At 41.9% G+C, this 130,271-nt stretch overlaps 1 protein-coding gene across 2 annotated transcripts; it reads right to left on the bottom strand.

The window, feature by feature from the left end:
- Positions 1-32,454: 32,454 nt before the first annotated feature.
- Positions 32,455-96,456, bottom strand: LOC115172426 (uncharacterized protein C14orf132-like). 2 transcript variants are annotated; one of them, XM_029729858.1, is made up of 3 exons: positions 96,316-96,456; positions 96,135-96,188; positions 32,455-33,446 (listed from the first exon to the last, which is right to left on the bottom strand). In XM_029729858.1, the coding sequence occupies exons 2-3, from the start codon at positions 96,159-96,161 to the stop codon at positions 33,213-33,215; spliced, it is 261 nt and encodes an 86-aa protein (XP_029585718.1). In that variant the 5' UTR covers positions 96,162-96,188; positions 96,316-96,456; the 3' UTR covers positions 32,455-33,212. The 2 variants fall into 2 exon arrangements, with proteins under 2 accessions (XP_029585718.1, XP_029585717.1); XM_029729857.1 differs by having other exon boundaries at positions 96,135-96,456.
- Between the last annotated feature and the right edge of the window lie 33,815 nt (positions 96,457-130,271).

Genomic DNA, 130,271 nt, shown 5'->3' with positions numbered 1-130,271 from the left:
TCATAGAGCTTGATGTTTTTTTTGCAACTGGCCTTGAAGAAACTTTCAAAGTTCTTGAAATTTTCCACATTGACTGACCTTCATGTCTTGAAGTAATGATGGACTGTCGTTTCTCTTTGTTTTTTTGAGCATAATATGGACTTGGCCTTTTTTTTAAAGGGGTGGATCAGCTTAATATTGTGGAAAGATTGTTGCTTCCATCAATGTAATTGTCTGCATCATTTCCAATCCCCCATATATTTTTGGGGTAACATACACATACATACCCATACATAAACATTCATACATATACACATATATACATACATACATACATATGTACACATACCTATATAGATATACATACTTTTTTTTGAATATACCTTTATTATTCCCCGCAAACCCTACCACCCTACCCCCAATTGAAGTAAACTAATAAACAATAACACTTAGGCTTCTACCTTCAGTTTATTCATATTATACACATTTTACAGACACAATCTATTTTACAATAGTTATATTTTGATAGTTTTTAGTCCTTCCTCTATTTCTCATGTCCATCCAGTTTGATTTCTATTTGTAACTTGTGCTATTTCACAACATTGCTGAACCTATATTTTGAAGACCCCCTGTTTTACATTGGTTATCTTGTTATTAGTCCCACCCTTCAGCTCCATTCAACCCCTCCCATCTATCTCTTAACCACATCTATTTTGGATTTCTATTTGCCATATATTTTGTTTCACAAAAGTACTGAACCTTTCTATTCTCATAGCTTCTACAGATTGTAAATTAAAGATAAAATGTTTGCTAAAATAATTATTATATTATTGATTGATTGACTATGGCTTTTCAAATCACCCAGTATTGCTATCTGCAGTGTTAGTTCTAGGCAAATGTTACAATTCTTCAGTCATTCCTGGACCTGTGACCAAAAACGAGCTACATATGGACAGTACCAATATAAATTATCTAATGACTCTGCCTCCTCACAGCACAATTTGCAGAGCTGGGAAGATTGTATCCCCCATATATATAACATTCTATTGTTTGCAAGAATTTTGTATAGTAATTTAAATTGAAAAATTTGAAGTTTTGAATCCTGCGTTGTATTGTGTGTCAATTCATCAACCATGTGCCATGGAATGTGTACATCGAAAATCTCTTCCCAACTATTTTGCAATTTACATGGCACAGCTGTCAATTTTTTGGTCCTTAAATGAAATTGGTATATGTTTTTATTTATCACACTTTTCTTTAACCATTTATGTTCTTAATGCAGGTGAAACAGACAAGTTCCTTACTTTTTTACCCTTCTACTTGCCTCTTCCATTTTTCTGGTAATGCTGCTGTTGGTTGTAATTTTGGGTAGAGCAGACATTTCCATATGTCTGTGTTAGCTGCATGTGTGACATAACTCCACCAGTCCTATTTATGATATCATTCACTAAAATTATACCTTTTTTAAACATTTCATCAAAAAATATGTTTGTTTTTTTATCAATTAGTATATTTGAGTTTAACCACAATATTTGTTGTATTATTTGTTCTGTCTTTTCAGGTGGATTAAACTGAAATTGCAACCAACTTTCTAAGGCTTGGACTTGGCCTTTTACCAAATAGGGCTACCTTCTTCATACCACCGCTACCTTGTCACCACACAACTGATTGGCTCAAATGCATCAACTTTTTACAAGGCACACCTGTTAATAGAAATGCATTCCAGGTGACTACCTCATGAAGCTGGTTGAGAGAGTGCCAAGCTGTCATCAAGGCAAAGGGTGGCTACTTCGAAGAATCATAAATATAAAATATATTTTTGTTTAACACTTTTTGGTTACGAAATGATTCCATATGTGTTATTTTATAGTTTTGATGTCTTCACTATTATTCTACAATGTAGAAAATAGTAAAAAATAAAGAGAAACCCTTGAATGAGTAGGTGTGTCCACATTTTTGACTGGTACTGTATATTTTTTTGATACCTAAATGGGCCCTAAAATTCTAAATCAAATAGCTAAATGATCTTTGGTATGACCATCATAAAACATTTGCTTATGTTAGCTCAGGACTCACAAACCACGCCCGCTAATGTTGCTTCTCTGTATGGAGCGATTGATAAATCAGCAGAATTCAATTGTCATAACGCTTCCCATTAATCTAATAATAAGGGCTCAGTTAATTCTGTAATGTTTAAGTATTACAGATTCCGCAATAGAAATGTAAAGTTGATTTCCGATTGAGCCGACATGCAGCGTTTACCGTGAACGCAGTCTCCGCTAAAGCGGGAACATTGCCTTTAAATTTCACTCAGGTTGTACAGCTGAATTTCTGTGATGCGGATTGAATAGAGCCGTAAGTGCTTTTCCACATGGAATTTGCGCTGTTCTTTATCCATGCATGGGCACCAAGCAGACTAAGACTAAATAGGTTTGATATTGACCCAAAGCAAAGTGATCTTGCTATTTCTCCGCTGCTGCTGCAGCACTTAGTGCAAATATAGCAAATATAGCCATCAATTAATGTAACCACTGATTGTCTGGTAGTAGTCTCTAAGAAAACAATGATTTATGGGTGGGTTTAAAACAAAAAAAACATTTCAGATGCCATTTATATAGATGGAAGACCTACTGTGTCACCCAATACAAGGCACATGTACTGTACAGTACATTAAATCACCAGTTGAAGAACATGTACCCCTTTTTTGACGTAAACATTTTTTGACGTTAAACAATAACACAAGACCTTGAGCAAGAATGACCTTGTTTTTTTTCCCCAATGTGAGATGGTGGTCAGTGTGAGTAATGATCAGTGCCAGAAGAGAGTGGGCATTAACCTCTGAGTGCTGTCCCCTACATGGGAAGGGTAGCCATGTGGCCAATGATGATGCTAACACACTAACGGCTCCTCTGTCACATCACCAGGGATCTTGGCACCACACCACTGGGTACAAACTGGTTAAATCAACATTGTTAATTTGTCAACATTTTGTGACGTGGAATCTACATGGAAAATACAAGTCAGCAATGTAAACTGTTGTTATGAGGGTGACATTTCAACCACAGGATTGTGTCATCATGGTAACACATTTTCAACATTGACAAACCCTGTATAAAATATGTTGAATTTGTACCTTTGAAACAATGTCAGATCTTCAACGTGTAATATCCACTATAAGAAAAAAACTGTAGGCTGGGCAGCACCTCCTACTGGAGAGTTGATCTATCTAGAGCCACCCTTTTGTCTCCCATCCAGGGTTTTAACCAAGCCCAGCTTAGTTTTGATATTTGTCACTGACTGTGGGGTTGGGTAAAATGCAGAAGACACATTTCAGTTGAATGTATTTAGTTGTGCAACTGAATAGGTATCCCCTTTACCTTTTATCGTGAGAATGATTGTTGAGAAATCTCCACTTAACAGATTCACTGTTGCTGTCACAGAAGTTGTCATGGAGAGAAGACCAAGGCGCAGCGAGAATATGGATGCTCATGTTTTAATAAAAAAAAATGAGTAAAGCATCCACTCACAAAACAATAAAGATGACAACTGCAACAGTTTTACAGGCTACAAAAACGCAGTGCAAAAACAACTACCCACAACCCCAAAGAAAAACACACACACCTATATAGGACTTCCAATCAAAGGCAACTCAACACACCTGCCTTCAATTGGAAGTCCCAATCACCAACATAAACATTCACACACACAAAAACTGCCACGTCCTGACCCCAAAACTAATACAATAGCTCCATCTGCTGGTCAGGACGTGACAGTTGCTATCAAAGTCATTCCAAAGGGAAGGTTTAACAGAGCAAATGAAATGTAACCATACTGTATCAATCATATATCATCAATTATGCATTTAGGCCTACATAGCATTTGGGAAATCATCAACAGCTATTGTTTAATAATACAAAGATTCCCATCAAAATCTGTATTTTTAAGCTAGAGATATTGCATCAATGTTTTTTCATTGGGTGCATCTCAATCCATCTGCGGTGGAAGGTAGCACGGTACATTATGGGGGTTCTATGTGTTGAGAAACTTGGTGACATTGTTGGATAGAGATTAAGAGAGAAGAGTGATAGTTTAGCATTTTTTGCTACCAGCGCGAGTGTGCAGTTCTCCGCCAGAATGGTAGAATGGCCAACGCTGCCGAAAATGTTGTGGACTTTTTGTTGAAGAAGCCCTTTCATTCTCTAGGGTACATGAAAAACGTGCAAATTAAAAGCGAGGGTCGACCTCTGCCTGAGATCAGTTTCATGAGGAAGGATGAAAATGTGAGGGCGTTCAATACCAACTGGTATCAAAAGTATAGTTGGTTAACCAAGCCGCCTGTATTGTTGGCCTTGCCTGCTTTTTGGAAAGTCTGAGCCTTGGTCGAAAGGTGGGTACAGTGACCTGAAGAACATCAATCATTCAGCTAAACTGCAAAACAAAAGTAGGGAGCATATAAATGCCCACATAAGATTCAAGCTTCTGGGAAAAGCTGCATCGATCATGACAAAGGTCTGCGTATTCAAACTGCTACCAAGCTGCTTATCAACACCACTGGGTTTTTGGGCATGCAATAATTTGCTTTTAGAGGACATGACGAGAGGGAAAGCTCTGCCAACAAGGGCAACTACAAGCAGCTTGCAGAGGTAATTGCGCTTTACAACGCTTTACTTGATGAACATATGGAACTTTCTACTGTCTTTTCTGGGATGTTGAAAACAATTCCGAATGATTTGATAGCTTCCATTGCATCATCCAATAAAAGTTAGATTAAAGAGTGTAACGGCCGTCGAAGGGAGTAGACCAAGGCGCAGCGTGTTGAGTGCTCATCATGTATTTATTGTACTGAGAACACATAAACAAAGAAACAAAAACGACAGCCAAACAGTTCTGTCAGATAAGAAACACTAAACAGAAATTAACCACCCACAAAACCCAAAGGAAAACAGGCTGCCGAAGTATGGCTCCCAATCAGAGACAACGATATACAGCTGTCCCTGATTGAGAACCATACCCGGCCAAAACATAGAAAAAAGGACATAGAATGCCCACCCTAGTCACACCCTGGCCTAACCAAAATAGAGAATAAAACTCTCTCTATGGCCAGGGCGTGACAAAGAGAGAGGTTCACGGAGCGCATTTTTTCTTGTGCACTCAAATAGACTTTCCACCTTCCTCTGGTATTTATTTAGCAAAGATGATAACTTATAATCACTCCGGACAGACACAAGAAAAAACTCATGACATAAATGTTGCAGCAGCCTAGACCATACCTAAACATTAGAAATCTGACATGCTGTATGGGATGAAAACAATACTATTTTTCAGTCTGATCAACTGTAGGTTACTAATAAGAGCAGCTGGATACAGCCAATGTTCCCTGTCCATCTGGTCAGGATAACTAATTGGTAACGTTATGTATTTATAGTCCATTTGTGTGTCAGGAGAAAATGTGAATGTGATCCAATTTAGTTTATATTCAAAATTGGGCTGGCTAGGCTGCCTATACGTCCAGTATGATTAACTGGAATTATCCAATATGATTAACTGGAATTATCCAATGTGATTAACTGGAATGAATCAATCAACATAATAGTGATGACATTTTTATAAGGCCTACAGTTGCATAGGCCTGCACGACGCAAACATGAGTAAAGCAAGCTTAGCCCTGTGCGTTCTATTGTCTATCAGTTGTTGTCTGTGTCTGGGTAGAGGAAATCGCCCTCCTAATCTAGTCTAAATATAATTTAGATGAACAAATGTAAGGTAGCTGCCGTTTGACAGGGTTTTCATTCCACCCCCAGGGCAGGAGTTTTTTTCAGGAGTTTTTTAAAACCTTGGGACCTGATTAGGAAATACTGGTCCCATCACAGCCCATATGAAACCTTTTTACAACTGATTAATCACTGTCATACCTTATAGGGTCCAGTGTTTTCCTAGTTAGGTTAACATATAAGGAAAAACTCCAGGGCCCAAGGTGTAAAAATTGCCCCACCGCTCTGGGACCTATGGTGCCACGTGTCTGCTCGCAATTGTCAGTTATTGTCAGTTATCGTCAGATATGTGGATGATCAGGGCTTTATTGGGGAATGTTTCTTGGGCTACTTTGATGTGTCAAGTGGGCGAGATGCATAGTCTGTGTTTGACTTTATGAATTTTGAGATGTCTGAGTTTAACTTCATAGAGAAACTTGTTGTCCAAACCTACGATGGCGCAGCTGTAATGGAATGTATCTGCTATTTGTATTTACAGCTAACTGTTCCCTGATTAAGTTCCTGTTCCTGTTCCTGTTCCCTGATTAAGAGATGATGACTACTCCACTCCACTACCATTGTCAATTTTCTCCTGACATTAACTGAAGCCAGGTCTCATATGCCCGCTCATCCACTGGCACATTGAATGTTTCCCCTCCAAGCACTGTGAGTACCCTTATCAATTTTCTCTCATTACTGTATGTAGAGTAAATCACAAACACAATCACATTATTACACATCAATGATTTTACTCCTTGCTTAGACTAACTCATTCTTAGGTCTTTTGTCTAACTGTGTAGTGTGTTGTGTTATTGTTTTTTGTCTTCTCAGTCAAATCCTGTCCGGCACTGGTCAAGCCTCTGAACACCTCAACTCATGCCTCATACCCTCATTCAATCACTGCTGTGATCCCTTTCCAACACTGTAAGTTGCCCTCTCATTCCCATTCCCCATAATATTGTACTATGAATGTCTTTATTAAATGCTTTAGGTTAAAATAATTAGTCTTTGACGATTTTTGAAACACACTTTGTCGTCTCAGTGCATTCCGAGCCTATACCGTGAGTCTCCCATCCTACTCAATTATTCAAGTCACCAGCCTCCAATGGTCTTCACTATTATTCTACAATGTAGAAAATAGTAAAAATAAAGAAAATTCCTTGAATGAGTAGGTGTGTCCAAACCTTTGACTAGTACTGTATATATATGGGTAAAAAATGTATTTATAAAATCCTGATCTTTCTTATATCTCTCAGATATAGGACACAAACTTCCTTTTTATTTAAAAATGTTTCCATATGTGATTCTGTTATTCAATGCGTTTCAATGGGCTAAAAGTAGTAATCCAGGATTCAACAAAAAATAGACAATGCATATATAGGACTAGGGTTTCAAGCTTTGGTTGATTTCAAATGGAATCTACAAATTCATTAAAAAGAAATTGGATTCACGTCTCCATCTCAACCAAAAATGTAATTTAAAGAATCTAACTAAATCAAATCAAACTGTATTTAAAGTGCATTTCAAGTTTGATTTGATTTAGCCTTACTAATTAAGTTACAATTTTGGTTGAAATGGAGATGTGAATCCAACAAATCAGATTAATTTGTGGACAAACTGGAATTAAAGCCAGACTCAGTGGCACAGATAAAACGATCTAAGGATACATCTCCTTATAATTTGTGTATGTGGTTGCATTGACAACCAAACACAATTTACTTTTGCAGTACAGTAAATAGCCTATTAACTTCTCGACCAGTTAACAAATGGTATGTTGGATTCAGTTTTCCATCTCAACAAAAAACAAGGCAACAGTAAACATGTCATCCCCCACGAATGATTCAGTGCACCCCATTGGGCCAATTGAGAAAGACTAACATATAGCGTGTGACTAACATATTTCAGTTAATTACTATAGCTCCCACCTTGGGCCAATCAGTGTAATTTTGTAAATGCCGGATCTCTATGACAAGAAACATAATTCACCCATGTTTCATCAAAATTGGGCCAGTGCTGTCTGGGATATTGCGTGTGACAAATGTACGAACAGACAGAGACAGATCCACAGTCCCCTCCCCGATTTCATAGTTTATTAAGCCAGTGGCTCATGTGGAACTATCCAAGCAGTAGATACATCTCCTTTAAATGTTGATATTTGGTTGCGTTGTCAACCAAACACAATTCAACATTTCATTTTGTAATACAGTAAATAGCCTAAAGTTTAGGCTACTACCTAATGTATGTAATGTCCCACTGTTTAGATTGCTTATGTTTATAAGAACTGAGGTCGGGGCGCTCGTGTACTTTAGTTTAACTTTACTCAGAAGTATGCTGGTATTACATAGCTCACATGGCATATCACTCCCGCTGTCTGGCTACTGTAAACCGCGGAACTGGAATCCCACAGTACGAATACACGGACTGGATTATGGCATAATGTTCATTACATTACAATTTAAAAGCATTTATTCAATAAAAAAATTAGTAACACATCCCTATCCACATTTTGAGGTTACTGTAACAAGACATGTCTTTTGTAATCATAGAAAGTGTGCATGTTCAAGACAGCATGCAAATATTACAGGTCTGTAGGAGATTTTCACAATTGCTATAACAATCTGCGCAGAATCTCAAACGGCATTGATCACTTGCACCATGTACTTAAATAATCTCAATTGCAATCCAGGTCATTTGGTTGTGCTAGTACATGAAGCACAGTAATAACACATTAAGTTGAATAAATAAACAAAATATCTAACATTGTATTCCCATTTGAACTTTGTTGTGCTTTTAAAGGGTTGAAAGCGAAGTGACATCACATTTAGGTGACAATTAGACAAAGAATCTGACATTGATTTTCCATTGGAATTTGGTTGTGCTTTTAGATAGTTGAAAGCATAGTGATAACACATTCACATTTCAACAAACTTTTAACTGTCTTTTTGAGTTGGTGAAAATAGGTTGTAATCTATTACCTGGCCTGATGACTCCTTGCTGTCCCCAGTCCACCTGGTCATGCTGCTGCTCCAGTTTCAACTGTTCTGCCTCTGGCTATGAAACCCTGACCTGTTCACCGGACGTGCTACCTTGTCCCAGACCTGCTGTTTTCAACTCTCTAGAGACAGCAGGAGCAGTAGAGATACTCTGAATGATCGGCTATGAAAAGCCAACTGACATTTACTCCTGAGGTGCTGACCTGTTGCACCCTCTACAACCACTGTGATTATTGTTATTTGACCCTGCTGGTCATCTATGAACATTTGAACATCTTGGCCATGTTCTGTTATAATCTCCACCCGGCACAGCCAGAAGAGGACTGGCCACCCCTCATAGCCTTCCTCTCTAGGTTTCTTCCTAGGTTCTGGCCTTTCTAGGGAGCTTTTCCTAGCCACCGTGCTTCTACACTTGCATTGCTTGCTGTTTGGGGTTTTAGGCTGGGTTTCTGTACAGCACTTTGTGACATCAGCTGATGTAAGAAGGGCTTTATAAATACATTTGATTGAATGAATCTCATTGATCAACATATCAACCAAATATGACCCAATTTTCCACATTGAAATGACGTGGTGTGCCCAGTGGGACCTTATTTCCCTTCCTCCTGTCCAAGGTTTCCTCATTTTTCCGGCACTGAGCTAATTTTAGGCAAACTCGAACATCGAAAAATCTGTGCAACTTCCAGCACTCATTTACTATGAACACTGGGTACCCGGTTTAAGTTACAGTTTTCACAGTGGCCAAGCAGGCTACCAGAGTGACCTACCATCAAAAACAATGGAGAAAATGCATCCCTTAACATTTTAACACGGAAACTTCCTTTTTAAGACATAAAAAAAAACTCTTCACCTGACTTGCTTTTCAAAGATAGCTAGAAATGCACACATTTTGTGCTCCTGTAGAAAGCAACCACTCCCCCATTGTTGACAATAAATTAGCTATAACTGGGTTAATAACTCACTAACTACTAAAGAAAATGAACAAATTTGCACAGGTGGCTACATGCAGTTCTCGCTTTGATCTCAAAACAAGCACATCTACTCAAAACTGCTCATGCTGCCCAGTTCAAAGTGAATGGTACAGATCCATATATGGCAATGGCTATTTGCAAATAGGCCTATTGCAGCTCTGATTTGGTTATGGCGCACCAAGTCGTGCATGTCAATGCAATAGAATCCTACTCCAATGCGCGCTGCCTACAAGAAAATCTCTTGCACAGTGAGTTTTGCATACTAAGTCTTGCATAGTGTTTCGGTATGTTACATCGAAATTGGCTAATATTGCATTGATTTGAGCACAATTCCCACAGCAGAGCGAAACGTTGATAGTGTTAATAACTAAAGGGGAAAACTCTAGAAAGTTGAGTGAAGTTCCACCTTGTGCTTTTCTGCAAGCTGATATTTAATCTGGGTGGCAGTCCCCTGTGCACTCGTGCAGCTTAGAGGGAACATTGCTCCTGTCTCATATGACAGGTCCTACATGTGGTGGGCCCACAGTAGACTTCAACCCATCATCCAACAATGTAATATTCTACTGGTGTCATGCAAGACTTCCTGGTCTGGCAACCATTTCCTCCACTTTTCTCGGCCCTTTCCTTTCAAAAATGAGATCATCACAAAGGTTGACGGAAACCTGATAATCAAACTCTCACATTTTATGCCAGCAACTGCAGTGAGTTGATTGGAAATCCTCTTAAGACGCTGATCATAGTTTCAGATCAGGAAATTGCCAATCTTTGTCTAAGGGTTTCTCAAGTAGTGAATTTCAATCAGTTCATCCATTGACTTTCGAAATGACCGCAATAACTAACACTCTTCCTCATTGCAAGACAAGTCAATCAACTGTGCTTAGTGCAGGCTCTCAGTACATCAAAAACACCCATTGGAGCACCGTGCTTTAGGTGCTGTCAATAAATGCTCCACCTTGCAAGGAAACGGACACTCATAAACCTTCAACATTTGTCCCGTCTATTTTTTCCACATCTATTCTCAGATTTTGACAAATGCAGCAACCGCATGACACTTCCCTTTATCAGCCCCACTTAAAAATGAATTAGCAATCTTTGTTGACTTTTTTTCAGCCACCTTATGTTATGTTGTTTGTTTTGGAACTGCGAGCACATCTGAAATGGCTAACAAGCCTTCCATGTGCAATATGATACAATTATATTTATGTTTGCGCTCTGCAGGTGACCATATGGTGTCCATGAGTAACACAGTAATAAAACAACACACATATGGTATGTGGTGAAAAAAAACACTTCAACACTGCATATATCAACTGGGGAAAACATTGTCTGAATAACAATGTCCTAGAGAGTGCATGTCTCAAACACCACACTGTTGCACTAAAACGTCAAAGGGTGACTCAAACACCTTGTTCCTGTGAAGTGCTACCCTTTTATCAAGACAATGTTTGAAACAGATGGCAGAAGCCACAAGATAAATGGTGCACTTCCATGGATAGTGTACTCTAACTCTATGCATTGACACTGCTATAGAGATGCAGTACTTTCATACAGACCAATTCTGTGGCAACTTGCAAGCAGTTGCACAAATAGACACATGATACACTATGTATACAAAAGCATGTGGACACCCCTTCAAATGAGTGGATTCGGCTATTTCAGCCACACGCATTGCTGGTGTATAAAATTTGGCACACCGCCATGCAATCTCCATAGACAAACGTTAGCAGAAGAACGGCATTACTGAAGAGCTCAGTGACTTTCAACATGGCACCGTTATAGGATGCCACCTTTCCAACAAGTCAGTTTTGTCAAATTTCTGCCTGATAGAGCTGCCCCGGTCAACTGTAAGTGCTGTTATTGTGAAGTGGAGACCTCTAGGAGCAACAACGGATCAGCTGCGAAGTGGTAGGCCACACAAACTCACAGAACCGAACCGACGAGTGCTGAAGCGCGTAGTGAGCAAAAATCATCTGTCCTCGGGTTCCACACTCACTACCGAGTTCCAAACTGCCTCTGGAAGCAACGTCAGCACAATAACTGTTCATCGGGAGCTTCATGAAATGGTTTTCCATGGCCGAGCACACACAAGCCTAAGAGCACCATGGGTAATGCCAAGCGTCGGCTGAAGTGGTGTAAAACTCGCCGCCATTGATCTCTGGAATGGCTTTACCATCTGGCAGTCCAACGGACAAATCTGGGTTTGGAGGATGCCAGGAGAATGCTACATGCCCGAATGCAAAGTGCCAACTGTAAAGTTTGGTGGAGGAGGACTAATGGTCTTGGGCTGTTTTCATGGTTCAGGCTCCTTAGTTCCAGTGAAGGGAAATCTTAACGCTACATGATATTCTTGACGATTCTGTGCTTCCAACTTTGTGGCAACAGTTTGGGGAAGGCCCTTTCCTGTTTCAGTAAACCTTTTAGTTGTTCACTGATGTCACACTGACACTGACTCTTACTAAACTAGAGACTTCCATTGTTTTTATATTACGTACCAGCATGTCTTATTTGTTGAAATCATGCCTATTTATGAGTGCCTTTTAATCACGTATGCTGTGTGTCGTTTACAACAATTGCCTTTCACGTAATTTCTTACATTCTCACATGTGAAATCGAATTGAATCGCATGGATTGTTTTCCTTGCTTGCATGGTGTGCTGTGATTCCACAGATTAGCATGGATGAAAGTGACATTGAGACAGCTGTTGCCAATTCCCTATCACCTCCTCCCTCTCCAAAATACATTTAACAAAAATATAAACACAACATGCAACAATTTCAAAGATTTTACTGAGTTACAGTTAATATAAGGAAATCAGTCAAATACATGCATACTGCCCTAATCTATGGGTTTCACAGATATGCATCTGTTGATCACAGAAACAAATGAAGGGCGTGGATCAGAAAGCCAGAGAATATCTGGTGTAACCACCATTTGTCTCATGCAGCGCAACACATCTCCTTCACAAAGGGTTGATCAGGCTATTGTCCCACTCTTCAATGGCTGTGCGAAGTTGCTGGATATTGGCGGGAACTGGAACACACTGTAGTACACGTTGATCCAGAGCATCCCAAACAGGCTCAATGGGTGACATGTATGGTGAGTATGCAGGCCATGGAAGAACTGGGACATTTTGAATTGTGTACAGATCCTTGCGACATGGGGCCATGCATTATCATGCTGAAACATGAGGTGATGGTGGCGGATGACTGGCACAACAATGGGCCCCAGGATCTCGTCATGGTAGCTCTGTACATTCAAATTGCCATAAATAAAATGCAATTGTGTTCGCTGTCCAAAGCTTATGCCTTCCCATACCTTAACTCCACTGCCACCATGGGGCACTCTGTTCACAACTTTGACATCAGCAAACCGCTCTCCCACACGGCGACATACATGCTGTCTACCATCTGCTGTACATTTGAAACCGTGATTCTTCCGTGAAGAGCACACTTCTCCAGCATTCCAGTGGCCATAGAATGTGAGCATTTGCCCACTGAAGTCGGCTACTGCAGTCAGGTCAAGACGCTGGTGAGGACGACGAGCACGCTGATGAGCTTCCCTGAGACGGTTTCTGACAGAAATTCTTCAGTTGTGCAAACCCACAGTTTCATCAGCTGTCCGGGTGGCTGGTCTCTGACGATTCCGCAGGTGAAGAAGCCAGATGTGGAGGTCCTGGGCTGGCATGGTTACACGTGGTCTGCGGTTGTGAGGCCGGTTGGACGTACCGCCAAATTACGGATGGCTGGCAATGAGACGGGAGGAGGGGTGGGCCTGGAAACAGAAGACAAAGGGCTGTGAGACAAGGGCTTAATCCTGGACACATGAAAAGTGGGATGCATACGGAGGGTACAGGGCAACAGAAGATGAACAGCAGTGGGACTAAGGACTTTAGAGATGGGGAAAGGACCAATAAAAAGGGGGTAAAGTTTACAGGACTCCACCCAGAGGGGCAGGTCCCGCGTAGACAGCATACCCTCTGCCCGAGACGATAGCAGGGAGCCAGAGTGGAGGTGGAGGTAGTCTTGATGAGAGCAGACCGAGTTTTCTTCCAGATACCCTCAGCCCAGGTGTTCGTCTGCCGGCGTATGTTGACCTCTTCTTCTTGCTTCGGGAAGATCGGGGGCTGATACCCCATGGAGCACTCGAAGGGAGAGAGCCCAGTGGCAGAGCAGGCGTACTCCACCCACACAAGTTGGCGGCTCCAGGTGGTGGAGTTGGTCGAGACGAGGCACCTAAGCGTTGTCTCCAGGTCTTGATTGGCACGCTCAGACTGGCAATTGGACTGGGGATGAAATCCGAAGGACAGGGTGGCTGACAACCCAATGAGGGTGCAGAACGCCTTCCAGAATCAGGACGCAAATTGAGGACCACGATCAGAGACCATTTTTTTTATTTCACCTTTATTTAACCAGGTAGGCCATTTACAACTGCGACCTGGCCAAGATAAAGCAAAGCAGTGCGACAAAAACAACAACACAGAGTTACACATAAACAAATGTACAGTCAGTAACACAATAGAAAAGAAAAATTGAAAAATCTATGTACAGTGTGTGCAAATGTAGAAGAGTTGGGAGGTGGGCAATAAATAGACCATAGAGGCGAAATAATTACAATTTAGCATTAATACTGGAGTGATAGATGTGCAGATGATGATGTGCAAGTAGAGATACTGTGGTGCAAAAGAGCAAGGGGGTAAGTAATAATATGGGGATGAGGTAGTTGGGTGTGCTATTTATAGATTGGCTGTGTACAGGTACAGTGATCGGTAAGCTGCCCTGACAGCTGGTGCTTAAACTTAGTGAGGGAGATATGAGTCTCCAGCTTCAGAGATTTTTGTAATTTGTTCCAGTCATTGGCAGCAGAGAACTGGAAGGAAAAGCGGCCAAAGGAAATGTTGACTTTGGGGATGACCAGTGCAATATACCTGCTGGAGCGCGTGCTACAGGTGGGTCTTGCTATGGTGACCAGTGAGCTGAGATAAGGCGGGGCTTTACCTAGCAAAGACTTATGGATGACCTGGAGCCAGTGGATTTGGCGACGGATATGTAGTGAGGGCCAGTCAACGAGAGCATACAGGTCGCAGTGGTGGGTAGTATATGGGGCTTTGGTGACAAAACGGATGGCACTGTGATAGACTACATCCAGTTTGCTGAGTAGAGTGTTGGGGGCTATTTTGTAAATGACATCGCCGAAGTCTAGGATTGGTAGGATAGTCAGTTTTACGAGGGTATGTTTGGCGGCATGAGTGAAGGAGGCTTTGTTGCGAAATAGGAAACCAATTCTAGATTTAATTTTGGATTGGAGATGCTTAATGTGAGTCTGGAAGGAGAGTTTAGAGTCTAACCAGACACCTACAGTTGAAGTCGTCAGTTTACATACACTTAGGTTGTCATTAAAGTTATTAAAACTCATTTTTCAACCACTCCACAAAGTCGGTTAGGACATCTACTTTGTGCATGACACAAGTCATTTTCCAACAATTGTTTACAGACAAATTATTTCACTTATAATTCACTGTATCACAATTCCAGTGGGTCAGAAGTTTACATACACTAAGTTGACTGTGCCTTTAAACAGCTTGGAAAATTCCAGAAAATGATGTCATGGCTTTAGAAGCTTCTGATAGGCTAATTGACATCATTTGAGTCAATTGGAGGTGTACCTGTGGATGTATTTCAAGGCCTACCTTCAAACTCAGTGCCTCTTTGCTTGACATCATGGGAAGATCAAAAGAAATCATCCAAGACCTCAGATAAATGTTGTAGACCTCCACAAGTCTGGTTCATCCTTGGGAGAAATTTCCAAACGCCTGAATGTACCACGTTCATCTGTACAAACAATAGTACGCAAGTATAAACACCATGGGACCATGCAGCCGTCATACTGCTCAGGAAGGAGACGCGTTCTGTCTCCTAGAGATGAACATACTTTGGTGTGAAAAGTGCAAATCAATCCCAGAACAACAGCAAAGGACCTTGTGAAGATGCTGGAAGAAACAGGTACAAAAGTATCTATATCCATAGTAAAATGAGTCATATATCGACCTAACCTGAAAGACCGCTCAGCAAGGAAGAAGCCACTGCTCCAAAACCGCCATACAAAAGCCAGACTACGGTTTGCAACTGCACATGGGGACAAAGATCGTACTTTTTGGAGAAATGTCCTCTGGTCTGATGAAACAAAAACAGAACTGTTTGGCCATAATGACCATCGTTATGTTTGGAGGAAAAAGGGGGGGCTTGCAAGTCGAAGAACACCATTCCAACCGTGAAGCACGGGGGTGGCAGCATCATGTTGTGGGGGTACTTTGCTGCAGGAGGAACTGGTGCACTTCACAAAATAGATGGCATCATGAGGCAGGAAAATTACGTGGATATAATGAAGCAACATCTCAAGACATCAGTCAGGAAGTTAAAGCTTGGTCGCAAATGGGTCTTCCAAATGGACAATGACCCCAAGCATACATCCAAAGTTGTGGCAAAATGGCTTAAGGACAACAAAGTCAAGGTATTTTTTTTTTTTTTTTTTTTTTATTTCACCTTTATTTAACCAGGTAGGCAAGTTGAGAACAAGTTCTCATTTACAACTGCAACCTGGCCAAGATAAAGCAAAGCAGTGTGACACAGACAACAACACAGAGTTACACATGGAGTAAACAAACAAGCCAATAACACAATAAACAAGTCAATGATACAGTAGAAAAAAGAAAGTCTATATACAGTGTGTGCAAAAGGCATGAGGAGGTAGGCAATAAATAGGCCATAGGAGCAAATAATTACAATTTAGCAGATTAACACTGGAGTGATAAATGAGCATATGAAGATGTACATGTAGAGATACTGGTGTGCAAAAAGAGCAGAAAAGTAAATAAAATAAAAACAGTAAGGGGATGAGGTAGGTAGATAGGGTGGGCAATGTACAGATGGACTATGTACAGCTGCAGCGATCGGTTAGCAGCTCAGGTAGCTGATGTTTAAAGTTGGCGAGGGAAATAAAAGTTTCCAACTTCAGCGATTTTTGCAATTCGTTCCAGTCACTGGCAGCAGAGAACTGGAATGAAAGGCGGGCCAAATGAGGTGTTGGCTTTGGGGATGATCAGTGAGATATACCTGCTGGAGCGTGTGCTACGGGTGAGTGTTGTTATCGTGACCAGTGAACTGAGATAAGGTGGAGCTTTACCAGGCATAGTCTTATAGATGACCTGGAGCCAGTGGGTCTGGCGACGAATATGTAGCGAGGGCCAGCCGACTAGAGCATACAGGTCGCAGTGGTGGGTGGTATAAGGTGATTTGGTAACAAAATGGATGGCACTGTGATAGACTGCATCCAGTTTGCTGAATAGAGTATTGGAAGCTATTTTGTAGATGACATCGCCGAAGTCAAGGATCGGTAGGATAGTCAGTTTTACTAGGGTAAGTTTGGCGGCGTGAGTGAAGGAGGCTTTGTTGCGAAATAGAAAGCCGATTCTAGATTTGATTTTGGATTGGAGATGTTTAATATGAGTCTGGAAGGAGAGTTTACAGTCTAACCAGACACCTAGGTATTTGTAGTGGTCCACATATTCTAGGTCGGAACCGTCCAGGGTGGTGATGCTAGTCGGGCGGGCGGGTGCAGGCAGCGAACGGTTGAAAAGCATGCATTTGGTTTTATTAGTGTTTAAGAGCAGTTGGAGGCAGCTGAAGGAGTGTTGTATGGCATTGAAGCTCGTTTGGAGGTTAGTATTGTAGTGGCCATCACAAATTTCTGACCTCAATCCTATAGAACATTTGTGGGCAGAACTGAAAAAGCGTGTGCGAGCAAGGAGGCCTACAAACCTGACTCACTTATACCAGCTCTGTCAGGAGGAATGGGCCAAAGTTCACCCAACTTATTGTAGGAAGCTTGTGGAAGGCTACCCGAAACGTTTGACCCAAGTTAAACAATTTATTGACAATACTACCAAATACTAATTGAGTGTATGTAAACTTCTGACCCACTGGGAATGTGATGAAAGAAATAAAAGCTGAAATAAATAATTCTCTCTACTATTATTCTGATATTTCACATTCTTAAAATCAAGTGTTGATCCTAACTGACCCAAAACAGCGAGTTTTACTAGGATTAAATGTCAGGAATTGTGAAAAACTGAGTTTAAATGTATTTGGCTAAGGTGTATGTAAACTTCCGACTTCAACTGTAGATGGATACTGACAAGTTGATTCTCCTCATACCCTCACACACTTAAAATGTTTGAGAGAGAGCGAGCGAGAGAGAAATAATGGCTAAAATGTTGAGTGTATTGATACATATTGTGTAATTTTTTATGTTATATTATATAAATAGTTCCCCCCCAAAAATACTCACTGTAAATGTGGATATATTTCATAACATATTTCATAACATTCAGTGCCCTCTACTGGTCAAATAGTCATTTGCATACACATGCTCATGTACATTAACACATACATCTGTTTGTACACATATACACATGCACACACACGGTGGACACACACACACACACACACACACACACACACACACACACACACACACACACACACACACACACACACACACACTGCCTGGTCAACTGTCAGCAGTGATTTCATTTATTTCAAGATGCTGAAGTGTGATTTGTTATGACTGAGCATGAGGTGGTCAACTAATTGAACAGATTCGATTTGATCTGCTGGTGGCGTCAACGAACTGTGACAAAACAACAAACTGTAACGCTACATAAGAAATGTCATACATTACATTTTATAACACCTGAGCTGTGCTTTTATTGCAAACAAATTAATTTACACTCCAATACATCAAAAGAATGAGATAGGAACGGAAACACCAGAAAACACAGAACAGTCACCTTGGTTGAGTTCCTAATGCTTCATTAGGCAGAAATGACTGATATCACAAACAATCAATCTTTCACATGCTCTCTGTGTCTGCATCAGCTCAGACATTAATCACAGAGTACAGAAAGGGACAGAACATCCACTGGTAATACCACTGGTGGTGTCCTGAAGCTCTCTTTCTATCTCTCTCTCTCTCTCTCTCTCTCTCTCTCTCTCTCCTTCTCCTTCCTTCTCTGTTCAACAGATCATGCATAAAACATTGCCCTAGAGGGGCATCTCCTTTGATTTTGGCCAACAGCCCTGAAAGAGATACTCCATGGAGGCTGACTCTGTCTGCAAGGCTGGATGAGCCGGCTAGAAGATTGATACACGTCAGTCGCCATGGTGACAGGAGACCTGCCCTGCATGCTGATATCCAATCAGATCCCTAGTTGGTAGTAACAGGATCTTGACAGGGCTCTGTTGACATGTGGACATGTGTCTTACTATGACGGTGTCACTCCACATACAGTACATATAGTCACAAAACTCATTGGGAAGATGGGCAAAATCTCAGGAACAACTGTTATGAATCCTGATCACTTCTGTGTCCCTCTGTGCGCTTGGTATGCTACTGTAGAGATGCAGCTGTGGGCTCAGGTGGATTAGAGGTCACATTAAGACTGTGGCAGTCATGAAATTCTGTCAGCCGGTGATTGTCAAGCAAATAACTGCCGGTCTCACGGTAATTGAGTGTTAATTAACATAAACACATTTAGCATCTCCTGGCTTCCACACTGATGCAGACCTTTGAACATCTACATGTTATAAAGTCTAATAAATCCATATAATATAGCCTACATCTTCACAATAAATCGATTATTTATTTTAGAAAGGTCTAAAGAAGCATGATATGAAGACATTTTTGTCAATCTCAGAAAAGAAGAATAGCATACTCTGAGTTGTCCATGTTAGGTCCTGATGTGGCTATGCCAAATGGCTGTGGGCTACACTAGCTCATTTAGCAGATAAGATTTGCTTATAATTCTGTGGCATTATTTTATAGTATGAAGAATATAATTGAAAAAATTGGAATAAAATATAAATATTTCTCCAAATGAGTTGAGGGAGTGCACACATGTGGCTATTCTGTGTTGAGCGGTTAACAAAGAAATAGGTATTCCTATATGCTTAATTTAGAGTTATTAATGCATCTTTATGTAACAAGTGCGCTGAAAGTCGGGAAGCAAGTTCAGGGAGTGAGTGTTTTAATAAATAAAAGAAACAATGATCACAAACAACGCACCGACATGAAAACAGAGTCAATAACACCTGAGGAAAGAACCAAGGAGAGTGACAGATATAGGGAAGATAATCAAGGAGGTGATGGAGTCCAGGTGAGTGTCGTGAGGCGCAGGTGGGCGAGACGATGGTGACAGGTGTGCGGGATAATCAGCAGCCTGATGACCTAGAGGCCGGAGAGGGAGTATACATGACACTTTAGTTGTTCTACAAACGTTGGGCTATATGTTTTGATTTTTAATACATTGTAAGGCTGCATGATGCGACTCTAATGATGATTTGAAAGAAATTGCTTGTAAGGCATGAGCTCTGCTTTGTTTCCTGCGCAGGCTGTACACACTCTAATATCCATGCCTTTTGTGGCCTGGAGTGCTGCGTTGTGCCCTTCTCCTTGAGTGCTGTGCAAACTGAAGCGCCTCTCACTCACATGGCTCTCTGTCACCTGATCGGGTCTTTCTCAAAGGCTACAAGTGAAGACAGACACATCGGTGACACAACTGCGCGCGTTCTTATCCAATTCTGAGGTGTATATTGAAGATATTGGAAGAACTGTCCACATTTACTTTTTGTCAGCTAACAAGATGAGTAGGCCTAACGAACAGCAAAATCACTAGCCTATGTCAATTTACTATCCCCCATAGTACAAAAGTCAACCTATTCTATTCTCCGTGAGAAATAAATATTCCAAACATAGTCTGGGACAGTTGTGAGGTGCAGTAAAACCCAAATTAATACAACCACTAGCATTAAAAAAAACAGTTTTAACGCAATGTGGCTGACGCAACAGATCCGAACGTTTAGCTTAAAATGATGATAAACTATTAGGCAATTTTTCACATTATAAGCACAGCACTGTGCACATGGCAGTAAGCTATAAGCATGTTCCATTAGCGGGAAAACACCATTATTAAAAGTGACCACAAATGTGATTATGTATGTAATGCTTTTATTATAAAGGTGCATTTTTATGGTGAAAATAATCTTCCCCAAACTTGAAACTCATGCGCTGCTTATGTATGCCAGTTAGGCTCTAAACCCCTTGTAAAGTGGATTCATGTGCTTCATTTTAAGAAGTTATTTGGCCACTTTAGTTATAATACAAACCTTATCGAAACACATAGGGCTACGGGCTAGGCTACATGAGGTGTGCGTCTATGATTCTAAAACGTCGCAACAAAAGGCCGTTTCTTATGCTGGACATCATAGTATATAAGTGATAGTATATCATTCACAAGTGATAGGCTAATATTGTCACCCATCAGACTATTCTTGATTTAATCTTGTCTTTACATATACGAAATAATATATGTGTGAAATTTGTTTTGATTTAGAATAGATCATTATCATGCACCTGTATTGAAACAGGGGCAGCGGGGAAAAAATACATGTCATCTATGCACTTAAATAGCGAATGGAGGACGCTTTTCCCCTTGGTTTATTTTCATGTCAGCCAGGTAGGCTATACTCCTGTTGTAAATATAAGCAATGTGCTTAATATTAGGAAAGTTGAGAAATAAATATAGTAGGCCTAGCCTATAGAAAGCTGATGGGAACCTCCTCTTTTTAGTAGAGGCCATAACTCTGTTTTCTCGCTCAATTGCATAGCCTATAGAAATGTTGCGCAACCTGAGCCCATGTGCTCCTATGAAGTGTTTGATTCGATTATAAATTACATTTGCATTGATGTCAGCGTGATTAGAGGGACAAAAGAGTGCCGAGTACCAGGCAGTTGGCAAGTTTGGAATGGCTTCTAATGAAGATCAGCAGCATCAGAGCTTGGAGAAGCTTAATTAACACGACTAAATGGTCACGTGGAATTTGACTGCATTCATGACTCATGACCGCCGGTGTGGCGGTAATATGGTCACCGCAACAGCCCTAGGTCACATTCATATTTTCTGAAAGGGAAGCCTTGTCATAAATCCACCCTCTTTCTAAGGACATTTGCTGTTCTGGTTGACAGACAGAGACAGAAACCTTCTCAACCCTGAGAGCCGAGGGCCGCAGCCAGCCACCAGAACCAGGTTCATATTCATATTCACATTCTAAGAATATGGCCTTGCCTATTTGAGTGACTGACAGACATTTCTGAGCTACTATCAATGACTAATTATAATGATGCATTCTCAATGGGCATGGGGGAATGAAATGGCTACAGTGGCCCTGGGCTACACGACACATACTCCTATTCCATTCCCTCATTTTCCCTCTCTTAGTTAGACCAGGCACATTATTTACACTTCTGTTAGTTTGGGAGAAAGGAAGGAGCGCTTAATGTGTGTTTTTAATGACAGTACAAAATCTGTCCCAAGACAAATTCATCATGGGAGAATCTTTCAATTACAGAGGGATAAAATACCAAATTCGATCTCACTGAAAACACACATCTTATAAGGGTACAAGGCGAGACCCAGATGCAGACACGGGAGGCAGATGGTTCGAGTCTATTTATTAGTATCCAAGGAGCAGGCAAGAGAAGGGTCGTGGACAGGCAAAAAGATCATAAGGTCAGAGTCCAGGAGGTACAGAGTGGCAGGAAGGCTCAAGGTCAGGGCAGGCAGTATGGCCAGGCAGGCGGGCTCAGTGTCAGGGTAGGCAAGGGTCAAAACCGGGAGGACTAACAAAAGAGAGAATAGAAAAAGCAGGGGCACAGGAAAAACACGCTAGTTGAGTTGACAAGACGAAATGGCACAAAGGGACAGAGATAAATACACTCGGGAAAATAAGCGACACCTGGAGGGGGTGGAGACAATCACAAGGACAGGTGAAACAGATGGAGGCGTGACACATCTTCAGTTGACTGCTCCATGTCCAACTTTGCAAAGTATGTAATCTAATCATTAATAATTATGTTTATCACCATGGTAATAAAACATTTTCAAGGCAGCAGCAGAGGCTACAGTTCTTTTTCCATAACACATGAATGAGATTTGACATGGCAATGGTAATGATGAGTGCCATTTGTGTGGGTGAAAATGTGGAGGTTTGAAAATAACAGCCAAAGTCCCAAGGTGCAAGTCTAACTCTATTACCGTACCTCTCACTGATGCTATGGCACCACACCTGAAAAAAAGTCCAGTTCTGTCATCCATCCATCCATCCATCCATCCACCCACCCAAACCTCTCCTCTCAATTCCCACTCCACTTCATCATCAAGTATGCTCAGGGAGGGGCGGTCAGGGAGGTCAAAGGTCAGAGAGAGAGAGGGGAAGGTTGTTGTGACCCAAATGGCACGCTATTCCCTATTTATTGCACTACTTTTGACCATGGCTTGTGCTGGTCAAACGTAGTGCACTGTATAGGGAATAGGGTGGCATTTGGGATGCAGGCGAACTCTGCTACATTGCTCAGGCCATTAAACCAGAACCATTTACCTCATTCCCTCATTCTCACAGTGTTTTAATGGTGGAGCCAAGAGCACATGGGCTGAGGTGAACTCCTGTCCTACTCCACTCACCTGGGGCTGCCATTAAATCAGGTTCTCCAGCCAGAGCTCTCCACCACCACAGCCAGGTTGGGCAATACTGTAATATTGCACTTAACGAGTTCGGTTTTGAATCTATACTCCTTATATCTGCTAAAGAAGTAGCACATACTGTACCTGTACAGTATACTGTACCCTTTGTGCTGTTGTCTGTGCCCAATAATGTTTGTACCATGTTTTGTGCTGCTACCATGTTGTGCTGCTGCCATGTTGTGTTGTTGTCTTAGGTCTCTCTTTATGTAGTGTTGTGTTGTCTCTCTGTCGTGATGTGTGTTTTGTCCTAGATTTATTATATATATATTTTTTTATCCCAGCCCCCGACCCCGCCGGAGGCATTTTTCCTTTTGGTAGGCCATCATTGTAAATATGAATTTGTTCTTAACTGACTTTCCTAGTTAAATAAATATAAAGTTAGCAAGTTTGGTAGGCTACTAATGACCATAAGCAGCAGCAGAGCTTGGAGAAGCCTAATTACAGTGACTAAACCGTCGCCTTCATGACTCGTGACCGCCGGTGTGGAGGTAATACGGTCACCATAACAGCCCCATTCATACCCCTTGACTTATTCCAATTTTTTTCTGTTACAGCCTGAATTGTCTACACATAATACCCCATAATGACAAAAACATATTTTTAGAAATGTTTTTACATTTATGGAGAATGGAATACAGAAAAACATTTACAGAAGTATTCACACCCCTGAGTCAATACTTTGTAGAAGCACCTTTGGCAGCAATTACAGCTGTGAGTCTGTAAGAGTTTTCCTCACCTGGATTGTGCAACATTTGCCCATTATTCTTTTCAAAATTGCCATAGGTTTTCAAATAGATTTGTCAAAACTGTAACTCAGCCGCTCAGGAACATTCACTGTCTTCTTGGTAGTAACTCCAGTGTAGATGTGGCCTTGTGTTTAAGGTTATTGTCCTGTTGAAAGGTGAATTAATCTCCCAGTGTCTGGTGGAAAGCATACTGAACCAGATTTTCCTCTGAGATTTTGCCTGTTTATCTCCATTACATACATTTTTTTATCCCAAAAAACTCCCCAGTCCTTAACGATTACAAGCATACCCATGACATGATGCAGCCTCCACTATGCTTGGAAATATGGAGAGTGTCACTCAGTAATGTGTTATATTGGATTTGCCCCAAACATAACATTTTGTATTCAGGACAAAAAGTTAATTGCTTTGCCACATTTTATGAGATAATTATTTTAGTCTCATGTTTCAAACGGGATGCATGTTTTAGAATATGTTTATTCTGTACAGACTTTCTTATTTTCCCTAAGTCAACTAGGTTAGTATTGTGGAGTAACTACAATGTTGTTGATCCATGCTCCGTTTTCTCATGTCACAGCCATTAAACTCTGTATCTGTAAAAGTCACCATTGGCCTCATGGTGAAATACCTGAGCAGTTTCCTTCCTCTCCGGCAATTGAGTTAGGAAGGACGCCTGTAGTATAGCCCATAGAAACACATTGAATAACAAATTAATGAATGGAGAAACAGACAATCAAAACATAAATCGTAAGGAAAAAGGTTTTGAAGTGTCTTTCCTATAAAAAGGAGATACTGTATAAGAAAGCTGAGGAAATATAAAAGTTTTTTGGACACATATTTAAGCCTGTTTTTTGGGCACAAAACTCTCTTAATTTTAATAAACCAGTACCGGTTACCTTCAGACAAGTCCCGTGACACTTGTGGGGATCATAGGGCAAAACTGAGAATCTCCCCTTTCCATAGAGTGGTATTTGTTTGTAGTCCAAACCGTTTGGACATTACAGATGTTTTCGTGAGAAGACCAATTTTAAGGAAACTCTCACAAGCACTGGTGTAGCTCGGCCACTTTCCACCGCAAATGCGGAAAACTGACATAGGCGGATGTGTTGGATTGAGATGCAGCCCATGCAAAAACTGATATCTCTAGCTCAGTGGTCGCCAACCGGTCGATTGCGATTTTCAAGGCATTCCTAGTCGATCACCAAATATTTATGTAGAAAAGCCAACGAACGATAAAGGCTTGCACTCCTTTTTTAAAATCGTGTTGAGCTGTTGCAAGTAGGTGCACTTGATTCAAAAGTCCTGTGCACCGCGTAAGCAAAGTGTTCCCATGAGACAAACTCTGCCTACCCGGTGGACCGGCAAATCTGTGATTAAATCGAGTGCACCTACTGCGCTGCCCAATCGGATAGCTCAAACCACCGTGACTACAGAGCTTCCATGACCCTGGCCACAGCCAAATTTAATAGGCTACTAGCCTACGTAAGATTTAATAACTTTTAAAACCATGTCCATAGAGAGATTGTCAACGAATACAGCGAACAGCTGCTGTTTTTATGAGTGACTTCATGTTTAAGTTTATATTCAGCACTGTCACTGTTTTTATTCAACACTATTACAAAGCGTGTTTCTCCGTACTTCCGCTCGGGCTGCAGCTGCAATGAATGAATAGCCAATTCTTGATAGCCCTACATTTTATTATTATTAGTTAGCATCTCATCGTGTTGATTTTAATATTAAGGAATATTTAACTTTCTCTGGTCATAGGAACAACATGAATATGTGCATGAGGCAGATGCGGTGCGACTCGAGTTTCGCCATCAGGTGGAAGACGGTGTCCCCTCTCTCTGGTCAGTCTCACCGGAGAAAAGTAAGGAGAGAGCAGGGACCGTGAGAGGAGGTTGGGAAAAATAGTTTTGAACCGTCATCCACTCGGAATTCCAAGTCGGAAACTCTGGCATTTTTCTAGAGATCCGACTTTTCGACCTGAAGGTCACTGACGTCGTGATTTCACCTCGTTGACCATCAGATGCAGGTACCGTCAGTCCAGTAAAATAAAAAAGCAAATTATTTAAATTCATGCTCCACAGTGCCTCACAAGTGCTAAACCAACTGATCTATTTTGTTATCAAAGCTCGAGTTTTGAAATATAATATGGTCTGATTAACAATATTTGTCAGGCCAATCATATAGCCAATATGCTGTGATAATGTGTTAGGCCTGCTGCCCAAACGTCATTCCTACAAAACTGTTTGTGTGAGGTTAATGTCAATAACAGAAAATCTGAGCAGTAGATCTCAGCTTGCTTTTTGACTGTGAATGTGATCGTGACTCAGAAAAGGTTGGTGACCACTGCTCTAGCTTAATCTGACTGATTTTGATGGGGATTTTTTATTTTGTTACTTAGATCGACGCACGGGTGCGTCAATAGACTCCTAAGGATTTTAAACACTATTATTGCTTACAGAGTGAGTCCATGCAACTTATTATGGGACTTGTTGCACATTTTTCTCCTTAACTTATTTAGGCTTGCCATAACAAAGGGGTTGAATACTTATTGACTCAAGACATTTTAGCTTTTCATTTTTTATTCATTAGTAAAAATTTCGAAAAACATAATTCCAATTTGACATTATGGGGTATTGTGTGTAGGCCCATGACAAATAAACGAAATGTAATACATTTTAAATTCAGCCTGTAACACAACAAAATGTGGAAAAAGTCAAGGGTTGTGAATAATTTCTGAAGGCACTGTAGCTGCTACATTTACCTTGTACCCCTGGACTTTGACTCGGTACTGACACACCCTGTATATTACCATGTTCTTTTTAATAATTATTGCTTTTTGTTATTCCCTGTGTATTTATTCCTTTGTTTATTCCTTTTTCCTTTATTCCTCACAATTTCAGTTTTTTTTTAAGTATCTTTGTCTTTAACTGCATTTTTGGAAAAGGACCTGTAAGTAAACAATTCACTGTTAGTCAACCTACACCTGTTGTTTACAATGCATGTGACAAATAAAACATTATTTGATTTGAGGAGCGGCTGAATCAATGACCCTCCAACTCAACTCCATCCTTTCTTCAGTCGGGAGTTGCACGTGTGTCAGGGCAACAGCAACACTGGTAGTAGACTCTACAGGAGTAGGATGTTAATTTGATACAGTTTGCTGCAACAGGAAAATAACCCTGCAGCAATAGATTATGTGAAATATTATGTGGATTATAATTAATGGACATTTTTTGTAGGGGTTAATACATTTTCCGGAAGGGAAAGTCAAGTCTGATATTTCAAAGTGGAAATTTCAAACTTCAGAAGCCTTTTTAAATCTCAAAAGTAAAATGAGGAAACTTCTCCTGGTTTCAGTGAAGGAATGATATCGGCTCACATCCAGACAGAGATATGCACAACCTGTGCCTGTGTCAGAGTGAGTGATGGTACAATGCTTGTCTTGTATCAATCTCACCTGGGAGCACAGCATCCACTAGTAATCAGTGCCAGTCCATAAACAGTACCAGTCAAACGTTTGGACACACCTACTCATTCAAGGGTTTTTCTTTATTTACTATTTTCTACATTGTAGAATAATAGTGAAGACATCAACAATATGAAATAACACACATGGAATCATGTAGTAACTAAAAAAGTCTTAAACAAATCAAAATTAGATTTTTCAAAGTAGCCACCCTTTGCCTTGATGACAACTTTGCACACTCTTGGCATTCCCTCAACCAGCTTCACCTAGAATGGTTTTGCAACAGTCTTGAAGGAGTTTCCACATATGCTGAGCACTTGTTGGCTGCTTTTCCTTCATTCTGCCATCCAACTCATCCCAAACCTCAATTGGGTTGAGGTCGGGTGATTGTGGAGGCCAGGTCATCTGATGCAGCACTCCATCATTATCCTTCTTGGTCAAATAGTCCTTACACAGCCTGGAGGTGTGTTGGGTCATTGTCCTGTTGAAAAACAAATGATAGTCCCACTAAGCGCAAACCAGATGGGATGGCGTATCACTGCAGAATGCTGTGGTAGCCTACTGGTTAAGTGTGCCTTGAATTCTAAATGAATCACTGACAGTGTCACCAGCAAAGCACCATCACACCTCCTCCTCCATGCTTCACGGTGGGAACCACACATGTGGAGATCATCCGTTCACCTGCTCTGCGTCTCACAAAGACAAGGCAGTTGGAACCAAAAATCTCAAATTTGGACTCATCAGACCAAAGGACATATTTCCACCGGTCTAATGTCCATTGCTTGTGTTTCTTGGCCCAAACAAGTCTCTTCTTATCATTGGTGTCCTCTAGTAGGGGTTTCTTTGTAGAAATTCGACCATGAAGACCTGATTCACGCAGTCTCATCTGAACAGTTGATGTTGATTCGTGTCTGTTACTTGAACTCTGTGAAGCATTTATTTGGGCTGCAATCTGAGGTGCAGTTAAGCCTAATTAACTTATCCTCTGCAGCAGAGGTATCTCTGGGTCTTCCTTTCCTGTGATGGTCTTCATGAGAGCCAGTTTCATCATAGAGCTTGATGGTTTTTGCGACTGCACTTGAAGAAACTTTCAAAGTTCTTGAAATATTCCACATTGACTGACCTTCATGTCTTAAAGTAATGATGGACTGTCGTTTCTCTTTGCTTATTTGAGATGTTCTTGCCATAATATGGATTTGGTCTTTTACCAAATAATGCTATCCCTACCTTGTCACAACACAACTGATTGGCTCAAGATGGAAATAAATTCCACAGATGAACTTTTAACGAGGCACACCTGTTAATTGAAATGCATTCCAGGTGACTACCTCATGAAGCTGGTTGAGAGAATGCCAATAGTGTGTAAAGCTGTCATTAAAGGGTGGCTACTTTGAAGAATTTCAAATCTCAAATATATTTTGATTTGTTTAACACTTTTTTGGTTGCTACATTATTCCTTATGTGTTATTTCATAGTTTTGATGCCTTCACTATTATTCTACAATGTAGAAAACAGTAAAAATAAAGAAAAACCCTTGAATGACTAGGTGTGTCCAAACTTTTGACTGGTACTGTACCTTCAGTAGGAAGCAGTGCGAGGAGCTTGTCTCACAAACTGAAAAGGTCCATTTCTACTCATGTGATATATTGTGTTGTGCATAGGTTAAGTCTTGTGGTGAGATTTCAGACTTTTCCCCAAGTGCATATTTAGCTCAGAAAGTGTTACGTTTAACACTTTCACAATGTACACGTGTCCCACTGTACAGTTTTAAAGTAAAACTTCTGTTGATGCATTTCCCTGTTGGAATGAATGGGACATTTTTCATGCAATAAGTATTTATGGAGACATATACAGCAATCCTGAAACTTTAATGTAATACATTTTCTTACAAAAAAGAATATTGTGTATTTTAATTACAACATTGCTAAACACTTACACATTTTACTTCTTATTGGGGATTTAAATAATACAATTTGCTGGAAATTCTATCGTAATTGGTTAATGTAACTAAGTACTTACTGTATGTTATACAAATACCAATATGTACAGTGTATACATATACCAAGACATGAGAAACTCTCTACAACCTTCTAGATAGTCTTACTACAAAGTCTTCTTTTATCAAGGTCACATAAGAAACATCATTGAATACAAACAAGCCCCTACTCTCTTTCTAGCTTATCGCTATATGATGCCCTGTAACTTAAAATCATATATCATATATCACAAAAATATGTCAAAAAGGTTGATGGAATCAATGTTGACCCTCTGCATCAACTCAAGAGCGGGGGATGTATACACAAGAAAATTGCTATTGACTTCAGAAATGCATGTGCAAAGCTATTCATAAATCATTATATAATGTGTCTGATATAACAACTCACTGGCAGCAGGTAGCCTTGCTGTTAGGAGTCTTGGGCCAGTAACTGAAAGGTCACTGGTTCAATTACCGAGCTGACTTGGTTAAAAATCTGTTGATGTGCCCTTGAGCAAGGCACTTAACCCTAATTGCTCCAGGGTTGCTGTCAATAATGTCTGATTTCTGGCTCTGCCCCACTCTGAGGGGGAGTGGGATAATGCAAAAAACACATTTCCACTTTGCACTTGTACGTGTGGTGTAGGACAAATATAAGCACCCACCTAATTATTATAATGGGGAACTTGGACCAAATTGATTTATCACTCTCTCAGATACAATTGCAGCTGTTAGGGCAAGCCAGCCAACATTCAAGAACAACGGTCTCCTGGAGAGAAGACAAAATAAAATCAAAAAGAGAGTGGCTCTTTTCAGCTGAACAGAACACTTTGGGGCTGAGATTAAACATGTTTTTATCAATCCATCACATTTACCAACATTGTCGGTTCGTTTCAGTTCCTTTCTAGACAGAAAGCAGTCAATAATTAAGCTCTGTCACTGTGACAACCTTAAGAAATGATCACCCCTGACATCCATGTACATGTACAATAGAATCTGTGTGTTGGTACAATGTTTGGAGAGAGTTGGGGACTTGAAAACACCCACTGTGGTGACACCAGGGGCCTCGCTAGTGTCGTGAAAAGAGCCTGTTAATATTATCAACTGGCCCTGGACCCCATGGCAGCAAAAAGCAAATTCACTGAACAGTTCTACATTTAAAGAGACCAGCTTGATAGAAACAGATAGAACACAGCTTATTTAGCTTAAAAAGCACATAAAGACTCCAAAGAGGGTAGCTAAATAACAATTAGGCTATGACAACCTAAAGCTGTACATTATTTCTGCTCATGTAGAATGTGCTTATATCTTTCAGGTCTACCTTGGTCATACAGTGAGGGAAAAAGGTATTTGATCCCCTGCTGATTTTGTACATTTGCCCACTGACAAAGAAATGATCAGTCTATCATTTTAATGCTAGGTTTATTTGAACAGTGAGAGACAGAATAACAAAAAAAAAATCCTGAAAAACATATGTCAAAAATGTTATGAATTGATTTGCATTTTAATGAGGGAAATAAGTATTTGACCCCTCTGCAAAACATGACTTAGTACTTGGTGGCAAAACCCTTGTTGGCAATCACAGAGGTCAGACGTTTCTTGTAGTTGGCCACCAGGTTTGCACACATCTCAGGAGGGATTTTGTCCCATTCCACTTTGCAGATCTTCTCCAAGTCATTAAGGTTTCAAGGCTGACATTTGGCAACTCGAACCTTCAGCTCCCTCCACAGATTTTCTATGGGATTAAGGTCTGGAGACTGGCTAGGCCACTCCAGGACCTTAATGTGTTTCTTCTTGAGCCACTGCTTTGTTGCCTTGGACGTGTGTTTTGGGTCATTGTCATGCTGGAATACCCATCCACGACCCATTCACAATGCCCTGGCTGAGGGAAGGAGGTTCTCACCCAAGATTTGATGGTACATGGCCCCACCCATCGTCCCTTTGATGCGGTGAAGTTGTCCTGTCCCCTTAGCAGAAAAACACCCCCAAAGCATAATGTTTCCACCTCCATGTTTGACGGTGAGGATGGTGTTCTTGGGGTCATAGGCAGCATTCCTCCTCCTCCAAACACGGCAAGTTGAGTTGATGCCAAAGAGCTCCATTTTGGTCTCACCTGACCACAACACTTTCACCCAGTTGTCCTCTGAATCATTCTGATGTTCATTGACAAACTTCAGACGGGCATGTATATGTGCTTTCTTGAGCAGGGGGACCATGCGGGCGCTGCAGGATTTCAGTCCTTCACGGTGTAGTGTGTTACCAATTGTTTTCTTGGTGACTATGGTCCCAGCTGCCTTGAGATCATTGACAAGGTCCTCCCGTGTAGTTCTGGGCTGATTCCTCACCATTCTCATGATCATTGCAACTCCACGAGGTGAGATCTTGCATGGAGCCCCAGGCCGAGGGAGATTGACAGTTATTTTGTGTTTCTTCCATTTGCGAATAATCGCACCAACTGATGTCACCTTCTCACCAAGCTGCTTGGCGATGGTCTTGTAGCCCATTCCAGCCTTGTGTAGGTCTACAATCTTGTCCCTGACATCCTTGAAAAGCTCTTTGGTCTTGGCCATGGTGGAGAGTTTGGAATCTGATTGATTGATTGCTTCTGTGGATAGGTGTCTTTTATACAGGTAACAAACTGAGATTAGGAGCACTCCCTTTAAGAGTGTGCTCCTAATCTCAGCTCATTACCTGTATAAAAGACACCTGGGAGCCAGAAATCTTTCTGATTGAGAGGGGGTCAAATACTTATTTCCCTCATTAAAATGCAAATCAATTTATAACATTTTTGACATGCGGTTTTCTGGATTTTTTTGTTGTTATTCTGTCTCTCACTGTTCAAATAAACCTACCATTAAAATTATAGACTGATAATTTCTTTGTCAGTGGGCAAACGTACAAAATCAGCAGGGGATCAAATACTTGTTTCCCTCACTGTATACTTCAATGTCTTTGTGAGAGGTTTGTTATAAAAAAGTGAAATGTCATTGATAGATGTACTGTGGTGTAATAAATAATGTTTCAGATGCAGATTTAGCAGAGTAAATAAAATGGTGGAGTGATTTTCTTATTGGACCATAAACTGGTGTGGCATTGCTACAGAAACGGAGTAGCAAAAACAGTTGTAGGGTGTTTCAGGAATGTTTCATTAAAGCCAGTGTCCGTTGGTCCATTTTCTGTCGATTTACAAAGGAAAGATAATAATTTGAGCGTTCTTTTGGCAGAACAGATAATGAACTGTAAGAAGCTGAGCCCATGGCTAATGCAGAAGTATTCCCAGCGTCACTTAAATAATTAAGCAGCACTCCTCTTAATTGCCTCTCATCTATCTGGGGGACATTTAAGATGGTCCGGCTTACCCTGTCCGTATCTTATCCCCTTCAGCACCACAATGCAACACAACAACATTCAGGAGCGTGATGTCTACTGAAAGTTAGGGGACTAAAGTTGAAAATACCATTCAGACTTCAGTTGAACTTGTATACTGTTCCTATCCCGAAACTTTGAGTTTTTTATTGAAAGTGAATGTTGCTGAAGCTTCAACTAAAGAAACCCCACACCACAGTCAGCGTTTGCATCCCGGAGCCCTTTGGTCATACATTATGTGATATTTATCCTTTGTCTTTTATCACGTTCCCCTATGGGGAGGCTCAAAAAATTGTGTCTTGGTGGACAGGAAGGCAAGATGGATCAGAAGGTGAATGCGTAGACCACTCCCACCACCACAATGTTGCCGATAGTAGCAATGATGGCAATCCAGAGCCAGATGGCGTCACTGGACGAGGACTGGTCGTCCTGCTGGGCCTGGGCTGAGGTGGCCGCAGAGGCGGCGTGGACACTGGCCGAGGAATTGAAGAGCGAGTGGTCGGCACTGTAGTTGTCATTGGGTGAGGAGTCCATGAAGGCCCCCGTCATGACTGGGATCTGCAGGACAGGGAAGGATGGAGGATGGGAGAGAGGGAGAGAAAGAGAGAGAGAGAAGATTAGATAAGAAATTAATTGACAAAACCAAAAGGTGTTATTTTATTTGATATGCAGTGTAGAGCTCTTTGCCAGTAGGTACAGAAGATTTGATCTAACATTACAGTTTCTTTCCTGTGAGTGGGAGATGTTCTTGGGTCCTGCATTAGCAAGTTAAAAGTTGAAATGAAATAGTGAACGTATCACGGCATCTTGTGGGAACAAGGTTTCTCACTTCTGGTGTGGATCCCCCCACGCACACACAGGTGCGTTTCCACCCTGGGAACTAGGGCTTAATTAACACTAAATAAATATTTAACGAGTGGGAAGTGAGAGTGATTTATTGCTTGGGACAATTAGAAGCCTGCTGAGAAGGCTGCTGGACAGCAGAGCAGAAGAAGAGAGAGGGAGTGCATCCTCTCATATGTACTGTATGTACCGTAGGAAGATAAGGAGTGCCTGAAAACGAGAGAACACTTGCTTGCTGCGAACGCTAGCTCTCAAATTAGAAAACAGATTCCTCTCCTCCAAGGGCTGTCAAAAAAACTATGCTAAAAATACTTGAGGGATGTAGAGCACTCACACTATATACACCAAAACACTCTTACTCTTTCTGCTCGCTCTCTTTCACACACACACTAATACAGTGAGAGAAAAAACACACACAGAGCACACAGTCTCATTTGAGGTCATTCCTCTCACTGCGAGAAATTATTTTTTTTATAGCATTCCGCTGCTCGACAGCCATTGGCCCCTGGTGGTGAGTAATGACATGACATATCCAATTGGGCATGATGGGAGCAGATATTTATGTATGGGGACAGTAACCTGAGGTTCTCCCCACCTAGTGATCACTCAGCCAGAAGTAAAGACTAGGGTTGACTGATGGAGAAGAACTGCCATGAGCCTTCCATCCATGGAGTCTGTCAGTTTCTTGATCTGTTCACGATCAATTTTCGCTGAAGCAGCAACCACAGCCTCCCAAATGCTGTTCAAAGAGGTGTATTGTCTTCCCTCACTGTAAATATCATGTTTGAGAAGGGCCCACAAGTTCTCAATAGGATTTAAGTCAGGTGAGGAAGGGGGCCAGGTCGTTATTCAGGCATCTTTGAGGCCCTTGCTGGCTAGCCAAGCAGTGGAGTACTTGGATGCATGTGATGGAGCATTGTCCTGCATAAAGATCATGGCCTTTTAGAGTGCTGAGGACTTCTTCCTATACTACTGTTTGACGAAAGAATCTTCCAGAAACTGGCAGTAGGTTTGGGAGTTGAGTTTCAGTCCATCTTCAACCCGAAAAGGTCCAACTACCTCATCCTCAATGATAGCAGCCCATACCAGTACCCCTCCTTCACCTTGCTGGCAACTGACTCAAAGTGGTGCCGTGTCCATTACTGATCCAGCCACGGGCCCATCCATTTGGTCCATCAAGAGTCACTTTCATTTCCTCTGTCCATAAAACCTTTGAAAAATCTGTCTTCAGGTATTTCTTTGCCCAATCTTGACGCTTCAACTTGTGAATCTTATTCAGTGGTGGTCTTGTTTCAGTCTTCTTGACCTTAGCCATGTCTCTGAGCACTTGACACCTTGTACTTTTGAACACTCCAGGTAGGTTATAGTTCTGGAATACGGTGGCACTGGAGGATAATGGGTTCCTGGTAGTTTGACGTTTAATTATTCTGAAGTCTTTTGCAGTTAATTTGCGCCTTGTCTTCCCCATGCGTTTTTTGCGCCCCTGTTGACTATTCGCAACAAAACGTTTGATTGTCCGGTGGTCACGCCTCAATAGTTGAGCTATTTAAAGAGTGTCGCATCCGTCTGAAAGGCATTTTACATTTTTGGCTTTTCAGTGTCAGTTAAATCTCTTTTTTGGCCCATTTTACCTGAGGTAATGAGGCTACCTAATAATTATGCACACCTTGATATAAGGTGTTATTCACTTTCGCCACACCCTCCCTCATTACACAAATACATATCACCTGAAAATGATTAAATCCAATAAGCATTCAAGTTTATATGGTTTGGAGTTCGAAAATGTGAATAGAAATAATGATAAGATCAGAATACTCACTTGCCCAATAATTGTGCACGCAGTGTACTGTAGCTAAATGTTTTTTAGTGGTAGTAGATTTAGCTGAATAGAGCCTATAGAGGAATGACAAAAATCTACATTTAGACACGTCTAACAAACACCACTATATGGCTCATTTCACCATAAAAACATCCACGTCATAGCTTTGCATAACATGCAAGAATTGTTAAGGTAGTAACTTTGGAAAAACATTAGTAATCTGGTATCACTTGTTCGCCTGGGCCTTGTCTGAACCCATTATTTCCCAGTGCACCGGCACGAGGTCAGCACAGCTAGCTGTAAGCATTAAAATTCCACCTCATGGGTGGAATGTTATAAATATTTAATAATGAATAAACATTATTTTGAAAAACCCACAGAATATCTGGTGTTTCTATGTCAAAAGGTTTTGTTATATTTCAGTCTTCTGTGATGTTTATAAAGTGTAATATTGGGATGCAAATTCCAAATTGAATAGATTTCAACTTTATATCTGACATGGTACAGGTGTCTTATTTTTTAAGCCCATAACAATGTGTGTGAGGTGTATACTTTGGTTTCAAAGTAGATTTGTTTAAGACTACCAAGAAACATCCTGTGTGACCCTGATTTAGCCCACTGCAGAAAAAGGTTAATGGAATGGAAAGAGAGAAACCCTGGTATGGGGCATCCCCAGGCCGCTGTGCACTTAAGCGGGCAATGAGGGCCATCTCCCATGCATCAATGTCAGGAAACCGATGCCAGTAAACTTGCATGGGTGAGTGGCTGCGTAATAGAGCTAGTCATCTGGTCACTGACCAGGGTAGGCTTAGATCTTGCGAATCTGCTGGCTAAACGGCTATAGGCGGATCTATTTTAACATTGCGAGCAGTTTATTGGTGCTATATTGGATTAGATGGAACATGCAAAGTTTGCACACTCTAAAAAACGCTGGGTTGTTTGGATGACCCAACTGCTGGGTTGCAAGCATTGGGTTACTTTGTTGGGTTGTTTTAAAATGTGAAATGCTTACACAAGTGTATGATTTCCTCAAGAAACTATGCGTAAACCAATGTTGGGATAGTTACAATAACACTGGGTGAAAAGGGTCTATATCAGGGGATGTCTTCACATGACACATTTTTGATATTCTAGAGAATACAGACCATTTCCAATCAATTTTTTTAGATTTGTGGATATGCACCATATCCTGATAAATTCTGAATCTAGATGTGTCCTTTAGACATATATGATATTGGGATTACTCCAAATATCACACGAAGACATATCCTATGGCCGAATATGGACTCATTCAATATCCTGAGATATGTGACATCGTATTTTCACTCTTCATGTTGACAAATACTGACTGTATACATCACATATAATGCTTCTCAATATGCTGAAAATGAGGATTTCTTATGCATTTCTGAGTTCTTAGCACATACTCAATAATTTTACAAATATGAAATCCATATTTTTCTTTCATGCACAAACCATTTTTGGATTCCCTCTGGATATCATACATGGTATGGCCAGATATTGACTCATTAGATATCCTGAGATCTATTTTTTCTCTATATGATGACAAATACTGACAGTAGGCCTATATAGTATATTTTCTCAGCACATACAATGCATATGGTCTTGACTGAGGTCCATATAAGGATCTAGAAATGCATTTGATATGCTGATGCATATTTGAGTTTTGAGGACATGCTCAATAATTTGACACAATATTTATATACAGTGCCTTCAGAAAGTATTCAGACCCTTTGATTTTTTCCACATATTGTTAGGTTACAGCCTTATTCTAAAATTGATTAAATAGTATGTTTTCCTTGTCAATCTACACACAATACCCAATAATGACAAAGCAAAACCAGATTTTCTAAATGTTTGCAAATGTATTAAAAATAAAAAACTGAAAAATACATTTACATACTGTAAGTATTCAGACCCTTTACTCAGTACTTTGTTGAAGCACCTTTGGCAACAATTACAGCCTTGAGTCTTCCTTGGTATGACGCTAGACCCTTGGCATAACTGTATTTGGGAAGGTTCTCCCATTCTTCTCTGCAGATCCTCTCAAGCTCTGTCAGGTTGGATGGGGAGTGTTGCTGCACAGCTATTTCCAGGTCTCTCCATAGATGTTCGATCGGGTACAAGTCTGGACTCTGGCTGGGCCACTCAAGGACATTCAGATACTTGTCTTGAAGCCACTCCTGTGTTGTCTTGGCTGTGTGCTTAGGGTCGTTGTCCTGTTGGAAGATGAACCTTCGCCCCAGTCTGAGGTCCTGAGTGCTCTGGAGCAGGTTTTCATCAAGGATCTCTCTGTACTTTGCTCAATTCATCTTTCCCTTGATCCTGACTAGTCTCCCAGTCCCTGCCTCTGAAAAACATCCACACAGCATGATGCTGCCACCACCTTGCTTCACTGTAGGGATGGTGCCAGGTTTCCTCCTGACGTGACGCTTTGCTTTCAGGCCAAAGAGTTCATTCTTGGTTTCATCAGACCAGACAATCTTGTTTCTCATGGTCTGAGAGTCTTTATATGCCTTTTAGCAAACTCCAAGCTGGCTGTCATGTGCCTTTTACTGAGGAGTAGCTTCGTCTGGCCACTCTACCATAAAGGCCAGATTGGTGGAGTGCTGCACAGGTGGTTGTCCTTCTGGAAGGTTCTCCCATCTCCACAGACGAAATCTAGAGCTCCGTCAGAGTGATCAACGGGTTCTTGGTCACCTCCCTGACCAAGGGCCTTCCCCCCAATTGCTCAGTTTGGCAGGGCGGCCGGCTGCAGGAAGATTCTTGGTGGTTCCAAACTTCTTCCATTTAAGAATAATGGGGGCCACTGTGTCCTTGGGGATCTTCAATGCTGCTGAAATGTTTTAGTACGCATCCCCAGATCTCTGCCTCGACACAATCCAGTCTTGGAGCTCTACGGACAATTCCTTCGACCTCATGGCTTGGTTTCTGCTCCGACATGCACTGTCAACAGTGGGACCTTATAGAGACAGGCGTGTGCCTTTCCAGATCATGTCCAATCAATTGAATTTAACACAGGTGGACTCCAATCAAGTTGTAGAAACATTTCAAGGATGATCAACGGAAACAGTATGCACCTGAGCTCAATTTCGAGTCTCATAGCTAAGGGTGTGAATACTTATGTAAATACGTACTATCGAACAATTCACAACAATACACACAAATTTAAAAGTAAAAGAATGGAATTAATAAATAAATAATGTAGGGGGATTGATTAAATACAGTAGAATACAGTTTATATACATATGAAATCAGTAAAACAGTATGTAAAAAAAAAGCTGACTAGTGATGGCTATTTAACAGTCTGATGGCCTTGAGACAGAAGCTGTTTTTCTGTCTCTCGGTCCCGGCTTTGATGGACCTATATTGACCTCGCCTTCTGGATGGTAGCAGGGTGAACAGGCCGTGACTCGTGTGGTTGATGTCCTTGATGACCTTTTTGGCCTTCCTGTGACATCGGGTGCTGTAGGTGTCCTGGAGGGAAGGTAGTGTGCCCCTGGTGATGTGTTAGGAAGACCACATCACCCACTGGAGTGCCCTGCGGTTGTGGGCGGTACAGCTGCTGTACCAGGCGTTGATACAACCCGACAGGATGCTCTCAATTGTGCATCTATAAAAGTTTGTGCCTTCTTCACCAAACTGTCTGTGTGGGTGGACCATTTCAGAAAAGTACCAGTGTTCTGGCTTTGACCCCAAGTGAGAACAGGTCCGCTGGTGAGACACTTGTGCTGGCCTGCGTAGATGGAAACAGAAAAGTCTGAGCCTTTTGGGTAAAACACTGGGGTAAATCTTGTATGGAAATGGGCCAAAGGTGTTTTTGTCTGTTCTTTGTATTTCAAATAAGCTCAAAGCACAGCTGCCCCCTCAAAAACAAAGTCTTACTTGAGTGGAGATTCAATTACCCCCCCCCGCCACGCTAGCACAATATAACGCCAGCACAATATAAAAATGACGCAAGCACAATATAAAATATAAAGCACAATATACAATATAAAATAATGACACAAGCACAAAATATATATAAATACTAGCTTGGCTGGTTTTGCGCATCGTTTTCCCCCCACACATCTTTTTGGTGTTCAAATTCTATTTTTCTGCCTGAACTGCCTTTTCCCCACGATTATTCAAAGCCTTGTAAGTAGACCTTAGGTCCTGTTAAAATAGCATGTCCTAACAGAGATAGATGGGGTATGTGACTGACAGTTAAATAGACGTGTGGAAGGGACATGGCAATATGATCTAATGCCCTGCATGGCCCAATCAGAGAGAAGCAAACGCTCCGCATCAGAGATAAAGCTGCACCTCTGTCAGCTGCCTGTGGTTGTCAGGAAAACACATTATTTGTTGCGAAGCGCATCCCGCCGGCAGAAGACGGATACAGAGCTCCCTGGCATTCAGTTTGCTGATATGGACACATAGTTTGCATGCATTCTGGAGTGGAAGTGCAGGATCTGAGCAGGTCTTTGCTACACACTAACGGCCTGGTATATTATACATTTTCACTGGTGTGAAGTTCATTTTGCAGCAGTGGTTTTCAAACAGGAGTACAACCAAGGGTCAAGAGAAGGAACGAGATTCTGGTCATTTTAACATGTGCAAACGCTTAGTAAATAAATGCCCTCAGTATGCATTTAAGTGTGTTTATTATGTACACAAGTAGAGTATGTATGATCTGGAAATGACCAAATACTCTCTCTCACCAAATGGCTAGGTGTATAGGAAATTCTGAGTAGTGTTCACATAATTTTTCCCCCAGTTTATCAGGGCCAGTGAGAAGTGATTCCATTGAGTGTATCTTAATTGAAAATACTCATATGAAAAATGCATGACTAACATCCACATATAGAAGCATGGGAATACTGTGCTACATTGCAAGAAATGCCAAGTATGTGTGGGAGAAAAGCACATGTGGTTTGGGGTGTAAACAATACTTTAAAAAACATGCTACACATTTCATCTGGCTCATACATAATCAAAATATATGCTTATATAAATCATTAATTGATTGCAGTCTAAAGCTATCTCATGATTAAGAACAAAACATGTAATCAGTTCTCAAACTGTGCATAGCTGCAATTTTAATTACTGTAACGAGACTGAGGAAGCGCATTGAAAGACTGAAAAAAAACGCATCTTAATATTTTTTCTTCAGCGCTCAGAATTTGTGAAACAAAAGACTTTGACACTGTGAAGAGTTATAGGTTTCTTGTTGAAAGCCTAAAAAGTACATCAACATCGTAAAAACACCAGCATTACGTAATGTGACGCTATACTTGCACTTGGCAGTATGACTTAGGCATGTACTGTATGTGGCCATTGTTATGGATTACTTATTCTACGGTATCCAGTGGCTTTATGAGAATATTATCATGAACTCAACAACAATGTGTTACAGCACAGGAAAAAAGTCAATCACAGCACTCAAACCAAAGGAACAAAGTGAGAAGAGAAGAAATTTGTCTCTGATATCAACCAGCTCTACTGTTCTGTATCAAAATACAGCGCTATCGCTATCCATAACTTGCCAGCACATTTTTATACCCTGTCCAAACACCAACACGGCTCCAGTGAGAGGCTGAGTCAGGGCTAATCCCATTGGAACAGTTTGGAGACAGAGGGACATTTTTTTTAATGTATGAAGCTCACTTAAAGAGGGTAAAATACCACAAGAGATTTTATGAAGGACCTCCAGTCACAGATATTTCAGAATGCCCTGCTTATTTCCCAATATAACCCAAAGTCAAACAGTCAGCTAGGCACACCTCTTCCTACAAAGATGCATTACTAATCATAATAATGTTCAAGTATGCTGCTGATGAAAATAGATCTTTGTTAAGGTTTTTTATACATTCATAACAATTAAGATTACTTCAGACGACTGAGAAAAGAAACCATTTAAAAAAGCAAATATACACTTTCTCATCCACTGCCGTTCTCTCTAAATCCTCATTTTGAAGAGATGGAAGCATTTTGGGGGAGATTAACGATGAAATTCTGACTCACAAACACCGTTTTGGCTGTAAAACCTTGAATTCTCCTCGGGTGTCAGAAGTTTAGGTTTTCATTTGGTTTGCCTGTTGACTGAGTGTGTCGTGCAGCAGAGGGAGTCATGGACCAGAGCACTTCAGACACAGAGTAACATGCGTCAGGAGTTAGACACTAGAATGAGGAGAGCTGGTCAGGTGGCCAGATGTCTCACACACACACACACACACTGAACACACATACCGCGCACACACACACTGCACTCACAGTGAACTCTTAATCAAAGATGATCTTCTTAATGTGCTAAGTCAGGCATTGGCATTCCTCTCAGCTGACTAGAATGGAAAATCATGTGTACATTATGCACATTACAGAGCCTAGCCAAAGCTTATGGAACAAGAGAAAGATACAGTATAATACAGTTATAACATAGTAAAGTTTTAGAAAACCAGGCGCATGAAGCTGCATAAACATTATATATTAAGATACAAGATTGACTGTGAATATGATGCAGGTGGCTGGGCTGAAACACTGCTACACACGTTCTATTGAGGTAAAAGATCTACTATGAAATGCTGCTGCGCCGCTGAGAGAAAGAAAATCGATAAGACTGGAGTTGTAAATCTGGACAGCAGAACAGAACCGTGGTGGACTGAGGTGAAATTCCATCTGGTCTGAGTCTAGTTTAACTAGTTCAAGTTTTATTGTCACAAGTACAGTGAAATGCTTAAATTGCATGCTCTACCCAGCAGTGCAGTAATCGATATTAAAATAGTATAACTGATAATAAATGTTTTTATATATATATATATATATATATATATATATACATATATATACAGTGCATTCGGAAAGTATTCAGATCGTTTGACTTTTTCTACATTTTGTTACATTACAGCCTTACTCTAAAATGGATTAAATTGTTTTTTTTCTCTCATCGATCTACACATAATACTCCATAATGACAAAACAAAAACATGTTTTTAGACATTTTTGCAAATGTATTTAAAATAAAAAACTGAAATATCACATTTACATAAGTATTCAGACCCTTTACTCAGTACTTTGTTGAAGCACCTTTGGCAGCGATTACAGCATTGAGTCTTGTTCTGTATGACACTACAAGCTTGGCACACCTGTATTTGGAGAGTTACAGATCCTCTGAAGCTCTGTCAGCTCTGAAGCTCTGTTTGGATAGGGAGCAAAGCTGAACAGCTATTTTCAGGTCTCTCCAGAAATGTTAGATCGGGTTCAAGTCCAGCTCTGGCTGGGCCACTCAAGGACATTCAGAAACTTGTCCTGAAGCCACTCCTGTGTTGTCTTGGCTATGTGCTTAGAGTCGTTGTCCTATTGGAAGGTGAACCTTTGCCCTAGTCTAAGGTCCTGAGCTCTCTGGAGCAGGTTTTCATCAAGGATATCTCTGTACTTTGCTCCTTTCATCTTTCCCTTGATCCTGACTAGTCTCCCAGACCCTGCCGCTGAAAAACATCCCCACAGCATGATGCTGCCACCACCATTCTTCACCGTAGGGATGGTGCCAGGTTTCCTCCAGACGTGACGCTTGGCATTCAGGCCAAAGAGTTTAATCTTGGTTTCATCAGACCAAAGAATCTTGTTTCTCATGGTCTGAAAGTCCTTTCGGTGCTTTTTGGCAAACTCCAAGCTGGCCGACGAGTGGCTTCCATCTGGCCACTACCATAAAAGCCTGATTGGTGGAGTGCTGCAGAAATGGTTGTCCTTCTGGAAGGTTCGCCCATTTCCACAGAGGAACTCTGGAGCTCTGTCAGAGTGACCATCGGGTTCTTGGTCACCTCCCTGACTAAGGCCCTTCTCCCATGATTACTCAGTTTGGCTGGGCGGCCACGTCTAGAAAGAGTCTTGGTGGTTCCAAACGTCTTCCATTTAAGAACGATGGAGGCCATTGCGTTCTTGGGGACCTTCAATGCTGCAGAAAGTTTTTGGTACCCTTCCCCAGATTTGTGCCCAGACACAATCCTGTCTCGGAGCTCTACGGACAATTCCTTCAACCTCATGACTTGGTTTCTGCTCTGACATGCACTGTCAACCGTGAGACTTTATATAGACAAGTGTGTGTCTTGCCAAATCATGTCCAATCAATTGAATTTACCACAGGTGGACTCCAATCAAGTTGTAGAAACATCTCAAAGATGATCAATGGAAAAAGGATGCACCCGAGCTCAATTTCGAGTCTCATAGCAAAGAGTTTGAATATTAATGTAAATAAGGTATTGCTGTTTCGCTTTGCCATTATGGGGTATTGTGTGCAGATTGATGAGGGAAAAAAATGATTTAATACATTTTAAATGTGGAAAAATGTAAAGGGGTCTGAATACTATCCGAATGAACTGTATCAACTCATTTCCTGTAGTATTCACGCTTCAAAAACTCTCGACCATTGTTACTCTCCCTTCCATGATTTCTACAAGGCCCTCCCTCGCCCTCCCTTCGGCAAATCAGATCACGACTGCATTTCTGCTCCTCCCTCCCTATAGGTCGATTCAATGCTGGTCTGACCAATCCGAATCCATGCTTCAAGATTGTTTTGATCACGTGGACTCGGATATGTTCTGGGCTGCGTCTCCAGTACCTCATCGACTGGGAGGGGTACGGCCCATTCTGGACGCTTCGCTGACCAGGGATTTTCACCGTCGGCACCCAAACCGAACCGCGCCCCTGTGGTCGTCCCTGAGGCCGGTGTCGTCCTGCTGCTAGCGCGTCGGGGGGGGTACTGTCACGGATCCCCTCGGTAATGATGCTCATTCTGTTTACCAGTTCTGGAGGTCTACATCACCGGCTTTCTAGGTTTCACTGAACGGGATTCATTATCATCAACCCCGGACAGTCTTGTCTGATTACAAACACCTGGTTCCCATTTCCCCTGATTAGTATGTTATACAGTTGAAGTCAGAAGTTTACATACACTTAGCTTGGAGTCATTAAAACCTGTTTTTCAACCACTCCACAAATGTCTTGTTAACGAACTATAGTTTTGGCAAGTCGGTTAGGACATATACTTTGTGCATGACACAAGTCATTTTCCAACAATTGCTTACAGACAGATTATTTCATTTATAATTCACTGTATCACAATTCCAGTGGGTCAGAAGTTTACATACACTAAGTTGACTGTGCCTTTAACCAGCTTGGAAAATTCCAGAAATTATGTCATGGCTTTAGAAGCTTCTGATAGGCTAATTGACATAATTTGAGTCAATTGGAGGTGTACCTATGGATGTATTTCAAGGCCTACCTTCAAACTCAGTGCCTCTTTGCTTGACATCATGGGAAAATCAAAATAAATCAGACAAAAAATTGTAGATCTCTACAAGTCTGGTTCATCCTTGGGAGCAGTTTCCAAATGCCTGAAGTTACCACGTTCATCTGTACAAACAATAGTACGCAAATATAAACACCATGGGACGACGCAGCCGTCATACTGCTCAGGAAGGAGACGCGTTCTGTCTCCTAGAGATTAACGTACTTTGGTGTGAAAAGTGCAGATCAATCCCAGAACAACAGCAAAGGACCGTGTGAAGATGCTGGAGGAAACAGGTACAAAAGTATCTACTGTATATCCACAGTAAAACGAGTCCTATATCGACATAACCTGAAAGGCCGCTCAGCAAGGAAGAAGCCACTTCTCCAAAACCGCCATAAAAAAGCCAGACTACGGTTTGCAACTGCACATGGGGACAAAGATCGTACTCTTTGGAGAAATGTCCTCTGGTCTGCTGGGGGAGGCTTGCAAGCCAAAGACCACCATCCCAACCGTGAAGCACGGGGGTGACAGCATCATGTTGTGGGGGTGCTTTGCTGCAGGGGGTACTGGTGCACTTCACAAAATAGATGTCATCATGAGGGAGGACAATTATGTGGATATATTGAAGCAACATCTCAAGACATCAGTCAAGAAGTTAAAGCTTGGTCGCAAATGGGTCTTCCAAATTAACAATGACCCCAAGCATACATTCAAAGTCTGGCAGCTTCATTAAATATTGCCTGCAAAACACCAGTCTGAATGTGAACAGTGAAGAGGCGAATCCGGGATGCTGGCCTTCTAGGCAGAGTTCCTCCTAGTGTCTTTGTTCTTTTGCCCATCTTAATCTTTTCTTTTTATTGGCCAGTCTGAAATATTGCTTTTTCTTTCCAACTCTGCCTAGAAGGCCAGCATCCCGGAGTCGACCTCTTCACTGTTGACGTTGAGACTGGTGTTTTGCGGGCACTATTTAACGAATCTGCCAGTTGAGGACTTGTGAGGCGTCTGTTTCTCAAACTAGACACTCTAACATATTTGTCCTCTTGCTCAGTTGTGCACCGAGGCCTCCCACTCCTCTATCTATTTTAGTTAGAGCCAGTTTGCGCTGTTCTGTGAAGGGAGTAGTATTTTATTTATAATGAGGGATACCTGGAAAAAAATTGACCTCTCTGAAATGAAAATGGATGGCCCTCCCTTCAGTAAAATATAGTTTTACCAGAACCTCCCTGAACACTTGAAAAAAAAGTGCCTACCGTTTACCTGCAATCCTAGGACAAACCAAGGCCTGGTTTCCCAAAAGCATTTTAAGGCCATAGAGATGCAGTTTTAGAAATTGTTCTTTGTTTTGTAAGCATTACCTGGCAAAGTAACCATTAGGTTGTGGATTCGCAGATCACAAGGGTACGGGTGAAAAGATCTTGATTATCATAAAAGCACTGCATGAATCTATAATCTAAATTCTGGTCCGAGAAAAAAATGGCCTTTAATAAATGCATTTCATGCAATCCCTCAAAGTTTTACATGACTGGAGACAAGCGGAATCTTTTTTAATACCACAACAGAGCATGACAACTAATGAGTGCATGCTGAGTGCATGCTGCAGAGGTTTTGATTTCTATACAGGCTATTGTTAAAAAAGAGGATAGTCTGTTTGGAACAGTGATAAAGTTATCTATCAATTGTCAAAATTGAGAGCAACAGAACCAGTTACAACTGAATTATCTGATCATCAATGAATTCGAGAAAAAGCCATACGTTTTTTACACAGCAGCGACATATCATCAGGTAGGCCTACAGTATATATGCACTTGTATCTTTTTTCATTTGGGAAACCTTCATTTTTTTATTTATTCTATTTTATTCCATGATATTGTTGTTACAAAACTGTGATTAGGGCATGTGAATATAAGAGCATCTGCGAGGCTAAATTAACAAACTAGGCATGCATATCTCACTGCATGATCCTCAAACTAAAGACTGGTCAAAATTCGTGTTTCTAAAAGTGACTTCAAAGGCACTGTGTGATCTGCATAGCCTGGTCTTTCTGCACCTTTGTCGCTGGGGGAGCCTGTGTCTGCGGCTGCAGTGCCTACTCCTACGATTTCGAAGTCGACGTAGGCAACCTTCCGTCCCTGCTCTGGATCGAGTGGGGCTTCTCCATCTATCGGAGGCCTGCACCAGGCATAGGGAGCAACAGGTTATCCTGCCTCTCGCACGTCCATAAAGGGTCTCCGAATCCTGTGAAGTGGGAGCCTTCCTCGACCTTCTAGCCAGCCGTGATTTTCGGCAGCTCCATGGTAAGATATATGACCATTCCTGCTGCAAAAACAATGTCCTATCCCAGAGCTCGAGTAAATTACATTACTAAGCTGCTCCCGAATGTACGACGCAGGACATTGAAATCGATACTATCGTAGTCCAGGTGGGTTTTAATGAAATTATGAAGGGCAGCTCTTAAAACCTCTTACATCTAGGCATTCCGCAGAACCCCTAGCCAACAGCCAATGGGAACACATGGCGCGAAATATAAAAACCTCAAAAATCCAATAATTTCAATTTTTCAAACATACGACTATTTTACACCATTTGAAAGATAAACCTCTCCTGAATCCAACCACGTTGTCCGATTTCAAAAAGGCTTTACAGCGAAAGCAAAACATTAGATTGTGTTAGGAGAGTACATAGACCAAAATAACCACACAGCCATTTTCCAAGCAAGCATATATGTCAATAAAACCCAAAACACAGCTAAATGAAGCACTAACCTTTGATGATCTTCATCAGATGACACTCCTAGGACATTATGTTATACAATACATGTATGTTTTGTTCAATCAAGTTCATATTTATCCTGTTTGGGATAGGGGGCAGTATTTTCACGGCCGGATGAAAAAAACGTACCCGATTTAAACTGGTTACTACTCTTGCCCAGAAACAAGAATATGCATATTATTAGTTGATTTGGATAGAACACACTCTGAAGTTTCTAAAACTGTTTGAATGGTGTCTGTGAGTATAACAGAACTCATATGGCAGGCAAAAACCTGAGAAGATTCCAAGCAGGAAGTGGCCTGTCTGTAAAATTGTAGTCCTTCTTTTGCTTCTCTATCGAAACTACAGTATCTGAGCTGTTACGTGGCACTTTCTAAGGCTTCCATTGGCTCTCTAAAGCCTTCAGAATGTGGATTGAGGTGTATCCTGTCTCTGGGCAGAGTATATTAGCACAGTTTGTCAGTGGTCTGCCCGGTGACTAAGAGATTGGAGATGCGCGGTCCCGCCAGAATGCTGTTTTTTCTTTTCCTATTTGAATGAATACACTATTGTCCGGTTGGAATATTATCGCTATTTTACGAGAAAAATACAATAAAAATTGATTTTAAACAGCGTTTGACATGCTTCTAAGTACGGTAAAGGAACATTTAGAATTTTTTTGTCTCGATATGCGCTCGCGCGTTACCCTTTGGATAGTGACCTGAACGCACGAACAAAACGCAGGTATTTGGACATAACTATGGATTATTTGGAACAAAAACAACATTTCTTCTGGAAGTAGCAGTCCTGGGAGTGCATTCTGATGAAGATCAGCAAAGGTAATACAATTTTTCTAATAGTAATTCTGAGTTTAGTTTGCCCCAAACTTGGCGAGCTATGTACTCAGAATATTGAAAAATGTGCTTTCGCCGAAAAGCTATTTTAAAATCTGACACAGCGATTGCATAAAGGAGTTCTATATCTATAATTCTTAAAATAATTGTTATGTATTTTGTCAACGTTAATGATGAGTATTTTTGTAAATTCACCGGAAGTTTTTGGTGGGAATACATTTTCTGAACATCACGCGCCAATGTAAAAAGCTGTTTTTGGATTTAAGAGTTGGAACTTGATTTTAAAGAGATGATTGACTATCTGCTAGGCACTAACAAAAAATCCATCATATCTGGCCCTGTGGCCTCTCTGAATCGTAGCATTGAATGCTTTAGCAGGATTCTTTCTGATAACAACTGGCTACGTGATTATTGCAGCTCAATGGGTGTAACTTTTGTTGACAATTTAGATACCCTTTGGAAACAAAACACATTTTATAAGGACGGGATCAACCCAAATCATTTGGGTTCCTGGATCCTTTCACAGCATTATAAGGCAGCGTTGAGACAAAGACTTATCAATGACCCAAGCCCAGCTCAGCTAATCCATAGCATTGTGACAAAGAGTTGTCATAATGCTTTAGCAAATGTAAATTATACAAGGGGCTTTGGTAGACACAATGTAAGTAACTTAATGTACAGTATGTCCCTCTAACTTCCCTGAATGCCTCTGCTGATCCTACGGCTATTGTATGCAGTAATCATGTGTCTATGAACCAGATGTATACTGTTAGCACTGAGTTGGTGTGCCCTAGGAGAAAGTCCACTGTGTGCAGCCCACCCTCCACTCACATAAATAATGTGAGCATATCTGCTTCTGCTAAGCTTCCCAGTGAAGAAATGAAAACAAATAAGCATCCCAGAAGAAAAGTGCTTAAAATAGCCTATGTTAACATACAGTACAAGTCAAAAGTTTGGACACACTACTATTTTTTACATTGCAGAGTAATAGTGAAGATATCAAAACTATGAAATAACACACATGGAATCATGTAGTAACCAACATCAACACATCTCAACATCAATCAGAGGAGACTGTGTGAATCAGGCCTTCATGGTCGATTTGCTGCAAAGAAACCACTACTAAAGGACACCAATAAGAAGAAGAGACTTGCTTGGGCCAAGAAACATGAGCAATGGACATTAGACCGGTGGAAATCTGTCCTTTGGTCGCATGTGTCCAAATTTGAGATTTTTGGTTCCAACCGATGTGTCTTTGTGAGACGCAGAGTAGGTGAACAGATGATCTCCGCACGTGTGATTCCAACCGTGAAGCATGGAGGAGGTGTGATGGTGCTTTGCTGGTGACACTCAGTGATTTATTTTGAATTCAAGGCACACTTAACCAGCAAGGCTACCACAACATTCTGCAGCGATACGCCATCCTATCTGGTTTGCGCTTAGTGGGACTATCATTTGTTTTTCAACAGGACAATGACCCAACACACCTCCAGGCTGTGTAAGGGCTATTTGACCAAGAAGGACTGTGATGGAGTGCTGCATCAGATGACCTGGCTACCACAATCACCCGACCTCAACCCAATTGAGATGGTTTGGGATGAGTTGGACTGCAGAGTGAAGGAAAAGCAGCCAACAAGTGCTCAGCATTCTAGGTGACAATTGGTTGAGAGAATGCCAAGAGTGTGCAAAGATGTCATCAAGGTAAAGGGTGGCTACTTTGAAGAATCTCAAATATTAAATATATTTTGATTTGTTTTACACTTTTTTGGATACTATGTGTTATTTCCTAGTTTTGATGTCTTCACTATTATTCTACAATGTAGAAAATAGTAAAAATAAAGAAAGACCCTTGAATGAGTAGGTGTGTGTCACGTGTGCTCTCTCCGGCCTCTAGGTCCCAGGCTGCTCGTTTATGGCGCACACCTGTCACCAGCGTTACACGAATTTGAGCACAATGACACTCACCTGGACTCCATCACCTCCTTGACTACCTGCCCTTTATTTGTCACTCCCTTTGGTTTCTTCCCCAGTCGTCATTGTTTCTGTTTCTTATTGGTGCGCTGTTTGTGTTTCTTGTTTTGTTCATGTATTCATTAAATGTATTCTCTCCCTGAACTTACTTCCCGACTCTCAGCGTACATCGTTACAGTGTGTCCAAGCTTTTGACTGATACTGTATGTAGCTTAAGAAACAAGGTTCATGAAATCAATATTTTGCTAGTAACAGATGACATTTATATTCTGACTATCTCTGGAACTCACTAAGATAATACCTTTGATGACACAGTGGTAGCAATACAAGGTTATAACATTTACAGAAAAGACAACAATGCCAATGGTGGTGGTGTTGCTGTTTATATTCAGAACCACATTCCTGTAACGCTTAGAGAGGATCTCTGTTAAATACTGTTGAAGTAATATGGCTACAGGTTGATATTCCTCACCTAAAACCCATTATTGTGGGAAGCTGCTATAGACTAAGTGCTAACAGTCAGAATCTGCATAACGTGTGTGAAATGCTTGATAATATATGTGATATCAACAGTGTCGTGACTTGACTTTAACATTAAGCTGAAGACTTATTTATCTAATTAACTATGCTTAATTGTTACTAGATTAAATCAATAATGTAACAATTAACTCAGTAGGATCTGGGGCACCACGAGAGTGGTTCTTTAAAGAGTTACCATCTCCCGAATTAAACTCTAAAAGGTCTTTACCTAGCACATCTATAAACAGTCAACTTATTAATCATAACCTCGTATCATATCATCACCCTGAACAGTGGAACTAACCTGTATCTGCAAAAACATGAGCCTTACTTATGTTTCAGTAATACACAAATTGGTTTAATTATTTATTTACTAGCTAATTAAATGGGAACACAGGAAAAACATACGCATTTTGCATCGGCTATTGACTGGGGACTTAATACGCTGAAAACAGGTCCCTAGCCGGAATGACAACAACATGGCTGCTTGTTAAAGAAGCGATGGAGAGGGAGAGAGAAGGACAGAGACACCTAACATTGGTACATTCAGAAACTACCCTCACTTACAGTAACCATATAAACTCAGCAAAAAAAGAAACGTCCCTTTTTCAGGACCCTGTCTTTCAAAGATAATTCGTAAAAATCCAAATAACTTCACAGATCTTCATTTTAAAGGGTTCAAACACTGTTTCCCATGCTTGTTCAATGAACCATAAACAATTAATTAACATGTACCTGTGGAACGGTCGTTAAGACACTACCAGCTTACAGACGGTAGGCAATTAACTTGTTATGGATAGGGGGCAGTATTTTCACGGCCGGATAAAAAACGTACCCGATTTAATCTGATTATTACTCCTGCCCAGAAACTAGAATATGCATATAATTATTAGCTTTGGATAGAAAACACTCCAAAGTTTCTAAAACTGTTTGAATGGTGTCTGTGAGTATAACAGAACTCATTTGGCAGGCCAAAACCTGAGAACATTCCAAACAGGAAGCGCCCTCTCTGACTATTTCTTGGCCTTCTTGATCATCTCTATCCAAAACAGGGGATCTCTGCTGTAATGTGACATTTTCTAACGCTCCCATAGGCTCTCAGAAGGCGCCAGAACGTTGAATGATGACTTTGCAGGCCATGGCTGAAAAACAGTAACGCATTTGGATAGTGGTCGATCTGAGAACAATGAGACTGGGGGCGCGTGCACGAGACGACTCCATGTTTTTATTTTTTCGTCTTTGAACGAAAACAGGGTTTCCCGGTCGGAATATTATCGCTTTTTTATGAGAAAAATCGCATAAAAATTTATTTTAAACAGCGTTTGACATGCTTCGAAGTACGGTAATGGAATATTTTCAATTTTTTTGTCACGAAACGCGCCGGGCGCGTCACCCTTCTTTACCCTTCGGATAGTGTCTTGAACGCACGAACAAAACGCCGCTATTTGGATATAACTATGGATTATTTGGAACCAAATCAACATTTGTTATTGAAGTAGAAGTCCTGGGAGTGCATTCTGACGAAGAACAGCAAAGGTAATCCAATTTTTCTTATAGTAAATCTGAGTTTGGTGAGTACCAAACTTGGTGGGTGTCAAAATAGCTAGCCATGATGGCCAGGCTATCTACTCAGAATATTGCAAAATGTGCTTTCACCGAAAAGCTATTTTAAAATCGGACATAGCGATTGCATAAAGGAGTTCTGTATCTATAATTCTTAAAATAATTGTTATGTTTTTTGTGAACGTTTATCGTGAGTAATTTAGTAAATTCACCGGAAGTGTTCGGTGGGAATGCTAGTTCTGAACGTCACATGCTAATGTAAAAAGCTGGTTTTTGATATAAATATGAACTTGATTGAACAAAACATGCATGTATTGTATAACATAATGTCCTAGGAGTGTCATCTGATGAAGATCATCAAAGGTTAGTGCTGCATTTAGCTGTGGTTTTGTTTTTTGTGACATTATATGCTAGCTTGAAAAATGGGTGTCTGATTATTTCTGGCTGGGTACTCTGCTGACATAATCTAATGTTTTGCTTTCGCTGTAAAGCCTTTTTGAAATCGGACAGTGTGGTTAGATAAAGGAGAGTCTTGTCTTTAAAATGGTGTAAAATAGTCATATGTTTGAAAAATTGAAGTTTTTGGATTTTTGAGGAATTTGTAATTCGCGCCACGCCTATCATTGGATATTGGAGCAGGTGTTCCGCTAGCGGAACGTCTAGATGTAAGAGGTTTTAAGGTCACAGTTATGAAAACTTAGGACACTAAAGAAGCATTTCTACTGACTCTGAAAAACACCAAAGAAAGATGCCCAGGGTCCCTGCTCATCTGCGTGAACGTGCCTTAGGCATGCTGCAAGGAGGCATGAGGACTGCAGATGTGGCCAGGGCAATAAATTGCAATGTCCATACTGTGAGACGCCTAAGACAGTGATACAGGGAGACAGGAAGGACAGCTGATCATCCTCGCAGCGGCAGACCACGTGTAACAACACCTTGCCAGGATCGGTACATCCAAATATTACACCTGTGGGACAGGTACAGGATGGCAACAACAACTGCCCGAATTACACCAGGAACGCACAATCTCTCCATCAGTGCTCAGACTGTCCGCAATAGGCTTTGAGAGGCAGGACTGAGGGCTTGTAGGCCTGTTGTAAAGCAGGTCCTTACCAGACATCACCGGCACCAACCCACCGTCACTGGACCAGACAGGACTGGCAAAAAGTTCTCTTCACTGACGAGTTGCGGTTTTGTCTCACCAGGGGTGATGGTCGGGTTCGCGTTTATCGTCGAAGGAATGAGCGTTACACTGAGGCCTGTACTCTGGAGTGGGATCAATTTGGAGATGGAGGGTATATCATGGTCTGGAACGGTGTGTCACAGCATCATCAGACTGAGCTTGTTGTCATTGCAGGCAATATCAACACCGTGCGTTACAGGGGAGACATCCTCCTCCCTCATGTGGTACCCTTCCTGCAGGCTCATCCTGACATGACCCTCCAGCATGACAATGCCACCAGCCATACTGCTCGTTCTGTGCGTGATTTCCTGCAAGACAGGAGTGTCAGTGTTCTGCCATGGCCAGCGAAGAGCCCGGATCTCTATCCCATTGAGCACGTCTGGGACCTGTTGGATCGGAGGGTGAGGGCTAGAGCCATTCCCCCCAGAAATGTCCGGGAACTTGCAGGTGCCTTGGTGGAAGAGTGGGGTAACATCTCACAGCAAGAACTGGTAAATCTGGTGCAGTCCATGAGGAGGAGATGCACTGCAGTACTTAATGCAGCTGGTGGCCAAATCAGAAACTGACTTACTTTTGATTTTGACCCCCACTCCTCTTTGTTCAAGGACACATTATTCCATTTCTGTTAGTCACATGTCTGTGGAACTTGTTCAGTTTCTCTCAGTTGTTGAATCTTGTTATGTTCATACAAATATTTACACATGCTAAGTTTGCTGAAAATAAACAGAGTTGACAGTGAGAGGATGTTTCTTTTTTTGCTGAGTTTACTTTGCACATGAACCGCCCTCCGCTTTGAGTAAGAAATCCTGAATATATTTATTTGAAATGCCTGGGTTCGCCGGGGATCTCTCGGTGGACAGGGCAGCCTTGGAAAGGGGGTTGGGCCTTTTCGCAGCATGCTTGTAAGGCTCTGATTGTCCAAAACGGTTCGAACAAGTCTTCTACGGTTGTCCTCCTTTGTAGTTGTCCGTTATCGTGTGACTTGTTGTGTAGTCCTGAACAGAACTAGAGAGTTGATTTTCCTTAGGCTAGCCAGCTGTTTCGATGGTTCCCCAGTGGAGTGATGAGAGTAGCGTAATACGCTGGTTTGAGCAGAGTAACAGAATGGTCCTACTTAAATTCGCTTTTGAAGATACTTTATTTAGGACAGCTAATCAGCTGTACCAGTGATTGTCCGGGAAGTGAGTTTATCGTCTCTACCTAGTGTTGAGATTCAAAGTTCAAACCACTTTAAATGTGCAGCTGCAGCTTCACGTCTTTCTGGTCTGGTATATTAATTTCTTAACACATCATTTACATTTACATTTACATTTAAGTCATTTAGCAGACGCTCTTATCCAGAGCGACTTACAAATTGGTGCATTCACCTTATGATATCCAGTGGAACAACCACTTTACAATAGTGCATCTAAATCTTTTGGGGGGGGGGGTTAGAAGGATTACTTTATCCTATCCCAGGTATTCCTTAAAGAGGTGGGGTTTCAGGTGTCTCCAGAAGGTGGTGATTGACTCTGCTGTCCTGGCGTCGTGAGGGAGCTTGTTCCACCATTGGGGTGCCAGAGCAGGGAACAGTTTTGACTGGGCTGAGCGGGAACTGTGCTTCCTCAGAGGTAGGGAGGCGAGCAGGCCAGAGGTGGATGAACGCAGTGCCCTTGTTTGGGTGTAGGGCCTGATCAGAGCCTGAAGGTACGGAGGTGCCGTTCCCCTCACAGCTCCGTAGGCAAGCACCATGGATTTGTAGCGGATGCGAGCTTCAACTGGAAGCCAGTGGAGAGAGCGGAGGAGCGGGGTGACGTGAGAGAACTTGGGAAGGTTGAACACCAGACGGGCTGCGGCGTTCTGGATGAGTTGTAGGGGTTTAATGGCACAGGCAGGGAGCCCAGCCAACAGCGAGTTGCAGTAATCCAGATGGGAGATGACAAGTGCCTGGACTAGGACCTGCGCCGCTTCCTGTGTGAGGCAGGGTCGTACTCTGCGAATGTTGTAGAGCATGAACCTACAGGATCGGGTCACCGCCTTGATGTTAGTGGAGAACGACAGGGTGTTGTCCAGGGTCACGCCAAGGTTCTTAGCACTCTGGGAGGAGGACACAAGGGAGTTGTCAACCGTGATGGTGAGATCATGGAACGGGCAGTCCTTCCCCGGGAGGAAGAGCAGCTCCGTCTTGCCGAGGTTCAGCTTGAGGTGGTGAGCCGTCATCCACACTGATATGTCTGCCAGACATGCAGAGATGCGATTCGCCACCTGGTTATCAGAAGGGGGAAAGGAGAAGATTAATTGTGTGTCGTCTGCGTAGCAATGATAGGAGAGACCATGTGAGGATATGACCGAGCCAAGTGACTTGGTGTATAGTGAGAATAGGAGAGGGCCTAGAACAGAGCCCTGGGGGACACCAGTGGTGAGAGCACGTGGTGCGGAGACAGATTCTCGCCACGCCACCTGGTAGGAGCGACCTGTCAGGTAGGACGCAATCCAAGCGTGGCCCGCGCCGGAGATGCCCAGCTCGGAGAGGGTGGAGAGGAGGATCTGATGGTTCACAGTATCAAAGGCAGCAGATAGGTCTAGAAGGATGAGAGCAGAGGAGAGAGAGTTAGCTTTAGCAGTGCGGAGAGCCTCCGTGACACAGAGAAGAGCAGTCTCAGTTGAATGCCCAGTCTTGAAACCTGACTGATTAGGATCAAGAAGGTCATTCTGAGAGAGATAGCAGGAGAGCTGGCCAAGGACGGCACGTTCAAGAGTTTTGGAGAGAAAAGAAAGAAGGGATACTGGTCTGTAGTTGTTGATATCGGAGGGATCGAGTGTAGGTTTTTTCAGAAGGGGTGCAACTCTCGCTCTCTTGAAGACGGAAGGGACGTAGCCAGCGGTCAAGGATGAGTTGATGAGCGAGGTGAGGTAGGGGAGAAGGTCTCCGGAAATGGTCTGGAGAAGAGAGGAGGGGATAGGGTCGAGTGGGCAGGTTGTTGGGCGGCCGGCCGTCACGAGACGCGAGATTTCATCTGGAGAGAGAGGGGAGAAAGAGGTCAAAGCACAGGGTAGGGCAGTGTGAGCAGGACCAGCGGTGTCGTTTGGCTTAGCAAACGAGGATCGGATGTCATCAGCCTTCTTTTCAAAATGGTTGACGAAGTTATCCGCAGAGAGAGAGGAGGGGGGAGGGGGAGGAGGATTCAGGAGGGAGGAGAAGGTAGCAAAGAGCTTCCTAGGGTTAGAGGCAGATGCTTGGAATTTAGAGTGGTAGAAAGTGGCTTTAGCAGCAGAGACAGAAGAGGAAAATGTAGAGAGGAGGGCGTGAAAGGATGCCAGGTCCGCAGGGAGGCGAGTTTTCCTCCATTTCCGCTCGGCTGCCCGGAGCCCTGTAACATTTGTACAGTTTGTTTGAAAGGGGCGGTTCCGTCAGGCTGACACTCTGACCTCTCTCAGGGGCGTGACTTGTCACTCTGCATGGTTATGTAAAACAACTATCTCATAGCTTCTCAAATAACATCCCTCTCTTAACAAAAACACTTTAACTTCTTTGGGGTAGGGGGCAGTATTTTCACGGCCGGATGAAAAGCGTGCCCATAGTAAACTGCCTGCTACTCAGGCCCAGAAGGTAGGATATGCATATTATTAGTAGATTTGGATAGAAAACACTCTGCAGTTTCTAAAACTGTTTGAATGATGTCTGTGAGTATAACAGAACTCATATGGCAGGCAAGAATCTGAGAAAGAATCCAACCAGGAAGTGTGGAAATCTGAGGTTTGTAGTTTTTCAAGTGATTGCCTATCCAGTATACAGTGTCTGTGGGGTCATTTTGCACTTCCTAAGGCTTCCACTAGATGTCAACAGTCTTTAGAACGTTGTTTCATGCTTCTACTGTGAATGGGGAGAGAATAAGAGCCATTGGAATCAGATGACTGAGAAAATGACATGAGCTCAATCGCGCGCACTCACGTGAGAGTTAGCTGTGAATCGTCCGGTTGGAATATTATGGAAGATGTATGATAAAAACATCCTAAAGATTGATTCTATACATCGTTTGACATGTTTCTACGAACTGTAATATAACTTTTTTGACTTTTCGTCTGAACTCACTGCGCGAGCACAGTGGATTTGGATTACTCGACTGAACGCGCAAACAAAATGGAGGTATTTGGACATAACGATGAACTTTATCGAACAAAACAAACATTTATTTAGGAACTGAGATTCCTGGGAATGCATTCCGATGAAGATCATCAAAGGTAAGTGAAAATTTATAATGTTATTTGTGACTTCTGTTGACTCCAAAATGGCGGGTATCTGTTTTGATGTCTGAGCGCTGTACTCAGATTATTGCAAAGTTTGCTTTCGCCGTAAAGCTTTTTTGAAATCTGACACAGCGGTTGCATTAAGGAGAAGTTTATCAATAATTCTGTGCATAACACTTGTATCTTTTATCAAAGTTTATGATGAGTATTTCTGTAAATTGATGTGCTCATTCACCGGTAGTTTTGGAGGCAAAACATTTCTGAACATTACACGCCAATGTAAGATGGCGTGTAATGTTTTGGATATAAATATGAACTTTATCGAGCAAAACATACATGTATTGTGTAACATGAAGTCCTATGAGTGCCATCTGATGAAGATAATCAAAGGTTAGTGATGCATTTTAGCTGTATTTCTGGTTTTTGTGACGTCTCTCCTTGCTTGGAAAATGGCTGTGTGGTTTTTCTTGTCTAGGTGCTGTCCTAACATAATCTAATGCTATGCTTTCGCCGTAAAGCCTTTTTGAAATCGGACAGTGTGGTTGGATTAACGAGAAGATTATCTTTAAAATGGGATTTAATAGTTGTATGTTTGAGAAATTAGAATTATGAGATTTTTGTTGTTTTGAATTTGGTGCCCTCTATTTCACTGGCTGTTGGCAAGTGTGTCCTGCAGGTGGGACGCTAGCGTCCCACATACCCCAGAGAGGTTAATCATTTTTCATATTACATGCACAACGCATAGTATGGAAACTTCCTACATGTTGTGGGTATACTTTCCAAGTTACAGTATTTTCTTAATAACATTTTTCATGACATCACAAAATAACTAACAAAATGACCTTAGTGTTATATAGATCGCCTCTGACCATTCCCCACGTTCTAGGTTAGCAATATTGTTCCAGTATTCGCTTTTGAACGTGTTAGAATTTCGTCTGGAAAAGTCTATTGCAGCAAAGCACATTCCTTTGGTGAATCTTGGAGAGGGAGACCTGAATCTTCTCCCCTTTGATGTACAACAGGACATTGTTAATCCCCACTAGTTCTCACCCTCTGTGTGTGAGAGGGATGTCTGATTGAAGTTATTCATTACAAACCTGATCTGACCTATTTGGATTCTCGTGGACAGTCATGACAGAGAGTTATATTTTCTGGGTGATTTAAATATACTGGCTTTCATCAAGCTGCCCACTCAAGAAAAAGCTTCAAACTGTAATCAGTGCCTGGAACCTGGTTCAGGTTATCAGTCAACCTACCAGGGTAGCTACAAACAGCACAGGAATTAAATCAATATGTATTGATCACATCTTTACTAATGCTGCCGAAATTTGCTTGAAAGCAGTATCTAGATCCATGTGTAGTGATCACAATAATATAGTGTATAAGAGGAAGAAGTTTTGCAGTGATTCAGTTGTTGCAGTTGCAGTTGTTGATGTAATTAATATTTGTTGGTCCATGGTGTGTAATGAGGAGCAAACAGATGCTGCACTTCACACATTTATGAAATTGCATATTCCAGTTACTAATAAGCATGCACCCATTAAGAAAATCACTGTACAAATCCCTGTGGTTGATGAGTAATTGAATGGTTGAGAGGAATGAGGCAAAAGGAATGGCAAATAAGTCTGGCTGCAGAACCGATTGGCAAAGGTATTGCAAATAATTTTGCAAACATATTGCAAAAGTATTCAGTTTAGTCATGTGACTAAACTGAATAAAAAGAAGAAGAAACTACACTATTAAACAAAGATAAATGACATAAAGAATGATAGTAAAAAGCTTTGGAGCACCTTAAATTTCATTTTGGGAAAAAAGGCAAACTCAGCTCCATCATTCAATGAATCAGATGGCTCATTCATCACAAAACCAACTGATATTGCCTACTTCAATGATTTTTTAATTGGCAAGATTAGCAAACTTAAGCATGACATGCCAGCAACAAATGCTGACACTACACCTCCAAGTATATCTGACCAAATTATGAAAGACAAGCATTGTAACGGTTGTCGTCGGGAATGGAGGACCAAAACGCAGCAGGAATGTGGATGCTCATCTTGTATTTATTTTAAAATAAAGCGAACACCAAAATGAAGAACGCACGAACAACAAAACAGTCTGGTCAGGCTCACACAGGCAAAACAAGAAACAATCTCCCACAACACTAAACCAAACAATTACCCATATATAGGACTCTCAATCAGAGGCAACGAGAAAGCACCTGCCTCCAATTGAGAGTCCAACCCCCCATTAACCTACACATAGAAATACAAAACATAGAACATTAACCAAAACCCGGAAATAATAAATCTAACACCCTACTACATAAACCATCACCCCGAAACACAAACAAAATACCCTGCCACATCCTGACCAAACTACAATAGCAAATAATCCCTAAACTGGTCAGGACGTGACATTACCTACCCCCCCCCAAAGGTGCAAACCCCGGATGCACCTAAAAAAAACAAAAAACATAATCCCCAAAAACAAACAAAAATCCCCCTAAACTAAAGGGAGGGAAGGGAGGGTGGCTGCCGTCAACGACGGCACCTGTGCTACACCCCCCCTCCCCAACCCACCTATACTGGAGGTGGTTCCGGCTCAGGCCTACTGCCCTCCAGACTGCAGACAGACTTGCTCAGTTCCGGGCCGTAGGCAGACTCCCATCGTTCCGGATCGTAGGCAGACCTCTTCCGTTCCACACTGTAGGTAGACTCATTCGATACACAGTTAATCATATTTAGTTCCGGGTCGCAGGCAGACCCCTCGGTTCCAGATACTCTGGACTGCACACTGGTGCCGGATACTCTGGACTGCACACTGGTGCCGGATACTCTGGACTGCACACTGTTGCCGGATACTCTGGACTGCACACTGTTGCCGGATACTCTGGACTGCACACTATTGCCGGATACTCTGGACTGCACACTATTGCTGGATACTCTGGGCTGCACACTATTGCCGGATACTCTGGACTGCACACTATTGCCGGATACTCTGGACTGCACACTATTGCCGAACTCTTGAGGCTGGGCTGACGCACTGGAAGCCTGATGCGTGGTACTGGATGTGCCAGTCTGGGGACACGCACCTCAGGGCTAGTGCGGGGAGCGGGAACAGGCCGAGTCGGACTGGGTTGACGCACTAGAAGCCTGATGCGTGGTGCTGGTACTGGAGGTATCAGCCTGGGAACACGCACCTCAGGGCTAGTGCGGGGAGTGGGAACAGGCCGAGTCGGACTGGGTTGACGCACTGGAAGCCTGATGCGTGGTGCTGGTACTGGAGGTATCAGCCTGGGAACACGCACCTCAGGGCTAGTGCGGGGAGCGGGAACAGGACGAGTCGGACTGGGCTGACGCACTGGACCGTAGAGGCGTACTGGCGGTCTCGAGCGCAGAACTGGCATCGCTCTTACTGGCTGGATGCCCACTTCCCCCTGGCAAATGCGGGGCGCTGGTACTGTGCGTACCAGCCTAAAAATACTTGGCCTCGCCACAGTACCCATTACCCCGAAGCACGGGACCTGTCCAGTCACTGGTTGCCCAAAAAAGGTACAGGGATTTGGCCTGGGGCTCACTCCTCACCCAGCCAAACTACCCGTGTGCCCCCCCTCCAAAAAATCTTGGGGCTGCCTCTCGGGCTCCCTTAAATCCTCCATAGCCCTGGAAATGCCTCTCCTCAACTCTGCCCATGTCTCCTTTTTCCAACAGTCCATATCATATTCCCATCGCTCCCTTCTCCGCTGCTTGGTCCTTTGGTGGTGGGAGATTCTGTAACGGTTGTTGTCGGGAATGGAGGACCAAAACGCAGCAGGAATGTGGATGCTCATCTTGTATTTATTTTAAAATAAAGCGAACACCAAAATAACAAAATGAAGAACGCACGAACAACAAAACAGTCTTGTCATGCTCACACAGGCAAAACAAGAAACAATCTCCCACAACACTAAACCAAACAATTACCCATATATAGGACTCTCAATCAGAGGCAACGAGAAAGCACCTGCCTCCAATTGAGAGTCCAACCCCCCATTAACCTACACATAGAAATACCACAAACCAGAAAGAACATAAAAATACAAAACATAGAACATAAACCAAAACCCGGAAATAATAAATCTAACACCCTACTACATAAACCATCACCCCGAAACACATAAACAAAATACCCTCTGCCACATCCTGACCAAACTACAATAGCAAATAATCCCTAAACTGGTCAGGACGTGACAAGCATTGTAATTTGGAATTCTGTAAAGTGAGTGTGGATTGCAAGACACTAGTCTTTTCCATCCAAGTCTGACAACTTGGATGGAAAATTTCTGAGGATAATAGCGGACAATTTTTCCACTCATATTTGCCATATTTTAAATTTAAGCCTACTAGAAAGTGTGTGCCCCCAGGCTTGGAGGGAAGCAAAAGTCATTCCGCTACCTAAGAATAGTAAAGCCCCTTTTACTGGCTCAAATTGCCGATCAATCAGCCTGTTACCAACCCTTTGTAAACTTTTGGAGAAAATGGTGTTTGACCAGATACAATGCTATTTTACAGTAAACAAATTGACAACAGACTTTCAGTCTGCTTATAGGGAAGGACATTCAACAAGCACAGCACTTAGACAAATGACTGAGAAATTGGTGATAAAAAGATTTTGGGGACTGTTTTGTTAGACTTCAGTGCGGCCTTTGACATTATCAATCATAGTCTGCTACTGGAAAAATGTGTTATGGCTTTACACTCCCTGCTGTATTGTGGATAAAGAGTTACCTGTCTAACAGAACACAGAGGGTGTTCTTTAATGGAAGCCTCTCCAACATAATACAGGTAGAATCAGGAATTCCCCAGGGCAGCTGTCGAGACCCCTTATTTTTGAGTACTTTGAGTAAAGCCAGTGTGTCTATGTATATGGATGACTCAACACTATACATGTCAGCTACTACAGAGACTGAAATGACTGCAACACTTAACAAAGAGCTGCAGTTAGTTTCAGAGTGGGTGGTAAGGAATAAGTTAGTCCTAAATATTTCTAAAACTAAAAGCATTGTATTTGGGAAAAACCATTCACTAAACACTAAATCTCAATTAAATCTTGTAATAAACAATGTGAAAATTGAGCAAGTTGAGGTGACTAAACTGCTTGGAGTAACCCTGGATTGTAAACTGTCATGGTCAAAACATATTGATACAACAATAGCTAAGAAGGGGAGAAGTCTGTCCATAATAAAGCGCAACTCTACCTTCTTAACAGCACTATCAACAAGGGACTTGGGAAAATTGCAATTGTCTCAGAACAGGGCAGCACGGCTGGCCCTTGGAAGTACACAGAGAGCTAATATTAATAGTATGCATGTCAACCTCTCCTGGCTCAAAGTGGAGGAGAGATTTGACTTTCTCACTACTTGTATTTATGAGAGGTATTGACATGTCAAATGCACGAGCTACCTGTTGAACTACTGGCACACAGCTTGGACACCTACGCATACCCACAAGACATGCAACTAGAGGTCTCTTCACAGTCCCCAAGTTCAGAACAGACTATGGGAGGTGCACAGTACTACATAGAGCCATGACTACATGGAACTCTATTCAACATCAAGCAGTAAAATTAGATTTTAAAAAAACGGATACAATAAATACACCTTATGGAACAGCGGAGACTGTGAAGCAACACAAACATAGGCACATGCATACACACACAATAAAATATGCACTATACACACATGGATTTTGTACTTTAGATATGTGGTAGTGGTGGAGTAGGGGCCTGAGTGTTGTGAAATCTGTGAATGTATTGTAATGTTTTCAAAATTGTATAAACTGCCTTAATTTTTCTGGATCCCAGGAAGAGTAGCTTCTGCCAATGGGATCCATAATAAATACAAATACCCCCTCAATTCGAGCCCTGGTTTTCACTTAAGACACCAAGCCCCTCTCTGATACTGAGATAAGGAGTGCATGGTGACTGAAGGAATTGGCTGACAAAATCTATGGATAGTAGACTATAATTTAGCTTGTCAAACAGGTAGGCCTAGTCAAAGACTCCAGCCACCCTAGTCATAGACTGTTCTCTCTGCTCCCGCAAGGCAAATGGTACCGGAGCGCCAAGTCTAGGTCCAAGAGGCTTCAAAACAGCACGCCCCCAAGCCATAAAACTCCTGAACATCTAATCAAATGTCTACCCAAACTATTTTCATTGCCTTCCCCCCCTCTTTTACGCTGCTGCTACTCTCTGTTTATTATCTATGCACAGTCACTTCATCCCTACCTACATGTACATAATACCTCAATTACCTCGACTAACAAGGTGCCCCCGCACATTGACTCTGTACTGGTACCCCCTGTATATAGCCTTGGTATTGTTATTTTACTGCTGCTCTTTAAATATTTGTTACTTTTATTTCTTATTTCTTTTAGGTATTTTTCTTAAAACTGCATTGTTGGTGAAGGGCTTGTAAGTAAGCATTTCACTGTAAGGTCTACACCTGTATTCGGCGCATGTGAGAAATAAAATGTGATATGATTTGATCTCTAATTTCTTGAATAGTTAAAAATAGGCTCCAACACAATGCCCTCTTGTTGGTAGTAGCCTAAAGTCTTTCTCCGCGGCTGCCGCTTCATAGTAATGTAAGTTACGCAGGTGGCAATACATTTACAACCGAAAGCTTACCTTGACTTGGAAGAGCTGCAATGTTGTACAGCCTTAGCCAATTAGCTAGCATAAGTAGCATTAATCTCAGTTTGTGTCAGGTTGTTGAGTAAGATAAATTAGCTAAGTAAGTGAAAGATAAACTAAGAAAAAAAAATACAACAAATGACGGCTGCGTGGTCCCATGGTGTTTAAACTTGCGTACTATTGTTTGTACAGATGAACACGGTACCTTCAGGCATTTGGAAATTGCACCCAAGGATGAACCAGACTTGTGGAAGTCTACAATCTTTTTTCTGAGGTCTTGGCTGATTTTCTTTTGATTTTCCCATGATGTCAAGCAAAGAGGCACTGAGTTTGAAGGTAGGCCTTGAAATACATCCACAGGTACACCTCCAATTGACTCAAATGACAACCTAAGTGTATGTAAACTTCCGACTTCAACTGTATTTATATCATTCAATCTCACTGCTGATACTTTAAAGTTTGAAGAAATGAATTTGTTAAAAATTGCTAAACTATTGTCTTTTTCTCTCTGAGTCAACTACTAACCACATGTTATGCACCGCGACGCTAGCTAGCTGTAACTTATACTTTCAGTACTAAATTAATACTCTGATCCTTCGATTGGGTGGACAAGATATTAGCTCATACTGCAAGAGCTCTGATAAGTCTTCTGGAAGTCGTCAAAATTACTGTGTAAGTCTATGGAAAGGGTGAGAACCATGAGCCTCCTTGGTCAACGTACCCAGAGGAGGTCGAAATATATCTGTCCTCCGGGCTACACCATTGTGCTACCAAAGAAAGTGCTGTTGAGGCGACTGTAGACCTGGTGATGTGAAAATATTTGGCATAGTTTTATCCAAACTTCTTTTCATGTTTCACTATTTAAATTTGTATTCAATTCACTGAGTAGGATGGTCCCCCCCTTCCTCCTCTGAGGCGCCTTCACTGTGCCAGAGAGAGCTCCAGCCAAGGATGAAAACAACATTTTCACTAGACCTAGTCCCACAAACGCCTAAAGGCGCGATGAAAAACGTATAAGGTAATGCATTGTTGGCAGAGCTACTTCTATAAATAGCTGGAGGGCAGAACAGTGAAACAGATGGAAGCAATACAATATATGAGAAAGATATGAATTGTAATGAAATCCAACCTAGAGAGATAAGATGAGCAAGTTGTGCCAGCTGAGGCTCATAGGCCCAGACTGGCTCAGCTAGGGAGACAAGAAAGTAAAAGTTTTGGTACAATATTGGGTATTTAGTGGAGGCATATGTCTACAAAGATAAGCTTTGGCTAATAACTGTGTCCCTAATAAATCCATATAAGTAAGTCTTTGGGTGGAAATAAAATAGCCTACTGTCATTTATTGTGATATTTCAGCTGAAGTGAAAAACATCAACTCACACTGTATTCACAGTATGTGCCATTCAAAATTATTTCCATAATAAATTGTTCTAACTGACAGTATTTACATAATTTCTGCATCATAGAATGAGTTGTGTTGAAGGCACAAAATGTTTTGTGTCAGTTAGCATTAGAATAAAAATTACTAGACGAAGTAAACAAAGGTGGGTGTTATTTATTTGATCAACACAGCGGTGCTACGTGAGAAGTAGAGCTACAGACTACGCTTGCAGAAAAAAAGGGTTCATAAAGGGTTCATTTAGGGCTGTCTCTTTGGTTCTTCGGTTCTACCTAGGGATCTCCTTCAGGGAAATCCAAAGAAGCCTTTATAGTTCTAGGAGTGTAGGAAGGACAAAATGTTCGCTCAGTTTGCCTCAGCCACAGGAAGTGACTTATTTACTCAATGACAGATTGAATAAAATAAGGAGATAAGCCACACCACAAGTCTAGACTGTGGCCTAGCTATGGTCAAAATGAGTGGAAATAAAACAGGCTTTCAAATACCACATACTGAGTCCAAATCGCTTTTTAAAAACATGACTTAAAAACCAAAATCTTATGCAACACTAACCTATTAAAAACAGTTCTGTAGCAATGAGGTTTGTGCAGTAGGCTATGTGCCCAATACATTATCGCTGCATACTGGCTATGCTTGAATTGCTCTGAAATTAAGAAATTATACATATTTTTAAATTGTATATGATCACGCTGGTAATAGATCATTTGTTGTGTTACTAGTGAGGCACCGCTGAGTGAGCATAATAATTTGTTATTTTTTACTTTACTGGACTGATGGGGAGGGAGGAAGAAACGATGAGGCTGCCTCTCTTCCAACTGATGGCGAAACTCAAGTCACACTGCATTATTTCTGCCTCATGCACCAATTCATTGTTGTTACTTCTATGACCAGAAAAAGTGAAATATTCCTTAATATTACAAAAGACACAATCAGCAAGCTTATCGAAACACTTTTCTATACTCATTCATTGCAGCTGCAGTGCTGGTTGTAGTGTGTGTGGAAGTAGGGAGCACACATTTTATTGCTTATAAAAGTGTTAAACAAAGTGTTGACAGTGCTGAATAACAACTTAAACATGAACTTACTTTTAAAAACAGCACCTATTTGCTGTATTCATTGAGTCTCTCTCTAGTCACGGTTTTAAAAGTTTAGAAATCTCACAGTATCAACTTTATTGTGCGCTTGAGGCTTCATTTTACAGCCTATGGCTTGAAGAAACTGTGCAGACACAGTGATCTGAGCTATCTGATTGGCCAGTGTTCGGCCTATAGGTGCACTAGATTTGCTCTCTGGGCCTGCCGGATATGCAGAGTTCCACCTTCAGACACATGAAATGGTTCAAAATAGGAACACTTTGCCTTCCCGGCGCTAGAGTGCACCTACCGCCAACAGCGCTAGACCAAAAAACGATTTGGAACAGAAATGTTTGGTGATTGACTACGAATGCCTTGGAAATCGACCAGTCGATCGCCGATTGGTGACCACTACTCTAGAAGAAACCCTCTGTTTCAATCATAGGCCTGCACCAAAGGGTTTGCTTTCAGAACTTCAGTAAAAACAACAATACCAGAACAAACCATTGGCTTCCCACTTCACACTGCAATCATCACTAGTACATTGGGCTGTGAGTAAACTCTGAAGAATGAGAGGCTATGCTGTGCAAACAGTAACCAAACTTCTGTTCCCACCTCATTTGTTCAGATAGAACAGCGTTAGTTAGGAATACCAAACTAACTTTTCTCTCTACAGCTTTAGGCTAAGTGTCTCTGAATAGTTCCAAGGTTGCGTTCAATGATCTGCTTCACTCTGTAAATCTATGGTGGAGGGAGAAAAGGGCTTTGCTCACAAATTCTGAAATGCTGGTTTTATTGAATAGTCAAGGTTATTGTTGAAATTGAGGATATTTCACGATAAAGAATATAGTTAGCTCAGTTGCCAGGATAAGAGCATTATGTTTTTCTCATACAATACCCACTTCACTTTAGCTATTCAGTGTTTATTGATCAGTATCAAAGTACAGTATACCATATACAGTATTTATTGTGCACCGACGTTACAGGGAAAAGCAGGTACAGCTGGAGGTCAGTGAAGGCAGAGCTGAAGGAAGCAAAAACATCCTTGAAAGAAGTGGAGAAAACCTCACAACACTAAGTCTGCTGTGGATGACCTATGTTCCATTATACAGTAAAATGTTACTCTAAAACGTATCAATGAAGAGTTGAAGGTGCAGCAAAAAATAAATAAAAACAATAGGTGTGAAGTAGAATATTAATATGAATGCATTATTCATCCATGGGAATGAGCATCCGAATATATAGGAGGGTCGATTGACACCATGCAAGGACGATAAAGATTTCGCAGTTTGTCAGGAAATGGGTTAAACCTCAGGCTGCTCGATACTCCCACGTTTTACGACCTGCAGTGGTTGCCCATGGCTACAGCCCATTGACTCGCAAAGACAGATACAATCACCCAGGATCCATTGCGACAGGGACTCAGTCAGCACCCAGCACCCACTTTGATGTGTTCTATGTTATGTTCTGTGTTCTCGCCTCTAAGGGCGGAAACATCAAGCACCAGTAAACACTGAGGAAGCAATGCTTTAAAGAGGCCGGCCTCTTCTCAACCCCTGCAGTGAACATCATCTATTTATGGAGACCTGTCAAATAGGGTTACCTCAATTCCACTCTGGAACTTTGATATGCCAGTAGAGTATTTGATTTGATTTATAAGGATCCCCATTAGTCAACGTCAAGGGCGACAGCAAGTCTTACTGTGTCCGACGTATAACAAAAACTACATTACAGACAAAAGACTTACAATTTACATCCATTTAAAAACGTTAACATGTAGTGTGTGTGTGCATCTATTAGTTACACATACATGTCAATACATACACACAACAAGTAGGTCACATGGGGAGAAGAGTTGTGACGTGAGGTGTTGCTTTATTATTATTTTTTAAACCAGGTTTGCTGTTTACCTGCGCTATATAAAAGATGGAAGGGAGTTCCATGCACTCATGGCTCTGTATAATACTGTATGTTTCCTTGAATTTGTTCTGGACCAGGGGATTGTGAAAAGACCCCTGGTGGCATGTCTGGTTGGGTAAGACCCCTATGTCAGTGCTGTGTGTAAGTTGACTATGCAAGGAGTCTTTCCTCAACTCTTAGCCAAAATATACTGGCATGCATAGTATTAATATTAGCCCTCTGATTACAATGAAGAGCAAGATGTGCCGCTCTGTTCTGGACCAGCTGCAGCTTAACTAGGCCTTTCTTTGCTGCACTTGACCATATGACTGGAAAACAATAGATAAGATAAAACTAGAGCCTGCAGGACTTTCTTTGTGGAGTGTGGTGTCAAAAAATCTGAGCATTTCTTCATTACTGACAGACTTCTCCCCAATTTTACAACCACGGAATCTATATGTTTTGACAATGACAGTTTACAATCTAAGGAAACACAAGTAATGTAGTCTCCTCAACTTGTTCAACAGCCACACCATTCATTACCAGATTCAGATGAGGTCTAGAACGTAGTGAATCATTTGTACCAAATACAATGCTCTTAGTTTTAGAGATGTTCATGACCAGTTTATTGCTGGCCAACCATTCCAAAACAGACTGCAACTCTTTGTTAAGGGTTTCAGTGACTTCATTAACTGTGATTGCTGATTTTCTATATGGTTGAATCATCAGCATACATGGACACACATGCTTTGTTTAATGCTAGTGGCAGGTCATTTGTAAAAATAGAAAAGAGTAGAGAGCATGGAGAGCTGCCCTGCGGTACAACACACGTTTACATGTTTGACATTAGAGAAGCTTCCATTAAAGAAAACCCTATGAGTTCTATTAGATAGATATAGTGGGCTCCAAAATTACTGGCACCCCTGACTGGCAATGCACAAACAATGCTTAAACAAATATAAACAATATAATTATAGAGATAAACTCAAAATACCAACATGTAAGAAATACTGTACTTTATTAATGTTTCAATGGAACCAACCAAAATTATGAATTGATTTATTTAAAATCAATTTCCTCCAAATCAAGGTTTCACAATTAATGGCACCCTTAAAGATTATTGCAAATAACATCTACTAAAATTAAACCACAAATTAAATTCCAGTTATTTAAGTTTATCAAGTCTTAAGGAACTATATTGAGCCATTACATCACTTCCTGTTTCACTAGGGTATAAAAATGAGGTAACATACATGCAATATCCCGCTGTCATCCAACACCATGAAGAAAACAAAAGAACTGGCAGTTCAAAAGAGACAGACAGTCGTAGACCTTCATAAATCTGATAGTGGCTACAAGAAAATCCACAAACGATTGAATATACCACTGAGCACTGTCAGGGCAATTATTCGAAAATTAAAAAGATATGGAACAGTTGAAAACCTCACGGGTAGAGGACGCAAATTCATTTTGCCCCCCAGGATAGGGAGGAGGATGGTGAGAGAAGCAACAAAATCCCCAAGAATCACTGTGAAAGAATCGCAGGCCTTTGTGGCGTCTTGGGGTCACCAGGTTTCAAAAAACACCATCAGATGCCACCTCCACAACCACAGACTCTTTGGAAGGGTTGCCAGAAAAAAGCCCTCTCTGACCCCAAGACACAGATGCAAGCGCTTGGAGTTTTCCAAATGTAATTTAAATTATGACTGGAAGAAGGTGCTCTGGTCAGATGAGACCAAAATTGAACGTTTTGGTCAGATACAGCATCGGCATGTTTGGCATCGAAACAGAGATGCATACAAGGAGAGGCACCTCATACCCACGGTGAAATATGGAGGGAGATCAGTGATGTTTTGGGGCTGTTTTAATTCCAGAGGTCCAGGGGCACTGGTTAAGATTGATGGCAAAATTAATTCCACCAAGTATCAGGTAATTCTGGCTGACAATCTGGTTGCCTCTGCCAGAAGGCTGGGACTTGGCCGTAGGTGGACTTTCCAACAAGACAATGACCCGAAACATACCTCAAGATCCACACAGAAATGGTTCTGTGACAACAAAATCAATGTTCTGCCATAGCCATCTCAGTCGCCGGAACTCAATCCAATCGAAAACATGTGGGCTGAGTGGAAGAGGGCAGTTGATAAGCGCAAACCCAAGAATGTGAAGGATCTTGAAAGGATCTGCATAGAGGAATGGTCCAAAATCCCTCCAAATGTGTTCCTTAATTAAAACTTCTTAGGGATAGGGGGCAGTATTTGGAAGTTTGGATGACTGAGGTGCCCAAAGTAAACTGCCTGTTACTCAGGCCCAGAAGCTAGGATATGCATATAATTGAAATTCTGTTGGTCATTTGTTTACGGAGAAGTAGCATTATATTTGGTCAAACACAATTTTTCCAACAGTTTGCGAAGAACTGGCAGCAAGCTGATAGGTCTGATGTTAGAACAGGTAAAGGCCACTTTACCACTCATGGGTAGAGGAATGACTTTGGTTTCCCTCCAGGACTGAGGACAAAGCCTTTCCTCCAGGGTCAGATTAAAGATATGACAGATAGGAGTGGCTATAGTCAGCTACCATCCTCAGTAGCTTTCCATTTAAGTTATCAATGGCAGGAGGTTTGTCATTATTAATCGATAACAAAAATTGTTCCACCTCTCCCACACTAACTTCACAAAATTCCATCAGATTCGATGAAAGATGGAGTTGAATCTATCTTTCTGCCATAATTCCATTTAAAGTACTCCAAAGTTTTTTTTATATCATTGATGTTGGCTTCATAATACAGTTTCTTCTTCTTTTTATTGAGTTCAGTCACATCGTTTCTCAATTTGCAGTAAGTTAGCCAATCAGATGTGCAGCCAGACCTATTAGCCACTCCTTTTGCCCCATCTCAATCCATGGAGCCTTAACAGTTCAACAGTTTCAACAGATTCTTAATAACAGGTGCATGTTTATCAATAATTGGAAGAAGCAATTTAATACATTCATCAAGTGCAGCATCTGGATGCTCCTTATTAATCACATCAGACCAACAAATATTGTTTACATGTACATGATCTTGTTCTTGTAGTGTTTGTAAACACCCTAGTAGGTTGATTAATAACCTGAACCAGTTTACAGGAACTGGTTACAGTGAGAAGCTTCCCCTTGAGTGGACAGTTTGATGAAGACCAGTCAATATTCAGGACCCCAAGAAAGTAGACCTTTCTGTTTACATCACATACTCTATCAAGCATTTCACACATATTATATAGATACTGACTGTTAGCACTTGGTGGCATATAGAAACACCCCAAAAGAAAATGCTTTAGATGTGCCAAGTGAACCTGCAACCACAACACTTCTATAACACTTGACACAAGATCTTCTCTGAGCATTACAGGGATATGGCTATGAATATATAGAGCAACACCTCCCCCATAAGCATTCCTGTCTCTTCTATACATGTTATATCCTTGTATTGCTACTGCTGTATCATCAAATGAACTATCTGAGTGTCAGAAATTGCTAATATATGACTGTTATCTAATGTTAGCAAGTTATTTATTTCATTACCCTTATTTCTAAGGCCACATATAATAATATGGGCTATTTTCAACCCTTTCCTGGGTAGCTTATCAGAGATAGACATAATATGGAAAACAGCACACAAAGCAAAATAAAAATATATAGGGTGCCTCCGGAAAGTATTCAGACCCCTTGACTTTTTCCACATTTTGTTACGTTACAGCCTTATTATAAAATGTATTCACTTGTTTTTTTTCACTCAATCATCTACATTTTTGCTAATTGATTACAAATATATAACTGAAATATCACATTTAAATAAGTACTCAGACCCTTTACTCAGTACTTTGTTGAAGCACATTTGGCAGTGATTACAGCCTTGATGCTGCCACCACCATGCTTCACCTTAGGGATGGTGCCAGGTTTCCTCCAGACGTAACGCTTAGCCTTCAGGCCAAAGTTCAATCTTGGTTTCGTCAGACCAGATAATCTTGTTTCTCATGGTCTGAGAGTCTTGAAGTGCCTTTTGGCAAATTCCAAGCGGGCTGTAATGTGCCTTTTACTGAAGAGTGGCTTCCGTCTGGCCACTGTACCATAAAGGCCTGTCGTGTCTAGACTATCATTAATGTGAGTGACTGTTATTTTATAAAATAATTACATAACACGTTAATTTACTCAGCAGTCCATTAATCAGTTGGTTTGTGTAAGCATGTGTGTGTGCTGCGGGGTTGAAGCTACGAAACCCATAGGCTTGGCTCTCTCATCCCTTCCAGGCTTTTTGGAGGGAGGGTGGACAATGAGCCTGTCATAGTGGATTTAAGCAATGTCCCCACGCGCACGGGGAGCTTTCATGGCTGGGATAAGTTCTTTCCTCTTCTGGCACACAGCTTCAGGATAGTCCTTGTTGAGGAAGATATACATTCCTCTCAAGTTCTTGGCTCTTTCCAGAACAGCTACCTTGTCCTTGAACCCAGGGGCGCAACTTTGGTTTTAGAAGTGGAGTGGACATAATTATTATTATTTATTTTTTAATCCAGTCAGATAAACACTCCAAAACAGCCTACCCGACCGCTCGGAGGTGTCCGCATGGTCCTAAAGAACACCTTTGCCTCATTTTGTATTACATTCCAATGATAAACCTGGGGGGGACAAAAATGCAATTTCAGAATGTGGGGGGTACACGTCCCCCCGTCCCCAGTGAAAGTTATGCCCTTGCTTGAACCTCAGGGACTTGACCACTATCGGCTTGGGCCTGTCACCTGGGCCGGTGGTGGGTTTTCCAGTCCTGTAGGCGTGCTCCACCACAATATTCCTGTAGTCCATCTTCAGTTTCTCCAAGATCATTTTCCATCCACAAAGATGTTGTTCCGCCTTGATTGTCCCTTGAGATAATCTGATTTCTCCATCATTGTTATCATAAATTCACATACAGAACTGATGTCCTCTCTCAAATGACTTACATATTGCTGTTGTCTTGCCGTTCTCCTGTTTAAACTCATCGAGCTAAACCTGGGAGAACTGCAAACTGTTTTTCAGGTCCTGGACCTATCTGGTCAGGTCGTCCATTCTTTTATTAGCTGACTCCACCAGTATTTGGACAAAATACTTGAAGCTATTTACTTGTTGTTGTAACAACTGCTTGTAGAACTCTTTTTGTTTGTTTAAAAGATCATTCACGTGTGATAGACACCACTGTCCTCAACGGTACTCACGCCGGCTTTGGTTTTTGTCATGGTAAGAACAGTAGGTTACGCTGTTACTCCTCACAGTTCCAGACAGGGCAGGTCACAGGCAAGACTGAAAACAACAACAACAAAAAGCAGGGGTCTAGACAACCACAAGCCCGGGACAATCCGCAGTCCCAGCCACAACGGCTAACCGCGTTGCAGGCTGCGTTCAAGCCCTCAAGAAAACCCTGCTAGCTTGATAGGCAGCTAGCTAGCAGCTAGGCTAGCTCCTACGCAAAACAGCTCCTCAGACCCAGCCTTGGTCAGCAGGATCACTGGACAGATAGTAGCGGTCCCAGCAAGTGATACCAACCGCGTCACAGGATCCAAACTCAAATGGTAGCTAGCTTGTAAGTGACGACAGGAAGTGACGAGTGAGGGGAATGATATTCTAGTATATTGTTGAACAATGTATTGACAAATTTGCCAAATTAAAAAATGTATATTTCCAATATTCATGCTACTATTTTTCAATTTTCATATATTAATGTAAGAAAATGTGTTACATCTGCTCCTGCCACACCCTCTACTTCTCATCCTGAGTCTCCCTAACCTGCCGCCACTCTCCCAGTGCTCTCTCCCTCTTCCTCTGTGTGTGTGTGTGTGATTTTATGGGCGGAGACAGGTGTGCTGGAGCCAGAGCAGATCCCCACGAGCTGCAACCTGTTCCATAATCAAGACCTCTACAAATACTCAGCCCTGGCACTTCCATGCTGCCAGATCGTAACCTCTGCTCAGTCATTCTGTGGTTTTTAGCCATTTGTTCCTGCTTAGATCCTGTTTTCGTGATATGCCTGTTTTCCCTTGCCTGACGCTGTTTTCCTCTCCACTAGTTCTGCCTGACTTTGGCCCATGTCTCCAGTCCCACGTCTCATCAGTCCTGCTACTCTGTCCTGGACCCCTACTCCTTTGCGTCCTAGGATTCCTCTCCGGACCTGCTTACCCAGTCCCAACTCCCCTCGCTCCAGCCTCAGCCTCCTTCCGGGCTTCCTGCAACTCGCCCGAGCTTCCCCTGGCCTGTTCCCCATCTTCCCCCTGTGTTTCAATAAATACTTTGGTTACCTCATCCCAGTCTCCTCGTCTGCTCTTGGACCTGTTCCGTTCTGCGTGACAACATTGTTATTGGAAACAAAATACTACTCATACTGGTGAGCAAGCAGTAAAGCTTAATATTTCTGCTGTGATAGAGAAACTATCCCACGTGAAGGATCTTTTAAACAAACAAAAATAGTTCTACAAGCGGTTGTTACAGATGAAACATTATAGTCTTAAAGGAGGCCTGGGTAAGGCCAAAATGTCATAAATATACCAACTTTGATTTATATTTCTCAATTACGCTTTTAGATACCAATGTCACATACTGTACATGTCCACAATCCTTTCCTCCAAACTTGGATCATTCTATGGATTACATTTACTTAAAATACAAAAAAATCATGTTTTTTTACTGTATGTCCTGTTTTCGTGAGGAATCACTCTAGAGCGCCAGCTGTCTTCTTCTTCATTAAAATTACCCCGGCATCAGCTGCCACCTCCTCCACTCTCATAGAAGAGTGAGCTGCTATAGCCTATGAGGAGAGCTTCATGAAATAGTGAAATGAGAACACTGGGTGGCATGAGTTTTACTACCAGTCCGACCTGCAGTTTGCCTTCCAAAATAGAGACAGTGCAGAAGAATATGGGTTGAATCCTTCACCTTGCTCAACAGATTGATCGCCTTTGGCTAGGTTATCAGATTTGTTGTGCAAACCAAGAGGGGAAAGAGTTTAAGTGTTTGATTTCCCCCTTTTTAAGTATCTCTATATTTTGTGATAAGTCAGACTTTGATATCCACTATGATGTTTGCAAAAGGACTGCAACGATGTTCAAATTGAGTCAATTGAGCCATGCCAAAAGTCTTACACTGAAAGATAAGTTGCTATGCTGAGGTTTGCTGAACATGATCTTTCAAAGGATCACAGACTTCAAAGAAAGGTGCTTGTCTGCACAGAGTCAGGGAAAAGGACTGGAGGGAAAGTGATTTGATAGTGAAAAAGTACGGAGTACCCATTATTACTCCTTCAAATATGCCATTAAGCATAGACAGAAAAATGGCTCATAGCTTGAAATCCAGACGTTCTGCATGTGAAGACATCACGTTGCATTAACACGATTACGCAAAGGGATTGCATATTATATATGCAATAGAAAGACAGAATTAGCCTCCCGAGTGGTACAGCAGTCTAAGGCACTGCATCGTAGCGCTGAGGCGCCACTACAGCCTCAGGTTTGATCCCAGGCTGTTTCACAGCTGGCTGTGACCAGGCGACCCATGGGGCGGTGCACAGTTGGCCTAGCATCGTCCGGGTTAGGGGAGGGTTTGGCCAGCCGGGATTTCCTTGTCTCATTGTGCTCTAGAGACTCCTTGTGGCGGGCTGGGCCCCTGCAAGCTGACGCCGGTCATCAGTTAGACGGTGTTCCTCCGACATATTGGTGCGGCTGGCTTCCGGGTTAAGTGAGCAGTGTGTCAAGAAGCAGTGCGGCTTGGCAGGGTCATGTTTCGGAGGACGCATGGCTCTCGACCTTCGCCTCTCCCGAGTCCATAGGGGAGTTGCAGCAATGAGACAAGCTCGTAACTACCAATTGGATATCACAAAATTCGGGGGGAAAAGTACAAAAATAAAGAAAGACAGAGTTATATCATATCAAGAAGAGATAGACACCTGGTGTCTCTGTCTCTCTCCGGGTAATAGGAAAATTATCTGGTTCATGAACCGTTGAACTTCCATTTTCCTTATCACATATCACTGAGCGATTCAGTCCTCTTTCTCTGGTTTATCTTCTTCTGATGCTGTTTCCATTAGAGGGGTCCTTCACAGGTCACATATCTGTTGGATCATTTTACCAGTTCCCTTCTAGATGGTACAGAGGGGCGCAAGGTATCAACAACTCCCAAATGTGGTGTTTATATCTCTGAAAAGTATGCATTGTCCTATATTCATACAAGGCTAATAATGATAGTGAAAGTGGGAGAGAGGTGGTCATATAATTTCGCTGAGGGTATATATTGAGGTGATAGTCAGCCCTTCCTCTCTCCATTCTGCAAGCTGATGCAGATATGAATCAGATATGAATTTGCTGAGACTCAGTAATGGGAGCAGAGACTCCATAAGGTACTATGTGATGGACTTGAACAGGCACAGTCTCCATGCAGGCAGTACTTTAATGATAAATTCCCATAGCCAGTATGAACAGGGCAGGCAGCCTGGGAGATGAGATGTCAGTGGCAGAATATAGCAAAGCCTGGCTTTGGATGATGAGGAAAATCTTATATAGAATCTTATATATGTACTGCAGTAGGCCAGAGACAATGGATGACAAATCTCAGCCCAATGTATTTGTCAAGGCATGACATCTCAGCCATGATTGGCTACCATATCCAATGAGTCTGTGAAGAGCATTGTTAAAAAGACCTGCTCTTATTTAGCAGTTACAGTGCCTTCAGAAAGTATACACACCCCTTGACTTTCCACATTTTTTGTGTTACAAAGTGGGATTAAAATATATTTAATTGTCTTTTTTAAATTTGTATTTATTATCTACACAAAATAGTCTTTAATGTCAAAGTGGAAGACCAATTCTGACTATAAAATGACAATAAAACACTTGATTAGATAAGTATTCAGCCCACTGAGTCAATACATGTTAGAATCACCTTTGGCAGCGATTAAAGCTGTGTTTTTCTGCGTAAGTCTCTAAGAGCTTTCCACACCTGGATTGTGCAACATTTGCCCATTATAGTATTCAAAATTATTCAAGCTCTGTCAAATTGGTTGTTGATCATGACTAAACAACCCTTTTCAGGTATTGCCATAGATCTTCAAGCAGATTAAATCAAAACTGTTACTCGGCCACTCAGGAACATTCAATGTCTTCTTGGTAAGCAACTCCATGGTAGATTTGGCCTTGTGTTCTAGGTTACTGTCCTGCTGAAAGGTGAATTCATCTCCCAGTGTCTGGTGGAAAGCAGACTGAACCAGGTTTCCTCTAGGATGTTTACTCTTTAATATTGTGGAGTAACTACAATGTTGTTGATCCATCCTCAGGTTTTATCCTATCACAGTCATTAATCACAGCCATTGGCCTCATGGTGAAATCCCTGAGCGGCTTTCTTCCTCTCCGGCAACTGAGTTAGGAAGGAGGCCTGCATCTTTGTAGTGACTGGGTGTACTTATACATCATGCAAAGTGTAATTAATAACTTTACCATGCTCAAAGGGATATTGAATTCTGCTTTTTTATTTGATTAATCTACCAATAGGTGCCCTGAGCCATTGGAAAACCTCCCTGGTCTTTGTGGTTGGTCTTTGTGAAATTCACTGCTTAGCTGAGGGACCTTACAGATAATTGTATGTGTGGTGTACAGCGATGATGTAGTCATTCAAAAATCATGTTAAACACTTTTATTTTACACAGAGTGAGTCCATGCAATTTATTATGTGGCTTGTTAAACACATTTTTACTCATGAACTTATTTAGGCTTGCCATAACAAAGGGTTGAATACTTATTGAGTCAAGATATTTCAGCTTTTCATTTTTTATTAATTTGTAAAACTTTTGAAAAACATAATTCCACTTTTACATTATGGGGTATTTTGTGCATGCAAGTGACAGAAAAAAACTCTATTTAATCAATTTTAAATTCAGGCTGTAAGACAACAAAATTTGGAAAAAGCCAAGCGGTGTGAAAACTTTCTGAAGACACTGTACATCACCCATATTCTAATAGTTCTTCTTAAACACTCACTTCCGTGAGCTGTCAATGCAAAGGACTCCGTGTGATGTGTTTCAACCCTTATCTGAATAAACCTTTCTGAAGATATCTTGGACTTCTTGCCGAATAGACCTGTGGTGGCTGAACCCTCCCCACTGGCACCTATTAGCCGTTTTTCATGGTCCTTCCGGATCAGCCCTTAGCATTTTTCATGGTTCTTCGGTCGTCGGATACCATCAGCTACCACAGCCCAAGATGTCTCAGAGTCCAGGTATTGGTCACCACCCACATCAAAGTTCTCTCCCTGAACAAAGACGAGCAGACAAGCCTCAAGACACAGCATGCAACTTCCGCTCCACTGGTCGCGGTGACTAGTGGGCAGAAAATTGGTTGCATGCTATCAGGGAGAGGTCCTAGTTCCTCAGCCACAGCATAGTTCTCATCTCTGACCTGAGGCCAAGCAGGAGCTCAGCCAGCTGAACCTCCAGTGACACAGGCTCATACCAGCACCTCACGCAGGACCAGTGAGAAGATGCAGGAAAGGGAAGGCTCAGTATCTACGACGAGGAGTAAATGACCCCCATCTATCAGCAAAATCGAATCAACAATCTATCCTTCAACGTAATCAAGACAAAGGAGATGATTGTGGACTACAGGAAAAGGAGGACCGAGCCCACCCCCATTTTCATCGAAGGGGCTGTAATGTAGTGGAGCAGGTTGAGAGCTTCAAGTTCCTTGGTGTCCACATCAGCAACAAACTAGAATGGTCCAAACACACCAACACAGTCGTGAAGAAGGCACGACAAAGCCCATTCCCCTCAGGAACCTAAAAAGATTTGGCATGGGTCCTCAGACCCGCAAAAGGTTCTACAGCTGCAACATCGAGAGCATCCTGACTGGTTGCATCACTGCATGGCACGGCAACTGCTCAGCCTCTGACTGCAAGGCACTACAGAGGGTAGTTCATATGGCCCAGTACATCACTGGGGCTAAGCTGCCTGCCATCCAGGACCTCTACACCAGGCGGTGTCAGAGGAAGGCCCTAAAAACTGTCAAAGACTCCAGCCATCCCAGTCATATACCGCATGGCAAGCAGTACCCGGAGCGCCAAGTCTAGGACCAAAAGGCTTCTCAACAGTTTTTACCCCCAAGCCATAAGACTCCTGATCAGCTAATTAAATGGCTACCCGGACTATGCATTGTGTCCCGCCAATAGCCTGACTTACCGGTGTACCCGCACATTGACTCTGTACCGGTACCACCTGTATATAGCCTCGCTACTGTTATTTTTTACTTTTTAAAATGTATTTCTTTACTTGTCTATTGTTTACCTAATACCTATTTTTTACTTAAAAACTGCACTGTTGGTTAAGCGCTTGTAAGTAAGCATTTCACTGTAAAGTCTACACCTGTTGTATTCGGCGCACGTGACAAACTTAGATTTGAATCAAATCAAATCTAATTTTATTTGTCACAATGCGCCGAATACAACAGGTGTAGACTTTACAGTGAAATGCTTACTTACAAGCGAATTACAAGCCCTTAACCATCAATGTAATTTGAGAAATCGTGTTAAGAAAATATTTACTAAATAAACAAAAGTAAAAAGATTCAATAAAATCAAAAAGTAACATAATAAAATTACGTAACAATAACGAGACTATATACAGTCGGTACCGGTACCGAGTCGATGTGCAGGGGTACAGGTTAGTTGAGGTAATTTGTAAAGTGACTATGCATAGATAATAAACAGTAAATAGCAGCAGTGTAAAAACAGAAAGGGGACGGGTCAATGTAAATAGTCCGGGTTGCCATTTGATTAATTGTTCAGCAGTCTTATGGCCTGGGAGTAGAAGCTTTTAAGGAACCTTTTGGTCCTAGACTTAGCGCTCTGGTACTGCTTGCCATGTGGTAGCAGAGAAAACAGTCTATGACTTGGTGACTGGAGTCTGACAATTTTTGGGGCCTTCCTCTGACATGCCTAGTATATAGGAGATCAGGAGGCTTGGCCCCAGTGATGTACTGGGCCGTACATACTACCTTCTGTAGCGCCTTACGGTAAGATGTAGAGCAGTTGCCATACCAGGTGGTGATACAACCGGTCAGGATGCTCTCGATGGTGCAGCTGTAGAACCTTTTGAGGATCTGGGGACCCATACCTGAGGGGGAAAAGGTGTTGTCATGCCCTCTTGACAACTGTCTTGGTGTGTTTGAACCATGACAGTTCGTTGGTGATGTGGACACCAAGAAAATTGAAACTCTCAACCCGCTCCACTTTAGCTCGTCGATGTTAATGGGGGCCTGTTCAGCCCTCCTTTTCCTACAGTCCACGATCAGCTCCTTTGTCTTGCTTACATTAAGGGAGAGGTTGTTGTCCTGGCACCACACTGCCAGGTCTCTGACCTCCCTATAGGCTGTCTCATTGTTGTCAGTGATCAGGCCTACCAATGTTGTGTTGTCAGCAAACTTAATGAGTGTGTTGGGGTCGTGCATGGCCATACAGTCGTGGGTGAACATGGAGTACATGAGGGGACTAAGCACGCACCCCTGAGGGGCCCCAGTATTGAGGATCAGCGTGGCAGATGTGTTGTTGCCTACCCTTACCACCTGGGGTGGCCCATCGGGAAGTCCAAGATCCAGTTACAGAGGGAGGTGTTAAGTCTCAGGATCCTTAGCTTAGTGATGAGCTTTGTGGGCACTATGGTGTTGAACTCTGAAACAGGTAGGTATTACAGACTCGGTCAGGGAGAGGTTGAACATTTCAGTGAAGACACTTGCAAGTTGGTCCGCGCATGCTTTGAGTACACATCCTGGTAATCCGTCTGGTCCTGCTGCTTTGTGAATGTTGACCTGCTTAAAGGTCACACAGTCATCCGGAACAGCTGGGGCTCTCATGCACGCGTCAGTATTTCTTGACTGGAAGCAAGCATAAAAGGAATGTAGCGCGTCTGGTAGGCTTGCGTCACTGGCATTCCGCGGCTGGGGATCCCTTTGTAGTCCGTAATAGTTTTCAAGCCCTGCCACATCCAACAAGCGCCAGAGCCGGTGTAGTAGGAATCAATCTTAGTCCTGTATTGTCGCTTTGCCTGTTTGATGGTTCGCCTGAGGGCATGGCGGGATTTCTTACAGTGAGGGAAAAAAGTATTTGATCCCCTGCTGATTTTGTACGTTTGCCCACTGACAAAGAAATGATAAGTCTATAATTTTAATGGTAGGTTTATTTGAAATGTGAGAGACAGAATAACAACAAAAGAATCCAGAAAAACGCATGTCAAAAATGTTATAAAATGATTTGCATTTTAATGAGGAAAATAAGTATTTGACCCCCTCTCAATCAGAAAGATTTCTGGCTCCCAAGTGTCTTTTATACAGGTAACGAGCTGAGATTAGGAGCACACTCCTAAAGGGAGTGCTCCTAATCTCAGCTTGTTACCTGTATAAAAGACACCTGTCCACAGAAGCAATCAATCAATCAGATTCCAAACTCTCCACCATGGCCAAGACCAAAGAACTCTCCAAGGATGTCAGGGACAAGATTGTAGACCTACACAAGGCTGGAATGGGCTACAAGACCATCGCCAAGCAGCTTAGTGAGAAGGTGACAACAGTTGGTGCGATTATTCTCCCTCGGCCTGGGGTTCCATGCAAAATCTCACCTCGTGGAGTTGCAATGATCATGAGAACGGTGAGGAATCAGCCCAGAACTACACGGGAGGATCTTGCCAATGATCTCAAGGCAGCTGGGACCATAGTCACCAAGAAAACAATTGGTAACACACTCCGCCGTGAAGGACTGAAATCCTGCATCGCCCGCAAGGTCCCCCTGCTCAAGAAAGCACATATACATGCCCGTCTGAAGTTTGCCAATGAACATCTGAATGATTCAGAGGACAACTGGGTGAAAGTGTTGTGGTCAGATGAGACCAAAATGGAGCTCTTTGGCATCAACTCAACTTGCCGTGTTTGGAGGAATGCTGCCTATGACCCCAAGAACATCATCCCCACCGTGAAACATGGAGGTGGAAACATTATGCTTTGGGGGTGTTTATCTGCTAAGGGGACAGGACAACTTCACCGCATCAAAGGGACGATGGACGGGGCCATGTACCGTCAAGTCCTGGGTGAGAACCTCCTTCCCTCAGCCAGGGCATTGAAAATGGGTCATGGATGGGTATTCCAGCATGACAATGACCCAAAACACACGGCCAAGGCAACAAATGAGTGGCTCAAGAAGAAGCACATTAAGGTCCTGGAGTGGCCTAGCCAGTCTCCAGACCTTAATCCCATAGAAAATCTGTGGAGGGAGCTGAAGGTTCGAGTTGCCAAACATCAGCCTCGAAACCTTAATGACTTGGAGAAGAACTGCAAAGAGGAGTGGGACAAAATCCCTCTTGAGATGTATGCAAACCTGGTGGCCAACTACAAGAAACGTCTGACCTCTGTGATTGCCAACAAGGGTTTTGCCACCAAGTACTAAGTCATGTTTTGCAGAGGGGTCAAATACTTATTTCCCTCATTAAAATGCAAATAATTTTATAACATTTTTGACATGCGTTTTTCTGGATTTTTTTGTTGTTATTCTGTCTCTCACTGTTCAAATAAACCTACCATTAAAATGATAGACTGATAATTTCTTTGTCAGTGGGCAAACGTAAAAAATCAGCAGGGGATCAAATACTTTTTTCCCTCACTGTATTAGCGTCCGGATTAGTGTCCCGCTCCTTGAAAGCGGCAGCTCTAGCCTTTAGCTTGTAGTCCAAGGCCTCCGGATTGGGATATGTACGTACGGTCACTATGGGGACGATGTTGTAGATGCACTTATTGATGAAGCCGGGGACTGAGTTGGTATACTCCTCAATGCCATTTGATGAATCCCAGAACATATTCCAGTCTGTGCTAGGAAAACAGCCCTGTAGCTTAGCATCCGCGTCGTCTGACCACTTCTGTATTGAGCAAGTCACTGTTGCTTCCTGCATTGGGTTTTACTTGTAAGCAGGAATCAGGAGGATAGAATTATGGTCAGATTTGCCAAATGGAGGGTGAGGGAGAGCTTTGTATGCGTCTCTGTGTGGAGTAAAGGTGGTCTACAGTTTTTTTCCTCTGGTTGCACATGTGACATGCTGGTAGAAATGAGGTGAAATGGATTTAAGTTTGCCTGCATTAAAGTCCCCGGCCACTAGGAGCACTGCTTCTGGATGAGCATTTATTTTTTGCTTATGGCCTTATACAGCTCATTGAGTGCGGTCTTAGAGCCACCATCAGTTTGTTGTGGTAAATAGACGGCTACAAATAATAGAGATGAGAACTCTCTTGGTAGATAGTGTGGTCTACAGCTTATCATGAGGTATTCTAGCTCAGGCGAGCAATACCTCAAGATGTTTTAATATTAGACATTGCGCACCAGCAGTTATTGACAAATAGACACACAACCCCACACCTCGTCTTACCAGACGTAGCTGCTCTGTCCTGCTGATGCACAGAGAAACAAGCCAGTTCTATATTATCTGTGTCGTCGTTCAGCCACGTCTCAGTGAATCATAAGATATTACAATTTTTAATGTCTCATTGGTAGGATAGTCTTAATCGTAGATCGTCCAGTTTGTTTTCCAATGATTGCATGTTGGCCAATAATACGGACGGTAGTGGTGATTTACCTACTCATCTGTGAATTCTTACAACGCACCCCGCCCTCCTCCCCCTTTTTCTCAGTCTTTTCTTCCCGCTGATGACAGGGATTTCGGCCTTGTCTCTACAAAGCTGTATATCTTTCGTGTCAGACTAATTAAAGAAAAAATCTTTGTCCAGTTTGAGGTGAGTAATCACTGTTCTGATATCCAGAACCTCTTTTCGGTCATAAGAGATGATAGCAGCAACATTATATACAAAATGAGTTACAAACAATGCGAAAAAACAAACAAAATAGCACAGTTGGTTAGGAGCCCGTAAAACGGCAACCATCCCCTCCGGCGCCATGTCTAAGGATCAGACGCCCATCCAGTGGAGGCTGACCAGTCCTCACGTCCCCTTTCTCAGGCACCTTCTCGTTCACTGCCAGCTGCTGTGGCTCATAGTCAAGGTGTTGCTGCAGATTTACGCTCTGCTGCTCCACACTACTCTCATCAGCCTAAAGCTGCTCATCGGGGCCTCCGTCAGCATGACCCCTCAAGGATGCCATCAGCATCAGAGTTGCCATCAGCCCGGTCCCTGCTGTGGAGTCGCTCAGAGTGGTGCTACAACCGTCTCCAGGGCCAGAGAAGCTACCAGAGCTCACCCTTGGTGAGCACCCAATTACTGTGCTACAGCCGGCCCCAGCCATGCAGATCCAGCCTTCTCTGACCATGGAGCTCAAGATAGTATTGGGATCTACTACACCCGCTCCCGCCATGGAGCCTCAGCCTTCTTCAGGAACAGAGGGGCTATCAAAGCTCACCCTGAAGGAGTACCCCAACACTGTGCTCCAACCTTCTTCACCCGTGGAGTCACAACTGGTTGCCACTGTGGTTCCAGAGCCTTGCCCGGGGCCAAAGGAGCTATCAGAGCTCACCCTGGGGCAGCACCTTACCACTGTTCTCCAGATGACACCCACTGTGGAGTCCTTCATAGTGACCACAGAGCATTCTCCAGGGCCAGAGGAGCTGCCTGAGCTCAATCTAGGGGAGCACCCTAGCACTGCGTCCCAGCTGACCCAGAGCTTTCTGTCCCAATAGGCCTAACATCCCGATAGGCCCCAAGTCACTAGCTCTGTCAGGCCCCAAGTTACTAGCTCTGGGAACTCAGTCCGTTTCTAGGGATACAGCTCTCTCCTGCTGTCTTTGTGTCTTTTTCTCCCTCTTTTTCAGGTGTGCAGCTGTCTTCCGTCCTGAGATCAGCCCCAGTCTCGGAGACCTCGCGCCTATCGTCGCTGCGGGGTGGACCAGCTGAGGCCTGCGGCCTAGCTTCCTGATCAAGGGCTTCTTCTGGTCACTCTGCTGCAGCCTGGTCTACTGAACCGAGACCCTCACCTGGTCCCTGCTTCATGGGTCTAGCCACCAAAGTATCCAGTCCTGAGACTGCCCTGATGTCTCCAGTCTCAGTGTCCTCAGATGACACCGTGCCGGGGGTAAAGATGACTCCTGCTCCACCTCTGGGGACCTTACCTGCCCTCAATGCTGAGGTCCTCCAGTTGCCTGTTTGTGGGCAGAGGGGGTGGACACCACCAAATCCACCACTGCATCCAGTTGGCTCCCCTCTTCCAGAACTGCTGCACAACCTGCAATGGTCTCCGATCGTCACTCACCCTGGTTTGGTGACACACACCTTCCTAACGGGGTGGTGTGCTGCACCAAAGAACAAATCCTGTTTGGCCAGACATCTATGCCCTACGTATCTGACGGGGTGTCCAGACACTCACAAGGACTGGACTTTTCCTTTTCTGGCTCCTTCACATCTCTGCCTCCCTGTCCTGGCGTATGAAATAGACTAGAGGCCTTATGTCATCCTCTTATGCCAGCCTTTTGTTTAGGGTTCACATTTACCCAGTATATGTAGGGGTGACTCCCTCATAAAGCTGGTTGAGAGAATGCCAAGAGTGTGCAAAGCTGTCATCAAGACAAAGGGTGGCTACTTGAAGAATCTCAAATATATTTTGATTTGTTTAACAATTTTTTGGTTACTACATGATTCCATTTGTGTTATTTCATAGTTATGATGTCTTCACTATTATTCCACAATGTAGAATAAAGTTAAAATAAAGAAAAACTTTAATGAGTAGGTGTTCTAAAACTTTTGACCAATAGTGTAGGCTGTAACACAACAAAATGTGGAATAAGTCAAGGAGTATGAATACTTTCTGAAGGCACTGTAGATCAAAACACTTGGGTGAACTGTTGGAATCATAGAAATATAATGATTTATATTAAAAAGCAAAGTGAAAAGCAGCATTCTTTTTTTTGGAACAATCTGTTGATTGCATTTGACCTAACAGAACAACATGCAAAAATAGTGAATCTAACAGTGAGGAAGAGAAACTGAAAATGGAGAGGGGTGGGGGGTTGGTCTGTGTGGGAAGCAGCTGAGGTGAAGAAAATAAAATGGAGTAAATGTAGCCAGATGGTAGAAGCACATGGCTGTATTAATTTATTTCCACTAGATGGCACTGTCCCTTTAAGAGAACAGTAAATAATGTGTGCAAAGTGTTATGGGATTGACCAGCACCATGTGTAAGAGTTAGTGTGAGAGCAAGCAATTACATTGGAGAGCTGTTGTAATCCATTGTGGGTCCAACATTACTTTAGATGTGTAAATAATAGGGTTCTGCAGTATCCAGATTTCCATACCCTCATACCGTGCCTGTGCCATCCCAGGATATACACTATTACTGGTAGTGTACACAAGGGACGCAATTATTTTTTTCAAAAGTCAAAAAAGACCCCAAAAAGCCAGAATACTAACAAAATGATAACAAATATTAAGGAATCCCCATAGCGGATTCTAGGTAAATGCTAACGAGCTCATGCGGACATTTACTACTAAAACAGACAACCTAGCTCATAAAGTTAAGCAAGTGAAAACGCAGTTCGCAGCACGAACAAAACAAATATTAGACAGCATATAATCCAGGAGGGATTTGTCTCTGCTGCTGTTATGAATAAGCCACGATCTTGCAAGATAAAGTTAGCCACTTAGCTAACATTAGCAAGTTAGCAAAACCAAGCTGGAGAAAATTTATTTGGCACATCTTAGATAGTTATCTTAACAGTTATAAAATACATAGCTGGGAAATATTAGTAGGGAACTGTAACTTAATCACCTCACTTAAATTGCACTGCAGGAGTGACTCACCTCACGAAGCCCCCATTTTGCTCGATGTGCTTCTTTGTAAACAAACACACGTGACGGGCTCAAAGAGCTGTTTTAGAAAACTAGTACCGGTAAACTTCATAATGAAAAATAATCTGACAGGCAAAATGATGAACGCGATCTACTTTATCTATTACCTGCACAAGTTGAGTGCTGGTATTTATTTAAAAGTACTAATATTAAAATGTATATATTTTTTTACAAACAGTAGTGACGGTATTAGAAAATCATACTGATTGTATTTCGAAATTCCCCGGGATACGGTATAAATAGTATACCGCCCAACCCTAGTAAATAATACGTTTTTTATCTTCCACTCGTACCGAAATATATCATATTTTGCATCATCTACAAAGTATAAGAGTTTGTTATGTAATATTTATGCCAGATGCTCATGTTAGACATTATATTTTCAGATTGTCACATAAAGTGTTAGCTTCTTGCCAGCTGAATGCTAGTGCTCTCAGAACCACATTGTGGAGTTGGTAAGATTATTTGAAGTGTGAGTAATTTTCAGAATGGCATTCTGTTTCATGTAAAGCTTCAGGGTTTTGTATTTTGTTTCATTTTTTAATTGTAATTTATATTGTGATATGTTGTTTACCCCAGTGCTCTATGGGTTAGATGAGGATCTATTGTTCCATGTGGGGTTAGGGTATCACGTGGACAGTGTGTTTGTAAGTATTCATATTGTTCTATGACAAAATGTATTTGTATTTTTCTCGCAAGATATCATTTTGATAATGGACATCTTGTACTCAGACATTTGAACTGTTAGAAAGTCTATTCTAACTGTGAACATTGTGGTCTGTAATTTCTTCTGTTTTTTTTAATAGAAAGCAGAGCCACTACCGTTTATGCATTTTACTTTGTACTTATTGTACTCAGATTGTTTTTATGCACTTTACTAAACAGAGTTACTTCACTTGATTATGATTTAGACTGAACTTTACATTATGGTGACTTCACCTTGTGGTGATTTCCCTCATACATTTTCCTATTTTAAATTTCAACTTCGACAGAATAAATAACCCCAAATAAGTTTTTGTCCTGTGCTGGGTTTACGTTCGTAAGGCTACATAAACTCTAAAAAACGACGTTACACGCACGGCTGAGTGGTGTTATAAAATATTGCATGTGATATGAACCTCTTGCAATATGGATATTGCAAATGTAAATATTGTGATTTTGATTAATTGTGCAGCCCTAGTTGACCCAAAGCTGGGGGATAAGGACAATGTCTCTACCCAGTTTGTCAGCACAGACGAGCATGAGGGGACGCCCAAAGGGCTGAATAGTGCTCCCTGGATTGATGAGAGTCTATAGAGCTCTGGATAGATGGAGTCATAGGGTTCTGGATTGATGAGAGTCTGTAGAGCTCTGGATAGATGGAGTCATAGGGTTCTGGATTGATGAGAGTCTGTAGAGCTCTGGATAGATGGAGTCATAGGGTTCTGGATTGATGAGAGTCTGTAGAGCTCTGGATAGATGGAGTCATAGGGTTCTGGATTGATGGAGTCTGTATCGCTCTGCGTGTTACATCTGTCACTGGGACCTTGGCTTCGGCTGACTTTACAGGACCGGCATAGTCTAGAGCACTTACATCCCGACATGGAACCACACATAATACATTAGCCCTGCATCACTGAGTGATCGAAGGGAGGTCACAACTCAGTTTACACTAAATCAACGATGAGTAAATACTGTCCCTTTGGCTTAAGTTCTGTAGGTTATGGTATTTATAATTTCATAATTGTGTCTATTCTACACAGAATACATTATTATTGCTCTCAACTTAGCATTCAAGAGCCGTGGGGTTATGATTGTCGCCTATTAATCCATGTTCTGTAATGCTTGGGGGCGACTCTACTTTTGACCTAATGAAGTATGCCTTTTTCATTTGTAATTCAAATAGTTTATCAAAAAAACAAAAAGGATGCATTGTTTGAGCACTTCTATCGAAGGCTATTTTACAATGAAAGTGGCAACTTTCAGTTACCTAACCTCACTGAACTTGAGCACTGACAAATACAGTACAGAAGAAAAAAAAACGTTGATTTACTGTATGCCTGAGACCTTTAGGCTGAGGAAGTCTTGTTGGGTAGTCAGCATCAAAACTGATCTCCCTGCAATGCATAATGCAAAACACCTGTTACACGGACAATTAACATAAATTCTTTGCTTGAAGCTTTACTGAATAATTCTTCCTATATATTATGTACAATGTTATCTCTGTTCAAGGGTCCCATGCTTAGTCTATTCTCTCTACATACTCTCTGTGGTAGACTACACCACATAAGTAAGTATTACAGTAATTTAACAGTATCTCTGTGGCCTACACAACCCTCTCCCCAGCCACCATCAGCCACTATCTACTGCTGGACAAAATCCACAGCCAACCATGTAGTCTGCATTAGAAAATCTCAGCTTCTCTGGAACTTCTATTCTCTGTAGGAAAGAGACTTATGACGACATCAGTCATCTTTTGGAGACAAAGTGAGGGTAGAAGGTCCATTGGTTTTCAGGCAGTGCTGGTACACTGAGATGGATGAACAAAAAAACACCCATGTTTTCTCATCGCAAAGTCAATCTTCAAGACTCCAAGGACTGCTGCTTGCATTTGTTATGGCACACTATTACAGCACCACTCAGAGCTCTGGAATTAGTTTCACCTCCATTAAAGAGGAGCTTCACACATTTTAACATATATACTTATTTTTCACACTTTCTGTGATTATAGTTGATCACCAAAACCGTTGTATTTATTATATATATATACAGTCGTATGAAAAAGTTTGGGCACCCCTCTGAGGCTGCATAATAATTTACTCTGTCGTCACAGAAAATGATCACAGTGGCATGCCATTCATTTTCTAATAAAAGCTGAGTTCTGGGGTATTGTCCAGACAAAGATTTTTAGTGTAGCAATATTAAGTTGTATGAAATTAAATCAGATGTGAAAAATAGGCTATGCAAAAATTTGGGCACCCTTGTCATTCTGTTGATTTGAATACCTGTAACTACTTAGCACTGATTAATTGGAACACACAATTGGTTTGGTGAGCTCATTAAGCCTTGAACTTCATAGACAAGTTCATCCAATCATGAGAAAAGGTATTTAAGGTGGCCAATTGCAAGTTGTTGTTCTCTTTGACTCTCCTCTGAAGAGTGGCAACATGGGGGCCTCAAAACAACTCTCAAATGACCTGAAAACAAAGATTGTTCAACATTATGGTTTAGAGGAAGGCTACAAAAAGCTATCGCAGAGATGTAAGCTATCAGTGTCCACTGTGAGGAACATAGTGAGGAAATGGAAGGCCACAGGCACAGTTCTTGTTAAGGCCAGAAGTGGCAGGCCAAGTAAAATATTGGACAGGCAAAGGCGAAGGATGGTGAGAACGGTCAAAAACAGCCCACAGACCACCTCCAAAGACCTACAACCTCATCTTGCTGCAGATGGTGTCACTGTGCATCGTTCAACAATTCAGCGCACTTTGCACAAGGAGAAGCTGTATGGGAGAGTGATGCGGAAGAAGCCTTTTCTGCACACAAGCCATAAACAGAGTCGCTTGAGGTATGCAAACGCACATTTGGACAAGCCAGCTTCATTTTGGAATAAGGTGCTGTGGACTGATGAAACAAAGATTGAGTTATTTGGTCATAACAAGGGACGTTATGCATGGCGGCAAAAGAACACAGCGTTCCAAGAAAAACACTTGCTACCCACAGTAAAATTTGGTGGGGGTTCCATCATGCTGTGGGGCTGTGTGGCTAGCTAGTTAGCAGGGTGCGCGCTAATAGCGTTTCAATTGGTGACGTCACTTGCTCTGAGACCTTGAAGTAGTTGTTCCCCTTGCTCTGCAAGAGCCGCGGCTTTTGTAAAGCGATGGGTAACGATGCTTCGAGGGTGGCTGTTGTCAATATGTGCAGAGGGTCCCTGGTTCGAGCCCAGGTAGGGGCGAGGAAAGGGATGGAAGCTATACTGTTACATTGGTGCCGTGACCCGGATCACTGGTTGCTGTGGAAAAGGAGGAGGTCAAAAGGGGGGTGAGTGTAACCGATGTGAAATGTTTAGCGGGGTGCGCGCTAATAGCGTTTCAATCGGTGATGTCACTCGCTCTGAGACCTTGAATTAGTTGTTCCCCTTGCTCTGCAAGTGCCGTGGCTTTTGTGGAGTGATGGGTAATGATGCTTCAAGGGTGGCTGTTGTCTATGTGTGCAGAGGGTCCCTGGTTCGAGCCCAGGTAGGGGCGAGGAGAGGGACAGAAGCAATGATGTTACATTCGAGCCCAGGTAGGGGCGAAGAGAGGGACAGAAGCAATGATGTTACATTCGAGCCCAGGTAGGGGCGAGGAGAGGGGCAAATGTAACACCATTGAATGTAACATCATTGCTTCTGTCCCTCTCCTCGCCCCTACCTGGGCTCGAACCAGGGAACCTCTGCAAACATCAACAACAGCCACCCTCGAATCATCGTTACCCATCGCTCCACAAAAGCCGCGGCCCTCGCAGAGCAAGGGGAACATCTACTTCAAGGTCTCAGAGCGAGTGATGTCACCAATTAAAACGCTATTAGCGCGCACCCCGCTAACTAGCTAGCCATTTCACATTGGTTACATATATATTTATTTTGTATTTTATTTATTTTTTTGTATTTTTGGGGGGGGGGTTCATTACAGAGAAAATTGGTTGACACATTTTGCTGAGGCATCACTTCCCATTGACATACATACATTATAAAAATGTGTCTAAAGCACAGGAGGTTGGTGGCACCTTAATTTGGGATGATGGCCTTGTGCTAATGGCTGGAGCGGAATCAGTGGAATAGTGTCAAATACATCAAACATGTAGTTTGATGCCATTCCATTAGCTCCGTTCCAGCCATTATTATGAGCTGTCCTCCCCTCAGCAGCCTCCAGTGGTCTAAAGCATGTTAGAAAACGCTCCAAAATACTCCAAACCAGCTCATATTTAATCAGAATCCCATTCTGAATGATGTCTCTGCAAACATTTTTTTTTATTCCATTTTCACCATAAATTCACAACTGCATTTTGCTGTTGTTGTCGTAAACACCATCATTCTCATGAATTGTGAAAATTTGAATAATCTTTCAGAATCAGAGTACTACTGTATGCAGCTTTAACTAACTCACATGTTATGCATACAGTATTACAATGCCTGTGCTGTTCCATTGAACAGTGTCAATACCAGTTTAATTAAGTAAATCCGATCCATCAACTGAATGGCCCTTAACCTGTTAAACTCTGAGTGGTTGCTTTAGAAATCGAACTAAAATCTTACTGCTGGCAATGTCATAAGAATCTCCCTGATTGCTAAAGTCCTTTTAAGATGTCAGGCTTGAAAATCCATTCAGCCATTTTGGCACAGTGACTCACTACCCAAACTAGAGGCAACTGGTTTCAAGTGGCCACGAGACATCATGTGATCTCCTACTGCTATCTAGTAGACAAAAAAAATGCACAAACTCTGCACTTTTAAAAATGGCTGTGTTCTTATGGGAATTTGTGCATGGTTAGGAGCGCCACCATTAGGGAAAAGATCTGACTTTTTTTATCCTTTAGACATTCAAATATCTTATTTAATTGGGGAATTAAAATGAAATACACCTAGCTATGTCTAATTGACTAATGAGTCATAATGATACTTTGAGACGATGACAATTATACAATTATAGCTTATATTACTTAACAGATGTTTGGGCCTATCAGAGTAATTTTGTTCCATTCACCGGTGTCCTTGGATTTTCTTTACCACTATTGTACCTAAGTTCTATCCCACTTGGAGGATTTGTTTTTATATCTAAGACAAATGTCGCTCCACCTGAGCAGATGAATGAAAACCGCCCTAATTAAATCTGAAAACGAACAAGTGTGACGGAGACCAATCTGAGCCTGTCCCACACCATTTTAGTAGTTTAGTACACTTCGAATGAAGCACTTTGAATGGGTTCATATAAGATCATTAGGCTACAAAAACATTTCTATTGCCTGACCCCGCAACAAAATGTTGGTGCAACCAAATCATAGGCTTGTGCCACCAGCTGAAAACATTAGGAAAAAGTTAGTATGGAGCCTGTGTATACTGTCTCACATAGAATATGTACATTACAGGGTCTGTATGCTTTACAGTCACGAAATAGTCATGTTACTAAATTAAATATGCCAAGGTGTTAGAAGTGAAAGTAATCCAAAAGTAATTGAAATTACATCTTAATTTTTCATGTAACTAAAGCAGCAATGGACTACATTTTTCAGGTAATACACCCAACCCTCCCCACATGTCAGTAGCAACATACAGGTAACTGCCAAAATAAAGGAAACACTGACATAAAGTTTCTTAAATAGGGTGTTAGGCCAACACGAGCCAGAACAGACTAAATACACCATAGATTATACAAGTGTCTGGAACTCTATTGGAGGGATCTGACAGCATTCTTCCATGAGAAATTATATAATTTGGTGTTTTGTTGATGGTGGTGAAAAACATGGTCTCAGGCACCGCTCAATAATCTCCCGTAAATGTTAAATTAGGTTGAGATCTAGTGACTGAGAAAGCTATGGCATATGGTTTACATCGTTTTCATGATCATCAAACCATTCAGTGACCACTCATGCCCTGTGGATGGGGGCATTGTCATCCTATGGGGGCAAAGCCATCCCACCTAGTACATTTGGTTCCTTGGAAGTTGTGGGAAAATTTGTTTTTGGTTTCACTTTTTATGTGGGAAGAAAGCTATACATTTCCTGACTGGTAAAACTGAATGTTTTTTTAAACATTCTGAGAACAGAAGTGAACATTTTGCCTGTTCTGGGAACATTTATTTTTAGTTTTCAGGGAGGTTCTGAGAACATTTAACTGTTTCCTTTAAAGTTTTCCTGGGAGGTGTTATTAACACTGAGGATGAAAATTATAGGTTATTTAGAGTTTTTTTTAAACTTCCTTAAAATGTTCACTGAATGTTTTAATAACACTTTTCATAAACACTGCTAACTTATTTTGGGTTGACTTTTTATAAAACTCCAAGCACAGATAGGACACATGGAAATTAATTTCCTTAGGCATGAATCATGCAAATATATATATATATATATAGATATATATTGTGACATGGTATCAGTGATATTCAAACCTATAATCTTCTGTTCTTTATCCACGGAATTAGTCCACTGTGCCAACAGGATGGAGCTAGCATGCCATGTTTTTTTTTACACATACAAAGCTGTTAGTGGGCACATCCAACACACCTGAACACACTTAACAAGATAGAGGATAAAGTTTTGTTGACGCTGAACGTATATTTTCAAATTACATTCTTAGAACGTTCTCTGAACGTTACTAAAGTGTTTGTGGTTTTTAATGGAGTTTTCTTAACATTCTCTGAACAATTTGAGAACATGACTTTAAATAGAACCATGAAGGAAATGTTAAGCTGAAGTACTGACATTCCCACAGAAGAACATTGTTTCTTAACATTCTTTGAACTATTCCCAATGTCAAACCAGTAGAAGATTTCTAGAACATTACCAAAATTGAAATGTAACCATGTTTGACATTTTTGAAAACGTTCTGTTAATGTAATGAAATGCCAAGAAAATGATGTTTTGTCAAGTTCTTTAAATGTGCTGAGAATGTTCCAAAGCCAAACAACTATCCTACAACATTCCCAAAAAGTTTGGGGAAGGTTGTATGCAAAATTACCATAGGACAATCACGCTCTGACCAAGCTCTAGGAAACACATGGTTCTCAGAACGTTATGTGCTAGCTGGGATGGTAGCCAAAATAATGGCACGCCCAGCATTTTATACATGACCCTAAACATGATGGAATGTTAGTTGCTTAATTAACTCAGGAACAACACCTGTGTGGAAGCATTTGCTTTCAATATACTTTGTATCCCTCATTGACTAAAGTTTTTCCATCATTTTGTCATTTACCTGTAGTTGACAACATGCAAATACAGGTAGGCAGCCTACCCTTGTAATGGTCAATTTAACATGCGGTAAACTGAAACCGGCACAAACAAGGATTTTCAACATGTATGCTAATAGGGGAATATCTGTCAGAAGAACTAGCGTAATGTCCAAAAACCTTTGTATTTTAGAGATACTGTATAGCTTGCTCAAAAAGAGTGACATATCTATCTTACCCTAACAGCTCTACAGATAAATAAAATAATCATTTGCAGAAAATCAATGCGTTAATGTCTACAGTGTGCAACACTAAAAACAACAATGCCACGCCCTCACATTTTAGAAAAGAAAGTTAAGCCAGGGTTCGCTTTGTAACCACTTGTTTGCAAAATAAACCACTTACTAACATAAACACAGCGCGTATTCTTACCTGTGCAGCCATAAATGAGAGATCCATACTGTTGCTCTAGTCAAGACAACCAACCTACGCACCCCAAAAGAAAAAAAATGTAGTTTATTTTATTCCCCAAAATAGCATTCGTCTACTTGTGACGAGCAGTCTTCAGGTTCAGTCTAATTTAATGTGAAATACATGTCGAGCAATTACATACAAACGGCAATTTTGTAACGAGAGGTTGAGTAGTCTTCAGGTCCACATCTGCACGAGCAAAGAGCGGGAGAATGCGATGTGAGCGTGGGAGACGAGAGAAGAAGCGGGCACGGTGAATGATGCTCTGTGTACTGTGTTCTCGAAGTCACATTATGGATGGAGGCGGGTGAACAACAACCTCTCTATCCCTCTCTTTCTCTATTAGACTCCTACTTTTACGCAACTAGAATCGAGTAGCCTACTTCTTGCTTGAAAAATAATGTTAAACTTTCAATCGTGTCGGAATAGCCTAATTGTCAAATGTATGTGCACCATGTGGGTCCGGGCTGATGTTTTACAGTGACAGACTAGGCTACCAAAGATAAGGACAGGTAATCAAGGAGTATGACTTGAATTTTATTTTTCAATATTCCCATGCTGTTCATATTACATTGATACAGAGAAGACCTAGCCTATACTCTCTGCCTACATGCTTGAGTCAAATGTAGACCATACAAACTTGGACAGTAGTTACTGTCACATTGATATTCATAACAGCCTCCCCTGTGTCTCCAAACTGTGGAGGCTCCAGAGAGGAGGAAGGGGAGGACCATCCTCCTCAGTTAATTTAATAAAAAGTGAAACATTAAAAAATTTATCATTTTTAGATTAAACAATACTAAATATATTCACAACACCAAATCATTTATTAAAACAGTTTTGCAATTGCAATTGCAAACCGTAACCCGAACGGCGCTGGGCCATTGTGCGCCGCCCTATGGCTACAATGACTTCTATACAAAACCTAGGAGGCTCATGATTTTCGCCCCCTTCCATAGACGTACACAGTAATTATGACAACTTCCTGAGAACGTCCTCCAACCTATCAGAGCGCTTGCAGCATGAATTGACATGTTGTTCACCCAATCAAAGAATCAGAGAACTAATCTAGTACTGAAAGCACAAGCTAGCTAGCTAGAACTGCAGTGCATAAAATGTGGTAAGTAGTTGACTCAAAATGAGAGAAAGACAATAGTTGAACAGCTGGCTATAGTTATCCAACACTGGAACTCTTCCAAGTCAAGGTACGATTTTGTTTTTTATTAATTTATTGCCACTGGGGCCCGCTGGTGTAGCTGCTAAAATGCTTTATGACTGTACACTACTGCATGATTGTAGTTGGTTACTAACACGTTAGTTCTAGTATGTTGACTATGACGTGACAACGATGTAGGCTGTGTGTAGTGGTTAGCGGTCATGATATGAAGGTTTGGCTATGAAAGGTTTTTGCACCTGGTCACAGAAAGCTGATGTGTTTTGCACTGAAATTCACAAGGGAAGGGAAAAGCAGAGAGGACGAAACCAGCATAAACATACCTGAATTTGTCCAATAGAAACTCTCATTTGCAACTGTTGGACTAATGATTACACCTAGATCAGCTAGATGCAGGCAAGAGTGTGCAAGGCGGTATTGAATGTGTCACTGTCTGTCACCTTGATTACTCAAAATTCTTTCATTCATAGGCTAGGTTGTAGCAATCTCATGATTTGAGTATGATGTAAATGCCTAAACCTGTCGATGTTACATTGAGCTGGATGAATGGAATATGAATGACAGTCATCCAATATTCTGTAATAGAAATAAGGCCATGATCCTTAAAAAAAAAATCATCCTCCCTCAACGGCACCGAGCGCCACTGTCTCCAAATACTCATTGATTAGGTTCCTTAGTTTTGGAGAATAACTCTCAATGGAATTCAAGTATAATCCATCAGAACACTAGAATGCTACCTGGTAACCTGGGAGTAAAATAAACAATGGAACTACTGTACCTTGGATTGGGACTGGGAGGCATACTCAGTCTAAGTGTACACATTATTTCCTCTTTCACACATTACATAGCTGATCTCCACTGGCTTTGATATGGCACGTTTCACAGTACTTTTTTGTGTTCACTACATTACAGGTTTGAGCTGGTCAGACAATAATCAGAAAAGAAGAGTAATACATTCTGTAACCATGACCCCAAAGGGGTACTACTCATGTGGTTCACCCTTTGACCCAAGTTCCATTGTTGAATATGTAGGGAAAGATAAATAAAAAACCCAGATATAGCTAGTTAGAGCTGTAAGTTTCATAAAAATGGCCTTATACAAATGGCTGACTAAATACAAAATATTTTGAAACCTCAAGCATTCTTTGGCCTATTACTTTCAATGGAGAGGAGGGAGGGATACCTTTTGAAGGCAGTAAATTAAAGGTAGGAAGATAAATGATGTTAAAGGAGGGAGATGAAAGCGAGGGAATGGACCTGCTGGGGACCTTTATGGCCTTGATTCTATCTTACAATGTGTTTTTGATCATTTTAGTTGAGTTTTGCCATGGAGGAGATGAGGCAGACATACCGGATCAGCAGTTAGGTTCCTTCTCAGTCTCTTTTGTTTCTCTTTTTGCTGAGCTCACATCCAATCCCTCAGTGAGTGAGTGGGATTTAGTTTCCGTTCAGCTCTCACAGAAGAACTCAGACCCAGCTGTTGATTAGACTTTTTACTCATACGTTCTGGTCCCAGTTGTTGTTTTGGATGTACAGTTTGGTTTGAAAATTCAGACAGGTCACCCGTTATACAACTCCGTATTTGATGTCCATCCATGTCTGAGGACACCGGGAGATTACATGGAAACCTGCCAGTAGGGGCAGCAGTGAGCTCTGTTACCTTCAAGAAGGTAAGCATCTGCCTTTGATTCCAAAGGTTGCAAGTTCGAATCCAGCGATAGAAAGCTTTTTTTTTTCATATTTTTGTTTTAAGCCTATCCCAAACCTTACAAATACTGAGTTAATGCCTAAACTTAACCTTAAACACTTTGAAATTTGACGTTTGGAACAACTTTGAAATGTGATGTTTGACAAACATGAATGAACTCTGACGTGAGACTGTGTAAGCTGGTTGCGAAAATGATCATACCAGGATTATCAGGCTTAACATGAACCACAGAGATCCTGTTGTAGTGAGGATAAACACTTTTAGTAACCCACTCTTGTGCAGGCAGTACTGCAGTCAAGATGTTCATATCTGACTTACAGAAGAGAGGTCAAAGCTGGGGTTATTATAGATAAGCTGGAAGTTATTACTGTCAGCATCTCATAGAATACTGAAAACAATGGGTGGTAATCTGCCCTAACTCAAAAAAGAAAGAAATATATAAGACCAAAACAATGTAAGAGAGACTAGACTACTTAACAAACTGCATCAACCCATGTTGTTTCAGCCTGAGCATTTTAATGAGCTGGGATGCCACTTGATAAACATTTATGAATGCCTGCTGCCTGTGGCTGACTGATTCTGTTATTGCTGTCACAGAGCAGCGATAAGAGGTCCAGTGCGCAGCCATTGTTTTTATATACGTGTGTGTCTCTCTCTCTCAGTGTGAGGTCACACTCTCTGAGCACTACTAAACATCCTGGATCTTGGGGGACTTTTGTTGTGCCTTAATTTGACTGATGTTACTCTGTGATTGAAGACTAATTAATCAAAATGCAATATGAAGCAGCCAGACAGGAATGTTTAGACCAAAACCTTGAGGGAGATGAGGTTTTATGGGAACACACAGCCACCTTGGCTTAGTATTTGTCAAAGCAGATGGAGGGATTGGAAAATGTATGGTCCTCTTGCCACATGCATACAAACTTAGATACACGTACCTAGACACAGACATAGACACATGTACTGGTGCACAAAAACATACATCACTGCTTTTGGCCCTTGTGTATCTGCCTGCTCTCTCTTTGCTTGCTTCATGTCAATTGATGCATACCCAAAGAGGTAAATAATTAATTATTAATGCTCAGCTGAATATATTGAAATTCATCATGTATGTGTTTGTCCATGAGAAACCTAGCGGGATTTAGTTCTACACAACATTCATAAGATTTTGTATTCAAGAGACCTCTTTCAAGTGCACATATAGTAACTTTTTACCCAGAAACACAGTTTGGCTTCAATTCTTGAAGCTGTAGATAATGTCTACTGTATGAAATTACTGTATATTGAAGCTTAATATTTAAGACGCATGTTATAAATTCCTGTAAGCTATATAGGGCTTGTTAAAAGCTTTGATGTTGTCTTTGGCACAAGGCTTAGCGGTTATGAAAGCACATCATACTGTACATCAACTTCGTTGGAATGCAAAGTAGATCTGCTGAAAAAGTTTTGCTGTAATTGATGTGCATTTTAATAAAACACTACAAGCATTTTCAGCAACTCCTCAACTCCCTTTGGGACTTCATTTGAATTATTTACCACAACACCTACTATACAGTCCAAGGACAGCTTAAGAAGTAAGAAAATATATTGAGTCACTTACATTAAGAAGACACACACCTTAAAATATAAATAATGAGTGTGTTTATTTGTTTTGTATAGCGGATGTGTGTACATCTGTGTGAGTATATCTAATGTTTTCTCAGTACTGTATATAGAACATGTCATTGGCTATGGAATAAACAACCTGGCTACCAAGCTGAAATGCACAAGTTTTCATCTGTGTTTACCCTTCCCTGTGTGTATATATGCTAACATAGTGAATACATCTTAAAATTATATATTATCTGAAGAGTGTCTTTGAATTCTTTCAAAGATCAAAATGGTTAAACAAGCTCTTGTTAAAGATTTAATGTTCAGAAGTTTTTTGGTCACGTCTTTGAACTTACCGTGTGAACCATCAAGCCATTGCATATGTAACAACATTCCTTGGAATTGCATGTCTAACCTTTTCCAACCCTATACCCTTCGTGACACCATATGAATGTATTTCCTCTTAGGGAGGAAACATCTTTGCAAATTATATTCCATTTGAGTTGTGTGAATGAGAATAGCACTGCAGTGTGTTTGGCCCGGTAAGAGGAACAATCTAATCCTTTACTATTTCCTATCGAAAACAAAATATGAATATTTAAAAGTTATCATAGAAATTATCTACCATCACTAGTAGGTTTGAATCTGCCATGGTGTATTCCCTCATGTTTTGACAAGGGACAGTAATAGCGTGACACATTATTTGCCCTTTAGGTTTTGCCATTAAGTGCCACACATTATCTTAAGTTATACTACTGCTGTTGCCTCAGGTCAGGGCTAACCTATCTGTTTCTTCTTTTCTCTCAAATGACCTGAAGGGATTAGCTGCACTCTCTTAATCAGTTTGACAATACACTTACTAAAGTAAGCTCCCAAGCCATGAGTATGTGAAAGAAAAATAAGCATTTTCCATGTAATTTTTTTTTATCCAACCTGTCTTTGCACAAAGAACAAGTAAAGTGTAGTATGACACTTACATTATGAAGTCAGTTCATCCCAACCCTCTCACCTGACTAATTTATGGGTTAATTGGTTTGCCTTACTGGATTAATATTTCATGGAAGCCTGTTTATATAAAATGTCCTCCTCGATGTAAAATAATAATGTATGTCAAATAGAATAGTTTTTAAATGTACAGCTTGTTGAATATATATTTATTGGAAGGTTTATTGAATAGCTTTAGGATAATTTTCTATAATGAAATCGTCTGAATGAGCATTTGTAATACTGTCAGTCCTCCATAATATAGGGACCAAACCTTTCAGACAAAGCAGGCAGGCCACTGTTGGGGACCAGGAGTGAACAGCTAATCTTGTTCAGGATTGATATTGCATCAAGTGTCATCAATGTTTCAGCCTCAGACAGCCCGTTGCACTTAATATATCTGAGTACTGCTACTTAAAATGAATTTGTGGTCATTACTCAAACCGATGGAGTCACAGCTTTGAGTTGTATCAGCTTTCAAGTTTTGAGTAATGCCCCCACTAAGCCACACCTCCAATATAATTTCCCAGTGTGCCTTGCCTTTGAGTGAATTGTAGCGTTACCACCCATGACTGTATTTGTTGGTGATGGAGATATTCACCAAGTGAGTTCCTAGTTGATTATTATCATTATAATATAATTTTAAACTCTTTATGACAATATATTACATATCTCATGAGGCTGGTAAATTCTGGTAACCCCCCCAAAAAAAATCCTGGTTCAAGGATTTCCAGGAATCTTCCAACTGGGATTTCTGGGAAATTTACCAGAATTTTGCAACCCTTCCTGAAAGTCATTATGCTGGCTTGCAAAGTGATATTTAATTCCTATTGGAATCCAGACAGAGTTAGGAGATCCAACAGTTGGAATTGTTTATTCACCTGCAACCTGTATTCATAATGACTGCCAGCGTTAGGAACAGTGTGAGGTGACTACCTAAGCCATTTAAACTGAAACAACCATTTCAGTAACAGGTGCATAAAATCTAACAAAATTATTGGATTTGTTTACAGAAATGTATGTTATTTATCTTTGTGTAGCGTAATATTAAATAATCAGTCACTCATTTTACATGCAAAAACAGAGATATTAAAAACAACTTGAAAACAATATACCTGCAGTAGAGCCTGCTGGGTAAAAAGTTAATTTGTTATCATAACTTAAATTGTTTTAGTTGATGTGACTTCTAATTTAGTTTTGAGTTGGTACCACAAACATGTGAAGTAATAGGGACATTTCATTTACATTACATTTAAGTCATTTAGCAGACGCTCTTATCCAGAGCGACTTACAAATTGGTGCATTCACCTATAATATCCAGTAGAACAACCGCTTTACAATAGTGCATCTAAATCTTTTAAAGGGGGGGGGGGGGGGGGGTTAGAAGGATTACTTTATCCTATCCCAGGTATTCCTTAAAGAGGTGGGGTTTCAGGTGTCTCCGGAAGGTGGTGATTGACTCCGCTGTCCTGGCATCGTGAGGGAGCTTGTTCCACCATTGGGGTGCCAGAGCGGCGAACAGTTTTGACTGGGCTGAGCGGGAACTGTGCTTCCTCAGATGTAGGGAGGCGAGCAGGCCAGAGGTGGATGAACGCAGTGCCCTTGTTTGGTTGTAGGGCCTGATCAGAGCCTGAAGGTACGGAGGTGCCGTTCCCCTCACAGCTCCGTAGGCAAGCACCATGGTCTTGTAGCGGATGCGAGCTTCAACTGGAAGCCAGTGGAGAGAGCGGAGGAGCGGGGTGACGTGAGAGAACTTGGGAAGGTTGAACACCAGACGAGCTGCGGCGTTCTGGATGAGTTGTAGGGGTTTGATGGCACAGGCAGGGAGCCCAGCCAACAGCGAGTTGCAGTAATCCAGACGGGAGATGACAAGTGCCTGGATTAGGACCTGCGCCGCTTCCTGTGTGAGGCAGGGTCGTACTCTGCGAATGTTGTAGAGCATGAACCTACAGGATCGGGTCACCGCCTTGATGTTAGTGGAGAACGACAGGGTGTTGTCCAGGATCACGCCAAGGTTCTTAGCACTCTGGGAGGAGGACACAAGGGAGTTGTCAACCGTGATGGCGAGATCATGGAACGGGCAGTCCTTCCCCGGGAGGAAGAGCAGCTCCGTCTTGCCGAGGTTCAGCTTGAGGTGGTGATCCGTCATCCACACTGATATGTCTGCCAGACATGCAGAGATGCGATTCGCCACCTGGTTGTCAGAAGGGGGAAAGGAGAAGATTAATTGTGTGTCGTCTGCATAGCAATGATAGGAGAGACCGTGTGAGGATATGACAGAGCCAAGTGACTTGGTGTATAGCGAGAATAGGAGAGGGCCTAGAACAGAGCCCTGGGGGACACCAGTGGTGAGAGCACGTGGTGCGGAGACAGATTCTCGCCACGCCACCTGGTAGGAGCGACCTGTCAGGTAGGACGCAATCCAAGCGTGGGCCGCGCCGGAGATGCCCAGCTCGGAGAGGGTGGAGAGGAGGATCTGATGGTTCACAGTATCAAAGGCAGCAGATAGGTCTAGAAGGATGAGAGCAGAGGAGAGAGAGTTAGCTTTAGCAGTGCGGAGAGCCTCCGTGACACAGAGAAGAGCAGTCTCAGTTGAATGCCCAGTCTTGAAACCTGACTGATTAGGATCAAGAAGGTCGTTCTGAGAGAGATAGCAGGAGAGCTGGCCAAGGACGGCACGTTCAAGAGTTTTGGAGAGAAAAGAAAGAAGGGATACTGGTCTGTAGTTGTTGACATCGGAGGGATCGAGTGTAGGTTTTTTCAGAAGGGGTGCAACTCTCGCTCTCTTGAAGACGGAAGGGACGTAGCCATTGACTTTGAGTTCAAATTACCATAATATTTAGAGTTAGAAATGCCTAGGTTAGTCAAGGTAACTTGCATTTCTTTAATTGTGTTTGTTTAGCGTGCAACAGTCATTTTGAAACTTCCCTTAAAGTCCCCATAAACACTGGGCAAGCTGATAAAAGTCATTATACCTCACTCTATCATACCTCACTCTATCCACAGCAATGGTCACTAGAGAGATACAGTGAGCTGATCCCCAGAGTAGCAGCTTGTCCCCTGTGTTTAAATGAAAAGTCTATTAATCTGTCCAAAAGACAAATCAACAGGAATTCAGCAAAAAATTCAATCAATTTAGGAAATCTATTCACAATTATTCCCACAAATAAAAAAAGGGTGATCGTGTCTCAAGGTACAGTATGAAATTATTGTTATTTTCAAATACAATTTTTGACCTTTTTTAGTTGTGTTGAATTTGCAGTGTACAAATTCTTATAATTTTTTCCACCCCTGCAAACATTCGCTCCAACAAAAATTGGCCCATGGCTGAATCTAGTTGCTTATCCCTGCTATAGATGTTCTGTACACCACATGATGAGAGACCACTTTGGGTGGAGTAGCCACCCATAAAGCATAAGCAGTCCTGTCTGTAACATGTACCTGTAACATGCATCGACATCCCATCATCAAGATGGGACGTGGCGGCAGGTAGCCTAGGGGTTAGAGTGTTGGACTTGTAACTGAAAGGTTGCAAGATCGAATCCCCGAGCTGACAAGGTAAAAATCTGTTTTGCTGCCCCTGAACAAGGCAGTTGTTCCTAGGCTGTCATTGATAATAAGAATTTGTTCTTAACTGACTTGCCTGGTTAAAAAAAGAGGTCATAACTGCTTAATGCCACAAATGCATGCTCTGTGTGCATTTTACACCATGACATTAAGTTATGACTGCATGGAGAGATAGATGCAAAGCAGAATGTCACAGGACATCTATCAAGCATCCTGGAGGTGGATATGACCGGTGAGGCGCCCTTCTCAAGGAAATGGCCTTTTCCTGGTGTTCTTGTAGCTCTGCTTTTGACGTTTTCAGTGGTTTGTCGATACCACTGAATCAGAAAAATCATAGAGGTTCATAAAAGGATGTAATCCTCTAATAACCTTTATCTAACGCTTGTGTGATCACAACTTTTTGCAGTTAGTGTCAAATGTAACTGCTTGCAGTAACTGATGTCAAACTGCTGTGATGATATCAGTGAGAGTAGGTTATCAGCTTTTGGCCTCTGTTAACCTCACATAGACAGTAGAAAATCAAGGTTTCAATCACGTAGCCTCTGGCTCAAACAGCAGAGATTACATGGGTTTGTATGGGAGGGAGGAGATACTCAGGCACCTGATGGCAAGGGAATGAGGGGGCTGAGCCTCACTCTACTTTCCTCACTAGATTTCCCCATGGACCCGCCCACCTGTTTTTTTTTTTATATTCAGGCATCAGGCCATTTTTTTCTTCTTCTTCTTCTTCTTCTTCTTCTTCTTCACACTGCTTTTGTTTCCACACCAGCGAAAGGACAGTTGTAAAATGGAAGCACCACATTAGTAAACCTGAACATTTGATCATTTTAGCCTGCAGCACACACTTGGACTTAATTTACATTTTGCTGCATTAGGAATGATTTTGCAGCAGGGCTAATTAATTGTATTAGCGAGAAATACTTTTTAGATTGTGTGCCACAGACAAAACACGACCTCCAACGAACACATGCAGACAATCTAGGCACTACTGATGACGATGTCTTAATGTACATGTTCACCAAGCAGCACCAACCCCTAAAAGAGAGACTTAAAATAAATTACAGTACGACAGGGTCATATTTCATATACCTTTTGAAAGCTGCTAAACTGCAAAGTTTTATTTATTCATTTATGGGCATTAATGGCTCCCCAAAGGCGAGTCCTCCACGCCAGGATATCTGGATACTGGATAGTGTTTGCTATAGTATAATGTGTACATTTTACTAATATTTCTTAGTAGTAAGGCAGGGCAGAGGACAGCGTTTAGCCTGTAAATAAGACTGCTTTAGAGTCCAGGGGACACATTAACCATTTATCAACAAGCACAGAGGTCACAATGACAACTAAACCATAACCTTTGATGTGTTTGGATTGCATCCAATTACACCTCATCGCCACTGTCTTGTCATCCAGCCCCATCTGAGTGCTAATGTGATTCATCACGGCAGACCGCCAGTGAGTGTTTTTCTTAGCGTCAGCGCCAACCCTTGAATGAATTATGGGAAAACCCTGTTGATGATGTTCAGATGAACGGGAGGAGAGAGAGACCAATAATGGGCTTGTGTCAGGATCTTCATCTCATCTGCATGCAAATGTATTCTAGTTGAGCTTCTAATTTATTCATCCAAATGCAACTTCATCTATTTATCCCTCATCTTTTCCTATCAATATAATTCTCAGACGAGATTGGAGTAACACACAGGAATGTCCACTTTATCAAGATGATAAGTTTGTGCTGAGGCTCTTCCCCAGAAGAGGAAAACAAGGAAACAGCAAGGGGATCTCTTTTTTTTAGCAATGTGAGGATAAGTAGCAGCGTGGTTGAGTATAGGGCTGTGTAATTGCTTCATATTTAATATGATGAACATGAGGCAGGGTGGGTGAGAGCCTCCCACAGATGAGGGGTGCGGATGCATTCCACGTGCTGCTTACTTACTACTCCTGCTTTTATCTTCATTGCGCTGTTTCCGGTATGCACTTCTCGTGTTTGCTGCACTGGTGCATAAAACGGGTTACCAAATGAGTGTGGCCAAGCACTCTCTGCAAACTTACATGAACTAGGACTAATACAGCACCTCGGAAACAATCCCTGTCTCATTTGTGGTCGCAGGGGGGAAAACTGATGCATGTAAGATTGATCCTACATATTGTCAACTGGGCCAAAAGTACTCTCAATGTCATTTGAAGTAGCGAAAGTGTTATAACCATAAAATAAGAATAAATGTTTAGCTATTTTTGTCACAATTTGATGTTCCTGTCTCATACAGTATTTTGTGTATTCGGTATGTTGTTGGCAGGATTTATGCTTCAAAGTGAAATATTGATTTTGTGTTGTTCTTATCATGGGGATGCTGGATGGAGCCAGTGATTCGATCAGTGTGTGTGGTGCAGTTTTTTGGGGAGCCTAATTTGGTTGGCCAGATAAATGGTAAGTGGTCTCTAAAAGGCTGTCAGTGTTAATTAAAAGATGCGCACTGAAAAGGTCACCAACCCCCCCAGGCCCTACCCCCCCTTGCCCCTCCCCACCGCCTCCAGCAACACATGGGGACAGAGGCTGCCTTCCAAATGGCGCCATATTCACTATATAGTGTACAACTTTTGACCAGGGCCAATAGGGCTTTGGTCAAAAGAAGTGCATTGAATAGGAAATATGGTGCCATTTGATATGTATACAGAGACATAGTGAGAGAGAAAACATGGGGGCCAATGCCACCCACTGCAGTAAACCTACTCCGCTATCATGCCATGCACTGACATTTCAAATAATGCCGTGTCTGTAGATGAGATGGACACCCTGCCCTACCAGCACTCATGAGAAGAGAAACTTTGTTCAAGTGCTGGTTATTCTTACTGCACAGCACAATGTAGGGTATACAGTATCTATTGCATTCTATCAGATTTTATGAAGTGTAACTTAAAAGATCTGTTTATCCAGTTTATCCAGTGTGTGTTTATCCAGTGTGTGTTAGCTGCCATAAATGAATCTAGCAATGTGGTGATTTCTCTATAACGTGTCAACAAGAATCTTTTTTGAGGTCACATTCTAATCAGTGAGTCAGTCAACTTTTGTTTTCTGATGTGCTTATACTACCTTATTTTTCTCTCCAGATCCTAGCTGATCGTGCAGTAAACCAAAGCCACAGCCAGAGTCAGAAAATCGGGGCGGTAAGAGACCTGGTATTAAAGTCATGCAATGGTTGCAATTAAAGACAATACATTATCCATGCGCACAAGGAGAGACAATACATTAGGGTTTTATCCTGGGAAGGTGACAAATTCTAGGATCCAGCTAATGGAATAAATTATCTGCTCGAATTTTATGAGGAGAGTCAACAGGCTCATTAAAGTGAGTAACTCAGAGGCCTTATTTCATGGTGCTAAAGTCTTGCACCAGCAGGCAGAGTCATGAAGAGGAGCCATTACACAGTCATGCACAGTCACAAACTCTGTACTGAATTGGTCAGGTGGACACAATCAATATTGATGACATAGTTATTGTCTGAACAATATTAGACCTTGAATCATTCGATCCATAACACTTCTCACAGTTCATTACTTTTCAGAATTTTATTTCACTTAGTCCTGCCTGTTGGAGCTCAGAGCCTAAGATTTTCACTGTACCCCACAATAACATCTGCAACCCTGTACATTTGACTATTAAACCCTCTGAATCTCTGATTATATTGGTTTTTATTTTATCTTCTTTTGTTTTTACCCTGTAGCTTCAAGGCAGAACTTTGTATTACCATAGCAAAGTATCCGTTGAGCAAGGCACTCCTGTAATTCGCTCTGGATAAGAGCATCTGGTAAATGACTAAAATGTAAATGGTAGCCTTTGATACTGGAGTGGCTAATTACCATGATGACACGGCTCTATCTAAATTGCCTGACATTTACATTGAGTGTACAAAACATTAAGAACACCTTCCTAATATTGTGTTTCACCACCCCCTTTTTTGCACTTAGAACAGCCTCAAGTCTTTGGGGCATGACTCAACAAGGTATCAAGCATTCCACAGGGATGCTGGCCCATGTTGACTCCAATGCTTCCTACAGTTGTATCAAGGTGGCTGGATGTCCTTTGGGTGGTGGCCCATTCTTGATACACACGGGAAACTGTTGAGGGTGGAAAAACTCAGCAGCGTTGCAGTTCTTGACACAAACCGGTGCGCCTGGCACCTACAACCATACCACATTCAAAGGCACTTAATTATTTTGTCTTGCCCATTCACCCTCTGAATGCCGTGTCGTCATGCTAATTAGCCAGTCCAGTCTCTTAAGATGGCGCCGGAGAAGAAGGCTGACGTTTTACGTGTTCCTATCCAATTGTGTTTTTTTTTATTGTTTCTTTGCGTTATTTGTAACTTGTTTTTTAACGTATTTTCTACATAATATTGGTGCTACCGTCTCTTATGAGTAGCACCAATAGCACCGGAAATAACTTCTGGACATCAGAACTGCGATGACTGGCAGAATTCTTATTTTCCTTTAATGAGACCAACGAGCCCGACGTGAATGACGTACTGCTTTCCCGGGAACAGGCCCAGATCTCCATCATTTGCGTGAAGAGAAGAAGGAGAAAAGGGGGTCGGAGGGTGGGCTGCCTTCTGAGAATTCGTAGGGGATCGAATATACTCCCACTGCCTTCCATTCTGCTAGCAAACGTGCAATCTTTGGGAAATAAAATCGATGACCTATACGGAAGATTAAACTACCAACGGGACATTCAAAACTGTAATATCTTATGCTTCACGGAGACATGGCTGAACGATGACATGATCAACATACAGCTGGCTGGATATAAGCTGTATCGGCAGGACAGAACAGCGGTGTCTGGTAAGACAAGTGGCAGCGGACTATGTATTTTTGTAAAAAACAGCTGGTGCATGATATCTAAGGAAGTCTCGAGGTTTTGCTCAGCTGAGGTAAATTATCTCATGATAAGCTGTAGACCACACTATCTACCTAGAGAGCTTTCATCTGTATTTTTCATAGCTGTCTACACACCTCCACAGACTGATGCTGGCACTTAGACCGCACTCAATGAGCTCTATTCCACCATAAGCAAACAGGAAAACGCTCATCCAGAGGCGGCGCTCCTAGTGGCCGGGGACTTTAATGCAGGGAAACTTAAATTGGTCTTACCAAATTTCTATCAGCATGTTAAATGTGCAACCAGAGGGAAACAACTCTGGACCACCTTTACTCCACACACAGAGACGCATACAAAGCTCCCCATCGCATCAATGAGCGGGACTCTAACCCGGAAGTTTATAAGAAATGCCGCTATGCCCTCTGACGAACCATTAAACAGGAAATCCGTCAATACAGGACTAAGATCGAATCGAACTACACCGGCTCTGATGCTCGTCGGACGCGGCAGGGCTTGCAAACCATTACCGACTACAAAGGGAAGCACAGCCGAGAGCTGCCAAGTGACACAAGCCTACCGGATGAGCTAAACTACTTCTATGCTCGCTTCAAGGCAAATAACACTGAAACATGCACGAGAGGACCAGCTGTTCCGGAAGACTGTGTGATCGCACTCTCCGCAGCAGATGTGATTAAGTCTTTTAAACAGGTCAAAATTCACAAGGCCGCAGGGCCAGACGGATTACCAAGATGTATACTGCGAGCATGCGCTGACCAGCTGGCAAGTGTCTTCACTGACATTTTCAACCTTTCCCTGTCCGAGTCTGTAATACCAACATGTTTTAAGCAGACCGCCATAGTCCCTGTGCCCAAGAACACCAAGGTAACCTACCTAAATTACTACCGACCCGTAGCACTCATGAAGTGCTTTGAAAAACTGGTCATGGCTCACATCAACACCATTATCCCAGAAACCCTAGACCCACTCCAATTTGCATTCCGACCTAACAGATGATGCAATCTCTATTGCACTCCACACTGCCCTTTCCCACCTGGACAAAAGGAACACCTATGTGAGAATGCTATTCATTGACTACAGCTCAGCGTTCAACACTATAGTTCCCTCAAAGCTCATCAATAAGCTAAGAACCCTGGGACTAAACACCTCCCTCTGCAACTGGATCCTGGACTTCCTGACGGGCCGCCCCCAGGTGGTAAGTGTAGGTAACAACACATCAGCCACGCTGACCCTGAACACAGGGGAACACCTATGTGAGAATGCTATTCTCACATAGGTGTTCCTATGTGTTCCCTCAGGGTTGCCTGCTCAGTCCCCTCCTGTACTCCCTGTTCACTCTTGACTGCAAGACCAGGCACGACTCCAACACCATCATTAAGTTTGCCGATGACACAACAGTTGTTGTCCTGATCACCAACAACGACAAGGCAGCCTATAGGGAGGAGGTCAGAGACCTGGCCGTGTGGTGCCAGGACAACAACCTCTCCCTCAACTTGATCAAGACAAAGGAGATGATTGTGGACTACAGGAAAAAGAGGACCGAGCATGCCCCCATTCTCATCGATGGGGCTGTAGTGGAGCAGGTTGAGAGCTTCAAGTTCCTTGGTGTCCACATCACCAACAAACTAACATGGTCCAAGCACACCAAGACAGTCATGAAGAGGGCACGACAAACCTATTCCCCCTCAGGAGACTGGAAATATTTGGCATGGGTCCTCAGGTTCTCAAAAGGTTCTACAGCTGCACCATCGAGAGCATCCTGACTGGTTGCATCACTGCCTGGTATGGCAACTGCTCAGCCTCCGACCGCAAGGCACTACAGAGCGTAGTGTGTATGGCCCAGTACATCACTGGGGCAAAGCTTCCTGCCATCCAGGACTTCCATACCAGGCGGTGTCAGAGGAAGGCCTTAAAAATTGTCAAAGACTCTAGCCACCCTAGTCATAGACTGTTCTCTCTGCTACCACATGGCAAGCGGTACCGGAGCGCCAAGTCTAGGTCCAAGAGGCTTCTTAACAGCTTCTACCCCCAAGCCATAAGACTCCTGAACATCTAATGAAATGACTACCCAGACTATTTGCATTGCCTCCCCCCTCTTTTATTCCACTGCTACTCTCTGTTGTTATCATCTATGCATAGTCACTTTAATAACTCTACCTACATGTACATATTACCTCAATTACCTTGACTAACCGGTGCCCCCGCACATTGACTCTGTACCTGTACCTCCCTGTATATAGTTTTGTTATTTTACTGCTACTCTTTAATTACTTGTTACTTTTATTTATTTTTTTAATTTAATTTTTATTTAAACTGCATTGTTGGTTAGGGGCTCATAAGTAAGCATTTCACTGTAAGGTGTTGTATTCGGCGCATGTGACTAATGCAATTTGATTTGATTTGAATGGCACACATACATAATCCATGTCTCAATTCTCTCAAGGCTTAAAAATCCTTCTTTAACCTGTCTCCTCCCCTTCATCTCTACACTGATTGAAGTGGATTTAACAAGTGACATCAATAAGGGATCATAGCTTTCACCTGGATTCACCTGGTCAGGCTGTCATGGAAAGTGTTCTTAATGTTTTGTACTCTGTTTATTCCTTGATTTTCTGTGGGCTGTGACTTCTGGGTAAGTCTCTGGTTCTAAGAATAGTGCCGGTGTTGACCCACTTTCTCCCAAGACACAGACTGTACAATCAAACCACTCCAGACAGACAGGCTTGTTAGTTTGGGAATGCACTTCCTTGCAGGGAGAGTCTCAGAGATGGAAGTACCTTAGCACGCAATGGGAGATATGGAAAACATGGGTTCCCTTTCAGTTGGTCACTCTGTATAACTGTATGATACTATGGGGAGTCAAGGACCAATCATATTCACCTGAAGAAAACTGAAATTCGCGCAACGGGCCAATGGATGCCGAGCCCGCCCTCTGAAGCCCCGCTTCCAACCTATAATACCATGGCTCACATTAATTTCCTAAATTCTTTGCTCTTCAGCTTGCCTGAAGGAAGAACGTGTCACACAATTTCAAACTTAAGTGTTTGTTAGTGGGGAGAGAGTACTCGTCCCCCGAGATGTTATGAGTTTTGGGTCTTGGTATCAGTTTTTGTGTTTGCTAAAAGGTTTTGCTCTGCTTGTGTAGCTAATGCATACTTGGCCAGTGGTAAGAGTAAGTTCAAAAAGGCTAACCAGCCGAGTTTGAACCTAAGACCGTGCCCTATGGCATGTGGTTTCACAATGAAAATTGAACATACTCACAAGTGCTGCCCTGTTTGCCTAGAGTGGAATCACGTTCAGGAGGCTTCGGCTCGGACTAGGTCGTGTGACCATTGTCTCCAGCTGGGTTCAACTTCCATTGGGCATCGGGTTGACTTTGAGAGAAAGACTGGGTCCGCTGGAGAAGGGTCTTCCGGTGAAGCAACCTCAGGAATGGGGTTGTCTGAGGCAGTGAGAGAGCAGCAGCGGTGGTCGGAATTGATAGGGGTGTCATGGCAGCCGAGTGAGGCTCATTCCGTTTTCTCAGGAAGTGTCCTTATTCTTGGGATGATATACTATTTCTGGTTGGCTCTGGAAGGGTTTCAAAGTGTCAATCGGCTTTGGATTCAGGAGGGGGAGAAGGAACCATTGGTGGTCAGTGCGCCTTTGATGGAGCTGTGTCTTAGGGAGGCAGATCACCTGGGAGTGGCTTTGCCATCTTCTCCCCCACAGCGGGGTTACTCCAGGTTTGGGGAAGGTATTTACCTCCTGTTCCTGCAGCGGTGAAGCGTCACATACCCCTGTTTAAAGATTTCGTGCTCACAAGTGGGGCTGGGTGATTGCTAGACGTCTGGATGCATTTCGCCACTGCCATCGGTTGCTCAGTGTATCCCCATCATGACTAAGGGTGTTGACTCCGACGGACCCGCAATTGCTGTTGCAGGAGATTCTCATGTTCCGGGTAGTGTCCCGTAGAGTTATCACGAAAGACACATCCTTATTCAGCCTGGTCTGATAGACTAGACGTAACATAGTAAATGTAAATCCGGGACACTCAAATTAGTATGATATGTTACGTTGGTATGGTTACATACATAAGCTAGCTAACATTAGCCACCTAGCTAGAATTAGTAACATATCATATGGTTTGTAGATTCATAACATATAATACAAATTGTAATTTGTAACATATCATACGAAATGGGTGATGGACAACCACAAATTAATACATACCATACGAAAGGTAACATATCATACTAAATGGAGTCACGTACAGAAAAATACAAAATGCTCTGAGAGCAGGTTGCCTTACTAGGATGGCGAGTGCAGTGTGTGGGCTGTGGTCAACAGTGTAAAGGGTGCTGCATATCAATTACCTAGAGCTACTTACTGTTTTGCTAGCACTGAGGCATTTCCCTCCGATGTTGGATGGCCAGTATTTGTTGGTAAGGTCCGACAACAGGGGGCGGTCTCTCCTAAACCTGCCCGGTTATCTGCTCAAATGGAGCAGTGCACATTTTCTGTCACTCAGGGCGAAGTATCTTCCCGGATCTCTCAATATGGGGGCAGATCTACTTTCCAGTGGGGGTCCTATCTCTATGGAGTGGAGACTGCATCCCTAGGTGGTTGCCCAGATATGGGACCGGTTCGGCAAGACCGGCGTAGATCGTTAGGCGAGAAAATGCACTTTGTCGTCTGTTCTTCTCAATGAGGTATCTGGGCACTCCGTTGGGAATGGATGCTTTGGCGTATCAATGCCCTGCTCTATGTTTAATCCGGTGGCCAATTCTGGTGGCTCCCCTTTGGCCCAGACTACCCTGGTTTCCGGAGATCATCTGCCTGTTGGGGGGGGGGGGGGGGGGGGGGGACGGGGGACTTGTGGAGGGTTCTATGTCATCGGTTACCTATTGTCATATGCGCACGGGAGAGTTTGGCATCCACAACCGCAGATGTGGGATCTGTGGGTTTGGCCCCTGTAAGGTTGAATTTGATGGCAAGGGGTTTACCCTCGAATGTGATTACGACTATACAGTGGGCATGTGCACCCTTTAGAGGGTTGTATACATATAAGTGGCGAGCGTTTGACAGTTGGTGTTAGGTTAAAGGTGTTCTTTTCAGAACTCTTTGGTGGACATTCTGATGGTCTTGCAAGAGCTTTTTGAGCAAGGCCTTTCTTCTTCCACATTGAACGTTTATATGGCCACCATGTAGGGATTGACGGCACTACCCTGGGGTCTCATCCTCTGGTGGTGCGGTTCCTGAAAGGCGTGCATTGGCTCAGATCAGTGTCTAAGCCTATGGCATCAAACTGGTACTTGACTTTGGTCCTGGACGCTCTGTGTGAGCCTCCATTTGATTCATTGGAGTCTGTGGACCTGAAGGTCCTTTCCTACAAGACTACCATGCTCATGGCCTTGGCGTCGGCCATAGCCCATTGGGGATCTCCACGCGCTATCAGTACACACTTCCTGTTTGGCAACTCCAAAGTGATGTTAAAATCTAATGCAGCTTTTGCTCCCAAGGTTATGCCTATCTCTTACAGGTCCCTGGCTTTTGAGCTGTTCCCTTTCTCACCTCCTCAATTTGCTTCCAGTGAACAATGGAGGTTGCATGACCTGTGTCCAGTGCGTGCTTTACGCACGTATATGGATAGGACCAAGGATATCTGTGTTTGTGACCAGCTTTTTGCCTGTTTCGCTAATCCAGCTCGGGGTAGGACGCTTTCTAAGCAGCGTCTTTGTCATTGGATTGTGGAGCCATATCTCCCTGACATATGGGGGTGTGGTGGCTACTTGGGCATCTGATATCTGTGCTGCAGCGAGTTGGAATTCCCCACATACCTTTGTAAGGTTTTATCGCTTGGATGTAACTGCTCCCAGTGTGGCTCATAGTGTTCTTATGCCTGGGTCCGGGAGTGGGTGTTAGGCAGCGCGCAGGGTGCACATTTATCCAGGTTACCACAGTTCCCTGTGGGTTGTAGCCTTGGGCTGCGGCAGCATGTAAAGTGCACACTATCAGAGTAGCCACAATTTCCTTTGGGTTTGAGCCTTGGGCTGCCATGGCAGCACCTGAGTACCCAGTTTCCAGGTTACTGCAGGTTTCATGTGGGTTTGAGCCTCGGACTGTCATGGATCATCAACTCTGGTCGATGTTATTCAGCGCGGTTCCTTGTACGAATTCTGATATTTCAGGCTCGAAAGGTAAGTATAGTTCTTGGAACCGTGAGGTCTTTGTACTTGGGCTGCAGTGTTAGCGTGGCAGCATGGCAGTGTGCATAGCCAAGTTGCATCAGGTTCTGGTTCCCTATATGGGTCTCTGACAGTTCAGGCCTCATGAGGCTCTGATAGTTCGGGCTTATACCGAGTGACAAACTGAAAGGGAACGTACTGTTGAATATAACTACTGTTCCCTGAAGGAGGGAACGAGGTATAACATATTTTGGTCCCACACTGTCAGGGGGTTTGGGCTCGCTGAAGAGCGGTACTGAACTGAGGAAATCAATGCAAGCCCTGGTATTATAACCAGGATGGCAGGGCTCCAGAGGGCGGGCTCGGCATCCATTGGCCTTGTTGGGCGGGATTTCAGTTTTCTCCATGTGAATATGATTTGTCGTTGACTCCCCATAGTATGTTATACCTCATTCCCTCCTCCAGGGAACAGTAATTATATTCATAACTGTACGTTTTCCCCACATTGATCTATAGTACCACAGAACGAGTCTCAATACTGAAGTTTAAAATGTGAAATACTATTGATAGTGAACATATAGTTTGCACCATTGTACAATTGTCTGAAAGGAATATAAGTCTCTTAATGTTGAAATAACGTTTGACTTTATTTTATTTGGATAGTGTGAACTGACCTTATTTCTAGGCTGACGTGTATTTTGATTATTATTATTAGTTATTATTGTTGTTAAATTTTTTTATTGACTGACATGTATTACCCTAGCGTTTGGCATGAGCATACAGACCTTCACAGATAAGAGTTGAGGAGTATAATCCTCCTTCACTTTTACTGGTCCTCATAACCACCTATCCATTTCATTTTGTTAGAAAGATCTGTTATTACCTTCAAATCAAATGTTATTGGTCACATACACGTATTTAGCAGATGTTATTGCGGGTGTAGCGAAATGCTTGTGTCTCACCTTGTGTCAGCAACTGACAAATGTTTTGGAGCTTGCGTGGCAGGTTTTTGACAAATTTCCAGTGAGAGGGAATAGGGATGGGTGAATACAGTAACAATGATTTATTAATTACACCCTAATTTGATATGGCTTGGTTTGATATGCTTGATATCACAAATGTGATGTGAAATGTTTGCAAACTTCAAAACTTGAAACGAAAGCTGCTCCAAAACGGACAAAATGGAATGTTCAATGATTCAGTATTGTTTTGTATGCTGTTGAAAACACTGCTAGATAGATTAATGACTCGTCCTTGTGTGTGTGTGTGTGTGTGTGTGTGTGTGTGTGTGTGTGTGTGTACTGCTCTAGTCATGAGGAGACTTATAAGCTGTACATTACAGGTGGGAATGGTAAAAATGTCCGTTGTGAACACAGTCATTATAGTACACTGATTACATTCTGAATGTTATTCTAAATCTCACACAAATTAGGAAGAATTAAAAGGTACAGTATGTGGATAAATTAAGTCATTCAAAACAATCCCATCTAAACCCAAAAGCAAAGAGCCAACAGCAGAGGGCAGTGTGCCACACAACACAGCACGCTAACCAACCTCTTTTAGCTCATCCTTCTCTAAAGTATCATCCGTCCGTGGGTTTAGTTGGACCGTTTTGCTCATCCTACCTTTGAAAACAGACTGGTCTGTGGGGCTGTGAAATCATTCTGGCGGCTCAAAGAGAGACATACCGACTGTTCTTTGGCACTCATCCTCCTCTCGCAATGTCTGTTCTGTCAGCATCCCCAACTCCATCCCACATAGCACCCTAAATGATTTGCTACAGTAAAAACAGATTGCCCCCCAACCCCCCACCCCCACCACGACAGGGGCTGACAGCTGTATAGCCCTACTGTGACAGAATCCCCCCACCCCCCACCACAACAGGGGCTGACAGCTGTATAGCCCTACTGAGACAGAATCCCCCCACCCCCCACCACAACAGGGGCTGACAGCTGTCTAGCCCTACTGAGACAGAATCCCCCCACCCCCCACCACAACAGGGGCTGACAGCTGTATAGCCCTACTGAGACAGAATCCCCCCACCCCCCACCACAACAGGGGCTGACAGCTGTATAGCCCTACTGTGACAGAATCCCCCCACCCCCCACCACAACAGGGGCTGACAGCTGTATAGCCCTACTGTGACAGAATCCCCCCACCCCCCACCACAACAGGGGCTGACAGCTGTATAGCCCTACTGTGACAGAATCCCCCCACCACCCACCACAACAGGGGCTGACAGCTGTATAGCCCTACTATGACAGAATCCCCCCACCCCCCACCACAACAGGGGCTGACAGCTGTATAGCCCTACTGTGACAGAATCCCCCCACCCCCCACCACAACAGGGGCTGACAGCTGGATAGCCCTACTATGACAGAATCCAACTGTGTTGACCGTGACCCCATTATGACATGGCCCTCAGCCAAACGCTGTGGCGACGTCTTAACAAGGTTCATTAAGACTTGTGGTCCACTCTGAGTGGTGATGACCGATGTTACGGGTCATGATGCTCACTGACCGAGAGTAACTTCTGCTCTCTCCAGTGAACTGTTGACCAGCTGAGGGGAATGACCTTTACTCTCTCACACAATCCCCTCAGGGGTGTGTGCCTGAGTGACCCAAAATGACTACACATACTAATTTCATGGTTTTGTGCAGTTCTTGAATTATTTTCCTATTATTCCTATGTTCTTCAAAGTGGATACTTCAAATTAGAGTATTTTCTTCTCACCTACTGTATACATATGTACACAGAGAAGACTGCTTGTAAGCAAGACACTGGACAGGCTGAAGTAGACCTTGTTAATGGCTAGATTTATTTTAACATTCACTACAATTATGCTTGACAGCAGTTGTGTCTGTGTCCATAACATGCTTCACTGAGGGAAATAAAAGCTTCTACTGTATGTCTGTACTGTACATTCAGCAGCTCAAAGGCTAACATGCTACCTCAGCACTCAGTAACACATATTGCAGGCTGATTTATTAAGTGAATTGGAGTGTTTCAGCCTTTGAGGACCACAGTGTCTGCAGCTTTTTCACTGTACCTCAGGTCTACTACTCCTAATTATTTGGCCAGAAAGTCACCTCATCCCCTCTTCCCAGTGTAAATCAGCCACTGTACTAATCGACTATTAATTGAGAGGTAAGCTTTAAACCTGCAGACCTCATGCATGCAGTTAACCACCATTGATTTACCTGGGAATAAACTCAAACTTACTCTTGCTGAATGTAAAATGTCTTAACAATTACAGCATGCCCTTATTTTCCCTGACCAGAATGCGGAGGCTCTCTATACATACAGTATTATAAACTCAATACTGTACTAACCAACCAACATCCTGCCACATTTTCCTGGGTCAGAAATGCAGTCACCTCATTTATTGATGAGTTTATCCCAGTTTTGTTAGTGTTTGTTTTGTGGGCTGAACTTCAGGGAGAGGCAACAGTGACAGATAGATTCAAAGCAGTATCAAGGTACAGTCTGAGACAGCATAGCACAGATGTCCCTCATTAAAAAACAACTTGCTGAGATCTGTCCTTTTAATCGCTGTCGTCAGTGTCCTTCAAAACAGTACAAAAAGGCAGTTTGCTTTCTGAATATACAGTTGAAGTCGGAAGTTTACATACACTTAGGTTGGAGTCATTAAAACGAGTTTATCAACCACTCCACAAATTTCTTGTTATCAAACTATAGTTTTGGCAAGTCAGTTAGGACATCTACTTTGTGCATGACACAAGTAATTTTTCCAACAATTATTTACAGCCAGATTATTTCACTTATAATTCACTGTTTCACAATTCCAGTGGGTCAGACGTTTACATACCGTGCCTTTAAACAGCTTGGAAAATTCCAGAAAATGATGTCATGGCTTTAGAAGCTTCTGATAGGCTAATTGACATAATTTGCGCCATGGATGTATTTCAATGCCTACCTTCAAACTCAGTGGCTCTTTGCTTGACATCATGGGAAAATCCCCCCAAAAATCAGCCAAGACTTCAGAAAAAAAATTATAGCCCTCTCCAAGTCTGGTTCATCCTTGGGAGCAATTTCCAAACGTCTGAAGGTACCACGTTCATCTGTATAAACAATAGTATGCAAGTATAAACACCATGGGACCACGCAGCCATCATACCGCTCAGGAAGGAGATGCGTTCTGTCTCCTAGAGATGTACTTTGGTGCGAAAAGTGCAAATCAATCCCAGAACAGCAGCAAAGGACCCTGTGAAGATGCGGGAGGAAACAGGTAAAAAAGTATCTATATCCACAGTAAAACGTGTCCTATATCGACATAACCTGAAAGGCCGCTCAGTAAGGAAGAAGCCACTGCTCCAAAACTGCCATAAAAAGCCAGACTACGGTTTGCAACTGCACATGGGGACAAAGATCATACTTTTTGGAGAAATGTCCACTGGTCTGATGAAACAAAAATAGAACTGTTTGGCCATAATGACCATCGTTATGCTTGGAGGAAAAAGGGGGAGGCTTGCAAGCCGAAGAACACTATCCCAACCGTGACACACGGGGGTGACAGAATCATGTTGTGGGGGTGCTTTGCTGCAGGAGGGACTGGTGCACTTCACAAAATAGATGTCATCATGAGGTAGGACATTTATGTGGATATATTGAAGCAACATCTCAAGACATCAGTCAAGAAGTTAAAGCTTGGTCGCAAATGGGTCTTCCAAATGGACAATGACCCCAAGCATACTTCCAAAGTTGTGGCAAAATGGCGTAAGGACAACAAAGTCAAGGTATTGGAGTGGCCATCACAAAGCCCTGACCTCAATCCTATATAAAATGTGTGGGCAGAACTGAAAACGTTTGTGCGAGCAAGGAGGCCTTCAAACCTGACTCAGTTACACCAGCTCTGTCAGGAGGAATGGGCCAAAATTCACCCAACTCATTGTGGGAAGCTTGTGGAAGGCTAACCGAAACGTTTGACCCAAGATAAACAATTTAAAGGCAATGCTACCAAATACTAATTGAGTGTATGTAAACTTCTGACCCACTGGGAATGCGATGAAAGAAATAAAAGCTGAAATAATTAATTCTCTCTACTATTATTCTGACATTTCACATTCTTAAAATAAAGTCCTAACTGGCCTAAGACAGGGAATTTTTACTAGGATTTAATGTCAGGAATTGTGAAAAACTGAGTTTTAATGTATTTGTCTAAGGTGTATGTAAAGCTCTGACTTCAACTGTAAATATAAAGTAAAAAATACCTATGACAGGTAAATGGCAGATAAATCAATTGAGGAATACACCATAGAGACATAACTGTGGAGATGTGCTGAGATAAAACAATGAAGACATGATGCAAGCAGGCATGGTTGTACTGCAAGCACATGTAGGTGGAGGGCAATGCAGGATCACTCCAAACAAGCAATAGCTGAGGGATTGCTATTTATTCCATGCCGACAAGTAGCCCAAGTGAAAATCTTTCAACTTAAAAAGTTCCACTTGGCAAACACAGCATTTGGGAAGATCTGCTGGGATTAAAGGCAAAACTAGGCTGAAGGATGACAAGAAGGCTATTTAATCATGCTGTTCTGTACCACCAGGCTCTAAGTAAATATTAGTACAATGAATCATAGTCAAGACATCACTCATGTTAAAAGAGCCTTCCTGAAACTAAACAAACAGTTTTCATACAGTGCTTTCAAAATCCTCTTTCAGCCTTATTGCAGGTCCAGGATGTAATTTCGTCAAGGTAATGTCTCTTCGTTTTAGCATGTCCTTCCTGCAATGGACAAGAAGGCACCACTTTGATGTGTCTTGCCAGTTTAGCTGTTCTTAGTTGAATGTCATAACCTGCATTTCTAAAGCATTTTCTTTTTACAACTGCATGCATGAACAATATGTTTTATAAGGACGTTCTCTGGCAGCTTTTTATTTGTCTGACAGGCGTTTATGCAGTAAAGCAACATGTTAACTTCTAAACTTCTGAAATACCAAAATAGGGAGTCAAATGACTATGTATATAATTTACAATTAGTTTAATGATTTTAGAACAAAATACACAAATACCGCTTCTATAAGGGTTTAGCTGTCAGGTGCGTCATAAAAAGTAGACCAAGGCGCAACGGGTATCGTGCTCATCTTCCTTATTTATTTGGATAAACGTGAACACTTAACAAAAATAACAGACGCCGAAAAACAGTCCTGTAAGGCTACAGCTATACATGGAACAACTACCCACAAACAGTGACAAAAAAAAACCCCTACTTAAATATGGCCTCCAATTAGAAGCAACAAAGAACAGCTGCTTCCAATTGAAGGCCAAACCAAACCTGAACATAGAAATAGACTAAATAGACATTCAAACATAGAAATAGACAACATAGAACATTACCCAAAAACCCAAGACACATAAATCAAACACACCCCTGCCACGTCCTGACCATACTATAATAACAAAATGACCCCTTACTGGTCAGGACGTGACATTAGCTAAAAACATGCATATAACTTATAGTGATGACGTACAATGAACTAAAGATGACCACAATGTGTGTTTGTTCCCTTAACCTCTTAAATGTAAAGTTCCCATATTTAGGGATCCCATTTGATTTTCTTTATTAAATTCAGTCTGGTATGAGAACGGTAGCACCTATCTGCAAAAGCAGGGTGCCTTGGCTATTGATCGGTGCCTTCAAATCTTTGGTGTGACTTACTACCATATATGGCATACAAATTTATAAGGGCAGGCTGAGCCGATGACCTAATTTCTACCCACATTCTGGTTAGCGTTGTGAAGCATAAACAAAATAAACACGGAATATGTTGATACACACCGAAAGCTGGGACTCCGCAGATCATGAGGATATCTTATTTGTATGAAATTAATCCTGAGGCTGGTAGGAACAGATCTAGCCTATAACCAATGTTATCTGATGATGTATGACTTAATGGTAACAGTGAATGTCCATCGAGTGACTAGATTGAAAAAACACATGGATATCCCCTGTATGTCCCCCGACACCACCACAATGTTTGAGAGAGTTTGGTGTTGTAAAAATTTTGTTTTTATAGTGAACAATAACTTTTAGTTACATCCTGTGTGCAAAAACAGTGCAATTGACAGATTTGGACGCTTTGGAGAGGTTGAAAGGACACTTGAATGTACCCTGGATACCCGATAACACCACCACAATGTTTGAGTGAGGTTGATATGGTAGAAATTGTGTTTTTATACTGAACAAATGGCGTTTAGGGATTGCAAATATGTAATATCACTGGAATTATCTAATTTATAGACATATGCCACTTTGGAGAGGTTTGGGGACACTTGGAAACATCCCCATGACCACACCTGACACCCCCTACGAAAACATCTGCCCATTTCTAGTTGTTAGGTCTATCAATCACATTTTACTGATATTGTTTGCATGTGTGCAATTGTTTGATATGTGTCCAGCTCTAGCCATCAATAATTCACATAGCTTGTCAATGAAAGATGACTTTCAAAATAAATAAAAAAATAAAAAAATGCTATTTTGTGTGTGTGCTTGATCTTGTGGATTCTGAACTATGTAACTCCTATCTATTTTCCTCATAATCTCCCAGATGTCTTCTTTCCAAATATACCACATTTTTGCATGTTAGAATCATGTAATTGCATATGAATAGCATTTACTTTTGGGTATGTCTATTTAGGCGGAAATCTACATTTTGCCATTACATCTAAAGATGACCACAAAGCATGTTTGTTCCCTTAAGTCAATGGTGTCAAACATACGGCCTGTGGGCCAGATCTGGCCAGCGAGGGGATCCAATCCGGCTCATGGGTGGTTTGAGTACAAAAAAAAAAAAAAAAAAAAGATTATAATTTATAAAAAATTAAATAAAATAAAATGTATGGGGGGACTAACAGTATACTTTAAAATGACAAAAACCAAATCTGAACAGTGTTTTTTGTTAAACAAAGTTTGCAATTTTTGACGGCGAGGAAATAACACACTTTCAGTGCAGCCCTCCAGACCTTGTTGACCGAATGGGGCCCACAGGGGATTAATGAGATTGACACCCCTGCATTAAGTTAAAATCTTTGGCTTGTACCCTAAACGTGGGACAAGCACTTTGAAGCATCTTTTACTTTTAATGACTTTCTCTCCCTCTTGTCCCGTCTCATGTTAATAAAGGATGGTGGATATCTCGGGACCAATTTTTAATACCGACATAGTTCAGTCTTCACTCAGTAGGATGCCTGTGATGAAAAGTCGTCATTACGTTCTCTCTGGTCAACATTTTATGTGTTGAAACTGAAATACCATCACTATTACTGCAGTACCAGAATGGATTGTAGGCATTGCCATGATAGAGGTCTGCAGTAAAAAGCTATATTCTTTGCCAAATGCTATTAAAATGGCAAATGTTATGATAGTTGCTTGTTTGGAAATCATACTTTATCATGTTTACCTGCCTGTACAGGATTATATCTGAGGTTTTTTACAAATATGTATGTATAGTATTTCCTCCTCTTGATCAATTTATTTGAATCACTGGGTTTTCACTTTACAAAGACAATCTGTAATCTGACACCCTTTTCACTAAACCTGACACATGGACTTTTGCTTCTTGAGTTTTACATTTATATCAGGATTTGTCATGGCTTTCAGCCACGCTCCTGTTCTGAAGAAGGGATTTATTTCAATACATGAATAAACGTTAGAGAAGCAGAAGATGGGCTGGCGGCTGGATAGGCTATGTGCACCCTGTGTGACAGCAGATCTACAGAACATCTATTGGGGAAATCCCCTCACATCAATCATTAATTGTGGGATACAGCAAAGCGAGGCTCTAGGGAAGCTCTGTGTGGGGACTCCTAGGTGAACTCTGACCATGTTGTTACACAATGGGGCCATGATTGTTGATGGCATACAGTATGTATGAGATGGCTCCATCCTCAATGTCAGCAAGAGAAAGCAGCTGATCGTGGACTACAGGAAACGGAGGGCCGAGCACGCTCCCATCCACATCAACGGGGTGTAGTAGAGCGGATTGAGAGCTTCAAGTTCCTCCTTTCTACATCAGTAAGGATCTATCATGATCCACACACCAACACAGTTGTGAAAAGGACACGACAACACCTCTTCACCCTCAGGAACCTGAAAAGATTTGGCATGGGCCCCTCAGATCCTCAAAATGTTATACAGCTGCACCATCGAGAATATCTTGACTGGCTGCATCACCGCTTGGTAAGGGGAAATGCCCTAAAAATTGTCAAAGACTCCAGCCACCCAAGTCATAGACTGTTCTCTCTGCTACCGCACAGCAAGTGGTACCGATGCACCAAGTTTGGAACCAACAGGAGCCTGAACAGCTTCTTCCCCGAAGCTATAAGACTGCTAAATAGTTAATTCGATAGTTGATTAAATAGCTACCCAGACTATCTGCCTTGACCATTTTTGCACTAACTGTTTTTGACTCGTCACATACGCTGCTGCTTCTGTTTATTATCTGTTTATTATTATTATTACCCTTTTTTGTTCCAGGTAGAACCCTTTCAGGTCCATGTAGAACTCTTTCAGGTCCATGTAGAACCCTTTCAGGTCCATGTAGAACCCTTTCAGGTCCATGTAGAACCCTTTCAGGTCCATGTAGAACCCTTTCCACAGAGGTTTCTACATGGAAACTGAAAGAGTTCTAACTGGAACCAAAAAGGGTTATCCTTTGGGGATGGCCAAATAACCCTTTTGGATCCCTTTTTTCTAAGAGTGTACAGTCCCTGTGTGTTTGCATACTCAGAATGAGAGAGGCTTGAATACCTGCGACAGCCTGCTTCAGGGAACAAGCCTTCAGAATGAGAGCAGAAGGTGAACTCTGAAGCTGAATCAAGCAAAATGATCTGGGCTGGATTACCACCCCTTCTTACCTCTGTGGGATTAGGCAACTCAACTCGTTGTAGCCTGTCATAATATTGCACTGAATGCAAATGACTTTGAATATGCTCACCATTTCACTTGGAAACATCTGAGCTTGATTTGACAAGGGTATGTGCTTCATAAAAACATGGCAGTATTACTGAATCCTATTTTCTGTCACCTAAAGAGGTGGAATAATGTGATAAATGTGGATCCCAAACTGTGTTTAATCCTGTTGTTGTCTTTGCATTGCTTTTATTGAGGTTCATTGGGGCCGTGCCTTGGGCAGATGACACATTTGACCCTATTTCTTGTTGAGAATAATCATTTGAGAGACAGAGTATATGCTGAAGCTGTCTCAGTGTGATATCTCTTGTTGAAATATGGATACTGAATATTTATATGCCTGCATTGTTATGTAGTGTTTACAATTTGGCAAAGAATAACTCAAAATAGTTTACATTTTGACCCCAGCTCAGTTATTGGAATAATTCATTTTGTAAAGCAGCTCTAAAGTTTGGGTTGAACCTCTAGTGAATAAGAGATGGTAATAGAATGCATTAATAAATATACTGTAGCTGCTGTACATCGTAATATTAGTTTTGCGCTAATTGACTGTACCTGCACCAAAACCTTTTCCTTCATAGCTTGTTCACCATCTTCTTTTTAAATAGGGAACCAATTTGTTTTCAGCACTTTTATTTCCATGACTGATCAAAACTCATTTTCTCATGTCTCTCTCTTGTCTCTCTACAGCAGACATACGGTGAGCAACATGTTTGGAACATCGAATCGCAATAAAGTCACAGTATCGAATCGCAATACATATACTGTACATCGTGAGAATGGCAATGTATGCAGTATCTTAATTGCACTAAGTATAGTGATAATATAGTATAGTGAGGTCCCTGGCAATTCCCAGCCCTACTGTGCATACAGTATCTTGTTGTTGGTATGTTTGTTTGTTGAATATATTATCAAACCTAACATTTGAACATCCAGATTATAACATCAAAAAAAAGTTCAGTGCATCCTTTATGTAGAGCCTGTATGCTTTCATGGACAATGACCTTGATTGAATCATTTCTCTCTGGTACATTTCAGTCTTCCACCCATTCTTCAGTAAGCATCTCTTGGCTTCAAAGGGAAATGATCTGAAGCTGTGTTGGCTGCTGTATCCAGGTGAAACAATAGCTTAAAGCAGGCTCCTGGGCTTAGTTGAATTTAAGCAGCTGTGCATCTTCAAACAACACTGTTTACTTGGTTCGTTGCCTAATCCAATATATATAAGAAATGTGGATTCAAGCTGTCATTTTTTCAGTCTGTTTGGAATTCCAGTGGATTCCTAATGGAGGGAGAAATTATTTCAACACATATATGACCTAAATGGTTCATACAACGAGGAGACGGAATAAAAATAAACTCGTTTAGGATGATTTTGTTTTGGTCCCTTTGTCCGCCGTGCTTTGTGGTGTTTTCTTTTTTTCTGTCTTTCAATTTGATTTGGAATTTGACGGAGAAGAAACGCTGTTAACTTTAAATTAAATGTTTCTCCCTCACTTGAAAGCAGTGTATTTATCTCTGTCTGACTGTCAGTGTAAAATAAGTTATTTCATCAAAGCTCTCTGTTGAGAGTGATTTTGAGTGCCTTTTCATATTCAGGTGTAAATTATTCCCCAAATTTCCCATCACTAAATCTCTCAACTTCGAACAATGTCAGAAACTCATACCACTTATGAGAGTTACTAAATATAAGTCTGACTGAAGACATTAAAGGCAACACTGTGTGTAATTTCATAATATATTTTTTTATGGGTTTTATTGAATTATTTTTAACAAAACAGCAAGCTTAAAAACTATCTTAGACATGGGAAAAAGAATAGGAAGATAAGATTTAAGTATTTTTCTTTTTACTTCCAGTATTACCCATCAAACCATGTATAATAGGCTTTGTGGGCCAGTTTCCCAGACCCAGACTAAGACTCATCCTGGACTAAGAAGCACTACATTTTTCATTGAGCATGCTTTTTAGTCCAGGAGTCTGGAAAACTGGCTCTGAGAATTCAAAGATAAGCATACAACTACATAAAAATAGAATTATCTGATAAAAGCTTAAATCTGGGATTTTAGAATATCAAGTCAAAGGTTAATAAAATAATTCTCATGGTTACTGAGACCCATGCAATGCTATGAAACGGCATTTAATAACATATGGTTTCACTAGGCATTTCAATTACACAAGAATATAAATAGAAACAGAAAGGCAAGGACTTACAATTCAATTACAAATCTGAAATACATTCTCAACACTGTCCATGTACTTACTACACTACTGTACCTCCTCCAAATATCTGCTATGTCTGGAGGAATAGGAACAGGAACCAGTCGCCTTTGGGAGTAATTCCGAACCTTTTCAAATGGCTCCTTACAGGGAAATCAAGAGTAGACAAAGTTGGAGGATATCATAATACAACGAGCTAGGATCATCTGTAATGAGTTACCAGTGTTCTGGAGATGGTTTAGATAGCCATTAGATCCAGGTTAATTAGCCAAGCACTTTTGCAGATTTTGTTCTGTGTGGTTTGTCTTGCCACTGGATCCCCTTGTATATTATCTTCTTCTGCTTTGAGATCTTGACGATGGGATTGAGATACTGAACTTGAACTCAGGCACTTTTTTTGAAATCACAAGAGGTTGTAGGCTTCAGCGTATACACTTTACACACAGTTGCCCATACATTCGTACTTACTGTGAATAGTAATTTCCAAATTGTGCTTTTAAATTCACTATGCATCTCATCTCAAGGCATTGCAGTTAATATGCAGAAGTTTACGTTAGATTACTTACTTGGCACAGTCCTGAAGGAGAGGGCAACACAAAAAGGACTCTATTCAGTCAAAGCTCTAAAGCTCAGTAAATGCTATATACATTTAGATAAAATTTAGAACAATAATATTTTCTCCCATATTACCATTTTAAATGCTCTTTTTAATACTATATTGTGACGCATGCAGATCACACGTTTGGGATCATATTTGATGCTACCCCCTACTTCACCAAATACTCACCTCCAGAAAACAAAACGAAACATAATTTAATTTACTTGGATTCTTGATACTCCTGAAAAGATTTCTCTCAGCAACACTAACAAGAAGTCTTAGATTTCCCATTTTGCTAGTGCCAAAAAGCAGATAGGCAAAAACCGGTTGCCTCCTTTCCTATCACTGTACGTAGAATAAAATAATGATGCAAAGTAACAGGGTCCAAAATAGATTTACCTGAAAATAGAAATCAGAACACAACAATAAATATTATAGAACCATCATAAACTCCGGTTGACTTGCACATTGCTACCACCTACCCACTAAACGCACTCAGTTCAAAGTATTTTTCTGTAAAAATATTTTTTAACAATATGATAGTACTCGTGTAAATAGAGTTATCAACTATCAACTATCAATTTCATCATAATGTACATGACTCTTCTCCAGTCTACAGTTTCAAGGTAATCTGTCCATTCTGAGGGTATGATTATCATGCTTTTCCCTTTTTAATATCAAAATGTTTATCAGGCCTTTTTTTTAACTTTCTCCTTGTCTTGGCACCTGTGTAAGAAAGCTGGATCTCGAGAGCTGACTTACCAAGGGGCTCGCGATAGCCTCATGCATATTTACAGGTTAAAAGGTCAAAGTAGTATCAGAGACTCGGGATGATACTGACGGCCCGGACAAAGGCCCCATAGGAATGGTCCAGTCTCCCATAGACATAGTCTCAACACCGCTCGATGGCGATGCCGTAGGTTACATGCGTCGCCGTAATCACACAGTCTTAGATGCCTTTGAACGTTGGGAATGTCGATCGACAACACGGCACCGCCTCGGCACAGACCCAACTCCCAGCCAAACAACATGGCTGCAGCCGGTAGGTCTGCTGTGCTGTTCAATGCAAACGATAGGAATGTGTTTTTTATCACAGTCACAGAGTGGTGTAGATGTAGACAAAGATGATGACTACCAGGTTGAGAATGGTGCCGATGATCCCGAGCATGGCCAGAATGGACTCCTCTGTACCTTCCTTGTCTTGCATTCCAGTTTCTTCATCACAGATGGCAGTGTTTACCATTTTCCCAGGAAAGGTCTGCAGT

This window comes from Salmo trutta, chromosome 33 (assembly GCF_901001165.1).
Source record: "Salmo trutta chromosome 33, fSalTru1.1, whole genome shotgun sequence".
Classification (NCBI taxonomy): domain Eukaryota; kingdom Metazoa; phylum Chordata; class Actinopteri; order Salmoniformes; family Salmonidae; genus Salmo; species Salmo trutta.
Note: the sequence above shows the minus strand (reverse complement) of the source record. Positions and strands in the feature narration are given on the sequence as shown.

Coding starts and splice junctions, on each gene's coding strand:
- LOC115172426 (XM_029729857.1), bottom strand. CDS start 96,161: ATGGATCTCTCATTTATGGCTGCACAG. Junction 33,447..96,134: donor TCTCATTTATGGCTGCACAG/GTAAGAATACGC, acceptor CCTGTCCTGCAG/ATCCCAGTCATGACGGGGGC.